Source organism: Dryas octopetala, chromosome 5 (assembly GCF_963921425.1).
Source record: "Dryas octopetala chromosome 5, drDryOcto1.1, whole genome shotgun sequence".
NCBI lineage: Eukaryota > Viridiplantae > Streptophyta > Magnoliopsida > Rosales > Rosaceae > Dryas > Dryas octopetala.
In genome coordinates, this window is record NC_141370.1 from 18045884 (window position 1) to 18169333 (window position 123450).

Sequence of the window (123450 nt, forward strand, 5' to 3'; positions counted from 1 at the left end):
TTCCATTATATACCTGCACTTTAATTTTTCTTAATTTAGTTAATAAAATAATTTTTTTCGTCCACTAAGAAAAAACCATAAACTTATAATGGAAGCATAAATCTAAGGGATAAACCTAATTTTCAATCAAATAATTTTACAGAGGAAGAAAATATATATTTATACAATGCATGTGCTGGTGTATAGTTTCATGATTGATATAATATGATTTGTTCCAATAATTAATCATAGGCTTATACTTTTAGGTTTAGCTTGCCTTCAAATCATATATAGCACAAGCTCACAGTCATGGTGAAAGCGCAACGGACAACTTCTACCAAGAAATGCACATTTAATTTAATTTAATTTCGAACTGTTTTTTTTTTTTTTTCACATCTTTTATATTGTAGTAGGGAGAATTCTCTTTATCAATTGATATGTATCATATTTTTTCCCAACTTAGGTAATCATAATTAACTCATTTTATACCATGTCCTAGTTGTACTAATCTTATTATTACACTAATTTTCTGTCTGCATTGTGTGTGATAATTTTTCTCATTATTATATGTTAAAGCCTTATAGGGTGATCAAACGCCTAGAAAACATGACACGTATTGCGTTCCTATTAACTGATATATTTATTTAGTTTTTTATAAGAGAGAAAGAGGAAAAGGGAGAGTTCCTTTTGGAGCGACCATTGGCATTAACATGTATATATGAGTTTGGTGGGGGATGAGCGTGGGACATGAAACCATGGAGCCATTTGGTTGTGGATTCTCCAACAAAAACATCCACGCTTGGAAAGCTACTACAACAACAACACCCTCGCCACCACCCCCACTAAAAGGCTCATATATATGCCCTGCTTTTCTTAAAAATAACATCACAAACCACAGATTAGAGAGAGAGAGAGAGAGAGAGAGAGGGAATCCATGCCCCTCACTCACACACTTTCTTATATATATTTTTATGAATGTACATACCACCCACTTTCTTAGACTTTTTTGCACTCCACTTTATATTAATGCACTTAATTTACCAAAAGAAAATGGCCCATTACAAAGTGTCAACCCTCCCCTTCTCTTTCTTTAAGGAGGTATTTGGAAGTTAATGTAGCAATAGTTCGAGATTGCACGATTAAGTAGGTGTGGTTAGGCTTCAATTTTGCATCATCAAACACGTGCAACCAAGCACGCTTCCATGACATATATATTTATGATGGGCAAGTTTCAAGTGTCTTCCCTCCAACCCCCACTTTTTTTTTTTATCCTTGTGAAATTATTGAGGTCTTGATGTAAGGTTTGGTGTTTAATTATCTACTACGGTTTTGTTTGTTAAACTTGAAAACGCTCTTGATGGAAGGTTAGGTGAAATTATTAGATGCATATCAAGGATTTAATTAAAAGTCCAAGTATTTCTTACATATTGGTCTTTAGCAAAAATCTTGAAAACACTCTTTTTAAGGTAAATTATAGATTCTTTTTATATAAAGCATTTTTGTTCAATAATATTTTTGTTTGAAGTACATATATTTTGTATAAAACTCAAAATGCTTCATGCAAATGTTTCATATGTATTTCTTACATATGTCAAACAATACTAAATACGTTGTTAACTATTTGAAAGCATTTTAGTCTTTTCAAGAATGTTGCCAACAAACCCTAGTTAATTTGTTTTATTCAAATAATAGCAAAAATGTTTTTGCTTATCCTAAAATGTTTCTTTACATGCACTATCATAATTACTTCCAAACAAACAAAATACTTACTTTGTGAGATACCATATAGGTATTGTTTAAACATCAAATATAGTTTGAAAGAATAATAATATTTTGCCAGATAATCTTATAAGTTATATTGTTGTTCTATAAATATGAATAAATTACTCAGATAGATTATTGTTTTGATATATGATGCTAAATTAACAATATCACAACGAAACGTATCAAATAGTTGATAAAGCAACATTCCCTAGTTTGAAATATCCTGTGTTACGTGCCTTTAGTGGCAAGAAATAGAAACTTTCGCATCACAATATTCTCATAGAAGTGAATGTGTATGTGATGTTGAAGTGAAGGTAACTTCTCATCCACCCACTATAGTTAAGTACTGAAATGGTGCGAAGAGTTAGCCCCTTCTAAAGCAGCATTAATTATATGGTTTTTTTTTTTTTTTGAGATAAAAATTATATGGTATTTAAAAACACTTATGCAAATTAATTAAGGAGCTATGGTTGTAAACTTCTAATCATGCCAGCCCTATACTATTGGACCCAAACACATCACAGTATCACACATCCATTGGGCACTAGTTATAACAAGTCAACAATAAAAACAGTAATTCTATTTGGCACTAGCCGCACTACTAGCCACACAAATTGACTACAAACCCATATTGATAATTAGTGGTCACTATTGTATACTACCTATAGCCAGAATACGATTTTTTTATCAAACATATTAATATTGATATATATGTTATAGTATTAAATTATCAAATAAATCATAAATTAAGAGGAGTGATATTGAAATATGCAATGGTGGTCAATAGTTTATTAGAAACAAAATATTATAACTGTGTATTATAATTTTGGCTTATTCATACCATTGCCCCCTGTAAGATACACTTTTTTTCACTTTGTCCCCTGAAACTTAAATCCTCTCAGTTTGCCACCTGAACTTCGCAAAGTTGTTGCAAAAGACCCTATGCCGTTAACTCTGTCAATTTTTCCGTTAAAAAAGCTGACATGGCACCTATATGGCATGAGTGAGACCCTTTTTTAGTTATGTAAGATCCATGTAGACAAGCAAAATTATAAAAAATTGACATGGATCTTATTATTTTTAGTTTAAAAATTATTTTTTTTGTCCACATGGATTTTACATAACTAAAAAAGGGTCTCACTCATGCCATATAGGTGTCACGTCAGCTATTTTAACGGAAAAATTGACAGAGTTAACGGCATAGGGTCTTTTGTAATAACTTTGTGAAGTTCAGGTGGCAAACTGAGAGGATTTAAGTTTCAGGGGGCAAAGTGAAAAAAAATGTATCTTACAGGGGGCAATGGTGTAAATAAGCCTATAATTTTCTTTGACAATTGTTTTATTATCAATTTATCACCACTCTATTGTTGATTACAATTTATAAAATAAGATGGAATATTAATCATAACCTCAATAAATGTTTATCAATGTGGCAATGTATCTTAAATCAGTGACATGGGACGTTCAAATATTACATTTGGATTCTCTGATGTTCTTAATTTAAATTTTAACCATATAATTATATCTAAATACTGTAAATATATATATAACCTCATTTGCAGCCAAAAAGTTTTGCGAAATCATTTCATATTTTGTTCTATATTAAAGAATCTAGCTTCACACAATAGGCAAATAAAAATTGCTTATTATGTGAGACATTTCATCATATATAAGGCTTAGTCAGACATTTTTCTACCACCTCACACGTGTGCATGGCACGATTACTTCATGAAGTGTGGATGTATAATTGTATTGTGGCTTTCATAAGCAATCTAGTGGGAACACTTTTTTCTTTTTTTACTTTTTGGGAACAAAAGGAACACTTTATATTAGTGCACTAATGGCCGCTAATTAAGTTAAAATGAATTGCACCGTGCGTGCATTTCCAAGTAATAATAAGGGCCATATACACTAATGAGAAATGTCACATATATAGGTAGGTCATGCTTTCACATTACTCTTCTTTTACTATGCTAAGGTTGAAAGTGGAGGTTGGGACATAATTACTGCTGCTTACCTGTTTTCACCCAACCAAGAGTGATGGTTTTCATCACACTAATTACAAAATGGGTTACTTTCTGTTAATTAGTTATCAGTGCCATTAAGTCCAAGTTATCCACCCATAACAGTCATGTAATTATTATATCGACTCAAAAAAGTAACACCCATTGGGCTAAATAATGCTAATCCCCATTCCCACCGAGTAAAAAAAAACAAGGAGTTTGTAACTTATTGTTATTCTTACATTACACACTATCAAGATATTAAATTTTGAAATTTTTGGTAAAATTTTGTCAAAAATTTCATTTTTTTAGGATTTCGAAATCGAAACACATGTTTAACAATTTTTCATGAATATTTTGTCGAAATTTTTGAAATTTACCGAAATTTATCAAAATGATCGAAATTTTCCTATTTTTTTTTTTTCTCCAACTTCAGAAATTCACCAAAAATAGCTCGAGACTCTAAATAATTCACTGAAAAATTCTACGGACTCGTATTGATGAGTACTAATTTTCTATGACCTCAAATAGTCAAATTGCTTTAAAAAAATTATGAAAAATCATAGTCTTATAATTTAATTAAAAAAAATAATCGCCAAATTCTTGAATTTTTATTTTCTAAAATTCATTTCCACACAACTAATCTCTAGAACTACAACTAAATGTCTAAGTTAGTTAAAATAAACTTGAAGGAATTTCTAATTTCTTTAAACAAACCTTAAAACAAGTTTGAAAAATTTAAGTAACAAAATTACTATAAGCCAAAATTTGGGTTGTTACACTCAGTGAAGACAAAGCTTGGCTGGGTAAGAGGCAAGAGAAAAAAGGAAGGAAAAAAAAAAAAAAAAAAAAACAAAAACTGAAGAGAGAGCCACGATGAAAAAAAGTAAAGAAAGAAAAAAAAAAGGGGGGGGGGGTTTGGGACCTTTGGACAATTGGAAAGAAAAAAAAAAAGTTTGAGATTTCGTTTAGTTATTTTAAATCTTAAACTCTAATACATTTCTATATAAAAAAATAATTAAAAACAAAAACTGAAGAGAGAGGCACGATGAAAAAAAGTAAAGAAAGAAAAAAAAAAAAAAAAAGGGGGGGGGGTTGGGACCTTTGGACAATTAAAAAGAAAAAAAAAAGGTTTGAGATTTCGTTTAGTTATTTTAAACCTTAAACTCTAATACATTTTTATATAAAAAAATAATTAAAACTATCCTAAATGGCCTAAAACCTAATATCCTAAAGAATATAGAGTATATAGAGTTTAATGTATAAATTATAGAATATAAAGAGTATTAGGGTATATAGAGTATATAGAGTATTATGGTTTAAATTTTAGTGTATAATTAAATTATATTGTATAAATAATATATTAATATTTAACAGTATTTGCTTCAGCGCACATTTTATTTATCTTATATCACATGAAACCTACTATATAATTTAGTTTATTCAATATTTTTTATCAATTTAGTAGATAATATGTTAAATAAACATACGGTAAAGTTTTATTTAAAAAAATTTGTATTTTGATCGTAATTTTTGTCAAAATTTAAAAATCTTTTGAAATTCGAAATTTAATTTCTTGACACTACTTACGTTAACAATAATGCTAGTTGTCCCACATTTTTTTTCCCACATTTGTATCCCACCTGATGTGTCATTATTTTACTGGATATGTATTTCTTTTTTCTTTTTTAGGTTTTATTTTTTAATTTGTAGTGTCCAATGTATGAATGCCATGTAAGATGGTATGAAATTGTGGTATAAAAATGTGGTAAGTGTAGCATTACTGTTACGTTAATTATGTTAGGCTGAGCTTGTGCATTCATGCATATGGCTAAAACTGTAATTTAGTACGAAGTAACTAAATTAATCACTGACCTTGCAAGCAAATGCAATAAAATAAATCCAGGTTTTGAGGGAGATTAAAATAAGATTCAGGTAAAAAAAAAAAAAAAATGAAACAAAATCTTTGAATTCCAGACCACCAAATCTCATGTACAGTGAGAGGCCGCAGACTTTAGGCGAAAAAGTTGGTCACGCGACTCTCAAACTTTAAATTAACAAGACGTCTTACCCTCTCCCACAAATCGCTCATTGCTGCCACCATTTTCAGCCGAAGGTTCTCTACCATACGGGCACGTGGCAGAATCTGAGAGGCCGGGCCTGGAGAAAACCGTGACAGGCGAGTAAGGGTTAAAAACGGAAAGCAGAAAATGATGAGCGTGGAAAGCAGAGGAGGGGGGCCAGGGGGCTACGTGATACGCACCGCATCAGCGTTGGGATCTAGTAGGGGCAGGCGCATGGCCGCATGCGTTGGGCTCGTGGTTCCAGAAGAACAGGAGGAGTTTTTTACGGTCAAACCGTAGTTATATGGGCTTTACTCAGGCCCATGCACGCGAGCGAGGGCTCTGCTACCGTCTGATCGCGGCAGGGGCCGTACGGGGAGTTATGGGGGACACGTGGACTTGAGATGTGGGGTCCACCCGGCATCGGCGGAATTATTGCAGACGCGTTAGCCGCCAGTTAAGCGTGCGTTCTGGCGTGTTTTTTTAACTTTTAACTGGAGTTTTTCTACGCTTTTTGCATGTTTTGCGGTGATTCTGCGTTTTGGGTGCTTTGGGTTTTGGGAATTTTGCGTTTGACCCTCCTCTAGTTTTTTAGGGATTTTATTTTTCCCCCTGTATTACTTCCATAATTCTTTTCAAAATAATTCACTGTATAAACTCAATTTTAAGTTTTAATCTTGAAATCTTAACGAGTTTATTTTTTATTATAAAAATACAAGGCTTTTCTCAGTTAAATCTATTTGTATTTTATACATAATTCTATCTAGACAAACTGTATTCATTTCAAGATATTTCATTTGTCTCAAATTGTAAATCTCCATAATACATTCAAAAAAATTAAAGAATCCATCTAAACAATGTTTAATATTGACCAAAAAAAAAAATAATGCTCACTTTGAGCAATTTTGCATAGATGCCTAAGCATTTATGTTATTTGAGCAATCCCATGAATCTCAATCTCTTTTAATCAATTAACACTAAAATATTTAGGTCTGTTGATTTTAGGTACCAAATTATAATGTTTTTTTATTTTAACTACTAAAACATTTATGTCATTTTATTTTAGGTACTAAATTTCAGTTTAGGTATTAATTTTAAAAAATATGGTTATATCGAGTTGTGATTGTCTAACAGTTATAACTTTTTTATTGATTTATTATTTTTTTAATATTTGCAAGGCTTAAACTTTAATGTTTAGTCTTTGAGTTATATGACTTTATTCCCCAAGCCTAAATCAAAAGTATTAAACTCTTAAAAATTTTAAATTTTTATAAATTTGAAACAGTCACAGTTCAATCACAACTGTGACTGTCCGACAGTCACAACTATATAACAAACTGATTTGTGATCTAATCCAAAATGTCTTACTCTAGGTTATTACCTAAACTAAAAAAAATTAGTGTCATGCTGCTTTATTGAAAAACTATTGATATTTGGTATTTAATCCTAATTTTCTAAAAATATTTTAGTCATTTACGTATATTTAGATAGTGTTAGATAGGTAAACAATTATATTATATTGATAATTTAACTATATATAACATATCAAATTGTTTGACAAATTAATATTTTTCACTAACAAATTTTTCGTTGCATTTTCTCCTAAATGGTTTATCTTCAGCAAAAGCCTAAACTCCCTTATGTACTTTCTAGGTCAAAAGTTTTAACTATATTAATAATTTGCAATGACTCTAGTTGTTACAAGTGTTGCCAAACTTTGTAGAATATATTATATGTAGGCTTTATAGGTAGTAGTATTCACGTGCATATATGGGGCACGCATGTATCAAGAAATAAATCTCATAGCTCACACTAATTAATTAGGTGCTTGTTGAATCATCTTCACTTTTTTATGCCATATTGTTTCTTGTTTCCACTAAACTTGATGATTATTTTGCATGTATCATATCTAGGCAATGCTAGCTCTAATTATAACACGAAATCAACCTTAGAAAGATAAATTTCAATATATAAATATATCTACCAGTCATTGCCTTGACAATTGCAATTCAACATGTACAAACACTACATTAACACACATATGGATTAGTGTCATTTCCAAGAAAACAGTCTCTCATGCTTATACTTCGGACTGTCTTCTCCACTTTGACACTGTGCGAGAAGAGTCTAGATGAATGTATTCTGACTTGAACAATTCAAATCAATCAATATATGAAAATATGATTGGAAGTTTATAACTCCAAATAATAAAGGGCATTTTTTTTTTGTCAAAAGTAAAGAGCATTTTACCACATGCTCAGAGTCGGAATTTGAATATTCAAATCTTTTTTTATCTATTTGTGAATAAAAAAAATTCCGTGATAATCAAAATGAGAAATTTCATGAAATGACTCATTTTTATGCATTGTTCACTTGTTAATTTATGTATAGAAAAGTTTATAATTTTGACTTTTTGAGTAATTTTTATGTTGAATTAGTCTTTATTAATAGTGGTTTATTGTTGATGGTGATTGAGACAACAGTCGAGATGGTATTGAAAACATCTCGACCATTAGCTGGACCATGATGCAGTCATTTCACAAATCAAATCTTTGCAGAAAGGTGAAAAGAGACCAAAGAGTCATGAAAAATGGTCATTTGATGAAAATCACAAAATGAATTGGATAACGGAGAAGAAATACCTACTAGATACTGGTAGTTTTAAGAATAATGGTGAAGTGCAAGGGCATGTGTAAAATAAAAATATAATGTTAAAACTTTAATGCTATATTTTATGTTTGGAGTAAAACTTTAGCGCTATTGCGCATGGGGGTCAACCCATCCAATTCAGGAGGTACCTAAAAGTACCACTATATAGTAGATCAGTGTGTACTTTGATAGCGATGCGCCCCTTTAGATTTCGACTGGGTCGTCAACCGTGTAGTACTAAATTTCAACGCACTTAATTAAACGTGGTATAAAAAATCGAAATAGGTCTGCTTTTCTACCCACTATAACGACGTCGCTTTTAGGTGATGAAAAATGTTTTGAAGAAGCTGGCTAAGAAGGCCAATAAACTGAAAATCATGGCTTTGTGGTCCATACTCCAGACCATTGGTGTCATACACTGCGCTGGTCCTGTTTACTTCTCCATTGTGAAATTATTAGGATGGAAGGTGATTATCTCCTTATAAGAGCACATGCAGTCGTCAGGTTTATTTTAATTTTATTCCAACAAATGATACTAAAGGTAAAAGAATGACTTACAGTGATAGAGTTCATTTTAAATTGGAGATTAATAATTCATTTTATAAATAAAAAATATAAACTTTGAAGTAAAATTTATTTCAATAAGCTGGTTCACTATGTGAAAAAATATATATCTACAATCTCTCTTCTGTCTATACATGGATTGCATTATATTTCTTTATCTCTCATCTTAAATTTTTAAACTGAACTATCAAATAATTACTGCAATTAAAACTGAAGTCCAGTTCAATAGATGTTAAAACAATTCACAAAATTGAAATATTGAACTAAACTATTGAACAACCATTGGGGATGTTCTAAGGGCCATCAACAATTCTTTGGGTCAACTTGATCTATTAAAATACTATTGCGGGTTGGTTTAAACCTGGTTTTATAACCCGTTGATGATCAACGAGTTGTATCAAACCGACCCACGACCTAAATAAATAAGGCAGTGCTTGAGTACTCAGAAATAAATATAAGTTTATCCTCACAACCAATCATATGAGTTTATAATGGGGTCTACCATTATGGGTACAAGCATTTTTCAATAAATAATTCATGAGTCAGAACTGTCGTGTAGTCCCTTGGGGTTTGGAAACTCCGATGCTTACCAAAGAAAAAAAATCACAAAGCAGCTCATAATTTCTTTATGATATTGTCTTCATTGGGCCTTCGGGCCCATTGTACCAAAAATGTTTTTTTATGGGTGATGGGCTTGAGCCCAAAACTAGGCCTCATAGAAGCGTCAAGCTGCGCTGAGACAAGGCTACAGAATTATGGGCCTGATAGATATGCCAAGCCCAGACGGAGTTAATGTATTGCATTAAATGGCATTAAAGGTCCTGCTTGAAGGCGCCAAAACGATGGACATAATTGTAATTGAAGCAATCAGATGGTTGCCACCGCCACTCTTGAAATCAGACCAGTACCGCCTTTTCTTTTGCTATTTAAACTCCACCGCCATTTCCAGCTCATATCCAGCTCTGAGCTTCTCTCTCTTAGAGAGAGAGAGAGTCACACACACACAAAAGTCGTAGGCAATCAATCAAATTGTGGCATGGAGCTTCTTCTTCTTCGTCTTCTACGAAGGTCGGTACCGTTCGATTTCAATTCACTTTTGTTTATAACGGACGGTGGCTTTGAAAGAACAGAATATTGAATTTTGCAGGCTTATTTTGCGAAATAATATTCGATAAACTAATTTAGAAGAAAAATTGATGAAAGTACCTTATTGCATATTCAAATTCAATCCGATTTACTACGTGAATTAAACTGATTTAATTAATAACAAATGAAATTGGCCTTTGTCCTTTGATCAATTATAACAGTGGAAGATCGATTTTGAGTATGTCAAATCTTACAAATAGTTTCAAGTTCCCGTGCATTTATATATTCAGCATCTAATTAGGTTAATTATTGTTTTTTTTTATTTATAATTTGTACACGTATATATATATATATATTTTGAATTGTATCTTATGAGTGATCTGTGTGATTGGATTAAACATTTTTATGATAGTATTGCTTTGTAAATTGTAATTCAGGATTTTTTTTCTTCGTTGCTAAATAAATGGTTGAGTCTTTTGCTCACCCAAACATGACAGTTTGTCATTAGGTCCTCTCCCAATTATTTTACAACTATGACCTATATGTCTATTGTGATCTATCACTTAATTTCTTTGTAAAGAAATGTGCTATCTGGGCTTTGGGCACCAAAAAAGAAATGTGCTATCTGATATATCTTTGTGCCATTACTTTCATCTTAATGATTTCATGAACTTTGGAACATGTGTTCTGAGATATAAGGAGAATACATTTTTATTTTTATTTTTTATGATTATGATTATGTATTGTATTTTTTATTTTTTTTTTAGATTAAGTATTGTATTAAGTCTTAACCCTTTCTTCCAAAAGAAATGACAAGTTGAACACTTGAACCTGTTTAGATGGACCCGAGTTGGGGCCCTTTTTTTTTGACTAAAAAGGGCCCAAGTTGATTGCCTTACTTGGGTTTACTCCAGGGCAGACCAAAGTTATCCATTGCTTTACAACCTGTTCAAATGGGGTACCCCAACAACTGCAATTAGTGACCACTTTTAAGTTTTTCCCATAAATTAGCCATTCCTCTTCTACAGCCAGCAGTAAGTGTCACAAGATTGACATTTCATTTTTATGGTTCTGTATCATATTGGACTGTCTTTCCATCTTAAATGAATGTCTGAGCCATCCCATCCCAGCAGAATACATAGTGCCAAACAAGTTACTATTAGCCAGTCTGTCAATTTGCTTCCAGTTTCTTGCTCTTTTTTTGTTTTTCTTGAAATTTCATAGGTCAATAATCAATGTGCTTTTTCTATACATTCAGCTTTGCATTTCCTCACCCACCTAACACTTACTCAGTATGTTTTCAGTGGGTTGCTTTAGTTTTAACTTATTCTTTCAAACTGATGTTCTGAAATTCTTGATTTGGAGTCATGGTTTCCAAGACTCCTGTACTTTGTTTCATATATTTATTTTTCTCCCTTACGCATTTTCAGGATTCTCTGCTATTTGTGCTGAAAAGGGTTCTCTGCTCTGTGGTGTAAAGGATTGTTTGAATAATGAAATGGACATTACTTAGTGGATAACCAATGTCTGTTCACGCACATAATTGATAATAGTTCAAACATGGAGAGAAAACAGGAATATTTGCACATTAGAGTTTTTTTTGGTCAGAAAGTTACATTTGCACATTAGAGTTGGAGGGCACTAGTGCTACATGCTACATAGAACACGCATTTATATAAATCATGTAGAATTCATCTATATAAGTAGATCACACTTTTATTAGAGATGTGGTTTAAATAATTTTATTGTTACTAATACAATGATCATGTCAAGCGAAATTATAACCTAATTGATTCAAGATCTTGATTAGCATTATTAATAAATGTTTCACTAAGCAAGCAAAATTACCAATTTTAAGGGGATCATGGGTTTAACTTAACTATCCCTGTGTGTGACTATTTTTGTTCTGCAAACCCTATAAGTTTTTATTTGTGCTAGTTTTAATTCTTATAATGCCACTTAGCCATGTTGATTGTCAGTCTCAATTAATTGATTACACGACCTTGCTTAATTTAATAACTATAGCTGACTGCAGACTGCCCATGACCCATGTACAGTTTCATTTTTTATGGAGAACATCTCACGTTACGATTTCCTGGGCAGTAGTTGATGTGAATACTCACGATTGTCAGTAAAATTAATTTTGTAAAAATCCATGTGCACATGACAATATTCCTACAGTTTGTTATTGCTTGGTGATTGACAATTTTACCATTTCTGAGGCTCAGACAAAAAAAAAAGACAAAGACAAAAACAAAGACAAAGACAAAAGTTACCAATTTAGAGCACTTGTTGACTAATTAGCCTACTGCTGTGTTCAGCTATTCTTTTGAGAGGTGTCATGCATGGAGAAACTAAGAAACTTTCCAATCCAATATCATTGTTGTTTGATGTCTAAAACAGAGATGTATATATGAATTCTAAGAATGAGAGGTTCATGGTTTTTTTTCCTTCATACATTAGTTGCCTTATGTCAAAGTCATAACATATCCTAGTTCTATTTTTGGTCTGATCATATCCTAGTTCTAACCTATTTTTTTTACTCTTCCTCACTGTTTGGGCTATTACTAGGGATTGCTATTAGTACTTTGGTTCTTATTTGAGTTACAAAATCATTTGAAAAAGTGGGTTAGGGTTACTCTGCATTTGCATATGAAGTGCTTTTTTGTATATTTAAACTAGAGAATGCTTGTTAGACCGAAAAGAAAAAAAAGCCAGAGAATGTTTGATATAACGACTAAGACAATTGTCAATTATTAATATATGTAAAATTTCTTGTATACTTTATATATATTTACGGGCAATAGTTACATTCATAAGCAATTGTGGTTGGCTCAGTCCTTAATGCTCGGTGAAATGACCTTAACCTACAACTTAGGAATGTCCAATTACTGCTTATATCTTGAGTTCTTGACATGAGAGAGTTCTACAAAACATGACTTGGTCTTTATGCCCACTCATATATAATAACTTCGGGCACACCTCAAAGGTATTATGGAGAGCTTGTTTTTGATACAAGGCTGAATGACATATGGTCAAAAAAATCTATACTTTAATGGTAAAAAAATGAATTTGTCAATATTTAAGGATTATAAAGTTTTTTTCTACAATAGAAGTATAGAACGTTATATAACATGTGGACACACTGGTAACCTTTGAATTCAAATGAATTCACCTTTTCCATATTAGGCCATCCACAGTGGTGAGAGTGAGCGTGAGAGTAAGACATAGCCTGAAAAGTGATTTTTTGGCCTGAAAAGTGATTTTTTGTCCTGAGAGTGAGAGTGATATGTGCTGAAGCTACAGTGGTGCTGAGAGTAAGAGCTGAGAGTAATGTAATTGTATATAATTAAATTAAGCCTAAGTTAGATTAAGTTATAGTTAAGTTATAATTTATAGTTTAAATATTTATAAAAATTATACCATTAGTTTTATTTTAAAGAGATCTTTAATATAAGGTCAATATTGACTATATTTGAAATTATAATTTTATTACCTAAAATATAAATTCTATATTTTGTCTCCACCAATACCTTTATTTCATTTCACCAACATAAAACAAGAAAATTTAAGACAAACATAAATAAACATAAACAAATAAAACAAAAAACAATCACAAACAAACACAAACAAACACAAAACGACAGCCACAAACACAAACACAAACACAAACACAAACACAAACACAAACAAACACACAATGGTATTGGAGACATCTTCAACATTTCGGCGTTCATCGCCGGCGTCGGCCTCGTGCTTGGCCACGACTTCCTTCTCGCGTCCAAAGGTGCTGAACCAAATCATTCTTCAGTTGCCGGTGGAGTGTTGTTGACCGTATCAACCTAACCCGAGAAAGCCGTTGCTCTAAAAGAATTGGCTGATAACTTTGGCCTCCATCATATGGTTCAGTTTCATACCGTGCCACAGCCCGGGAGATTCTTTCCTGAACGTGGTCAATGTCATCGTCCGATTCATCGTTCTCGTTCTCTGGACGCTCGTCCTCAATGATCATGTTGTGCAAAATTATGCATGTCTTCATAATATAGCCTAGATCATTGACATTCCATCCTCTGGCGGGCTTTTTTAGAATCTCCCATCTAGCCCTCAGAATCCCGAACGCCCTCTCGACATCTTTCCGGTAGGACTCTTGATATCTTGCAAATAGCTGACTTGCCTCTCCTACCGGATTCGTTATTGTTTGTATAAGCGTGGCCCATTTGGGATAGATCCGATCCACTAGATAATACCCCATTGTGTAGTCATTGCCATTAACCTTATACTTGATCTGATGGTTTCGCATCTGCTCCTCATCATCAAAAAGGTGTGAGCCATCCAATACGTTGATGTCATTGTTGCTCCCTGGAAAACCAAAATTGGCATGCCAAATCCACGTGTCGTACCCGGCAACGGCCTCTAATATCACAGTTGGGGTGTGATAATGGCCTTGATATGCCCCTTGTTGTCCTACTGGGCAATTTTTCCATTCCCAATGCATGCAATCCAGACTCCCTAGCATACCTGGGAATCCTCTTTTTTTAGCCTTACGCAATAGCCGTTGGAGATCAGCCACTGTTGGTGTGCGGAGGTATTCCGCTCCGTACACCTCCGGAATAACTCTTATGAACTTCTTGAATGACTCCAGCACTGTGGTTTGGGCAATTTGGAAGCCCTCGTTTGGGGCATCAGCCGAGTACCCAGCGGAGAGCATTCTCATGACCGAAGTCAGCTTTTGCTCTGGCGTACAGCCCCATCTTCCAGTAGCGTCTTGTCTTTGTTGGAAGTAGACATCTTTGTTGCACACATCTTGCATCATCTTTAAGAATAGTGATTTCTTCATCCGATAGCGTCGTCGGAACATCTCTTCAGTATATCTTGCTCCAGGGTCGAAATAGTTGCTCATAATAAGACCATGGCCTAGTTGTCGGTCTCGAGGGATATATCGTCGTGGTTGGGATGTGCCTCCATGTATTGGCCTTCTTTCACTTCGTTGTTTATGTCGTCGGTAAGCAGCCATGGCACACGTCGTGATATTTGCGAGCTGGTCATCGTACATGTCTAGTTGTGCCTGAAACATCTCTTCATCTGAATCATAATTGTGGGGGGTAGACATCCTGAAGCAAAGTGTAAACGAATTTTCTGCAATTACTAAGCAGGGTGAATTGGTGAAGGCACGACATGGTGAAATTTATAGACTAGGTGTGATAATGTAAACGAATCAAAATCTTATCATCTTGGAAAATTAAACGAATCAGAATCTTATCATCTTGGAAAGTTAAACGAATCAAAATCTTATCATCAGTCATAACAGGCTATCTTATCATCTTGGAAAGTTAAACGAATCAGAATCTTATCATCTTGGAAAGTTAAACGAATCAAAATCTTATCATCAGTCATAACAGGCTATCTTATCATCTTGGAAAAGTAAAGGAATCCGTGACATATTTAATAATAGGGTATTTTATTTTAATTCATAATAAAATGCATACATAAAGTACACGACAGAAATAGTTGGAAAAACAATGACACGTCAGTCATATTGTGAAAAGTCAGTGTTGGGGAAGTACCCTCCCGAGCTTGACGTGCCCTGATTGGCCTCGTTAGCAGCACTTGCCCTCCACCTCGCCAAAACCTCACGCTGTTGTGCCTCCCAAAACGCTCGTTGTTCTCCGTGCATGTTGGTGAGGTCCTTGCCCATGACCTCATAATCTTGCTGCTTTTGTTTGAAATCGGTGTGCTCTTTGATCAATCGGTCGCGTGAAGCAGCTATGTCCTTCTGCCCGTGGCAAAGAAACCTGATACTATCGGCAAGGTCATCATCATTAGTATCAACTTGTTTGGCCCTCTTGGAGTTGTTTCTACCAGGTGGCCTCGGGCGACTACCGCTAAGTGGTTGAAAGGCCGGGGCATCCTCATCCGCGCTCAATTGAACCGCTTCAGCTTCGGTATCGGCATCAGTGGGGGTGTCGGTTTGTGCATGTTGCCACTTCACAAAGTGTTGCATCTTAGCAAAACAATGGTGCCAAGCAAAAGGACGATTTTTCGGGTTTATTGCTTGGTATCGTGCGTTGGCAAAGGTCACCTAGTAATATGAAAACAAATTAATGAATTATAAATGGTACTCAAATATTTGAATTTAATTATCACAAAATATTTGAGTTTAACTAGCAAAAATAAAGTATACACAATCTCAAATATAGTACACACATATTGATCAAACATAAATATGTGAATTTAATTAACAAAAATATTTGACTTTAACTAGCAAAAATAAAGTATACACAATCTCAAATATAGTACACACATATTGATCAAACATAAATATGTGAATTTAATTAACAAAAATATTTGAGTTTAACTAGCACAAATAAAGTATACACAATTTAAAATAAAGTACACACATATTAATCAAACATAAATATGTGAATTTAATTAACAAAAATATTTGAGTTTAATTAGCAAAACTCACCGTATCAATTTGATTTTGCCCGCTAGTGCGTGATCGTTCGGCCGCCAAGATACATTTATGATATTTCGAGGTGGCTTGCCCTATTTTCTTGAAGTGAGCCATGACCGCCCCAATTTGTCGCCCATTCCTCATGGCGAGAGGAGATTTCCGAATAAATTGATCGTACACTTTATTCCAAAATTCCATGTTTCTTTGATTGGATCCGATTTCACAATCTTCCGAATTTTCCATCCAAGCTTCAACAAGCGCTACCTCTTCTTTAATGGACCAATTCTTTTTCCTTGCATTTTCCATGATTGGAAAAAAAGAATTTTCTAGAAAAAGTGAGGTGATTTGAATAGATTGATAAAATGAATGAATTGGATAGATAGATGTGTGAAAAAATGAAGTGTGAATGCTCAATTTATAGGAAAAATGATGAAATAGCCGTTATAAATTTTTCAGAATTTTTAAATATTTTTTCGAATTTTTTTGGTATTTTTTTGGTATTTTTAATTGCATTATAACGGTCAATTAATTCTAGCCGTTGATCTCCAACGGATACACTCATCTGAGCCTCCAGACGCTGCCACGTGTCGCTGCCTTCTTTTTTTTTTTTAATTGAAACCGGGCTTAAAAGGAGGACCGTTGATCTGCAACGGGCAAGTGATCTGGGCCAACGGTGTGAAGCAAGCGCGCGTGTGGGCGAGTGGGAGGCAGGACCTGCGGTGAACAGTGGCGTGTCGGCCACTTTAGTCGCTCCCTCCGAAGTACCAATATGCCCCTGCCAATAATTAAAATTCCGGACCGTGCCTCAGCTTTTTGAATTTGTCAAAAGCCCTTTTTCGTCTTTTCCATGCCCCTGCTTTATTGGCTGAACAGTGCTTGTCGGCCACTGTTTTCTCTCCCTCCGCAAGTACAAAAATGCCCCTGTCAATAACGAAAATTCCGGACTGTGCTGAAGGGTTTTAATTCTTCTCTCTGCCCTTTTTCGTCTTTTCGATTTCGGTGGGACCCACTGTGATAAAAAACTCACACACTCTCACTCTTAGCTGGATCTTCTCCTCACCCTCAACTCTAACCCTCACTCACCCTCACTCTCATTATTCCGGCCCATTGTAGTAAAATTAGAGTTTCAGGGCACTCTCACTCTCACTCTCAAGCTCACCACTGTGGAAGGCCTTAGGGTTTAAGTTCTACACCCTTAAAGTTAGTAATGCGTTACTGTTGCTTTGACTGCAATAAGAGATAAAATCATAAAAAATGTTGTAAATAAATAGTTGCTGTGTATGTCCTCTGACAAAGATTATTTAGCCACTGTCTTTTCTCTTAAAGTTTACATGGTTGTTGGGAGAGTAGGATATTGCATTCCCAAAGTTCCATACTTCCATGTCACACACAGCACTTTTATCACCAAAGCTGCAGAGGCCCACCCATTACCCCCAGACAAACAGTCAAACAGAAACAGGGCACAAACAGAGTCACTGAATAAAAGTAGCCCCAGTTCCCTGACACCAATTAAATTACTTACTCAGTTACTCACTTACTCTTATAATAAACTAAATAAAAGACTGGCAAAAACCATAAGAATATATATAAATTCCTGCAATCATATAATACTATTTCTCTGTTCCATTTTTCCACATTTCTAAACTAATAAATTCCAAAACCTAAAACAAACTGTATCTCACAAACAGAACCAGCTTTCTCATTTTCCTTTCTTTTTCTCTCTACACTGTTAAGAAGTCTAATATTTAACAGCTGGAGAGGTCCACTTCATGCCAAGAGCATGATACATATTGATTGATTCCATTCTCCATCCTCCATTCTCATGACCTAACTTATTCAATTCCTCTCCCTCTCCCATCATTTTCCTTAATTTTCCACCTTTTTTTTATTCTTTTCTTCCTCAAAAACTTCATCATCAACACACCAATCTACATATGTAACATCACATATATTTGGGTTTTGGGGTGAGTGAGAAGTGAAAACCCCACTTCTCACTTCTTTTATTGCTCCACTTCATAGGGTCTGTTTAGCTTCCTTCTTTTGGTATCTGAGCTACTGTGGAAAGAATTTGCACATGACCCAACTGTGGTGTGGTCATCGCTTTTATAGCTGAAGCATGCAGCATCTAACACCCCAATTGGACTCTGGGGCACAGACTGGACCGAACCACTACCACCCTTAATGGACCCGCTCATGAATCGAATCAAATTTACACACTTTACCACTCTCTCCTGCCAAAAAAAAAAAAAAAACCACATGAAAACAAAATCAATATTTTGTATTATATTAATTGTAATCAAAGCCAAATGATAAGAGCAAAAGCAAAAACAAAGAAAAAAAACTATCATTTGTGTCCCTTTTTAGACCGTTGTGGACCACCAACTATGTACCTTTACTACATCTACATGTTGAATGAGCACAGAGATTGCTTTCTCAATGTCTAATGCTTTTGTTCCTCCTGCAACAGAAATTGCCACTGCTGCTGCAACCTCTGAAGGCTTGTATTCCAAGAAGTCAATTCCTGCATTGAATTACCACCCACCACAACATCAGCCTCTAGCTTCATAATTGGTACCATTGCAGAATGAAATTACAACACATAGCAAAGAAAATAGAGTACCCTTGGTTGTGCTCAAAATGAGTTGGAATGATCTCAAGATTGAAGCTCTGGGTGGGATTTGATCCTCATTGATCTTACCAAGGAAATAATCTATGAAGGAGAAAGGGGTGACTGCTTGCATTCTCCATCTTAATGTGCTCAACACCAGCAGCTCCATCCTTTTAATAGTTCTAGCCTCAAACACAAATTTTGATTCAGCCACCTGTTTGTTGAAAAAACTCACATCTTTAGCACATTAAGATCTAAAACAGAGAATTTAAGAAAGACCAAATAAGAAAAAGACTGATCCTGACCTGTAAATCTAGAGCAAGTGGGACATCAACCTCCTCCATTTTGGCTGCAAGAGACAGACATGCCACAGCCAACAATTGCATAGTCCAAGCTTTGCCATTCTATGCAGAAAGAATAGAAATCATCAATGGACTTGGATGCAATAAAAGACACAATGTGTATAAGTCCTGTTTGATTTTACTCCTCTGACTTACAGGTAATTCATAGGCAGAAAGGAAGCGGTCCAAGTAGTTTATAGATAGGTATTGACAGAGAGGTCCAAAACTGAAATGGGCATTTGCCTGTTGAACCAAAAACGATGTTAGCAATCATCAATAACTTAATCAACTAAGGAAATAATAGCAAAAGGGAAAAAATTAATCAGAGTTTTCTGCCTGGTGACTTTGGTCCTTGGCATGTACAGCCTAGAACAGAGAAAAGTGTGAGAACACAAACCCAATATCCAATTGGCTTTGGCCCCAAAAGCAAAACAGAAAAAGATTCCCCACCAAACTAAATATAAGATTATTGGGATTATGAGATGTCCAAACAAAAGACAACCCAACCCCATTCTCATCAAACACCCCAAACATAAAAATAAAAAAATTGAAAATTTCCAGGTTCATTTGCAAAACACCATATTTCTGATTGGCGAATAATGCCTATCAAAAAAGACAACGAAAAAAAGAATGAGACTGATGAACATGAACCTACCTTTGCAATCCAATCAACAGCCTGTTTTCTAGCCCCAAGGTCCAAATCCCCAGTTTGGAGCCTCTTCAAGTAATCAGCAGCAGGCAAGTGGTGGCATTCATTTTCAACCATGGAAGCCAAATACTCATCACTCTGCAATGGCAACCCATCATCATCATCACCACCACCAAAGCCCCTGTTTTTATTATTATTATTACTATTATTATAGTTTCGATTATTCCTATGATGATGATGCCACGTAGCCACCTCAAACTCCTCCTCCTTATCCACCATCCCCACAGACCCAAAATCGTTATCATCGAAAATGTTGTCTTCTGCGCAGAGCAGGCTCGAAACCGCACAGTCAAAACTGGGTGCCATTGCAACCACAACAACAACAATAACAACAACAACCTCTTCAAAACGGACACAAACTATGATCTGTAACTCTCCCTCTCTCTCGGGGTGACAAATTTTATTCACTATGAAACGGAAAGACAAAAAGACTGAAACTTGGTTTTTTTATATGTATTTTTTTTTCTATGTGTGTGTTGGGTGTTTAGATATTGAGGATGAAGAAGATTCAGAGCTGTAACCAAAGAATGGAAGAACAATAAATATTGCTGAGAGAAAATCAAAAACCAGTAAAATGGATAGTGTGTGTATGGGAGTGAAGCAGAGCCTCTCTCACTGACTCCCCTCTCTGTCTGTCTCTCTCAAAGTTGGGCTGAAAAGACTGCCGCTTGAGAGGGGCTTATGAAGGAAATGAGTGCCTCTTTTTAGGGTAAAGTGAGAGAGAGAGAGAGAGAGAGAGAGAGAGAGAGAGAGAGAGAGATTTCAGGGTGTGCGTGGCCAGAAGGATTTAATGAAATTTTACTATTGGATATTTTCCATGGTAATATTAATAAATTCGCTTAACTACCATATGCTAATGCCACCTACTCTGGTCCATGTCCTGTAAAATAAATCAGATCATTTAATTTTTCTTCACTGTGATTGTGATTGTGAATTGGTTGTTTCATATACATGGAATCAATTCCAAACCCGAACCAAGGATTTTTTTTTATTTTTTTAAAGAGAGAATTATTTCTCAAAAAAATAAAAAGACAAAAGAATCAAAATTATTTAATGAAAGAATCAAATTGCAACATGAATGATATTTTTCATGGTGATTCTCATGTGACTAGAATTAGTTTTGGGTTTGTACCTTATATTGACCATTTTATAGTTAATAATGTGCTTATGTTTAAAACTAATCGTTATAACGCTTAATCCTTAAACCTAAGTGTAGAATTAGTTTTGGGTTTATACCTTATATTGACCATTTTATAATTAATAATGTGCTTATGTTTAAAATTATATTGTTATAGACTTAGTCTATAACGCTTAATCCTTAAACCCAATTCATTTTACATATCAAATAATAATAATAATTTTTTTTTTGGGTAACATGCTTACTTTTCTCATGGCACTATATCAAATATCGGTTTTGTTATTTTGGGACTTCTCATATTTGAGGAAATCTAGAGCAAATGTAGCTTTTCTAAACTTCTTAATTTCATTGAACTCATACTATCAATTATCAAAATATATTTATGATTTAATAGTGAAAATTCCTTTCCTCTTCAACAAAAGATTATCAAAATTTATTATTTTGGAAATGGCCAAACAAAAAGACATTTTGGGGATCGTACTATGGTTCAAACCACAAGGACATAAGTGTAATTGTGAACAATGAAGAGTGAGTGAGCAATCCGTCTCATGAGGCTGTCCTTTTGCACCCATGTTGACACGTGTACTCTGGTACGAACAGCTGATTGCTGGAAGCATCCGTCTCTTTGTGAAATTTATAGGGATTACGAGTGGTACGTGTAGTGGTGTGCTGTTTTCCTCTCTTTGGCCTTTCTCATATGTACTTTTATAGTTTTATGCAAAGCAAATATTAATATTTTCCATCATATAAAAGCTTTCATTAATTAAAAAAAAAAAATTGTATTTCAACTACTTACCTTGTTTTACATGTATTGACCTGGTATGTAGATTGGTGAGTTGTAATTAACTACTCCTAAGTATTTGATACATGAATCATCATATCAAGAAATTTTATTCAATAATTAGAAGGTCTATCACACACTATGCATGTGTAAAAAGTTAGTGTAATAAATAAGAAAACGAATGAAAATACCAAATAATAAGTTAATAACTAATCAGAGAATGACTAAAAATACCAAATAATGAAAAGTGACGTAATATAATTACCATGGTATCTTTTGAAATATATTATTGATATCAATTTAAATAATAAAGATATTAGTCTCTTTCTTTTAAGTTGTGGATAATTTTTTACACGCTATAATAACACAACATGAATCTAACACGAAGTTAATGAGTTTTGTGTTAATTATTTATTGACATGACACGCTAAATTCAAATAATAAATTGATTGAGATAATATTAAATATGTGTAACACAATTGATTGTTGATACAATAAAAACGTTTAACTAATATTATATCAAGAAAATGATTAACTTTACTCATTTTTTAATATGTGTTGTATTTTTTTTTTAGCATGATGAGTCATTGTATAATTATAGAGTTATTTTTTATGATTTGGTTAGTATCATGATTAAATAGATCTTTATTTTATAAGTAATCCATAAGTGATAGTTTGAGTTTAAAAATAAATTAAATTATGTCTAAGTTTGGGGATTAAAAAATATATTTGTCAATCCAAACACGACACGATTATAAATGAATTAGGTTAAAGTTGAGCTATTTAACACAATTAATTAAATAAATTGGATTAGAGTTGCTTAATATTAGACATAAACACGAAATAACACGAATTATTATTTTAAATTAAGGGACAAATTTTGAGTACCAATAAACCTATTGCACTCAATAGTTGAATCTAATGGGTACAACAAGTCAATATGTTACTAATTTTAGCAATTAAAAATTCAATCAACCAATAATTATATATTGTTCCTCATACAATGTTTCTATGGTTTGGTCTCGGGGCTTTCGTTAGTTTTTCTATGTATTTCATGACATCGAAGCTAATTTTTGCACCAAAAAAAAAGCTGCTTAATTTTTTATGTTATGGTCATTATTATCAAGTACAAAGTTCCTAACACAAACCTTGGCACCAGCACTCCAATAAGATCGAATGTCACATCACAATAAAATATATAGTCGTCCCACTGCCAAACAAACTAATTCTATTTAATTTTTTTTTCTAAAAAAATCCAAGGAAGTATTGCATGTAACCCAATTTAGGAGAAATTATTTTGTATAACTGATATATTGACACGTGGTATAATCAGTTTATGTGTTATATTATGAGTGAATGTTATTAATACTATATCCTATTAATATAAACACATCGTCCAATAATACCCTTATACGTTGAATTGGTTATACCCTATAACTTTTCCCAATTTAGAAGAAATAAGTAATATGCTAAATCTTGATAAGCTAGAGAATTTACAAATATATTCACAATGAATTAACCTAAAAGGCAGTTGTATATACCAGCAAAGAATACACATGCATGTATCCGATTACCTCGTTATGTGAAGTTGTGAACAGTGGAAAAAAAATTATGTGAAATTTTTACCTTACTTAATTACATATTATCATGTGAATTGGGGTTGATGTAGTTTGCCGAAGACAAAAGCTCCCTCTCTTCACACTCAGATTCGAACCCTTCCCTCTTCCCTGTACTAAAAAAAAAAAAAAATTACATATTATCACATTAGTTCCTATGCAGCAAAAGTTATTTTGGAGGGAACTAAAAGGGTTGTCTTTATAGTGGCCAAAAAATCCCAAAAAGAGATGCATGAACTTTTGCTTTTTATTTCACTTTTAGGAGCGTCTCCCTTTGGAAGATTTTTGGGGTGTGTCAAATGTGGTTCACATATAAGTACAAATTTTCCATAACATTCAGATTCAGCAATGAGTACTGCTACTCTGCTAGATTAGGGCACTTAATTACAGAGATTATTACCATCTACTCCAATGAAAGGATAATGACAAATAGATAACAGATTTAGATGCTATGTCTATGAGGTTTAAACTTATTAGAGTTGTTCATCGAATTTGTTCTCTAAATAATATTTATGCATACATATTAATATATTAAATTTAACAAATTAAAATAAATAAAAAACTGTCATATTATAAAATGAACAAATTTGATGAATATAGCACTACTCTATAATTACCGAATTCATTGACTAGCTCAGCTAAACCTCAGTCAATATACATTATATCTTTTTCCTTGAGAATGATGTTGTTGGTCTTTTATTTAGTGTAAGATTTGGGGGACATGAATCATGGAAATTACAACTTTAAAGTGTTAGAAGCTAGTCCATTTTCTAGGTCCTTCACTCAGATGCTTCTCGACTAGGTTCTGAAACTGATTTTAGTTTAGCTAATTACTAGTTACTGCAGCATAGTTGAAACTTAATTGAAACTTGAAATTGAAGCTTTCTCTTTCTATTTTCTTTCAAGTAGAATATGCACATTATTATTTATACAAGTCATTTAATGATGGGACTTAGTCCTCCAATGGACCAATGCAAGATTAGAGTGGTACAAATTAAGCTAGTTTAAGAAATTGTAACTCAGCTTTGCAGTCAAACTATCTATTTGTACTTGGATCATATTATTACTTCATGACATGCTAATACTTAAATGGGATCCCATTTGTTTGATCATTTTGACCATATAGAATCTATCATTTCCAAGACCATGACTAACAAACTTAGAGGTAAATTTCAAATTTTCAAATGGGTTTGGACCACTCATTAGAGTAACTATGTTTTTTAACCTTGGATGCTTGTGCCTTGGATTCAATATTAACAAGTGCTTAAATATATTATAGATCCAAAAGAGACTTTAGGGACACAAATTTCTAACCCTTTTTCCCTCTGCATTCTTGAAATGCTCCTTTTCTACTCTTTGGAATTCACCTTTTCCTCTTTCGATCACACTCAATTTATCTTTTTTCTTATTAAAACCAAATATTAAAACACTTTGTCCATGTCAGTTTTGTGCTAAGTTCAAGGACTATATCCCACTTTATTTCAAGCAGATCGATGAGGATGGATCAGAACAAGTGAGGCCCCTCCTTCTAAGACTTTTCCTTTTGGTATGAATCTTGAAGAGTCTTATATTGTTTGAGATCCGAGCTCTACAGAGTGTCATTCACACCCACTACACAATTTTTTAACTCATCCATTGGTTTATTGTTTTTGCTTTCACTGATAGAGTTCAGAGACCAATGTTGGGTCATATGTTTGGCACATGAATAAATTCACCAGCTCCTTATCTCATGTCAAGAACATGCCATTGCACCAATTGATCGATGCATCTTTAACTCTTTAAGCATGCATGGGCAACTTAAAAAGGGAAGGATAGAGTTATTATTATAATCAATATGCATCAATAATGTTTCATTTCTTTAAATTTAGACCGACTCTTCATTTTCTTTGTAAACGAATCTCATATTGCCTGAATACCTTTAAAATGTGTGATATATATAAACATATGAGCATTTTGTTATTATAAGTCAATTTTGCAGGGATGAGTTCTACTCATAGTCTAACAGAGTAGTACAGTGTGCATGTGTACCACATGGATGAATCAGGTTCGTATTGTTAAGTGTTAACCCTATATGGATGGACAGTGCCAAGTGACTTCAATCCTAGAAGGATAAGTTTTACTCATGCATTCAAAATTGACCATTAATTTAGTAATTCTTACATCAAAAAATTTATATATTTTCAGTTTTCCGCATAAACAAAGTGTTCATTTGAATCAAGTTTTGATGACTAAGCTGTTATTTAGATACACATTAATAGGGAAGTAGAGTCATCAGCTGCAGCTAATTAGCCAAAACTTGTATTAAAAATGCATTTAACTAGCTAGTTAGCAATGAAACTCAATCTAGTCCTTGAGATTCACTCCCTCATTAATTAAACTCACAAGTTACATCCATTGACTGAAATAAATCAATTAGAAAGAGTTCACTAATAAAACCCCAGTGCCAGAGTAAACTGATCAAAAAATTGTAAATTAAAACCTAACACTTAGAAAAATGAAAAATAAAATAACATAAAATCCAACTAAAAAAAAAAGAAGAGCATGCAATGGTGTAGCTCTGGAGGTGTGCATTGAGTTTGTAACCCTTTGGTTTAGGTCATAAGCCAAATTCAAAAGCATGTGCAGCTTCAACGCCGTGGTCCGCCATCCATAGAATCCAGAACATCTGCCGTGTCTTCCGTGTCTCCACGACAAACCCTGGCCATCGATCGAAATTAAAAAATTCCACGTGGAAGAAGATCGGGTCCACACGTCCTCCCTTTTCGTGCCTCTCGTGCAATGTCTTTCTACTTTGGTCTCCCATTACCAACAACGACATTCTAAAATAAACAAATGAGAATTATTTTCTACACCAGATTGAGCTGGCATGCCAACCCCACCTCCAGTACTCTAGCTTTTAAGCCTTTATCAACTTCTCAAAATGTTAGACCCAAGTTACATTCTTGGACCTCACCTTACATCTCTCATTATTCAAATTGTACATTTTCTTTAGAAAGATATCTATATATTATATAGTAATGTAATATATAATGTTGAATCATGTGTGATGGTAATGCATATACATTTTATATGGTAATGCATTACAATTAATAAATAATGTTGTGGGTCTTTCTACTATACTATAGTTAATTGGTTTGTGATGAATACTCTAACTTCCACATAGTATCAAAGCAAACAATTCACATATCATGTCTAACGGCCACACATATATACTTCTACGTTACTCAATATAAATTATTAATGAAATCAAATTCATGTCACACGTGGGAGGGCCTGTTGAGATTGAGTACATCTCACATTTGAAATGTAAAATCACGTGTTATAATATATAATGTTATGAGCTACTCTATTTGTCCACCAAATGGTATGTTAGTATAATAAATAAGGTTTACAGCGTACCCAAATAAATAAAATAGTTTGGTGAGTGTAAAGATGATAATGATCATTTCTTTTCTTCAAACAAACACATCCTAATTGAAGAATTATTAAATATTAGTAAACTCATATGGGTTATGCAACTTATGCTTTGGGGATTCTGTGTTTTAATTGTAGCTTTGGACCATATGCTTGGAAGAAGGGAGGTACAATTTTTGAGTCATGTCATTGTCCTCATTAGACTAGTTAAATTAATTATTAAATTGGGAATCTCAGTCCAAGACTAATTAATCATCTTATTAGTCAAATGCACTTCCACTGTGGAGATGCTAAACACCATTTAAGAAAATGTCATAGCAAGCAACAAACAAGCCTCGCAATTCGTATGGATTAGTAGTATTTCTTTCTTGTTCTTCTCCTAGGACCATTTATAATCACACTTGTTTATTCAGCCATGTCTTTGCTTCATTTGTCATCACATCTTTTCATTTGTAATCTTAAAAATGACTTCTGTCTTTTTTTTATTAATTAGAAGTTGTCTTTGTCTTTCCACTTCAAGTCATCACAGTAATAAAAAATGAGATTGGGAACTGAATGAAAGTATTGGAGTAGATCCTAAGAATTGTTAGAGGTTTCCCATCGAAGAGTAAGATGGGCCTGTAAAAAAGTGCAACGCCTAATGACCCTACCCAACCTGTAATGTGGGAGGATCAGGTCTGAGCTTATGCCTTGAGGCCTGGTATCTAATAAAGGCCCAATAATATCTATTTTGTTTGGAGTTAATTACACTTACACCCTCTGAGGTTTATCGTTTTTTCACATACACCTCTGGGGTTTCAATAATTATACATACACCTCCTGAGGTTTCAAAACTGTTGCATATAACCCTCTATAGTGAGACGAAAAATGATGAGAAATTATGTAAAAAGGCATGCTAAAGGGTGAAATGACCTAATAAGATTACTCAAGGTGTAATGTTCAACCTCAATACAAATATTTTCTTTTTTTTATTTATTTTTTCTCTTGTAGGAGGTTATATGCAATAGTTTTGAAACCTCAGGGGGTGTATGTGTAATTTTTAAAACCCCAGGGGTATATGTGAAAAGACGATAAACCTTAGGGGGTGTAAGTGTAATTAACTCCTTTCATTTTACAATACAGTTTTTAAAAAATTGTTATGTAAAACGTTACCAGACGGGCCCTTAGCTTATTCAATTCAATCCTAAAGATCAAACATGACCAAAGAAGAAGAAGAAAAAAAAAACTCAACAATAGCCAACCCACCTTACAAAAACCCCGCCCACCCCCCCCAAACCTTTGCCGCTCCGGCCGGAGCCTTGTCAAGTTGTCACCTTGCACCTTTTCTTTGCCATGATTTGAGAGAGAGAGAGAGAGAGAGAGAGAGAGAGATATGAGCTATGGTCGACGACACAGGTTATGTAGGGCAAGTGGGCTGGGGATCGAGTAGGGATGGTCAGGGTGAAGGGTTCTTGAGGACTGTTACGTTTTTATTTTATTTGTAATATTGTGAAGAGAAATATCATTAGACAAATAATTAGTCGATAATAATTTAACAATTTCCATTTGTGTACCCACACTCATTTTTTCTCACACCACACCTTGTAATATGAATCCAGCCAATGTTCGGCCCAATAGATGATCCAATATAAACCCGAATATGTCCAATCGAAGAAGGAGAATTGCTTGGCTTAGGTAACTACGTTGTCCTTGTCCAGGGTGAGACCGTGAGAGCATCAAGTATTGAATCCCAAACAGGCGTAATGCTGACGCGCAACAAAAATATTAGATACCCACCAACTGCTTCTCACAAATGGCTTCCACACTCTGCTTCAGAGCCAAAGCCATTCGTACCATCTCCTCCTCCTCCACGGTACGACGTCGTTTGCCCCTTGTGGGAGCATTTTGCGTTCTCAGCTTGGGCCTCCCCACCCTCTCCTTCTCGACCTTCAAAACGGGCTGTGCTCAGTCTTTCTCTCTCCCTTTTGCCCCTCTCTTAAGGTACACCACCACCAGCAACTTCTTCTTCACCTCTTCCTCTGAGTCCCAACTCCCAAGAGGGCTTTTCTGTAATTTCTTTATTTACTGTTCAATAATTAGTACGTGGAATTTTTTGGGTTTTAGATCAAGGTTTGATAGCCAAGTAGCGGCTAAGGGGTTTCTAACAATGGAAGGGAGTAGCACCACTGTACCAACTATTGTTGTTTATGTCACTGTACCCAACAAAGAAGTAGGTTCGTGTTCTTTTGATTCTGGGTTTTCATTATTTTGTTTTGTTGTCTCTTTGGAAAATATATATGATAGATCATCGTTTGCTGGATGTATTAATGTGATTATTTGATACTTTAACTCTTAGGAAAAAGATGGGTATGGTAGTCTGAGGCTTTGTTAACTAAGTTCTTTATTAATAAAGTTCTCAATATATTCTTCATTGCCTTACTTTGATTTGTTTTCTGTTTCAGTTTGTGCAAGTTGTTTGAGGGTAATTAGCTTTGAAGTATTTAATCTTTTAAGACAGAGCAATAACCTTTAGTTCTTTGCTTCATTGGTTCAATTTGTGCAAATTTTTTGTGGATAATAGGTTTTGAAGTCTTTAATGTTAGCAATAACCTTTAATTCTTTTCTTCATTGACAAGCGGTTGTTTAGAAGTTAGATACGCATAATTTCATTTGCAGTCGGGCTTCACGAGCTGAGCGACTGTTATCAGGGATGCTATAGTGTGGATGCATTTTTGGCCATAAACACAGTCTTAACCCTTCTCAAACCATTTAATTCTTTTGTTTTATATTAGTGAGTAACATGAGTGTTGTACTCGGTTTAAATTTCTTCTTAAAGAAATCTTTCGTCTCCTTCATTTCGTTGAGTATTTGTGCTTTTGACAATATCTCAGGTAAAATATTGTGTGAGCTGCATAATCAAAACATCATCTAGAACGCTTCATAACAATATTGTCCAAATTTATGTTGACTTGATAGTAGTGTGCATGATAACTTAGTCCATGAACATTCTTTGATAAATAGATAAACTATCTGGCATTTCTAGTGAATGGATATTTGCAATTTTTGGAAAAATGTGACTATATCTGCCACAGGAAAGTCACAAACATTTGGAGGCACAAGTGTCATTCAGTAATATAGTCCTTCACTAGCTGACAAAGTTAAGCATCCCATTTCAAATCTTCCTGCTGACTTTGTGATGTACAAATTTTGGTCATAAGAATTCTTCTTGGACATATTATAATGCTTACGAGCAACAAGTACTTACAGTTAGAGCCATTGAATGTTCTTCTGTTTGAACTTACAGTTAGAGCCATTGAATGTTCTTCTGTTTGAACTTCCTTTTTTGCTTTCTGGTAGAGTTCAGTAATTGTATTTATTAAGAAAATAATATAATTTCATTGTAGGAATGTTGTGATATATTTATTTGACACTCCAATAATGAACAATACATATTGGTCACTCTTTCATTCTTCCTAATTTTTCTTCTGTGTCATACAATGGCTTCTGTTTGCATTGGACTCCAACTTAGACGTTGCACTATTTGCTCATACCTTCTAAACTGCATACAACTGAGCTTTCTTCTACCGGTTGGAAGACTGAAGTTTAAACTGCTTTATTATTTTTTTTTTTTTATGGCATACTATTTTTGTGCAGGAAAGAAGTTAGCTGAAAGCTTGGTTAAAGAAAAACTTGCAGCATGTGTTAACATAGTACCAGGTATGTACTACATCTTCATCCTATCATTTATGCTGGTACACTGCATTTTCTACTGCTTTTATTGTTGACCAACTGAATTCATACGTGAACCAGTTTTTGGAATAGGTTTTGCCATCATTCTATATAACCCACAGAGCATGGGCTGCCAAGTTCACATTTTCTTGTTCTGATGACATTACTGAACTCTTTCGTCAAAAATCAAAATAAAAGCAGAAAGTACCGAACGCAATTTTGACAGGTCGATATTATATATATTTTTATTTCTGAATAAATCATAATTTCTGGGTCAACACCAACCATCTGACTAGGAACTTCCCTAAAGGTCCGGATCATTTTAGATGCCCAGAATATTGTTCATAATGTAAATTGTCGCAATCTTATCTTTCTTACCATCTGCTAAAACATGGTTCGGCCCTTAGTTCTTACTGAGGTTAGCTGTCAATACATTTTGTACTTTATTTATTGCCTTTTGTTTTTTTTCCCTAGTGTGGAGCTTGGGATATATTGCTGATAAATCATGCTTACAGTGCACGGACTACTTATTGCCTTGATTAACAACTTGACTACAGAATGAAGACTGATGTTTCTGTCTTAGCATGCACTGCATCTACTCTGAACTGATTTGCTTCTTTTAAAAATAAAAAATAAAAAATTTCTCCTATTAGTGTTATATTGCATTTTAATATTGAATTGACAATTGCATATATGAATTTCATGATACAACTGCCATCAAGTTTGTATTTTTTTTGTCTGATCATGATGAACTTTGTGAATGTAGGCATTGAGTCTGTCTATCAGTGGCAAGGAGAGGTATGGATCATATTCCCCAAGATAGTCTGGATTATTCACATGTTATTTTGTCATTGAAATTTGTATATTTGCACAAGTAAACATGAGGTATGGAAATTATATTGTGTACTTATTTCACTTTTTATTATTGGTTGATAGGTCCAGACAGATTCTGAGGAACTTCTTATAATCAAGACTAGGCAATCCCTCTTTGAAGCTCTGAAAGAGCATGTCAGGGAAAACCATCCATACGAGTAAGCCCAAAGCTTCTGCACTAAATTTCACATAATTGATGTACTTTGCTTTATAAAACTTAGTTGCAATCTGAAAATGCCAAATGAATAGAAAATGTGGTAGCCACAGCACTCTACTTAATTCATAGACAATATCATATGCCCAATCCTCAATGCTTCTGCATTCCCTGACGGCTGAAAGTAGAACTCCCCCTAGAAATGAAATAATTACGTCTCTTTTCTCGTTCTCTCTTTGATCAGGGTTCCAGAAGTTATTGCCTTGCCTATCAACGCGGGCAGTCTCAAGTACCTAGAATGGATCAAAAACAGCACAAGGGACTGACTTAAAGCTTATTATTAGGAGGTTCAAGTTGCATAGAACCATTCAAGTGTTTCTGGAAGTGGCTAGCAGATGGTCTCTGTGTCTCTGTGTATGTGCAACTGTGCAAGCATCCAAAATAAAGCAAGCTGCATGTCAGTTTCTTAATGTTGCAATAGTTATGGGTTTCCAGTTGGTTACTTTCTATGATAACATGTGGACTTATTTTAGTAAAAGTATACTTCGTTAAATATGCCCCCTCTATATGGCATTATGTTTCTGTCTGCATGCAGTGTTCACGGTGTTTTGATGTGAATCATGTGAGAGTAAATCTATACAATTAAGTCTATTATAAAGCCAGAAGCACTCTTTAATGCAAGAGACTTCACCAAATTTTTAACTGTCCAAAATAATTTTTGTTAAACAAAAAAGTTAAATAAGTCCAGTTTAATAAAATGAAGGTGTAATTGTAAAATGACATAATTAAAACAAAATTAAGAAAAATAGGTCCATCACCTCATGAATGAATGGATTCATTCAAGTTTCACAAATGGAGAAATAATTTCAATAATATTAATATATGTATAATTAGAAGTTCATTGGCACGTCTGTTAGCGTGCGTCAAGACTCTAGTATAAATATATGTTAAGAGAGGCTTCCCTTCAACATATTTAATACTAAAATTGCATTCACTTTTATAAACAATAAGAAAAATAAAAGACATTCCAAAATCATCTTACAAATTTTTGTGAATTCTCACGAAGAGTCAACATTTCCACTGTCCAATATTTTGTATTTTTGTGGCAAAGCAAACCTGGGTGGATTTCTTCACCCAAAAAATCCTCTCAATATTGTCTTTAGCACCATTCAATCAAAAGCTAACAATCAGTCTAAACGTTTAATCAGATAAATAAAAAATCAAAAATCAAGCTTTTAGATAGATATTGATCAATATTTTTTTAGGTCAAATGGCAATTATCCTGCCTCAAACTCTTCAAAATAATTGATTCATGAATTGTTGGATACAGCCACTGATCAACCCCATCACATAAGTTAGGAAAGCAATTATTTGACTATATATTTATTATAGAAAAATACTACATATTCCAACTTTTTCTCTCAAACCTACAGATCAGATCATGATTGGATCACCACTTTTTATATTAGTTATTACATGTCCAAACCTTACATGAGAAATCTAAATAGTGCATCGATGTATACCATCTGGAGAATATGGATGACAGCCCATGAATGACAATGGTATTTTCTAACTTGTTTATCCATGATAATTTTATATGCTATGATGCCATAAATGATAAACCAAATCCAAATTAAAAATTGCTGAAAAGACAGCTAGTTGCTACTAACATCAAATTCTACACATTCCAAATCACTTAACAATTCAAGAACAAGATCAGACTGATCAGTTTCAATGTTGGAATATCATATCTTGAGAGGGCCAATGTACAAATTAACACACTTTCTTCCAATCAGCACATGTAAATGACATTCAACGCCCACCTCCTCCAAAGGAAGAATAGGTCCGTTCAGGCTTTCAGTTCCATCTATGGCTCATCTAACTGGTCCTGCATGAAACCCAACATAACATATAATTAGATCTTTGTCAATCAGGTTCTGTATGTAAAACATAGGCTCATTATCATTATATAGAGTAAAAAAATTTCTTTGCACATTGATGCATAAATGGATTTGTGTGTGCGTGCGCGTGTGAGAGAGAGAGAGAGAGAGAGAGAGAGAGAGAGAGAGAGAGAGAGAAGGCATGGGAGGCTAACCTGCACATCTGAAGTCCAGAGAGTGAGGTTGTCCCTTAAAAGTTGCATGATGAGAGTGCTGTCCTTGTATGATTCTTCTCCCAAAGTGTCCAGCTCAGCAATAGCTTCCTCAAATGCCTAATTATATTACAAGCAACTTAATAGATTGTTATCCAACATTTAAAATTTCAGAACCACGTAATCAAGGAGAGCACTGCCAGCAATTAAAAATTTGGGCAGCTGAACCACACATCTAAAGGGATTCAGTTAATAACAACCGGTTGCAATTTCAGCCATGAAATCGTCATAACAACCAATTGCAATTTCAGTCACCCAAGGGTACCAAGGAAGTCAACAAAATAACTCAACTGAAGCATATCAAATAACAGAAATTCAACAAGATTTTACCCCAGACACTGTCCACCACCAAACACATGTGCAGATGTTTATTATTACTAATAAACAATTAAACCCAATAATTCATAGAAATTTTAGTACAGCAGGCATGGAAACAACAATTATAACATGCACACAAAGTCAAAGAACAGTAAGTTCATTACCATCAAAATATTAATGGGAGACTTCGTAAAACTCGAATAATTCAAAACCTGTTGAACTCCGCTCCCCACAAAGTCATATGTTAAACAACCCAAATCCAGTTCCTATCATGTATAACTCAGATTTGATGCGTAAAGGCACACCATACAGAAACCAATTCAGACAAATTAAACTTCATGGTGTTCACGGTTAATAGAGCATAGCAAAAAGAGAGAGCGGCATTAGATAATTCAAATAAAGAGATAAATTGACCTCAATAAAATACACTTAAAAATAAACCACTACTCCAATATTACACAATACACATACTCAAGGTAACCCAAAAGAGAACAAGAAATAATAGAAAGAAGGAAAGTCGTATCACATTCTGACAAGCTTGATTCTTGATGGGTTATGAGATAGTACCTGCTTGGCCATGCTACAAGCTTTATCAGACTGGTTGAGAATCTCGTAGTAGAACACTGAGAAATTCAGTGCCAGACCCAATCTTATGGGATGGGTTGGTGCCAGATCCGTAAGCGCTATGTCCTTCACAAGAAAAATCAAGACTCAAGATTTGAGCTTTCAACTAGTAATCAATCCCAAAACTTCAAAAATTGAAACTGATTCTAGTTTTTCTCAAAATTCAAGTTTGGGCAATTGGGTTTTCACTCGAAAACCAAAAACATAACACAAAAAATTAAAAAAAAAAAGATGTCAACGCTGACTGACTGCCTCAAAACACAAAAATTGCAAAACCCAAAAAAAGGCAGAGATTGAAACTTGAAAGTTGACAACTTTGAGAAACCAAACGACGTGGTTGTACCTGAGCAGCCTTGTAAGAGAGCATGGTGTCCTCAGCAGCCGTTTTTCTCTCATCAGCAGACTTGAACTCAGCCATGTAGCGGTGGTAGTCCCCCTTCATCTTCAAATAGAAAACCTTGGACTCGCTGGAAGAGGCGGAGGGTATGAGATTGGAGTCCAAAAGCTTCAAAATGCTGTCGCAGACATCGGAGAGCTCGGACTCGACCTTGGATCTGTAGTCCCTGACGAGCGCCACGTGGTCGTCGTTCTTCCGGCCCTCCTCCTTCTGCTCGATGGAGGAGACGATGCGCCACGCGGCGCGGAGCGAGCCGATGACGTTCTTGTAGGCGACGGAGAGCAGGTTGCGCTCCTCCACGGTGAGCTCGGCGGCTGGGGTGGAGCCCACCACCAGCTTCTGCATGAACTGTACCATCTCCTCGTACCGCTCGGCTTGCTCCGCGAGTTTCGCTAGGTACACGTATTGCTCCCTGCTCAGGTTCTCGGGGATTGATGACGCCATTGAAGCCAACTCAGAGAGAGAGAGCGCTCTGCGTTTTGTTTTGAGGGTGTTTGTGAGAATGACTGAGAAAGAGAGAGGAGGGAGATATTATAAGAAGGGGAAAGGGGCCCACAGGAGTGGTTTTAATAGTGGCCGTCGGATGAGAGAGTTGGTGGTGTGAGATGGCTGAAGATTTTTTTTTTGGTCAAGTGACATGGGTGAAGATTTGATTAGTAGTAAATAGCGTGCATTAGCAGCATAATTAGTGCATTGTTTACTTCATTTTATTAAATTCACTTTTTTCTGTTTTCGATGGGAACAATGACTTTTACCCTTTTCCTAATGCCGTCAATGCCTGCCTTAAAAATGCTTGTAGTTTATGAACACCTTTTGGAATTTTATTGGAAATATGTTGGACAATGGTAAATATACTACATTATATAAAATGCCGTATGAATATTATTTGATATTTAAAATAAAAAAAGAACTACGGCTATAATATGTAGGGTCTGTTTTTTAAAAAAGTTTAAATTGAAAAATAGGTTGATAAATCAATCCATAAGCAAGCGGTGATGATTTGAATGCTCGACACAAAATTTTGAATGCTCACTTATAACGCAATTGTCATTCACAGTATGTCAATGATAACCTGAATTCACGTAAAAAATATAATCATTCACGTGATTTTTCTTTACATGTTGTTTGTGGAATGTTAATATGTAGCAACAACTACACACAAGTCCAAAAAAGAAAAAAAATCTTAAAATTAACAAATACAATTATTATTGTTGGTTATTATGGTTGTAACTAATAGACATTGGCAACGAGTAATTAGAATGGTCATTAAAAACTTGAATTGCATATTTATAAGGTAAACTTATTTATCATAAACGAAATTAGTGATTAACCTTTTTAATATAAGAAATATTAAAGTGAGCTAATTTAACAAGACAAACACAAAAGCGGACATATGAATCATTAATTTGATATATTTTGATACTTTTCAAGTTTAAGTTTTTTTATTTGCATTGTTTCAATATATATTGTACTAGTGATACGAAGGACTACCATATGCCAAATCCAATAAACGGACGCGGCGTTAAGTACATTTTGTAAATAAAAAATACTTGGATCAGTTTGATTCGGCGTTTGGGTGTTTCAAAACGGGTCTTAGACTAGTTGGACCGGTTCGATATTAGGAGTGATTTTGAAAAAATAAAAAAGGTTTATTGTCTCAAATATTTTTCTAATTTTTATTTGTTAACGTATATTTATTATTTTTGTGAGTAAATTATAACTTGCATCCTTGAGATTTGTAGTGTTTCACAATTTGCAATTTATAGTTTCAATTTTTTCAATTTAGTATCTAATATTTTGATTTACTTAAAATTGACTACTGTCTTATTTTTATTATATAATTAGACGTTAATTAATGACTTAGCAGTTGCAAGTCTCACATTTCTATCAACCTGTAAGCTTAATGATCTTTCCTCATGTATATTTTTAAGACATCAAGTTTGATATGAATTTTGGGGAGTCATTCAAAAACAAAAAATCTATATCAAAAAGTTGAAACACTTCTTATGGGGTAATTTGGGAGGCATTCGACTTTATAAGTCAACAAAAATGTAGGATCCGTAACTGTCGTGTTATTAATTAATGTCTAATTAGATAATCAGACAAACAAAAGTAGTCAATTATAAGTAAATAAAAACGTTAGATATTAAATTAAAAAATTAAAACGATAGGGTGTATGTAGTTTTGTGGCAGCAGTGCCACCTCTAATTGGGCCTGGCTTTTCTTGGGCCGCAAAACCCAGAATGTTGCGCTTTGATGCGCCTTCCACATTCAGAACGCTAGTAGGTTGAAGGTTGAATGATCTTAAGCTTAAGCTCAACTAAACAGCTAGATTTTGGTCATACACTGATGGTTTTCCTGTGCTACATAAAGGGTGCCCCTCACGTTAATCCTTGAGGTCAGCTTTCGAGGCATTGCAATGCGATTTTGGTCCAATTCTTACATTTTTTTTTCTCTCTAGCTTCATTTTCATTTTACCTTTCGTTTGGTATGCAAGGAAATTTGAAGGAAAATAAAGGAAACCCAATATGGGAATTAGATTGAGACCTTTATTCTCCATGAAAAATTTCATTTCTTTGCTAATGTTTATGGGGGCATGTGGTGGGTTGAATGTTCAGAGAGGATTAGCAAAAGAAACCCAGTTCAGTTGATGCACCAGCTTGACATATGGTAAAGTTCTACAAGCATTTCTCTAACTGATGGAGATGGAGCTTGATATATGGTAATCTGTTCAAGAACTTGTTGTTGTTGTTTCCAGTTTGTTATTTGGCATTCAATTATTACAGCCATGATTTATAATGAACTGTTTTGTGAATTTGGTGGATGATTCAAATGAAACAATTTGGTATCTAGGGTGTTATAAGAATAAGAATGAAAAGTTCATTTAGATTGGCTACCGGGGCAGAGAGATATCTGAACCAACTTTGTTTCCATTGCATTTTGATTGATGTCTGCTGTGTGAATAGGCTTCCTAGATTAGCCAGGATGAGTCCGAGGGTGTCCTCATTTATTCATTATATGTGTCTTGTATATGTTAATGTTATTGTTTGAATTGTAACCAAATTTTTTAACTAGATGCAGTTTTTCATGCATGCTTTATACAATGTAATTCTTATTTTCTTTCTCTTTGTTTTTTTTTTTTCTGAGAATTGAATTACCCAATTTACACACCCTTTGGATGAAATGTATGTTTATATATCTTCTGTCTATGGTTATTATCTTCTGTTTATTGTTAACTGGGCCACTTCCTGCACTGATTTTTGATCTTTCAGTACTGGGATTTCACTTTTGATTAAAACAGCTCACGCACATAAGTATTTAAGATCCTCCTCTTTAGATGACAGGGCATATTAAAACAGCAGAAGTTTTCATGAATCTTATGAAAGTTCATTTTAGTTGGTGCCGTTGTTTCTCATCCACTCCTTCAACACTCTCATCATCTCTTCCATGGATCTCTCCTCTTCAGTTTTCAAAAGTCAACACTCACAAACCAGATCCTCCATCCGAAACGCAGACAGAAGCTAGGAGGAAAACCAAATATATTTCTCATGATTCTGCCATCACCTTAATCAAGCGTGAGAGAGATCCACAACATGCCTTGGAAATATTTAATAGGGTGTCAGAGCAAAAGGGTTTTAACCACAATAATGCCACCTATGCAACCATCCTCCATAAGCTTGCTCAGTCCAAGAAGTTCAAGGCTATTGATGCAATTCTTCATCAAATGACCTATGAGACCTGCAAATTTCATGAGGGTATATTCCTTGATCTCATGAGGCATTTTTCAAAATCCTCTATGCATGAAAGAGTGCTTGAAATGTTCCATGCTATCCAGCCAATAGTTCGAGAGAAGCCCTCTCTCAAAGCCATCAGTACTTGTCTCAATTTACTGATTGAATCGAAGCAGGTTGATTTGGCCCAACAGTTTCTCATGCATTTGAAAAAGAGTCTTAACTTTAAGCCTAATACGTGCATTGTCAACATCTTGGTTAAGCACCATTGCAAGAATGGGGATCTTGAATCCGCCTTTGAGGTTGTGAAGGAAATGAAGAAGTCTAAACTTTCTTACCCTAATTTGTTTACGTACTCAACTCTGATGGATGGTCTCTGTCAAAGTGGAAGGCTCACAGAAGCAATGGAACTGTTTGAGGAAATGGTCTCAAAGGATCAAATATTGCCTGATGCCCTAACTTACAATGTTTTGATTAATGGGTTTTGCCGTGGTGGGAAAGTTGACAGAGCTAGGAAGATATTGGAGTTCATGAAGAGCAACGGATGCAAACCAAATGTATTCAATTACTCAGCTCTGATGAATGGTTTCTGTAAGGAAAAGAGATTGCAAGAGGCCAAGGAGGTTTTTCATGAAATGGAGAGCTTTGGTATAAAACCTGATACAGTTGGCTACACTACTTTAATCAATTGCTGCAGTAGGACTGGGAAAGTGAATGAAGCTATAGAGCTGCTCAAAGAGATGAAACAAAAAGATTGCAGAGCTGATACTGTGACTTTCAATGTGATAATTGGAGGATTGTGCAGAGAAGGTAGACTTGAGGATGCTCTTGAGATGCTAGAGAAACTTCCTTATGAGGGTATCTATCTGAATAAGGCAAGCTACAGGATTGTGTTAAATTTCTTGTGTCAAAAAGGTGAACTGAGCAAGGCTACAGAGTTGTTGGAGTTGATGATGGGTAGGGGGTTTCTACCACATTATGCAACTTCAAATGAGTTGCTAGTTTGCCTTTGTGAGGCTGGAATGGCAGATGATGCAGCTATGGCTTTGTCTGGATTGGTGGAGATGGGGTTCAAACCCCAACCTGATTCCTGGGCTCTTTTGGTTGAATCAATTTGCAGAGAAAGAAAGCTGCTCTCGGCATTTGAACTGCTTGATGAGTTAGTTATTATAGGACAGGATTAGTCCAGAGATGGAACTGCTCGATGAGTTAGTTATTATAGGGCAGAATTAGTCCAGAGATGGATTTCAGATGCAACAGTAATTGTAAATCCTTGGCATGAAAAACCGCATGCTGGTAATTCAAGAAAAAAGAGATCGGATTAAAAATGGCCTTCTGATCTGTTTTGCAACCTCATCTACTTCCATCTTTTTGGTATTAGGAAATAGTTCATATATTATGATATGAATCAAGAGGCACAGAAACTTTAAATCCTTGCCATGAAAATGGGGGGGGTCTTGCTGAAAAGCTCTTCGAGGTAAGTAAAGCATGACCACCTGCACTCCATCTATTGGCTTTGTACAAAGATGCCATTATAAAAACGCCTTTGATAATTTGTTCTGCAATCTTGACCTACATCATCAACATTTTATGGAGGGTTATGTATCATAAGGTTTGGGACCAGTTTTGGAAAGACAAAGGGAAGCTTGATGTTGTACTAGCAAACAAAAAAATAAGAGAAGTGGAAAACTTTGCAGTAAATTACACTGTACTGCTGCCCTTGTGCTACCAAACCTCATTTGCAAGGAAGTATCAGTGAATTATCTTTGTTTTATCATAAAATTGTGTCATTAACCATTTACAGTGTATTATTCTTTTATATATGTAGTATAAATCTTTTTGATGATTATATATGAAATAGAATTTCTAAGCCAAAGGCATTTTACGGTTAGGGACCTTCCCATCATCTTCCCGATTTTAAACACCACTTGAATCCCCTACTTTTTCAGGTCAAAGATAAAAGAACCCTATTCCAAATACAAAGAGGTCTATGCCACTAGGCCAAATAACCAGGGGCATTCTCTATCGTTGTGGGGTCATCTCGATCTTCAACCTGAGAGGTAGGAGTCATTTCTTTCCCACTTAACCCCAAGGCATTCATTGGTCTACAATGTTGGACTAAAAACTCATTAGACTAAGAGCCCACAGATTAGTCTATCAAAAAACCCACAACAGACCAAGAAGCAAAACCATCAGTAACAGCAACAATCTACCATAGGCGCTCAGGTGCCTCCGACATAATTTTGGTACCAAAAGAAAAAAATCATTGTGTCATGTATGTATGGCCCATTGAATATTTCATATTTAGTAGGTATTAGAACAAGATTATACAAACACAACTCTACAAAAGAAGGTAACATGGGCAGGAATGAGAATGATGGTGATATCCTTGTTCTATAATTTATACATAAACTGTTAAACACATGATAATAGTAACCCCAGAAAACACCCAAACCACCAGATCTTGTCCTCAACTATGCCACTTGCAGCGTCAGCAAATAAGTGCCATGCACCTTGTAAAGCCTGTCCCATCTGCGCCAAAAAGAATATCTGTGCATGTTGTTTTGTCTTACCAAATTGAGTGCCTTATCCCAAGGCCATTGCATGTCAATATAAGACCCTTGTAGCGGTTAAGATACTCCTGCAGACAACAAATTAAAAGTTAAAAAGGAAAGCAAGCCACAGAAGGAAAATGTAGACAAAGAAGAGAAACAATCCGACAGCAGAGGAAGTCGAGTAATTCTTACAGTTACATTATAATCATAGACATAAAGCATCCCTTGCTTGTCATATTCTCTTCTCTTAACTGGATCACTCAAAACTGTATGGTAAAAGCAAAACACCTTGTTAGATTCAAATCACTTGCTACACATTATTTACTGCTATCTTTACATCTCTCCCTGTTTCTTGTCCTATAACAATTACTAAGAAGGCTCCTGTCCAACAGGAGTAATTATACAATTAAAAATCAGTTGGAAGAGCTCAAATTGGTGATGCAGCATAAATTTTCAGCAAAGAAAAGGACCCATTTGTGGCACCACCAAACATTCTGATCAAAGATAATATATGGAAGCTAAGTAAGTTGTTACATCTGAGGATTGAATAAATACATACATATACATGAAAATTAAAAAGGCTGAGGGCCTCACTCAGCTCATAAAGTGTAATGTCAGCTAATTGAGTTACAGTAGTTTTCTACTGCCATTACATATTTTTTAGGGTAAGCACAACAAGTAATCAAAACACTCATACAATTCAGTCAACCAACCACATGTACTTTAAGACCTCTCCTTGAAAGTACGAAGTCAATTTGCACTATTCAGCTCCTCAGTAATATAATTATTGGTCTTAAGTGAGAATTAGTCAGATAGCTCAAATGGCCACAAGTAATCAAATCTCACAGTACTGTTACAGATTATTCAGTTTTATGCCAAAAACAAATGAGTTAATGAGTTACACATCTTAAACCAACCAAAATCACATTTCATGTGGTACACAGTACAGAGCGGATAGCATGACGAATAACTTTTAAGGGAAGAGAAAAAAAAAAAAGTTTGAAGCCATAGACATGTCATTAGCGTTTCTATAGAAAAGGAGTTCATACACTGGTGGTGCCAGCAGAAGTGCCCCGTATGGAGATTAAAATAACAGACATATGACAATAGTCTTTAGCATGATCCTGCCTAATAGAAAATCTACTAATTCAAAAAACTTTGCCAAGTGCTAGCCATATAGACACCTTATGGCTTTACTAAGCCCTCAAACTTCATGCATTAGTAGGAACCCTCACCACATTTAATGCAACAAAGGTAATGTGAACCACACCCAGCAAAGTTAATATTCTTGGGTTCCTATCAGAACTAGTCTACCAAACTGGATATAAGTTCAAAGTGTGCTTAGGGCATTAAACTGCGTGAGACATGCATCTATAGAATATATGGCATTATTGGATATAACACAGCAAAGGCTGCAATTGTGCAGGAGGAATATATCCAGGGAACTAATCAAATAACTACAGCCTGAATCATGCTTGTTTTGCTAATCCAGCTTATTTAATAAAAACTAGGCACAGACTCGGGGTACAGAAAGCCCAAACTATATGCTCCCATTTAATCTTTTAGGAAGCCAATAAAGATCTAAAGAAATAGCTAAACACCAAAATATCAACAAAAAAAGAGGGCATTAGGAAACACATGAAGCCTACAATCAAGTAATATCATCTAGACATAACAAATACTTTGAGAATAATGCCATCAGAAGGTATAATAAACCCATAGCTAACAGGAAACTCATATCTGGATAGTGCTGCCTAGACACCTGTTTTCCAAGTTGGAAAATTTAAATGAATTTTGAATCTTATTGGACCACAAGAGTTGATACCCATATGACTTATAAGGGTTCAGAAGAACAAAGTGGAAATTGATTTTTGCAAGACATCTACTTCCCCTACTATATTCTTTTGGAGCATATGTGCACATAGACATCTACTCTTCCTAGCCCAAGAAATTATTAAACTCCACAAAATTATATCTAATAATCAAGTCTTTGAATCTCTGATGACTCCCAAAATCAAGCTTTAGAGTGTGTTTGTGCACATATGCTCCTAAATTAGTACACAAATGACTCCCGTCAAATAGGACGCTCTTAGTTCAAATTCTAAGCAACCCACATAAGCTCAATTGCACAAGCAAAACCTAAAAGTGAACGAATGTGTGAATGTGGGTGACCTTGATAGGCCTCGTTTATTTCTTGAAACCTGGAGGTGGCACTGTCCTGGTCTTTTTGCTTATCCGGATGCCATTTCTGCAGACACAAATAAAAAATGAACACATTGAATGCTGCAACCAAAACAAGAAAATGTACAAAATCGGAGAAATTACAAACCAAGGCGAGGCGGATGTAATTGGAGCGAATGGCATCGTCGGTGGCATCATAATCCACTTCCAAAATCTTATAGTAATCCTAAATAAGCATTTATTTAGAATTTATTAGCTACCCAATTGAAAATTAAAGTTGAATAAAAAAAAAAGAAGGAGAAGAAGAAAAACCCTAATTTTTCGGGATTAAAAAAAAGAGAAGAACAAAAAAAAACCTTGGGCTTGGAAAGGGCGGAGAAGAAATCGAAATTCAAGTGGGAGTCCTGGTCGGGTTGGTGTTGTTGTTGATCGGTGTCGGGGAAATCGTTGTCGTCCCACTCATCCCACATCATGTTGGTGTTGGTGTTGGTGGTGTTGTTGTAAATGGGGATTATGAGAGAAATTTGCGTTGTTGGGGATAATGGGCGATATGTGAACGAGGTGAGGTGGTCCTCCTGACTCCTGTGTTGTCTGTCACTTGTGTTCTGTCTCTCTGTTTATGGCGATTCGCGGCGTAAATTAGCAAATATACCACTTTGCTCTAATTTTTATCTGTTTTTTTTTTTTTTTTTACTTTTTTGTTTTTTTCTGGATACTGGATAGAAGACTAGAAGTAGAATATTGTTGTTGTTTGTTGAATAACTTCTGTGAGTAAAGTTTTATGATAAGAAGAAAAACAATAGGATATTTGACTGGGAAAATAGGTGGCTAGATTGTGACTTGTGAGGTTGAATTTGTTATTTTTATTTTTAAATCTATTATCAAATTTGTTTAATGTTTGAGACCTTCCTTTTGTCTTTTTCATTTCTTATTTTTTTTCAAGTAACAAATTTAGAATGAGAAATATCATGCGTAAAATAATTTAAGTAAATTAGTAAAAAATCACAAAAAATTATAAATTTCATTCATAAACCTATATAAAAAATCTATTTATTTTTAAGCCATAATGATTGACTTAAAATTAAAGTTTTTTTTTTACACCATAAGTACACTTTATTTTATTATGATTACACTTTATAAATTTATAAATTTATACTTTATTAAATGATGTAATATTGTTTTAAGGTTCAAGCATTTAGAATTTAAGTTTGATAACTTCATATTTAGGATTTTAGAGTTTTAACCTTAAATTTTAAAGACTATACCATAAACCACTCACAAAATAATTCAAAAAAATTAAAGAAGCATTCTATTATAAAACTAGGGTGAATTATAAATTAAGGACTCAAATCATAAATTAGTTAAATAATGTTGTCTTATGTTTGGTATGAAATAAGAAATGATTAGGTGAGGTTTGACTTGACTTGAGAGCCTTGAGCCCCATATTCTGACCTCATCGGACACTAAATGTGATATTTGGACCCAAAACCCCAAACCTCAAATTTGGAGTACCAACATCAAAACACCTATCATAGATAACCAAGGGTCTAAATCCACAACATCAACCCTTAAACCCAAACACATATAATAAATCAAGTCTTAAGCTATATATGCGAATCTCAAACCTTGAATCTCAATTTCGGCTACAATTTATAGATTCAGACTCCGTGCTTCAAGCTCAACCCCTAAAACTTGAAACACAAATAAAATTTCTAAATAAAACTACTTATGCCAAATATAATAGATGCTAAAACTAAAACTAATTTTAGCCCGGTCCAAATTTCATTTTAATTGACCAAATGAGGGATTGGAATGAAATTGTCAAATGCCACTCATAATAAGCAAGACCTAGCTTATAAGGACATCTTGAGCCCAATTTTAAGAATTGAAGGATGGGTGAATTTAGACAAATAGGTTCTCTTTTATTTTTATGTTTGACAAAGACGAATGGCTAGGTTCTTAACTCTCATCAAAGATCAATATTTCGTTTAAGATCTTGTTAAATAAATGCCTTATTGACCTTATGATATATCATGTGATCATATTTCACCTTTTATGATATTGATTGGTTAAGAAGATGAGAATTTCTATTAAAAAGAAGATTAGGGAATCACCTTTTAGTTTTCTATTGCACACGACAATATTACCAAGTGGTTGACAATATGTTACATAAAAAGATGTCGAGCAATGCTTCTAAATAATGTGGAAGGTGAGATTTATTGTGAGAATAAGTTGAATAACACACATTAATGAGTGAAAAAATTATTAAGTGTATTCGATACACCGCAATGTAGTGTAACTAATTCAACGTATAAAGATATTATTATATGATATATTTATATTAATAAGATATATTATTAATAAAATCTTTCCATATTATGACACATTGAATTGATTACACCACATGATGGTATATAGGTTACATGTAATAATTTTTCAAACGAGTATGCTTTACATTTATTTTTAATATTTTTGTTGGTATGGTTCGCTTTTTAATTGTTATAGTGCAATATATATATATATACACATATTTTTTGGTCTGATGGTAATCAATTAATCATAGTACAATATATATAAATATATATACTTTTACAACTGGCCTTAATTTTAATTTTTTTTTTTTTTTGAGAGGTGGATAGCTGGCTTTAACTAAAGTATGTCACGAATTTTACGTGACCTAACGCTGAATTAAATATTTAGCGCCAAGCAGATTGATGTCGTTTGACCTTTCAGGACATCGGCGAGCCAAGGCCGGCGGCAAATGACTCGGAGCAACGGAGAAGAAAACGAGGAATATTCGAGGGCATTTCCGTAATAGCATGAGGAACGGAGGACAATCCCCGTCAACGACCAAACAACTACCAACCAATCATATGTGACGTAAGGACAAGTTGGACAACGCCGCCCGCACAAAAATATAGAGCCAAAAGGCAACACACTGTCAACTCCAATTCCAAAGCACACATCAAAACCAGAGTTAGCAGCAGAAGCTGTGGACTGAGTCAGTGAACGAGTGAACCAGTGACTGACTCACCAAAAACCCGCAACTCAAATGGCTTCAATCTCAGGCATTTTCTCGTCCTCTCCAACGCTCAAGCACCAGAAACCGCTCCCAAAACCCACGACTTTTTTGCGCAAAGACTCCTTTTCGTTTCCGACCCGGCCCAGGCTCGCCGATCGGAGTTTCGGGTTGTCCGTGGCTCGGGAGATCTCGGCCGAGTTGGCCAAGACCGATGGTGTTGGGGCTTTGAGCGAGGAGAAGGACCCGCAGGCGCTGTGGCGGAGGTACGTGGACTGGCTGTACCAGCACAAGGACCTCGGGCTGTACTTGGATGTGAGTCGGGTCGGGTTCACGGACGAGTTCGTCGAGGAAATGGAGCCCCGGTTCCAGGCGGCGTTCCGGGCCATGGAGGCTTTGGAGAAGGGCGCGATTGCCAATCCCGACGAGGGTCGCATGGTCGGCCATTACTGGCTCCGCAACTCCAAGCTCGCCCCCAACTCCTTCCTCAGGTTGCAGATTGAGAACACGCTTGAGGCCCTCCTCAAGTTCGCCGACGACGTCGTCAGCGGTAAGGTCAGATTTGCGTTTCAATTTCTCCATTTGGTGTTGAATTGATTTGTTGTTGTTCAATTTCCATTTGTGTATTTTGATAGAGGAAATGGGTTCGTTTGAAACTTGCAGATTAAGCCACCGTCTTCTCCAGCGGGTCGGTTTACTCAGGTGCTTTCAGTTGGGATTGGAGGTTCAGCACTTGGGCCACAGTTTGTTGCTGAGGCATTGGCTCCTGATAATCCTCCTCTTAAGGTACGTTAATAAGCTTGTAATACAACATGCATTGCTAGTTCCCATTAAACTAAAAGTGCTCTACAATCTTTATATGCTGAAAGTATGCCCAAGTTTCGGTTTTTGATTGAAATATGCTAGCTACTGGATGCGGTTAAATGCAAATCATTCTATACCCTCCTAAATTGATCCTTTACACTTAACATTTTTTTTTTTCTTGTTGGCAGATTAGATTCATTGACAATACCGATCCAGCAGGGATTGATCATCAGATTGCACAGCTTGGCCCCGAGTTAGCTTCTACACTTGTAATAGTGATTTCAAAGGTTTGAAAGAACATTTTCTTTGCCCTTTTTTGCTGATATGCATTAATGCTGCTATATGAAGTAATCTCTCATCGTGTGTAGACATGATGTCGAAGTATGAAACACATCTAATAAATAATTTAGATATTTAAAAGAAAATTTTTGTAACTTTGTGCCATAACAGACAACTTTGCTCCATCCCCACTTTCCTGACAAATTCCTAAGGCTTGCATTTTTTTTTTTTCATAACTTTCTAATACCGCAAATGCAAGACAAATAAGCCTTCAAGTGTACAAACCTAATATGAGACAAGGTTCATGCGTTTAGTGTGTATTTCCATCTAGTTTTGTATTCTAAAATTCTTGTTTCTGATTATATTGTAATTTGTTTTCAGAGTGGAGGTACTCCTGAAACTAGAAATGGTTTACTGGAAGTACAGAAGGCCTTTCGTGAGGCTGGCCTGAATTTTGCAAAACAGGTTTTGATCTCAGGTTTTTCTTTCTGCTTTATTAAAATGTCCCTGCTCAACTTATCAAATGTTAATTATGTTCCCTCTTCATAGTAGAAAAGTAGAAATCTCTTTTGGTGCTTTTGAGCTAGAGTTGTGGAGTAGGATATTATGTGGTTTATTGACTGGTGGTTGCTACCATGTGGACTCCTTAAGTACTATTTATTTATTTATTTATTTCATTTTTTCTTGTGTCTGATTGACCAACATGCTTAAATTTCATGTGCACAAGGAAATTGCATGTACTCTAACTGCAGGTCTTTCCCATCTTATATTAATTGTTTTAATTGTGAACTTTTCATTTATGCTCATGCTCTTTTGTGTGTGTGTGTGTGTAGGGTGTTGCTATAACTCAAGAAAATTCATTACTAGACAACACTGCTAGAATTGAGGGCTGGTTAGCTAGATTCCCCATGTTTGACTGGGTTGGTGGTAGAACATCTGAAATGTCTGCAGTTGGTCTTCTTCCTGCAGCACTTCAGGTTGGTGATCTTGAATTCAGGTTTTGATGTGATCATCACTCTTTTTTTATTTTAATGGTTATCTATATTTGATCCTTGCTTCAGGGAATTGACATTAAAGAAATGCTCACCGGTGCAACAATAATGGATGAGGCAAATAGGACCACTGTGGTAAGCATCTGTTCTTTACTTCTTTACTTCTTTACTTTTTTTATTTTTTTAATGCTTGGATATATTGCTGCCTGTTTGGTGAGGGTGAAGTTTCTGAATCATATGCCAGTGTGGATTTTACTTTGTGACTGTGACTATGAGTAGTGATTCCTGTCATGTCCTTATTTGTGGCAAAGAGCAAGGTTATCATGAAGGTTACTTTTGTAAATAATGGAAAATAATAATTGGCTTATTGTGAAGGTCAGTTCTGCTGGTCTGCGAATTTTTGCAGTATGTATCTGACATATTAAGATAGGAGTAATGTGATAATATATAGATGTAATTTAAAATATGAATTGAGTAATTGACTTTATGTTGATTCCTTTGCTATAAGAAATTATCCCTTTGTAAGGAAAACTATGAATGTAGTCAATGGCCCAGCTGCACCGTTCAAAGAATGTAGTATTCTGTTACGTATAGCGGTAAACCCATTTCTTCTTCTTTGCTGGTAAGATAATTATGGGTGAATAATTTTCCAGTCTGACCTACAAGTTGAATTTCCCATGAAAACAAAATTTGCATAATTAATTGGGTATTAATGACTAGTTCTGTTGTTTGTCTAGTACTTCCCCTAACGAAAATAGGGGTGGAAAACAAAGGATAAATGTATTCTGTATTTTTTTTTTTTTGTTCAGGTCAGGAATAACCCTGCTGCATTGCTTGCTTTATGCTGGTATTGGGCTTCTGATGGGTTAGGATCCAAGGTATTATTTGCTCACTCTATTTATACTCTCTAAATTGTGTTGTATTTCACTGTGATTTCTTTATGGTATGTTTTTCTGTTTTAAATTGTTGAACGTTCCCTCTTCGGCTTTCCTCAGGATATGGTTGTTCTTCCTTACAAGGATAGCCTACTATTATTTAGTAGGTATTTGCAGCAGCTGGTCATGGAATCTATTGGTAAAGAATTTGACCTTGATGGTAATCGGGTATGAGTAACAATCTATTGACCATTTTGTTGTTGTTTACTTGGTTTTGAGTAGGAAAAACTTGTCTGTGTGTGCGTGTTTTTTTTTTTTTTTGTTAGTATGAAAGGGGGGGGGGGGGGGGGTGGGGTTCAGCTTACGACATGGTTATTATTTTTGGACCCATTGAAATCCATTAAGACAGCTATCTAAAAGATAAATGCAATATTCATTTGTTTGTTTCTTGGTACTGTTAACAGTGCCAGTAAATTTGCATGAAAAGTATCCAAGGCGATGATGATTCACCACTTAGACCAGGGGGCATAATTGATGAATTTAGTATTAAATATGATAGTGTAAAAAAGAGCTAAACAAGCATTGCAGTTGTGGATGTAGCCTAGAAGATAGTGTCAAGCTTTTAACAAGTTTATGAGTCCTGATTTCTGAACCCCCTCATAATGCTTGCAACGGAGTTGATCACCTATCAAGTATGGGTTGCCTAGTTTCTGAACCTTCTTGGTGACAGTCTGTTCTTGCCCTAGATGCTCCAGCCCTAGGTTCTTCTTTGTATGTCAACATTCTGTATGTTATAGCTTGGCATGGTTATAGCTCACCTTTTGATTTTACAGGTGAATCAAGGACTTACTGTCTATGGAAATAAAGGAAGCACAGATCAGCATGCGTGAGTTTTCAGTTCTCTTTATTAAGTTGATCTATTTTTTAATGTAAACTATTTTGCAAGCCTGATACACTTGTTCATGCAGCTACATCCAACAACTGAGAGAAGGCGTGCACAATTTCTTCGTGACATTCATTGAAGTACTACGCGATAGGCCCCCTGGTCATGATTGGGAACTTGAACCAGGTGTCACATGCGGTGACTACCTGTTTGGAATGCTACAGGTTAGATTCACCACAGGAGCCAGTTAACGCGGTCTGATGACTTTTTAACTGGAAATGAGATTTCAGTTTTATTGCTTTACAACTGATACTGGTTTTCTATGTTTTTAGTTCCTGTCTGCCTGCTTAAATCTAAACTGAGTTTTTACAGGGAACAAGGTCGGCTCTTTATGCTAATGACCGGGAATCAATTACCGTTACTGTCCAAGAAGTGACACCTAGATCTGTTGGTGCTCTTATAGCACTTTATGAGAGAGCAGTTGGGATATATGCCTCACTTGTCAACATTAATGCTTACCATCAACCTGGTAAATAACATATTTAACCATCCTTGGGTCTAGTGACAAGTGAGAAAGTGACAAATGAGAGGTTTTTTGTTTTTAGTGCAGTATGCATTTGCCCCTGATATAGGTCACTAAATGTTCATTTATTTTTGTTATATAATATGTCTGACTGGTAACTTTCTTTTCTTATGTCTGTTAAGCCCTGCCATTTTATTGTTGCCTCAGGTGTTGAAGCTGGGAAAAAAGCTGCTGGAGAAGTATTAGCTCTTCAGAAGCGGGTTTTATCAGTACTCAATGAGGCCAGGTATGATGTCAAATTATTAGCATTCTAGCTCTTTTTGTGCATTGGTTTTGAAATTGAGGAGACTTTGCAATTCTATGCTTATGGTCCCGGCAAATAATTTGGTATTTTTACGAAATTAAAGGCTAAGGATATATGCTTAATTTAGAGTTTAAAGTATTACAAATATGGCACAAAGAAGATATGTGGAAGGTTTTACCTGCTATACTTCTGAGTTCTGAGAATCTGAAAACTTATCATTATTTGAAAAGATTCTTACAGAAAAAATCCGAATCAAATAATTTTGTATTCTTACTGAATTAAAGTTAAAAGGCAATTTGCTTTGGAACAACATTGTTGTCACATCCTTGTATTGAAATGACTAATTTTGGGGCAAAAGTCTTACAAATATGGCAAAAAGTATGTGGTGAAGGTTTTACTTGCTATACTACTGAGAATGTGACAACATATCATTACTTGGAAACAGACAAAATCCAGATGGGGGACCGCCTCTACCATGCCAAAAAAACTAAAGATGTGACTGGTTTGTCATTGTTTCTAATTATCACCATTCTCTTTCTGTTTTCAGCTGTAAAGAACCTGTTGAACCATTGACGCTTGAAGAAGTAGCCGAACGTTGCCATTCTCCTGAAGAAGTATTTCCAGTTTCCTGTTTTCATCTTTTTTCTTCCATTTCAAGGATTAGATAATTGCTTTGCTAACTTTCTTACCCTAATTGCTTCAGATCGAAATGATTTACAAGATCATCGCTCACATGGCCGCCAATGACAGAGCGCTTATTGCTGAAGGCAGTTGTGGTTCACCCCGGAGCATCAAAGTTTTCTTGGGGGAGTGTAATGTGGATGCGTTGTATGCTTAAGTTCATTTCCATCATGTATTTTATGCGTGTATTTCAATTTACAAATCCAAAGATTTGATTTCATGTCCATTGTATCTTGTCTTTAATTGGAATTGAGAATCTGGTCAAATTAACTTCGAAATAAAATTCCATTACGAGGCTTTGTCATTTTGACCTATTGGCCACGGACTAAATTTTGTAGATGTATTTTATGCATGTGTTGTCACAGACCTATTATCAGAAATATTATACAAATAATCTTCCATAATCTTCATTCTTTGTCAAGATTGCCCTCTGCTCGTTGCTTTCACATGGTTATATGGTTTTGGGAAGCCTGGCTTTGTATGAAAAGTTATTGGCTTAAACGGGTTGTTAAATCTCATAATCTTTCACACTTAGAAAAAAAAATACATTTGATTACCACTAACTGTTAGTGTAGTGGTATTTCTCATCTATGAGTGATCTCAAGTTCGAAATTCTTTTCAAAAAAAAAAAAAAAACACATTGTTCTTGCGGTGTTAGATTATCTAAAAGTATTTAGAACCATTGAAACAATTTTTTTTATGCGAAAATTAATATGGCGGGCTCACAACGCCGGTCAGGGACCAGAAACAGAAAGTTCAAACGGATTAAAGATGGTTTCAACGACCCTGTGTTACTTGGGCGCCAAACAAACCTCCCTTGCAAAAACCCTGAAATCTTTGGCACGTACTCTACTTTTCATAACCTCATCGACTTCTTTTGGCCACCCTTACTTCTTTGACACACTGTCACTCGACACCAATGGCTGACTCCGAGGGCCTTCAAGCCACCATGAGCCGCGCCACCGCGGATGGCTTCGTGAACAAGGAGGTGTTCCGTAAAGCTGTGGTTAATACGTTGGAACGGCGTTTTTTCTACACCAAGTCTAACAAAATTTACGGCGGTGTTGCTGGGTTTTATGACTATGGGCCACCCGGTTGCCTTGTGAAGTCCAATCTCCTTGCGTTTTGGCGTCAGGTTGGTTTAACTCAAAAACTGGTTAGGAAAGTGAAAGAGAAGCAAAGTAAGAGCTACAGTGAATTTGGGGTTTAATATGTTTGGTGACAAATATTGAGGGACAAAGTATAATCACCGTTAGATTGAAATTCGTAATTGCTAAAATTAATAACTCATTGACTCATTCTATGAAATCCAATCACAAGTGCAATAGTTGTTCACTAGTGCTCAAAATTTTTTCCTTACATGAACTACAGTCTCTTATTCTATTTGTTTAATTTGCAGCATTTTGTTCTTGAGGAGGAGATGTTGCAAATCGAATGCCCGTGTGTCACACCCGAGATTCAACTCAAGGCATCTGGTCATGTGAAAAAATTCAATGACCTTATGGTTAAGGATGAGAAAACTGGGGCATGCTATCGAGCCGACCACTTGCTCAAGGATTTCTGTGAAGAGAAGCTTAAAGAGGACTTCAGCATCACTACAGAGAAGGCAATGGAGCTGAAACATGAAGTTTCCACGTCAGGCAACCTCTCAGCTGAAGAGCTTGGTGCAAAGATCAAGGAATATGGGATTACAGCCCCTATCACAAAGAACCCTCTCTCTGATCCTTATCCATTCAACTTGATGTTTCAAACATCAATTGGTCCATCTGGTTTGAGTCCTGGGTGAGTATTTAAACACATTAAAACATCTTGTTGGCCTTTTGTTTCTGTGATGGTTCTCTTCAGAATCAGATTCTCCCTATTTTATGTATCACCTCATCTGCTGCAGGTTCATGCGTCCAGAAACTGCACAAGGTATATTTGTGAATTTCAAGGACTTGTACTATTACAATGGGAGCAAGCTCCCTTTTGCCGTAGCTCAAATTGGCCAGGCTTTTAGAAATGAGATATTTCTTGTTTTTATACTAATATAAGAATGCTCTGTAACTTGTACTCTGCCCTCTTACAGCCTAATGGTTTCGGCAACCATTACTCTTGTTGGAAGGTCCAGCTTGTGTTTTTGTGTTCCTGACATGTTGCTATATGTGCAGATATCTCCCCGCCAAGGCCTTTTGAGAGTCCGCAAGTTCACACTAGCAGAGATCGAGCACTTTGTTGATCCCCAAGACAAATCTCACCCAAAATTCACTGAGGTTGCGAAGTTGGAGATTCTGGTGCTTGAAAGGGATCAACAAAAGGATGGAAAATCTGCAGAGACAATGACACTGGGTGAAACAGTAGCTAGGGTTGTGTTCTGTACTTCTATGATTGTATCACATTTTATTTGACCTGCTTTTCCTTCCTTGTCCCATCTCTTTATTTGACATTGCTGCAATTTATGATTTAGGAACTTATCAAAAATGAAACTCTTGGCTACTTCATTGGAAGAGTGTATATTTTCCTCACCCGTTTGGGTATAGACAAGAACCGTTTAAGGTTCCGGCAGCACCTTGAAAATGAAATGGCTCACTATGCCGCTGACTGTTGGGATGCTGAGATTGAGACTTCCTATGGCTGGATTGAGAATGTTGGTATTGCGGATAGATCTGCATATGACTTGGATGCTCATTCGGTAAGGATTTGTTAGATATTTTTAATGGACCTTAACAACTAAAGTAAAATATTAAATGTTTCTGCAGTCCACTCTGTCAGTGATCATTATGCTGAGATGGTAGGATTTTAAGAACTAAATTCAATGGTTTTTTGGTTTCATTTAGTACCAGTTTGACTCATCGTTATTTTAAATGTGAATTTTATAACATGATTTCTTAGAATGAAACTGTTATACCATCAAGCTAGAAGAATTATAACATAAAGTGATGCTAAGAATATATCCTGCTTTAATGTAGAAAACTAAGTATTCATAGATTTTTTTGTTTTTAATGTCAGAAGGAAAGTGGCCTTAATCTTGTGGCACACGAAACATTTTCAGAACCTAGAGAAGTGGAGGTAATGCTTTATGCGAATCATGCGCACCATCACTGTTATTAGTAAACATATGATTTTTCTAAAGGCATGCAATTACTTAACAGTCCATTATTGACTTGTTACATAATGTCAGAAATTGGTAATATCTCCAGTAATGAAAGAGATCGGTTTTGCTTTCAAGGGGAACAAAGAGAATGTAGTTGAAGCTTTGAAGGTGAAGTATAGAATACTCTCTTCTGGTCCATCATTTCATGACTTCTATAAAATATAGCTTTTTTTTTACGAACCTTATGTATTTCAGGCCATGAATGGACAAGAAGCTTTTGAAATGAAGGCTGATTTAGCGTCGAAAGGGAAAGTGGAGTTTTATGTATGTACACTTGGGAAAAATGTATCTATTAAGAAAAATATGGTAACCATTTCCATTGAGAAAAAGAGATAACACCAGAGAGTATTCACTCCCTCAGTAATTGAGCCTTCTTTTGGTATCGGGAAGATTATTTATTGCCTCTATGAGCACTCATACTACATGAGGCCAAGCAAAGCTGGGAATGAACAATTGAGTGTCTTCCGTTTCCCCCCTCTTGTGGCACCCCTTAAGTGCACAGTTTTCCCACTGGTTCAGAACAAACACTATGAGGAGGTTGCTAAAGACATCTCCAAGACTCCAAGTCACTTGCTGCAGCTAATTGACACTACAGGTATGGAACTGAAACATTTTTTCTGTTTCTTTCTTGGTATGTAGTAGGGATTAATGGGTCACTGGCTAGATGCCTAGCTTGGTTTATTTCTTTTAATTCTATTATTTTTGGAATTTATATCATCCCTATATTATTTCTAGTGTCTTGAATTACCTGCAAGTATAGGATGCTACCAGTTACCCTATCTGCAAGTAACTGAAATATGGAATAGAAGTTCATATCACATGTTGATATATTCATTTTTCTTGATGTTCCTATACAAATTATATTAATTGGTTGGTAGGTTTATGGTAGTAGGGGATTAACAGTTGGTCACTTATTTTGCACAAACATGGTTTTATATGAATATTTTGAAAACTCATGTGCCCTGTGCCAGAGATTTTGAAAGAGTACGTAAGCATGTTTATTCTCAACTTGTGACAGAAAGGCAACTAAGCCCTCAAGAGGAGTATCCTAATTCCCATTGCAGTGGACAAGCATCCTTTTTTGCATTGTCCCAACTACATTACCAAGCAGCTTATGAGTTTCTAGTTGACTGTTTGATTGTGTGTTTTGATCAGGTACCTCAATTGGGAAACAATATGCACGAACTGATGAACTTGGTGTACCCTTTGCAATCACTGTTGATTCTACATCCTCAGTGACAATCCGGGAGAGAGACAGCAAGGGTCAAATCCGTGTTAACGTGAAAGAAGCAGTGTCTGTTGTGAAGAAGATAACTGAGGGACTGAGGACGTGGGCAGGTGTGTGGGCGACATTCCCCCATCGTTCTGCAGATGCAGATGCATGGAAAGAGCCAATGAAGGCCTACAAGGGTCAGCTGACCCTCCTGCTATTCCCTCTAGTATTATGTTTTGTTTTTGTTCTTTTACCCATTTTTCTTAGTTTAACCTGTTAATAAAGTTTGTTGCACAAGTATGTCTCCAATTTGTTGGCAGTAATAATGCTCGAGCAAGTAATTACTAGTCGTAATATTGTTTAGGAAGCTTATTATTATGGATACAGGCATATAATTAATCAGTGAAAAACCACTTGAAAAGGAACAAAAGCAAAACATTTTTACAAGGGAATATGGAGTATGAAGATGAGGTAGCTTTGAGCCTTTGATAGAAATTTCCTACGTCTCCGGACATTAGCAAGTGCATGTGGTTTATTAAAGATGAGTCTTCTCTTTTGAGAATCTTTTTGAGTTTTCTTTTCTTTTAAGTTCTATTCTTACACATTCCAATTTATTTGTAAAATTTTCAGACATTGTGGGAATGGGTGTGTAGAAAAGTTCTTTTAATTGTCTATCAATATAATATAATCCTTTAAAATTTATCTGTGAAAAATTAATGTAATCTTTTTTTAAGAGGAGATCTGACAATTTTCAATTTTTAGCAGATTTTAGCATATATAATTTTAGATCTTAGTCACAGAATTACTAATTTATAAACACTTATTTTTACTGCCTTAGTCACACAAATAAGGGGTAGAAATGCTGAACTGGTTTGAAAGTGCAGTCATTGTTAATCTGCAATCTGCAGATTCACATCATTCCCCTTTTTCACACCAATCAAGTTGTTACTTTATAAGAGTTGGTGAAAGGCCCAAGCCTTTCAAATTGCTATTGACTGCATTTTTTGTTGAGTTTTGGGAGGAAGAGAGATGACAACAATCAAAATGAAGCTTTGATTTGACTCTCTTTCCATAGGAGCTACTTCTGCTAGCCTTGATCACATCCACATATGCAGCATTCTATAGTATCAGTATGAATAGCAAGGAAAACATACACATACTCGAGACAATATAACAAGTGAATTGTGAGAGCAATAAGGACCAAATCCTATTTATAGGTGATGTTCTAATGAAGACTCGACCAATTAAGGAGTGTACTGCATCATCTATATATTGATAGGCATATAATCTTTAGTTCTTAAAAGTTAAGTGACTGAGGAATTTATAGCCCATAATTTATTATCACACTTAATTTTGTGAGCAGTTATTGATTAAAGACATCTTGAGCCTGTCCAAGAGTTGATTTGTCAATAGTTAGCAATTGTTTTGGGCCTTTTGGCCTCCCTCTACCAAAAAAAGAAAAACCTAAGGTCCCGTTTGGTTTCCTACTCAAATTTTTTTTCAAAAATTAAGATTTTTTTTTAATATGAGTTTTCAAAATCAATTTTTAAAATTTGAAAACTTGTTTGGTATGAAATTTGAAAACAATTTTTAAATTTTAAAAATGATGGCAGTTGAGGAAGAAAACATGAGAAAAACAGTGTTCTATCTTTTTTAAAATGGTCAAGAAAACATGTTTTTCTGTTTTTGAAAAAAAAAATGGTTTTTTAATAGGATACCAAACAGGCCTTAATTTTTTTTAATTAATATAAAAATTAGTAATAAATAGAAGTACATACTCTTACACATTCATACATTAATTTAGGGAGCTGCTATTTGCACATCCTATTTTTTCTTTTGCACACTCCAAAAATTTAATTTGTGAAATGACAAAAAACACCTAAAACAAAATTACCCAAAACCCCATCCCCTATCTCTACCCATCTCTTCCCGTCACAGCACCCTCCCACCCTAGACCCAAGCTTGACATGAACCACCCACTGACCACCCCAGCCCTGCACCACCGCATGGCAATTGGCTTTCTCTCTTTATCTCTTTCTGGCTTCTCTCCCCTTCTCCTAATAGCACCACCTCGCGCAGCACCTTCCAGCCACCGCGTGCAGCCCCGTCGAAGCCACCCCGCCTGCCCTTCTGCTGGCACCAACCCAGCTCTCTCTTTCTCTCTCTCTCCTTTCCTCTCTCATCTCGCCCAAGTAGACATTTTCTCCGAGCAGCTGGTTCGGTGGGTACTTGTCGAACGGGTCTTGGATGTTCAGTGGGTACCTGCCGAACAATACTCACATCGTTTGGCGGATGACTACCGAACAAGTGTGACATTTTCGGCGAACCATTGTCGAACTGGTGCTACGCGCGGTGGTGCAAGGTGACCCTCTCTACCTGTTATATGTTGCCAAGCTTTTGAAAGAGCTCGTGGAGGTTTAGAAGCCTGGTCTTCTCATTCTTGGCAAACAGGTCTTTCTTAAAAATTTTAGTGTTTATGAGTTTAAAGATTTGGGTATTGTGGTTTTGAATTGTTTGTATTGGTTTAAATAAGTCAAATTGTGTTTGTATTTATTTTATGCACATTTGAATATATGTGTAGGCTATTGATAATGATTGCAATCAAATGGGCCAAATGGTTGCAGGGCTGGTGCTGCAGGGTGGGTGGGTTGGTGTGGCTGGGTTGAAAAGCCAAAGAGAGAAAGGGAGGGAGGAGAGAGAAGGAAAGAGAGAGAGAGAGAGGTGGGGTTGAGGGTGGTGCACCCGGTGGTGCGGGGTGCTGCGCGCGGTGGTGTGGGGTGCTGCGCACGGTGGTGTTGGTTTTGGGTGGGAGGTGTGTATTGTTTAGGTGTAGTGGGTGTGTTTTAGAAGATGGATATTTTGGAAATAAAATGGGTGTGTAAAAAGAAATTCTAAATTTTAGAAAAAAATAGGGAGTGTGTTCAAGGTATAAAATTTCGATTTTTGGGGACATGGAAATTTTATCACCTATTCGTTGATATTTCGTCAATATTTCGCCGAAATTATCAAAATTTCGCTCACTTACAGCAGTTCTTCCTCTGCCTTCCCCTGTCTATTTCTCAGGTCCCCTTCATTTTTTCAAGCTCGGTAATTTTGTTTTGTGGTCTTGAAAGAGATCCAAAGTTTGTCTAAAAGTCATGAGAAAGAGAAGAGATCTGAGATGGAGAGGAGGAGAGATCGGGGAAGGAGTAGGAGGACTAAGGAGAGAGGAGGAAGAAAAGGAGGAAGAGGAGGAGAGATCGGGGAGGGAGTGGGAGGACTGAGGAGCGAGGAGATGCAAAATACTGGAAGGAGGAGAGAGAAATGAACTACAGCCAGAGGAAGAAGATAAGCCTTCGACCAAAAAAAAAAGAAGAAGATAAGTCAAGGAAGAAAAGGCGTTAGGGAAGAAAAGGAAAATGAGTCAGGAAGAAAAGGGAGGAAAGAGAAAAGAAGGAAAGAAAAAAAAAATTATGGTTAATTAGGGTTTGGAGCCTTTGGGCAATTGAAAAGAAAAAAAAGGATTTGAGATTTGATTCGACTTTTTTGGGATTTCATTTAGTTGTTTTTAAATTCTAAACTTTAATACATTTTTATATAAAAAATACCCTAAAGGGTCTAAATCCTAATATCTTATATCATATCCTAAAGAATATACTAATTTTATTTAATAGTATTTGATTTCAGCGCGCATTATATTCATCACATATCACATGAAACCTACCATATAATTTGGTTTCTTTAATGTTTTTTATCAATGTAGTAGATAATATGTTAAATAAACATATGGTAAAATTTCATTTAAAATTTTCGCATTTTGATAGCAATTTTCGTTGTTTCTGTCGAATTTTTGTCGAAATTTAAAAATTTTAAAAAATGGTGTGTTGGCAGAAAAATGATGAAAATAGTGTGTAAAAAGAATAAAAATAGTGTGCAAATAGTAGTACTCAAATAAAGTTGTGACCGATGGTGTTGTGGTCTTTCTGGGGGAGTGTAATGTGGATGAGTTGTATGCTTAAGTTCGTTTCCATGCATGTATTTTATTCATGTATTTGAATATACACATCCAAAAATTGGATTTCATTCCCATTGTATCTCGTCTTTATGTGGAATTGAGATTCTGGTCAAATTAACTTGGAAATCAAAGTCCATTACAGGGCTCTGTCATTTGGACCTTTTGTTATGATTCATGAACTGAATTTTCTAGACCATACTTAGGAATAAACTGGTTTGTCTTGTCAGAAACATTATACAAATAATTATGTCATAATCTTCATTCTTTGTCAACATTGTCTGCACTGTACCAACATTGTCCCTTGGTCGTTGCTTTCACATGGTCTAAATGATAGTTAGGCTTAAAAGAGTTGTTAAAGTTCATAATTTTTCATACATGGAGGTGGAGATTATTATTTCTTCAATTTTTTTTTTATGTAACTTAGTTCTAATCCGTTTTTCCCGCCTGCTTTTAGTCTCTAACATTGGGGCTAACTCAAAAAATTTACCCATATTAATTTCTTTCGCATAGGGACAAAAAAACAAACAAACAAACTGGCCAGGTCATTTGATTATTATTTTGTTATTATTCTGGTTTGATTATATTTCAATGTTTTGACAGTAAAATACAAAAACCCTATGAAAGTTATTTTGAAATGAACAACCCCATGAATGTTGTGATGGTATGTATATGACTGATTCAAATACATTTGTTTTGGGGGTATGTCCAAGATATTCAAACGCTTTTGAAAGTTGGAGGTACTATAAATATTGACAAATTAACATGTCTCAGTAATCAATAAATATGGTCCAAGACGACTGCTTGACTAGTGACTGTTGTTGTGGAGTATACTGATCGAGATGAGATGACCCAAATCCAATAATTCATGTCCCTCTCCATCTCCAACTCTGTGGCTTACTATACATATTTCCTTTGTCAAGTTGTCCACACCTACTAGTCATTGTCTTAAATGAGCTACCTAGCTACTTAATTTTACAGCTATGTATATGGGCTGAAAGCTTAGCTAGCTGATGATTTTTATTTAGGTACATTTCAATTATTAATTCAATGTGTGACGCTCCTAGATACATATATGGGTATTAAGAAGAAAGAAAAGCACACATAGGTCATGCTACATCTTGCACGTTTATGTGTCCAATGTTACCCACCAGAACAAGTAAAAAAAAAAGACCGAGAGGTTTGGTTGGCGGTGTGAGTAGTCGCATGTGGTCGGTGGGCCCCTCGCCCATGCAATAGCTTAATGAATTGAGTAATCTACAAAATCACAGTATAATAAATAATTATTATAATAGGTAGGTCCGTAGGTCCATTCCATTATTCGATTTCCGGTGGTACGGACAAGTTGAACGTTTTTCAAATTAAAGTTCCCTCTCGAGTCTTCCGACCTTTATTGGGTAAGTTCTATTCTCATAATCTCATTAGAGAAAAATTGTTTACATATGTTTTTGTTACATAACAATGTTAAAGTTCTAGACCAATTCAGTTAACATTTAGAAAGTTTCTAAATTTATTATCAATTATATTTTATGCAGGATTCGCTCCTATAGTGCATTCGTTATCTTATTTTTGATATTAAACGACTTGCGTCTTATGTTAAAATCTTTTATTTCATCATATGTTTCATAAAACAAATGGTGTCGTAGACTGGTTAGGTATAAGGTGTCACTTGCGTTATGACACACAAATTTGGGTCTCTATTTCCGATACCTCATGCTCAACTCTACTGAAAGAAGTAAAAAAATTAAGACAATTAACTGAGCTTGTGGTTATCAAGGAATAAAATTTCGGATTTCGAGAAAATTTCGATGAAAATTTCGATGAAAATTTCGACGGAAATTTCGAAGATTTTTAAATTTCGACAAAAATTAAACGGAAATGACGGAAATTACTATTAAAATACGAAAATTTTGAATGAAACTTTACCATATGTTTATTTAATATATTATCTACTAAATTGATAAAAAACATTGAAGAAACCAAATTATATAGTAGGTTTTATGTGATATAAGATGAATATAGTACATGCTGAAGACAAATACTGTTAAATAAAATCAGTATATTATTTATACTTTATAATCTGTATACTAAACCCTATGTATTTTATAATCTATATTCTATATTGTTTAGGATATGATATATGATATTAGGGTTTAGGCCTTTTAGGATATTTTCAATTATTTTTTATATATAAATATATTATAGTTTATAGTTTAAAAACAACTAAACGAAACTCCAAAACGGCCAAATAAAACTCCAAACCAATTTTTTTCTTTACAATTGTCCAAAGGCCCCAAGCCCCAATCAACCCTAAACCTTTTAATTTTTTTCTCTTTTTTATTTATTTTTTTTTTTTCTTTCCTTCCTTTTCTTTTTTTTTTTTTTTTTTTTTTTCCTTCCTTTCCTTTCCTTTCTTCTCCCCCCGAGTCTCCACTTCAGCAGCTATTGTTTTTTCTTCATCCTCTCTCTCTCTCTCTCTCCCTCCCCCTCTGCCGTCGTCCCCCCGCCGTCCAAAAACCCAGATCTCAGTCTCACCGCCTATCGCCCAGATATGGTGGGGGAGATCTCAGTCTCACCGCCTGTCGCCCAGCTTCCCCCCGCCAGTCTCCCTACTAAGGTTTCCATTTTTTTTCCAAAAACCCAGCCTTCCTTCCAACACCAGATCTGTCTCACCGCCAAAAATTTCGCCGAAATTATTTCGAAAATTTAACAAAAATGGGTTTCGATTTCGACACTCCAAAAAATCAAAATTTTCGGCGAAATTTCGACGAAAACTTCGAAATTTAATACCTTGGTGGTTACATACTTACATGCTTACATGCTCTAATTTCTTTTCATAAAAAAAAATATTTAAATTAACAAATGAGTGTAAGGAAGTAAAAAATTGTCAAATATAGACTTTTTTTTTTTTTTTTTGCCAATAAACAGACTTATTCAATTGGATAATTTCACTACTCAAAAACAGTCATTTATAAAAAAAATCTCACACAAATTTTTTTTTTTCCCAAATGAGTTATTTCACATTCTACTCATGAAACAAAAACACTGCCCAAGTAAGAAAGAAGAAAAGTATGGGCGCTAGTGGGACCCACTGCAGCACCATACCATGTGAGTGGATTCCAGTTTAGCGCGAAATTAGACCAAAAGCGTGTCCCCACTACAACGATCGAACTTGGAACATTTTTTGTTTTTGGCCATTTAGGGTTTTTTATATTTAACCTTATTTTTTGGCCAACTTAAATATTAGAAAAAGGCTAAAAACAAAAACCGGAGCTCCGCTTTGCCACGTCGACTACCCGTTACTTTGTTGACAGTGTTGACAGCTACGTGCGCTTTATTTTCGGAATTCTCATTTCATTAATAAATAATCTTACGTTAATTACTACTTTAGTACCACATAGATTTTTATTAATAATCCACTTTATTTCAGTTGTAATTTCACTTCCCTTTTACGTCGCCGTTTTTACCTCCAAAATATTCTCACCGACCCCACCTACAGAGACTTGTTGGGAAATTTTTGAAATCTAAAAAATGAAAAAGTAGAAAAACCCAATTAGAAAATGGAGCGAAGAAGAAAATACAGTTCACAGTGAGAGTAACAAAACCCATCCTCCACAGATTTGCAGAGTGAGAGATTAAAGAAACAGTTTTTGGGTCTTACTGTTCTCATTTTTCCACAGCTGCAGACACACAGAAAGCTTTTCGCAGAAGCCAACCTTTTTCTCTTCCAAATCTCGCGCATTTAAGTTGATCTTCTCTGAAATCTCTCTCTCTTTCCTCTCTGTTCTCTGACTCTATACCACTCTCTTTTGGCATTGTTATCATTGAGCGGGTTCAGTGGTGCAAACCCAGAAGTTCGATTCATATGTGAGTTTGTTTTTGGGAAGAGAGAGTATTTGTTGTTTTGGGTTAAAGAAAGAGAAAAAGTTAATTTTGGGATTTTGGTTTGTGAGTTTTTTAAATTTTTAATCTTTGTTGCAGGTGAAGAAAGAAGGAGCCCAGAAGACATGTTCACAGAAGGTCTAGATAGGAGTGCCCTTCGATGGGTAAGAGAGGTCTGCTTCACAAACTCATCAACCTCTTTCTTTTCATTTTGTACTATTGTTTGAGTGAATGTTGCTTGTTCTAGTGTTATTAGGATCTGGGTATGTGTTAATTTACTTGCATGCGTTTTTTGAAGTAGAAAAGTTTTGAAATTGGAACTTTTATGGGTTTTGTTCTTAATCAGAAGGAAGTTCCATTCTCGAATTCTAGTTTGAGACCTCGAATTGATCCGGTGACACACATCCGTGGTGGTAGCGGTGGCAGGGGATTTGGACTCCCCCCGCCGTCCAAGTTTAGAAGTGGTCATTTGCCCTCCAATGCCATTCCGGTTTCTCGGACAATCCCGGGTAGCGGAGTTGATAGTGCGTCTGCTTCTGATAATGACATGTCCACTGATTCAGAAGAGGGCGTTTATGGAGGTAGATACTCACTGGATTCGTCGCCACAAGATGATAGGATTCCCAGTGCCGCTGCTGCTCATATATATGGGAAGCCGTCGCATGGCCAACCCCATTACGGAAGTGATTATACATACTCAGATGTCAGTTCATCAATGGACACTGTAGTGGGGAGACATAAGCCTGTGACGGAGAGGTTGGTGAGGGGAACTGGCAAGTATCCAGTCAGGCGGAATGGTTATGTCGAGGATGAGTCATCGGATTCGGCTGCAAGCTCTGAATTTTCTACTTCACAAGCAGGAGGAAGCATCAACAGTACAGTGCCACGTAATAGAGCCCAATTTTCAGAGGGATATGCCTCAAGCGTGCCATCACGGAGGAACTTGGAAAGTGCTGCTGACGAGGTTTGTAGTGCTTAAATTCTACTTGGATTGTTGTTTGATGTCAAATATAGCATGTTATCAAAGACCTACTCGAGTTGAGGCATTTAGTGTTATGGTGACTAAATCATTGTTTCATATTAGTTAAATAAATATTGGATACTCTTTCCTCTTCGTTTGCCACACAAAGGTTGGCAAAGCTAAATTGTTGAAAGAATTGTTTTATTCATGTATGTGTATTAACTTTCTATCTAACAAGCCAACATTGTGGCATCAAGATTGATAAATAATGGTGTACTATGGTACTGATACTTTTGATAAATCTGTCAACTTTGCAGGATTTGCATTCCAGAAACCTGCAGAATAGAAAGTTATCTGATGATGATGTTCCCAGTGCACCACCTTTTTGTGGTGCAACTCAGGAAATTCATCAGGATGATGAGAAAAGTCCATCTAGAGTACATAGGACACCACATGCAACCTCTTCATCCGAGTTCAAAACCATCTGTGGTCAAAAGCAGGAGGGAATTACTGGAAATGGGAATCTTGACCAGTTTGTAAGGTCTGTATTTATTATTTCAATATTTCTCTTTAGCAAAATGGCATGCATTTATGCTATGCTGGAAAGACACGTCACACTTGTGGTTTCACAAATATGCACTTGAGGCGTGTTACTCTAGTTTTTATGTTCTTCACAAAGACATACACATTTGATATATATGTATCTATCTACGTATTAAATTTGAGAAAGTGGACCAACACATTTTATTATCTCTGTTCACAGAACTACCACTGGTTCCGAAGCTGCTGTGCCATCATGTCCAGCTCGCGTCCCCACATTTTATGCAAGGTATCTCCAAGAAACACCATAATTGTAGATGGTATTTTTGTTACAAAGCTTTGTTTTTGCCATCTAAAATTTTATTAACTGTGTTCGTGTCTTTTGAAAATCAAAATCAGTGCTCTAGGGTCATGGCATGCTGTCATTGCATATGATGCATGTGCGCGTCTTTGCCTTCATGCTTGGGCAATGGAATGCATGGAAGCTCCCATGTTCTTAGAAAATGAATGTGCTCTACTACGAGATGCATTTGGGTGAGTCCACTTCCTTCACCGCCTTATTCTTCTATCTTGCCCTCAATTTTGTGGGCTTTTTGATATATTCTTGCCCTCAAATCCCTGCATGAATTCCTGTTGTAAATAGATTTTTCCGCAACCACTGCACCAGGTCAATCAATCTGATGTTGCAAACTGTTATAATTGAGAATGTATTTGCAACTTTATGTTTTTGCTGAATGCGAGAAGTGAAAAGTTAGGTAGCGATGAATTTTTTTTGTTCGGTGAAAGGTAGCGATGGGTTTCCATTATACCTGAATATTATACCCTGCATGATGTAAAAGTACAGTGCATGATTTTCAAAATCATCTTGACTTTATCTTTTACACTGTTGACACTTCTAATCTTGTTAAAACCTTGTTGTCAAAAAATTAGTTTACGGCAAGTGCTTTTACAATCAGAGGAGGAATTGTTGGCAAAGCGCACTTCAGAGCTTGCCAATGAGAAAGCTGCTCCAAAGCCTAAGAAAATTGTTGGCAGGATGAAAGTGCAAGGTAGCATTTCATGCCAGTTTTTAAATTCTTATTTTTGAAGTTCTTGGTTAGGAGACTGTCTTGAATTCTTGTTCATGTGCAGTGCGTAGAATGAAAATGGCCCTGGACCCACCTACTGGCTGTAGCATTTCGACTCTAAGGCCACCAATAATCAATTTGGAATCCATTCGATATCGCTTCTCCAGCTTACAGTCTACACTCACTTCTGGATGGCAAGCCCTACGGAAGATTCGTGTTGTACCTCGTGTACCTGCAAATGGCTCCTTTTCACGTCAGAGCTTGGCATATGTGCATGCTGGTACCCAGTATATAAAACAGGTGTCTGGACTCTTGAAAACTGGTGTAACAACTCTACGCAACAGTTCATCCTCATATGAAGTTGTGCATGGTATGAAAATGGCAAACTTATGCTCTCTCTCTCTCTCTCTAATAGAAAACTTCATGCTCTTTACTGCTGGGACTTAACCAGTCTTCATCCCTGCCCCCATCCCGCATTCTGCAAAAACTTATCCAAACTAAATTAGCTGCTGATTTGGATTTCTCTTTTGAAAGGCGTGTGAGCCATTTCTACAGTATATAAGGATAATTATTCTAACATAAGTGTTGCTTTGGACAACTAAGCCCCTTATTGTATATTAGTGAGTAGTGAAAGAAATTTCGATTGATTCGACTTGCACCATCTAAGACACTATTCTCAATTTCCTATTTCATAGGGAACGATCTGGTGTCTCAAAGAGCATAAATGATAATACGTGTGGTCCTTTAGTTGCAAATTACATGAAGGAAACCCATTAATATAGATGTTGAAGATAAAAAATAGACTTCACCCGCCAATGCTTTCTAACAATTGTTGTACTCTATTTGAAAATCTGAATGTGCTTCCCCTGTCATTAAAGCCTTGAATTATTTAATAAATTATCTTTATTTTTTTAAAAAAATATGAGCATATTCTTGTGTTTAGGAATTTATGGGCTGCTTATGAGGCATCCTCATTCATTTTTTGTTTTGCGTGATACAATTTTTTATATATACTGCTATGTTAGTAGCATATAAAATTTCATTCTCTTAAAATTTTCTTCATGAATAACTTGTGGTTTTTAACATCACTCTTAAATGGCACCAGAAACATACTCTTGTTTGTTAAGACTGAAAAGTTCAACTGAAGAAGATGCCATCAAGATGCATCCTGGATCTGGCGAAACTCATGTCTTGTATGTTCGCTTGTCCCAATTGTTCTTTTAATATTATATCTGCTTGAGAAAGGTACTGACAACTCTTACAGCTTTCCAGATAGTTTGGGAGATGATCTGATAGTTGAAGTCCTTGATTCAAAGGGAAAGCATTTTGGCCGAGTCCTTGTTCAAGTGGCAACCGTTGCTGATGACCCTGTAATATTTTCTTAATCCTGACCGTAGCTATAGCTATTAAATATAAATTAAAATGATAATGGTCATGCTAAAAAATGTTAATGTTGAATGCAGGCTGACAAGCAACGCTGGTTTTCTGTCTATCGTGAACCAGAACATGAGCTTGTGGGCAAGATACAGCTTTCAATATATTATTCAACAGGTGCAGATGACAGTAGTTATCCCAAGGTGTGCTTTTTATATTTTAGCCATGTTTATGGAGAGTTTCTCTATCTGTGGTTTCATAACTGAATTAGGTTTTTGTTATCTAAATAAATGGTAAACTGTAAAAGATATTTTTAAATCATTGCACAATGTTACTGATATACATGGCCATATCTTGATTGTTCAAGATTGTCAGGAGCATTATTTATAGATGAAGATCTGATCTTGGCATTACTATTCATTATCATGCATTATAATATATATATAATATAATATAATATATATAGGCTTGATTGACAGGACAGTAGAAGCAGCATCCTATAATTTCCCTTTTTTTAACTGGTAAAATACCTGTTGTGTTTATCTCAAGATTTTTATCCAATATCCAAATAAAAAATATATACCTCATTAAAATTGCGCTGCTGGAATCTTCTAAAGCTGAAGGAACGATAAGAGTTTTGGATCTTTTCTTTGGGAGTTCTCGAATTATTCTTCATCAATGTATATAACCCACCCCTTCAGTCGTGCCACAACAAAAAAAACAAAAAAAAAAAAAAAAACAAGAAAAGGGAAGAAAGTATAGAGGTTTCTTTATTGTTTAAATTTTTCATATTGCATGAAGAATGATCATTAAATTATTGCCTGAATGTGGGAATATGGATACTTTATTTTATACAATGGATTACAAAATAGCTTTGTGATATTATTTGCTTTGGTGTTCAGTGTGCCTCTGTTGCAGAAACTGTTGCATATGACCTAGTTTTAGAAGTTGCTATGAAGGTTCAGCATTTTCAACAAAGGAATCTATTGTTGCATGGTCCATGGAAATGGCTTTTAACAGAGTTTGCATCATACTATGGTGTTTCTGATGTATACACCAAGCTAAGGTAATGGAATGTTGGGTTTTTGGCTTGTTCCTGTTGAAATGATACAGCCATGTATATCATTATTCTAAGCTGTCACTTTTTATTGTTTTGTACAATTCCGATAGATACCTTTCTTATGTTATGGATGTGGCTACACCAACTGCTGATTGCCTAAACTTGGTGTACGATTTGCTAATGCCTGTTTTAACGAAAGGCCACAATAAGAGCACACTGAGTTACCAGGAGGTACAAATTGCACATTATCTTGAAGTATCTTGAAGCATGTATCATTGTTTCTTTTGCTATTAACTTTAATGCTTTGCCTAGCTTGTGTTTTGGCATGTTTTTCGTTTATTACATTCTACTTTCTTTCCATGTCTCTTCTAACAGACTGTAATACTTTTGCTTGTTACAGAACCGAATCTTAGGAGAAACAAAGGAGCAAATTGAACAAATTCTTAAACTAGCTTTTGAGAACTACAAGTCCTTGGATGAATCATCGCTTTCAGGTATTATGGAGGTTTTTCGTCTGGCAACTGGGCATGCTGCACCTGCATTGGAGCCTGCTGTTAAACTTTATATGCTTCTTCACGATATCTTATCTCCCGAGGCTCAGACTGCTTTATGCCACTATTTCCAGGTTTGAGAAACCTTCAGTTTATTTAAGAATGATTGCTCTACTTGATATATCTATTTGTATCTCTAAGTGGTAGTGAGTTGCCAGGTTGCTGCAAAAAAGAGATCAAGAAGGCACCTGGCTGAGACAGATGAATATATTACCAACAACAGCGAAGGAACTTCTATGGATACTTTGAGTATGACGACTGCTTACCAGAAAATGAAATCCCTGTGCCTTAACATTAGGAATGAAATTCGCACTGATATTGAGATCCATAATCAGCATATACTCCCCAGGTATCATACCTCAAACGATCGGGTGAATGCTTAAAATGTGGTTTCAGTTCTGTTGTAAATCTTTATGCCATTAGAGCCACTGTCTTTTGATGCATTTTTATATTTTCAACCAGTAGGCTCACTTTCATGTTAGTAAAATGATGATAAAAAGCTGCCATGCATATTGTCAGAGTGATTTGTGGTTCACAGTATTGTAAGCATACATGAATTGATAATTTGACATAGGATATTGAATCTCGTGATAATATTTGATATTTTTTTACATATATATATATGATTCCGTGGAAATATCTTTATTAAAAAAAAAAAAAACTTAGATAATGTGATAGGGATTAGTGGTCGTCCACTTTGATGTTTATCACTTTTATGATTTTGATTTATTTTCTTTCCTGATTATCTAGGTTAGATATATAGGGTTTTTCTTCATGTATATCTCCGATTATTTCACAAATGTTTATCCGGTTGTGTTGGCCTCTATCAATAAGGCCTGTGTTCCAGCATTGGAGACTTGATTATTGAACAAACTTGAATTTCACCCTTAATTCCTTTCCATATATTCTCCTTCCATACAACTTCTCTTCCTTAGTTTTATTTCTTTGTTAATCTGCACTGGTAACAAATCATAATGTGTTTGTTCTAATCAAAATATGAACAAGCTCGTGTTTATTCTAATAAAATCTGTGTTTCTCATAAGAAAGATCTTTAGTAAAACTAATGTGTTTGCGTCGGATGAAATGGTTGTGCTATGTGCAACAATAACGACTCATTGGTTTAACTGAATAGCTAAACAAAATAGATAGACATTTCCCCTCGTCTCTGGTCAATTGATCTTGTTAATCTTATGCTATCTTTAGCTTCTTCTTCTTTTTTTTTTTTTTTTTTTTTTTTTTCTAATCAGAAAATACCTGTAGCAATTTCTTATTGTTCTTTATATATATACATATATATATATAGTTCCAGAAAATCTTACATCCTTGAATGTATCATGTATTGCAGAACAGCAGAAAGAAAAGTATAATTCTTTCTATGGCGTGTTCCATATTGTATGCAATTTGAGATGTATCTTATGGTACTGATATAGCAAGTAGATCCAATTGGTAGGAACAAAACTCTTATCTCAGAAGTTTGTTCTCTAAGTCGCATAATGCTGGAACAATAAGGAGAATAATATTCGTATTAGCTTCGCTAATGATATTACCAAAAGCGAAGTGATGAACAATGAGTTCTGTCTATTTATTGTTTTTCTATTCCTTCTAGTTGGCACATCTATCTCACACAATATTTTTTATCACATATGGCCTTAGGATTAGGGTTTGTGCAGTTGACTTCTGTTCGCTAACTTTTGTGATTGTAAGAAATGATACCTTTTGCTATTTGAACCACTGCTGTTGTGAAACATTCTTCTCATATGTACCATACTGAATTTTGGCTTGTCTACATAATTTCCTTGCCATAGTGGAAAGCATGCTTTCTGTTATTTTTTCCAAAATAAGGAGGTTGCAATCATTACTTTAGGTCATGTCTTCTGTTTCCATGTTGCTTATCTGCATTGTTTTGTCCTTTGTGGTTTGTCTTGCTGTCTGATGTTGGACAAATATGATTCTAATGCTTGAACTTTCATGCAACAGTTTCATAGACCTCCCAAATCTGTCTTCATCAATATACAGCACAGAGCTATGCAGTAGATTGCGTGCTTTCCTCATTGCCTGCCCCCCAGCTGGTCCTTCACCTCCTGTAGCAGAACTTGTTATAGCCACAGCAGATTTTCAGAGGGACCTTGCTAGCTGGAACATCAAGTAATGTTAATTTTGTTGCAACTACTGTTAAAACTTAATTACATTTTGGTTTGCATGGTTCTCACTCATTTTTTGTTATCTCAGTCATGTTAAAGGTGGAGTTGATGCAAAAGAATTGTTCCACCTGTATATTATGGTGTGGATTCAAGATAAGCGCCGTTGTTTGCTCGAGGCATGCAAATTAGACAAGGTACATATGCTAAAACAATAGTTTTTGTAGGACTGTTAAAGGATGCCTTTGAAAAATATTCTTAATTATATAAATTAAAATGCATTTTAACATTTCAGTTCAAATTGGTATCTGAAAGTTATTCACTTGTAGGTAAAATGGTCGGGAGTTAAGACACGACATTCTACGACTCCTTTTGTGGATGAAATGTATGATCGTCTGAAAGAAACCTTGAGTGACTATGAGATCATCATTTGCCGGTGGCCTGAATATACCTTTGTTCTGGAGAATGTAAGTCAGATACATTCCTAATGTCTCAAAATCTTTATACTCTACTTTGGTATTTGTCACTACCACATCGACTAGGAACACATTCCCAACAATTATTGATGGAATTGCACAAATCTCAGTCATCCATGTATGTGCGATTCATATGTGACGAATTTGGGGCTCACATGTGCTCCCATGCAATTGATGGTAGAGAATTTCATCTTGCGGAGGGTGCATGCCGCTTAATTGTTGGTGATATGCTCCCATCATCACTTTTTCATGATTTATCTTATTCTTCTTATATTTTTTATAATTCTCTACAAATAATGATTAAAGAATAAAAAACAGAGCTAATTCATTTTACTAATCAGGAAAAGGAAAATGCCAGCCAATCTTGTAATACAATAGTGCTGTTCACTCAATATTTCTATATTCAATTCATAATAAAAACTTTCCCTTCATTTCCTCAATGTTGTTGTGTATTTACTTTATTGGTTAACTTTAAGGAGTAAATAGAGGTTTACCCCTGGAGGTTTGCAAAATGAGTTTCTTGTTATCTTGTTAATTGACATTTTAATTTGTTTTGCAATATTACCTATCATATTTGCCTTTTTTTTTGGGTTCATTTTATTCCACATAGTAGAACTTGAAATTTGGGAGATTGAACATGTTCATTATCTTATTGGAAAATTGAAAAGAAATAGAAACACTTATATTGAACTTATTTGATAATTTTCAACTATGTTTCAATAAAAGGCTATTGCTGACATCGAGAAGGCCATAGTGGAATCTTTAGACAAGCAATATGCAGATGTATTGGCACCATTGAAGGAAAATTTGGCGCCAAAGAAATTTGGGTTCAAGTATGTTCAGAAACTTGCCAAAAGATCTGTGTGCTCCTATTCCGTCCCTGATGAGGTTAGTTGGATTTTCAAACTTTTTGTGGTTATCCTGAATATGCCTATACTTTGGTTTAAAAATTTGTTGTTTCATTTCAGCTGGGAATTCTGTTGAATTCCTTGAAAAGAATGTTGGATGTCCTTCGGCCCCAAATAGAAGTTCAGTTCAAATCATGGGGTTCCTGCATCCCTGAAGGTGGAAATACAGTTCCTGGAGAGCGTCTCAGTGAAGTCACTGTAATGCTGAGAGCTAAGTTTAGAAACTACTTGCAAGCTGTTGTGGAGAAACTTGCAGAGAATGTGAGTATCTTCATTATAGTGATGCATCTCTGTTTGAATTAGTTATACGAAAATGTCATAAAATTAAGTCAAAAGGTATACGTTTGGACAAAAAAGAATTGATCTTGAAATCATGAAAATGGATGCATTTCTGTTCCATATAATAGTTTGTATTTATGCATGTTTTCTGTGTGCTATCTTTGAGACTAGATGCTATTTCAACTTATCTTCCATTACCATGGTGGGCTCATTGTAAATTAGTGTAATAAAATCAAAATATTAGTTTATAAAGATCTGAATTTCTGGATTTCTAATGGCCAAGAAAAAGTATTGTTCTTCTGCACATGTTTGCAGTAAGCAAGCTGTTGCTTTGTCCATTCAGTATGCTTTGTGGATGATTAAGTAGTGATTTTTGTAATGTGCCACTGATTTTCATCTCTTACACTGTTTCAGACAAAGTTGCAGAATGCTACTAAGCTCAAAAAGATTCTCCAAGAGTCAAAGGAGACCGTGGTAGATTCAGATGTGAGAAGTAGAATGCAGCCTCTGAAAGAACAGCTGACAGATTCAATAAATCACCTTCATACAGTCCTTGAGACTAATGTCTTTATTGCAATCTGTCGAGGTTTCTGGGACCGGATGGGACAAGTAAGCTCTTCAATCTGGGTCTTCCAAAAGTCCAGGCTATGGGCTCATGCTTTTGCTTATCTAATGTGGCTCTCTTCTGTGACAGGATGTTCTAAGTTTCTTGGAGAACAGAAAAGAAAATAGGTCATGGTATAAGGGTTCACGAATTGCTGTCTCTGTAAGTAGTGGCCGATACCCCCCTTCCTTTCTTTTGTGGGTCTGATAGTTTCCCTTCTAATACTTTTTCCTAATTTGCAGATTCTAGATGACACCTTTGCATCACAGATGCAACAGTTGTTGGGGAATGCACTACTGGAGAAGGACTTGGAACCCCCTCGATGCATCATGGAAGTCCGGTCTATGCTTTGCAAGGATGCTGCCAATCACAAGGACAACACCTATTATTATTAGGTGTTTATTACAAGTGGAGAGGGTATGGGATTTGCCATCAAGAAGGTATGGAATTCCACAAGGCCAAATTGGGGAATAGAAGGTGTCGGCCGCATTGGTTGCTTTTCGATGTGTATAAGCCCAAGCCTGGCGCTGTTGATTTTTGTAGAGGGAGCAAGCAACTCGGCTGCTCCAGAATCACAATTCTGCTTTATGTTTCACATAAATTTTGAATAGGTACTGGAAAATTGATTTAACAATTTTTTGTAATACTACACATGTCATAGCCTTCCTTTCACAATTTTTCCTACTAACATTGAATGCTCCAATTTCACAAAGTTTCGATTACTTAAGCCTTGAATAAAACTATTTAGACCTCATATTTCCAATAGAGGTATCGTATACCCAGCATGGTCCCAACAGAGTACTCCTTAAGCCTTTGTAGCAATGCACAATCATTTTATGGACGAATAATGTGATAAATTTCAAGAATTAAAGAAATAATAGTCTGGTTATTGTCATCTTAAGGTCACTTTTGGTTTTTGTTTAACTAAAAAGCCAAGTTGCTTAACATTAGGACTGCACGTATGCTACACAAAACAGAGCAATTTGCTCCAAGCTGAAGGGCATGACCGATGAAATCAAAGAGCCGATTGAACAAGAAAGTTGCTCTAGGAAAAGCTTGACATCAAGGATGAACAAAGAGCCCTTCAACATAAAAAAATGGATGAACAACAGGTAGCTCTGAATGAATGTTTAGCTTTCACAAGCCAACTACCCATGTCTCAAACTTAATTTCAAATTATAAAGGCACGCTTTCATGATTTGTATAGAATTAGAATTAGACTTTTACCCTATTTTTTTACAGATTTCTCTTCAATCATAAAGCTGAAGATGTAGCAATGAAAGGAGCACCATCACATTGGTTCATATTTCTATTTTTTTTAGTACTTAAATTATAACTAGAGTATGACAATAACGACAGCCATCACAATAGATATATTGCGGAAACCTCTAATGCTGGTTTTGTCAATTTAGAATGGTCTTTTGCTTGTTTTGTTGGACACAGAATTGGATGCTAACACAATCTTGTGCAGCTTCAAATCAATTATTTGTGAAAAAAAGGCATAACGAATTTGATAAGACCAATATTATATTTTGGGTAACGCTCTAGTGTACCAAAATTTTTACTGTACTAGAGTCTGTAAAAAGAGTGAATTCATAACACTTTTTGTGTAATAGACACCCAATGTGGGTGGGTCAAAAGGCTGGTATCAATTGGCCTCTGCTGTGCAATTACAGTTTTAACCAATCACCAGAAAAGCCAATTCTTAATTGAAGATAAGTTTGAGAATCAGATTGGATAATTAACAGTTGAAAGCATAATATTTTGCAGCACAAATCAGAACAACGGTTTAAAACAAGGGATTTCACGAATAAAGGGAGCCCTACAACCTATAATGAATTCAAGCTTTCATAATAGCTTCACTATAAATTCCATTGAGCTTGTGAATGTCAAGATACATAAACAACAGCAAAATTGAAGCCGCACTTACTGGTATCTCACCTTGTCAAATGGCCTCGAGCATAATAAGACAGAGTCACACAATAGACATTTCAACTATAACTCACTCCTTCGCCACTTACAACCTCACCAATGCAGTAAGCTTTATAAGCTCCATTTCCATCCTCAAGTATTCTGTGGGATGCCTCCTGACTCACAACAAGAACCATTCCAATACCCATGTTGAAAGTTCGCCTCATCTCAGCATCTTCTACTCTTCCGGCCTGGTGTTTGAAATAAGTGAAATAATAAACCAAATATTATACTCACTTCAGATGCCTCTCAAGTCCCAAAAGACATATAGCTAATAAGAAAAGCTAGAAATCCAAAAGTAGGATGCTAGATCAGAAATCTTTTTACCTCTTGGATCCATTTGAAAACAGCTGGGACTTCCCAGGAATCCTTGTAGATGACAGCTCCTAGGCCTTTTGGAAACACTCGAGGTATATTGTCTGTGAAACCACCCCCTGTGATGTGGGCTATTCCCTTCACACCTCCCTTGCTGATTATGTCAAGCACCTGTTTCTCGTTCAGGGAAAATAAAGAGATAAGAGGAGCATTTTCAGCAGCTAGTCAAACAAACACAAGACAATGAGCATAAATGCATAATAATGCAAAGCAGGGTGGTGTTGACCTGCTTAACGTATATCACAGTTGGGGCCATCAAAGCTTCACCTAATGTAATAGCTTCACCAGGTAGTTGGTTCTTCAGAGAAAGCCCACTATGAGCCAGAACCCTGTAATAATATACCAGCAGAAATTTTTTCATGAGGTTAGGATCTAAAGAGTCAGGCTGCAAGAAACATTCTTCAAGTTAATTGCATTTATTACATTCAATATATGAAAACAAGTAAAAAAAAAAAAACAATGTTTCTTTAAGCACCAACCTTCTCACAAGAGAGAAACCATTAGAATGAACCCCGCTAGATGGTAGGCCAATGAGGACATCTCCAGCCACAATGCTTTTCCCATCAATCACTGAATCCTTTTTAACAACTCCAACCGCAAAACCACTGAGGTCATACTCACCATCTGCGTAAAAGTCCGGCATCTCTGCAGTCTGAAAATATATGCAATTCACTGAGCCCTATCAAAGATACGTATAACATGTGCATACAATGGCAATTTGCAAAACAATTATTTAGAATACCTCTCCACCTAAGAGAGTACAGTCAGATTGTTGGCAACCATCCACAATACCTTTTACAACCTGAAAATAGAAAAAAGTAAAATTTAAATAAGCTGCAGTTAGTCAAATGTATTTATGCAATCCAAGCAGCTTAGGCACACTGTCACCTCTACCTTTTCAGCAAGATCAACATCAAGGCGGCTTGTAGCAAAGTAATCAAGGAAAAACAACGGCTTAGCTCCAGAAGTAACAATATCATTGACACTCATAGCAACCTGAGAGTTGAAGTTGATCAGAACAACAATCACTAATGACACATTTGTACCACACAAACATTTAAAATATTAGTATTACCAAATCAATACCAATGGTTTCATGAATTCCAGTGTCAAATGCAAGCTTAAGCTTAGTTCCAACACCATCAGTACCAGCAACAAGGTATGAATCACCTGTTCACCACAAAACTTGATCATCCAACAAGTAACAAAATTCAAACAACCAGAGGAAAACACGACATGGGTAACACAAAAAGTCACATTATATTCATACCCAGAGGGTAAAGACCCCCAAAGCCTCCAATCCCAGGAGCCATCTTTTTAATTCGTTTAACAAGTTCCGAGCCAGCATCTATGTCAACACCAGCATCTTTATACGTCAAACCACCACCATTCCCACTAGCACTTTCACCAGACTCGTTCTTCGACAGTGAAAATACATTTCCAGTCGGCGAAATTTTACTTTCTGAAGCCACAGATAGGCCGGAGAAGCTGTTGGAGAGAGACCCAGATGGGAGTCTGCATAGCTGGGTTTGGGTGGGGTTGGGTTTGGAATAAGAGGGTATGAGCGAAGAGGCAACGCAACGAGAGAGCTCTGTGTTTGGTTTGAAGCTGGTGTACATGGCAGGCAGGAAGGAGTCAGTGATTCACTGACTTGTGTTGTGTTTTGCCGAGAGTGACGGAGCTCAGAAAGAGAGTGAGAGAGAGAAGGGGCGGGAATAAAAAATGAGCTAGGGTTTTTGTTATGTAAATATATGTATTATTCCATACAACTTTTTTTTGGTAAAGTTATTCCACTACAACTTTTGGTTGCTAATTTGTTAATTGTTATTTATTAGAAATGAAACAGTTTTTTATGAACATTTTCATTAAATACCAAGTGGGAGACTTTCTTCACAAAACAATCGGTAGTATTTTCTTTCGACCAAAAAAAAAAAAAAATCGGTAGTATTTTCTTTGTTTTGTTTAGATATTAGTAAGTGAAACAAATTTTGTTTGGGGTCACAAGTTTTGTATAATTCAGATCTTTTTTTACCATCGATTCATTTGTTATTCTACAAATCGATCGGTTAGTCTACGAAGTAAATTATAAATGTTATAGTTGGTAGTATAGTTTAGAGTTTATGAGAATTTAAGCTTCATATTTAGAATGGCCAAAAAAAAAAAAAAAGCTTTATATTTAGATTTGAGAACGGAATTCTAAAAGACTAGATGAAAATCATGAAATGACATAAACTTTTAGTATTTAAATGAAAAATTTTATCGTCTCAACTCTTTAGACCTCAGCTTTTGTGACTTCATAAGGCAGAAAAAAAGAAGATAATTTTATTAAATTTATCTTAACTACGAATTTTTAGGTATTTAAATTGATTGTTACTCATCGGCTCCAGCCCAATTCATTTTTAAGGATATATCATCGGATATGGGTATATCGTATCCAACAAAGGTTTCATATCCTACACCACAATGGCATGTAAGATTGTTGAACAAAGATTTGTGTCTCAATTGCTTGAACAAAAGCCTTTCAGTCTCAATCACAGAACCCCAAACCTTCATATTAGAATGTGCCTATAGGCTTTGGTACAGTGATCAAGTTCTCGATGTGGTCACCAATATAAGCTAATTAAACTGCAGAGATGGGGGAACAAAATAATTTCAATGCCACGCTACAAATAAATTTGAATTGCACTCTTCAACTAGAAGAAAATATTTACAAGATTTAATTTCATCAAGGAATCAAGCCATCTGTAGCACGAAAAGAATGCCAGCAATTTTACAGAACTTGGGGAACACAAAGCCGTGTTAGCAGTAAAAAGCACAAATACAACAAGTGAAATTTTGAACACTACAACCCAGCAACAAAGACAAATTAGAGAAGCTTTGATATAACTTGACAAGATGTCCAGAAGGCTTTTGTAGCAGCCCTTATGATTAAAGGGTTTTGGTATATCCTGTCAAGATCACAAACATAATTAGATCATGAATGAGACAGACAATGAATGCTTTATGGTGCCACTATAGTTAGCAATTCGGAAATGAGAAAACAACATATTAGATCATGCCAATGATTGAAGACACATTGCATGATGATGGTGAGCAATTTAAAACCATCAGATTAGGTAACATTAGATAACCTACCCGATGGCAGTTGCCCCCCACGATGCTACATTATAAATGACTTTGCTTCCATCCCATGCCTTTCGAAGCTTTCCCTTCTTCTTTTTCACTGAGAATGTTTTGCTAAGGGCTACACAAGAATTTTGGAGATGTTAGATTCCATTCCTAAAGTGTGGGCAGCAGACTTAATCAATAGAGCTTAAAATGCATATGAAATAACAGACAGATTTTGAGTTAATTAGAGATTTTTCTATTTCTATTATTCTAAAGTTGGGAAGTTAAAAAAAAATATTGAACTCACCTTCCTGAAGTTGATTAGGGGTCAATTCCTGCAAATCAGACAGCAACCAATTAAAAAGAATAGATACCACAAATAGACTATTATATAATCCAATTTGGTGTATAAAGCATGATCAAAAACCATCTCATTAAATATGATGCACTTTTGGGACAGGCAACAACTAGACAAGAAGTGTTAATCTTTTTTAAATATAAAAGCAGAAATATTTCAAGATATGATTTCCAGTAAACCATGCATAATTACACAATAAAATTATTCTCATCACTTCTGAGGGCACAGTAGTATGTTTAATAGCATGAATATCAATTCACTCTTGCACCTTCAGACACAGCAGAGGTAATCAAATGACAAGAAAGGCTGCAAATGCACAAAGTGTTAATCTGCTGATTAAATTAACAATCATGGATAGGAAGGGTTGGACATGTCAACTAGATAGATTAAAAATGCCAACACTAATGCTACTGCATAATGGTTCATTACTAATGAATTTGATGGTTCCATAACTTAATCTACTTGCATTGCTCCATACAGTTAATGATAGACATAAAAACTAGCATTGAGAAATGTTGGTACACATGCAGTGAGAGCCAAATATGATAAAAGTCTGTCATAATCATGTAGGTCATACATAAATCCAATACCTACCTACCATATAAAAGAATACTAAATAGACTAAAAACTAAAGTTCTACAGAACTGTCACTAAGCAAGCTATTCTTTATGGGGCTATGTTTGGTTTTAAAGCAAAAGCAAGAGCAATGCATCCGTTTAATAGAGATGAAAATGACAAGACGAATGATAGGAGTGACTACAACAAATCGAATTAAAAATTTGTGTATTAGACAAACACTGAGAGTGGCACCTATTGATGATAAGATACAAGAAAAGATACGAACTACCTTAGTCTGTTTAAGGGACAACAGGTATGCAGCCATAAAGCATGCAATACCCTCTACTATATCTTCTTGCCTAACAAGAACATAGTCTTCTTCACCCAAGTTATTATCCTCATCTTCCCATAGGTCATTCTCACTAACCAGATCCCAAGAATTGCCTTCTTCTCCTGCCATACAAGAATAGTTTAGCATGAACACCATAAAGAGAACATAGTCAAGAAGGTGTCTAAAAAGCCTAACTGTGACAACCATCTTCACATGCATACCAGCCATATTTTGTGGAACTGACGCTTGTGCGGACTCTAGCTTTTCAAGGAAGTCAGGGCATTCAACTCTAGACTTAAGAAGACTGCACAACTGCATCCAGATGCAAATGATATGTGAGTTAGAATATGAAAAACTTTGCTAGTGAAGGGCTTAGAATATTAAGTCATAAAATTTAATAGCAAAAGCAAAGTCAGTAATAGAAGGTTTTGTATGACGACATAGTTGGCAGCCACATAATGGCAGATTACATATTGGTTGGCAATTATATGGTTGCCAATTGAAGCAATTGTATTAATCATAAAAAGCTACACCCTTTGCCTTACAAGAAACCACTGTCCACACTCCACAGTTATCAAACCCAACAATCTGTCTGTAGTCATAATAATCAAATGCAAGGTTCACAATTAAGCATAAATAATATACGGAACTGGTCTAATTCTTAGTAATTGACCCAAACAGCTTGATTGCTTACTACTTCAATACTTATGCCAAGAAAGTCTCAAAACCCCCAATCTCAAATTCTCTAACCAAATTTTAAAATTTGAAGCTCTGTTATATGAAAATATAATGTATGCAAGTATACATGTATATTACACATGTAGATTGAAATGAAGCTAGATATAACCCTAAATTCAATTGATCCCCCTAAACATCGAATTTCAAACAAAATCAAGCCCTAAAGATGCTCAATTTCCAACACGCAACCCTAAAACTCATGAAATCATCGAGAATTGATACCTCCTCGGCTTCGCAGTCAGAACGCGAACTGGTGGAGCCCCGGGCTTCTTGTCGACTCTCGTCGTCAGCGACCCCACCACGAGAATCATTATCGTCATCATCGTCTTCATCAAGATCGCCGTCGTCGTCGTCGTCGTCGGCAGCGCCTGGGGTACCGAGCGATTCGAGAGCTCTCTGGCACTGGTCGAGCACGGCCTGCAGAGTCTTCCGCTTGACGCGGAGCTTCTCCGAATCCTCCCTCCTGATTTTCACGGCGGCCGAGGGTTTCGAACCCGAGACCTCGACCTCCATCCCCTCTAAAAAACAACTATTATATATAATTTTATATTCAAATTATCAGTACTATGCGATCGCTGACAGTTTTCCAAGCCCTAGAAGTGTTGTCGTTTGTCGTCGTCGTCGTTATTGTCGTCGGATCACGGAGAACCCTAGAAACGATGGAGGAGGAGGTTTGGGGGTTTTCGAGGAGCGAATTATTGGGGGCGGTTGCTGCTGCTGCTGCTGCAATTTGCAACAACAACATCAACATGTGCTGTTTTTGTTTTTGCTGTTGTTTTTGTTTTGTTTTGTTTTGTTGTGGTGTAATTTTTGTTTTTGTGCTGTGAATTCGATTGCTGCTGGGTTTGGGTTTTGTTTTTCGATTTTGGTTCCGTGGAAGGGAATTTCTCCCACTTACACGGAATGACGGAATGCTTCATTTGTTTCGCAATTATTATTATTATTAATATTATTATTTATTTTTGTAGGTTTTTATTTTTTAAATATTTTATGGTGTTGTTTGAATAATTATTTTGTATAACTATTATATAGTGTTATTAATTATTATAATATGAGTAGACGTTATTAATACTAGCCTCTCCGCACTCGCTCTCGCGAGTGCGAAGCGGCTCTTTCTATTGCGCATACGTTAATTTTTGGGCACATTCTATTTATTAATGTGCACCTTTGAAGTTTTTTTGTTTCTAGTGTAAGAATGTTTCATTTTTTTTTAGATTGGCATCAAATTTTTTAAGTATACACCGTTGATTTGTTACAATAGTTGTTGTTATGTGTCTAAGTATCGGGTTCATCTCAAGTAATACATGCGAGAGGTTGGATTTTCCCTTCTACCATATGCTAACATAAGGAGTGCAATACATTAACTACCATATGCTAACCTGGATGTGGTTTTTAAATTAAATTTTAATTTTAACTAATTTTAACTTATCCTAATAGTACTAACCCACTTATCCAAGACTTAATCAAACACTAATTTAAAGATTACAAATTATTTAACGTAAAAGATATAAAGCTAATTGGCCTTTTTACATGTCAGGCCTTTTTACATGCAAATTGAATGATTAAGATAAAATAAAAAGATATAAAGCTAATTAATAATTGTTAAAACATGATTTAATAATAGTTCATTTATGGTTCCTCTTTTTTAGGAACATGTTCTCTTTCTACTTTTTTTTTTGGTTTTTCAATTTTTTAATTAGTTGATTTGTTTTACCATTGTACCCTCTATTGATAATATTTGTTTAGATTGACATTTGAATATAAGCATGGGCATTTTTTGGTATTTTGAAAATTTCACCTAGCAGCCCTGTTTGCTTTATATATATAGATTATACTCTACAAGTATAAACATTTTATCCACTAATATTATAAAATGAAAAAATTTTTTTTTTGCTAAAATCTATTGATTAAAATGTTAGTTTAACTGTTTAAGTCATATCTTAAATAATATTTTATGTACAATGACGAATGTGAATACTATGACGTATAAATATCTCTTTAAATTTTAAATTATGATAAATTTATCTTTTTGATATAAATTTTAAATTATTAAATTTGTGTATCTTCTTATAAATTTTTAATAAGATTACGTCTTTAATCTTCAAAAAGTTATTGTGTAACGCTTCTAATTAACGATATAGCAATCCTTGCCTAACCATAATAGCCAGTATTGTATGATGTGTGCCGAAACCTTAACAAAATCATAATGATTACTTCATTCTAGGGGATAAGGTTTCAATAAGTAATGAGTCTTAATACTTTTTAGAATTACACGTGGAGTCTTATGATTGGGCTATTTTTGTCCAAATTCTAGCTCAAATTCAAAGTTGGAGATGGGGAGCTTGGAGACAATTAACATTTAACAGTGGAGTATGGAATTCTAACACAAGCACGTGATCGAGAATAACTTACCTGAAACAGGGATACTACACCTGTATCCTCCTCTCTATCTTTTTTTTTTTTTTTTTTTCCTCCTCCTCTCTTTCTTCTCTTTCTCCTCTCTTTCTCTCACTACCGTTATACAAGTCTGCCGCTATTACTAGAGCAGATAAGTTACTCTCCACATGATCTCTCTTTTTCTACTGCCCACAGGCCACAACACAATGCATACCTAAATTTTAGAAACTAAATTATTATAATGTTTTTTTATGAAATAATTTCACATATTATATTATCATATTAAAATTTAATTTCTTTGAAGTATTAATATGTCCGATAGAAATATGCACATAACACTTTTGATCCATAATCCACTATTATATTTTTTATCTTTATAGTTTGTCATGATTTTCACTTATCTCTATTACATTATGCATCTCCGTATTTTATAAAATAAAATTAGATCAAATTTCATATATTAAAAACATAATTTAGCCTTATACATATGTACTTCTGGTGCACTCGTCAACTACGAGTCACCTTTGGATCGAATGATGAGGCCTGGGCTTCTATGTGTTCATCGATTACAACCAGTCAACGAGGGAGGGTACTCATCATGGCTCAGGCTTGTGCTAGTAGAAAAAGCAGCATATGCTATTTGCATAAATGCAATGGTTTAGCCACTGATTAGGGTCTTTCAATTTAGTGGTGGCATGGGCATGGCTGCCAAAATCAGCTCAAACAATTATTTCTCTTTTAAAAGTTGTTTAACACCTCCCAATTTGTTCATACCTCTCATGAGATTGGTAGCCATCATGGCTCATTGGCTCATCTCAATAATGGCTCGTAATTACGTGATTAGGCACCTCTCAATTTTTTCATACCTCTTATGAGATCGGCAGTCGTCTAAGGCGCATCTCAATTAATAGCTCGTAATCGTGTGAACGTTCTGTTTAACATACTTCATAAATTTGATTGCTTTTTTTTACATGAAATCATGCATCATAACTCGTAAATTACAAATTTTATTGTGTCTTGAACAATGAATCAAAATTAGACAGTTTTTGGTACCTTACTTTGGGGCCGATTATATAGAGTTGTAGAGGTCCGATTTAGATGATATTTATATGGTTGTAAAGAGGAGATGCATAGCTTTAAACCCAGTATAAGTTTGCTGAATTTGGTGAAGGTTTGATGGGTCCATTGTCGGGCCAAAGTTGAGATAAAAACTGAAGAAAAAAAAAAACCAGAGTCCTTAATTGACACAAAATGAAAGTTTCAGTCCTTAGTTGACATAAAGTGAAATTAATGTCTTGAATAGAGACATGAGATATAGTTGGAGTCATTTAGCTAAAATTTTCCCAAAAAAGTATTACACTCACAACTGAAAATATAGGATATAATACCCTTTTCGATCTTTTTAACAAGCATACTCGTTTCCGATGTATGTTTTTTTTTTTTTTCTCAAAATCAAGAGAGTTTATACTAGTTTTACTAAAGATAGTGTAATATGATAATTAACTGATGATTTTAAAAGGAAACTAATTTAGGGGTTACCTTGTATGTCATAAAAATTAAGTAGTTAACTTGTATGTCATTAAAATTAAGAAGTTAACTTAAACAAAAATTAGAAATTAATTCAAATATAGACAATGTATGTACATCCAACGCATATCTCAATCATCCATATATGGAAATGAACACAAAAACCGTGCAAAGTAGGCTTTTTTTTGTGTGTAATGCATAGTTTTAAACTAAGCGAAATGATCATCTCTAATCTCCGAAGGAACTCAAACGATAATCTACAAATACATTTGAGCTCAAGTAAAATATGTGAAAAAATGGTAGGTCGTAGGTTCAAATCTTGTCGAACTTGAGAATTGAAGATTTCATTTTCAGTGACCCAAAGTCCCAAAGGCCAAAAGCACATTAGGATGGCAGTGCATTACCAAGTTGGCCTTACCATACTTTAAGGACGTGATTAATGGAAATGCAATGCCACTTGTCAACACAAATCCATTTTGTCCATGAATAGAAGCCGAGGAATGGAGACAGGGGAACAGAGACCCACCCAACCCAACCTTAAGAATGTAGAAAGTCAGAGAGTGGATCGTGTGAAATACCAAGGAAGCCCTCTGCACGTTTTCCCTCCAACACGTTGAGTTCGCGCAAGACTAAGAATAGGGGGTGACTGACGTGTAGGAGGGCCCGTTCTCCATGGGCTTTGCTTGACCACCCCAGGTTCGTTTCCGTTGGGGAGCAACAACAAACAACAACAATTTTCTCGCTCTCAGGAAAAAGAGAGAATAGAGAGACTCTCACAATTTCACAAAACATCTTTCTTCTTTCTCTTCCCAAACCAATAACTCCCATTTCAATTTGTTTCTTCCAACATTTCCATACAAGGTATGTTTCCCATTTCCACATATGTTAGCATTTTGGTTTTTGTTTTCCTTTTGAAAAATAAATTATGGGTTTGATTTTTTGATGAGTATTATTGCTATATTTCTGGGTTTGGGTGGTTGGTTTATCTTGGGTATGATCATTTGGGTTACATTGTGAGTTTGATCAATGTAGGTGTGGGGTGGTGTTGATCCAGCTTTGCTGGTTGTGTCATTGTGTAATTTGTGTGGGAAATGTTTCTGTAACTTTGGGATCAGAGGATGACTACCCGAAGCACAGAAACGTCTCAGGTATGTATTGGTTCAGTTATATTTCTCTTTTCTGACTATATTGAATCTATATTAACACAAATATTATGCATGCATATAGTCACACAAATATACAATACAGACAAAATTTGAGTATACATTATTTGTGGTGAAAAGGGAATTTATCTGGTTGTTGTGTGTTTTAGGGAGAAGGCGATGCACCTGCTCCTCATCCTCCACCTGGTCCACCTGACAATCAGCATAATCATGGTAGTGGTAGTGGTGGTAGTGGCACTGGTAACAATACGGTAATCATACTTTTGTTCAATCATGACATTATTGTGGCTGGATATAATTTTGCATACAACCCCCAGTTAGTACTAGCCTGTTATCAGTGTGCTCGTGAAAATTAGTTTTCATTACCAAGATCATTTGACAACCATCACCATTTTCTTTAGTACCACTGTAGCTGATCAGGTCATTTGGCAATCTAGTCCATGTTAGGCTTTAGAACTTGCATGTTCATATGGGTTTGATTTAATGTTTCGCTTTCAAATACACTTGGCAGATCATGTCAATAGATACCATGTCAAGGACAAAGTTTGTCAAGATGAATAAAAAATAAGACTTACTATTGAATTTATAGCTTTATATTGTCGCGGAATCTAAGCCTTACAATTGCCCATGTTAATGGAAACATCCCCTTTGGAAAAGACAAAATCTGAAGCGTTCGAGACTTTATCTGATCATGAGTAATTCAGATGCAAGAGAACAGACTAATGTTGTATACTATTGATGGTCATGCAATATCATGTTTTTTATCTCCAGGTGTCACCAAAGTGAAACTATGCATTCTGAAGCATATACTATTTTGCAGGTGTTCAAGAGTGGGCCACTATTTATATCATCCAAAGGAATTGGTTGGACATCCTGGAAGAAAAGATGGTTTATTTTAACTCGTACTTCACTGGTTTTCTTCAGAAGTGATCCAGTAAGTAGTTCTTTTCTGGTAGATAGTGAGCATGTTCTTGCATCCGTTTCTTCTCGCATGTTTCCATTTTATCTTTAAACCTTTTGACATCTTCTGAAGCAGTAATTTTATCACAATAAAATAGTTGCATTGGGTTTCCTTTCTTAAGTTTTAAATCCTAGGAGCAGCGATTCATTTACTGTGATTGTCATGTACCTGCGCCATATCCACTACAAAGAAGAAGTCCTGGCTTTTGCATTCAACTAATTTTCCCTTGATTTATTTGTAGTGGCTGGCATCTTTTTCTTTAGAGATCTTATTATGGAAGAAAATTGTTATGCTTGCTTCAAGCAAGTCCATGAGCCACTGATGAAAAGTTATGATTCATAGCTATAATGGGTTAGATATATGGGCTTTTTTCCAGTCATCCTTTTCAGTGATTTTCGATTTCCTTTCCGATGTGGGATAATGAACGGAATAAATATCACAAACAAGCTTGCAAAGCAATAATGATGAATACTTATGTCTGAAAAGTGGATGAACTCATCCATTGACAGTAGCAGGCTTCTTAAGAAACTGTTGGTGTTAGGACTTATAGGATTTCCCCTCTTGGTATTCCTGTTGCAGGAGTTTTACTATGTCAGATCACGTATCTGATTATAAGAGTTTTATTCTCTGTGCGCATATTATTTGAATATAAGAAGAGAAAACCCAGAAAGAATCATATTTTGGTTGTTGATATGGTTGTAAACTTATAGCTGCAATGGGCTAGGAATGTGTGCATTTCTCTATGTAGTTTATGACAGCGTTTTTTTTGGGTGACGTTGTACCTTGGAACATGCGTAACTTTATTATTATGTTTATGGTTCCCTCCCTCCCTCCCTCCCTCCCTCCATCTCTCTCTCTCTCTCTCTCTCTCTCTCTCATCATGCTTGTTTTATTAATAATGTTCAAACGTTTCATCTACCGTAATTCTACATTGCCAGAGTGCTGCTGTAAAGGGGAGTGAAGTGAATTTGACCCTTGGTGGTATTGACCTCAACAATTCAGGCAGGTTGGCTTGTAATTCCAAATTAGATTTATCTGCTATTGTATTACTGTCGTTTCATCATAGAGAACAGACCAATTACTAATCTCACAGCATTTGATTGTACATTTTTCTAGTGTGGTTGTCAAAGCAGACAAGAAACTCTTGACTGTGCTCTTTCCAGATGGTCGTGATGGACGAGCCTTCACGCTTAAGGTGCAGCATTCCTTTTTATCTCTTCTATAATTATTTCTTGGTTGAAAACTTAAAGGGCTTCTTTTGCCTTAAATGGAACATTTAGATTTCAGCTTCTCCATTTTTTTTGTAAATAGGAAAATTAATTAGAAGCTTGAAACAAGCCACTAACTGGATCTATCAACAAGATCCTCATAAAAACATATTCAACTGACTTGGAAAACAAATTCCTCATAAAATTCATATTCAACTGATCAGGAAAGTATGTAGTCTGTATGAGTACCCGAAGTATCATGCCATAAAGGCTAGAAGGCATAAAATCTGCTGTTTGCTTATGGATAAATGTGATTTTTTTGTTCTTCTGTAAAATTCTCTGTTTGTTGTCCTGTATACGTTGCACGATAAAATTTTGTTCCTGTATATGTATCACACTCTTTCAAAACCAGGTTAATTTGTGCTTCTAAGTTTTTTTTTTTGTTTTTTTTAATGTTCATATATAAAGAGTGATGCATAATTATTACAATGATAATCTGACTACATATTGCTCTCTATATTCCTGTCTAGAGAATGCAAAAAAATTATAGAGTAAAAGAATTTAGAACGTATTTGGTTCACCATGCCCCATCAAACACGACCCTTTATCATTTCAAACTTTTCGGGGAAACTGCTTTGGATGTGTGGCCAAATTAGAACTTCAAGGGAAGAAGAATGAGACACTACTTGTGCATAATGCTTTGTTCGAGTAGGGAAAACATTGGGAAGTTGAAAAAAAAAGTTGACTAGTTTGAAAACCTTTGTACCAAAAGTTAGATATGGAGGTTACTTTGGTCTTGCTATCTGTTGCTGACGTATAGGTAATCTCTCTTGCTTCTTCAGGCTGAAACTTTGGAGGATCTACATGAGTGGAAGACTGCACTTGAGAAAGCTTTGGCACAAGCCCCAACAAGTGGGGCTCATGCTGTGGGGCAAAATGGTATATTGGGGAATGATCAGACTGATTCAGCTGATGGTTCTTTGGACCAGTGTATGCTCTTCTTATGGTGATGCTTTAGACATAATGTTTAACATTGCACATATTTTGCTATGTGTGTAAATTTGCCTGTCAGCTGCCAGCATAGTCTCATGAAACCAGATTTGGTAAACCATTTACATGCTACATTATCTGAGCCTTAGCATATTTATTTGGTCTTTATGTGGTATGCTAGAAGCTTTTCTTTGTATTTTTCCTTACCAAAGTCTATCTGAAAATTTCTAAAGAGACAACTTGCTTCAGAAGCATCTTTATGGCAAGAGTATTGATAGAAGTTCTGGTCATTATCCATATTCAATTACACAGTTGATGGGTTCTGCGGTATTTATTACAAATACAAAGAGATGAGTTGTGTTATTTTATGTAGTATGTTTCCGCTCATGATATTTAGTTTTCTGGAATTCGGTGTTAATCATGGCTGATCTATTGAGCATGAAATTCCGTTAGATTGTTTCATGGCTAGCATCTGTAACACAGGTTTTCTTATGATGGGATCTTGCATATATTATTTTTAACTTTGAATTATTTTCTTGCTATGCTTGCTCCACCTCATTGAAATATTGGTGTTTTTTGTATTTCTCTTATAGCAAAGGATAAACAGCCAGCGAAACCGGCGAAATCTGCAATCATTGGGGTGCCTGTTTTGCTGGCCTTGGAAGATGTTGATGGAGCTCCATCTTTCTTGGAAAAGGCCCTTAGGTTCATAGAAGAACATGGTGGGTTCTCCTTATTTCACTATCATATGTCATCTCACTTTAGTAGTATATATATACATGTTAATGATCAAATATCATTTAGTTCATTGAGATCCTATAGCACCATAGGAGAAACTGGTAAGGGAAACGTATAGTGAATTCAAAAGGTCAACCAGATTTAAAAAAAGAAAAAAGGTAAGCCAGAGGTTGAGCAGTGGATTATGGCAGGGCAGATACACTTCATGTTGTTAGTTGTTTTGTAGAATCTATGGTTGTAAAAACTGGACTGGCTGGTTGGACCTAGATAACTGCAAACCAGACGCTGATCCAGTTCAAAAACCAATGTATAAAAGTTGGTGAAAAAGGTCAACTGGCCAGTTGAACCCCAAACTGGCTGAACTGGTAGCAGTTCATGAACACCGGCTGATTTGTTTTCCTGTTTGTTGCTTAAAACATAATTATTTTGCTCTGTTGTACCAACAAGAAGGGAAGAGGAGGAGTCAAACATCAAAGAGGAGGCGGTAAACAAAAAGGGAAATAGAGGAGAGAGAGAGAGAGAGAGAGAGAGAGAGAGAGAGAGAGAGAGAGAGAGAGAGAGAGAGAGAGAGAGAGAGAGATTATTATAAAATATAAGAATAACAAGAAGAAGAAAAGAAAAGGCGGCGAAAGACAAGAAGAGAAAGAGAGGGGACATAGATTATTGTAAATTATAAGAAGAAGAGAGAGAAATTACTATAAAATATAAATCTTTTGGTAAAAATTTAAAAGATTCTTAGGCATATTTTTTCCCTTAAAGGCATACTGTCACTTGAGGGTACTTTTTTATTATACTGTGAGCGAATTGCAAGTCTGTATGACTTCTTCCATTGTTGGTTTTGGTTCAAATTTGTTTTCCTTGTTTGTATGATTCTGACCGTTTGATAACAATTAATAGGAGTCAAAGTAGAAGGGATCTTGCGACAAGCTGCAGATGTTGATGATGTTGAATGTCGAATACGGGAATATGAGCAGGGTTAGTGTTTCTTTTCTTTGAATACAATATTTGGTGTTAATCATCATTGTTTTTTTAATTTTTATATTGTTAAATATAGCAGTTGTGGATCATTTTCTTCATCATTATGTTTTGCATATAAGATATGTTGCACACCTGACCATTTTTTTCTCTCTAATAATTATTTTTAAGGGGTTCATTGTTCTTATGCCATATGCTAGAGATGTGGGCCATGGAAGTTATATTTCCTTTGACCTGTGTAATGAAAATTGCCATTTGTTCTGTAGATTCAGGATTGGCTATGTTTTAAGTTAATTTCTAAAGCACTGTATCCCTATTGGCTTATGGAGTTCTATAAGCAAAGAAGCCAAAGCCATGCAATTACATGGTAGTTTCACATTTGATATGTTTTTCATTTGGAGTGAACTGTCAATATCTGAAATATTTTTGGTTTATGCTTTATGGATCAGGGAAAGTTGAGTTTTCTGCTGAGGAGGATGCACATGTTATTGCTGATTGTGTCAAGGTATCTGTTTGTCACAACAAAATGTTGATTTCTTCATGTAGTTTGTAGTCTGCTCTGGAAGCTGTTTTTATATTTGTTGTCTTGATGCAAATTTCCAGTATGTCCTCCGGGAGTTGCCATCTTCTCCGGTCCCTGCATCTTGCTGCAATGCGCTACTAGACGCCTTTCGTAAGTCTGGTAAGATGTATTTGATTTAAGATGTATCATCTGTCTCTTTGTTGCTTGCTGGGTTGTGCCATGAGGTTGGGCCTATGGAATTGCATTGAATGCATTTATTCTTTTAACATCCTCTTAACATAATTTATTTGCATCTTATAATATGCAAAGCCTTTTATTCTTTGACAGTCTTACTATTTGTATACACTGGTTCAGAAAATGATTTTCTTTCTACCATTTCTTGTTTATATGTATATTTTGTTGGTTGAAGTAAATAGAATATAAGATTTTCTGATCTTGAAAGGTGTGATTTATATAAATTTGTACTAGGAATTATAAATTTATATTCAGAAGTACTTCATTACCTATCCCATCATGCCATATGTTAAGGACCAACTCAACAAAGCCTTATTCAATATATGTGGCAAATAATGATGAACAATTACTTGAATCCTTGACATAGGAGACTATCTAGCCTTGTTTGGATAGCACTTGTTGCGTTAAAGATTTTTTTTGTTGCTAAATGTTACGATCTAATTGATGAACTCTTGACCTTACTTGCTCGAAGTAAAATGCTCATAGATTATCTATATGCCTAAGTGTCAATGGGCATTTTGTGAGAGGGAAAGTTTACATTTCGAGCAATTGAATTTGGATTTTTGGAATTTATCAATGGATTATATTGCGGCATTTGTTCTATAAGATAACACTGGGATATTTATTATTAAATTGATTTACTTTAGAAGTAATTTTCCAATGATTAATTAGGTAATGATCGTGGTGGTAGAATCAATGCTATGCGCACAACAATATGTGACACATTCCCAGAGCCGAATCGTCGTTTATTGCAAAGGTTCTTTTATGTTACTATCAATATTTCCGATCTTTAAGTTCTATTTTTTGTGTGTCTGCGTGCATTTGGGTGTGTAATTGAGCGTTAAAAAACAGGTTATCTGTTTTCCATATTTGATTTTAATAGATCATGGATTTATTAATTAATTTACATTATAGTTATTCTTCTTGTTTCTTTTAAGAATAATATTTATTTTCTTTTTGTGGCTTTTATGCTATCATGCTTAGGATTCTTTTAAAGAAATTTTAACATGCTTGTGGCAAGCTTTAGTGCTAGTGAAGATCTTATATGCATGTGCATCATTAGGAATATGATTTTTCTCTTTTGGGATTGTTTGAATGGACCAAATTGATTGATTTGCAGAATAAGATCCGCAAAAGGGCAATTCTGATAGTGTGTCATATGCTGGGCACATGATGGGCTTCTTGCCAATAACATTTAAGGAACGTGAAGAAAGGGATCAAATTGACAAAATTTGGAAGTATAGGGTTAACGTTGTTCTAATTCCATTGTTCTAATTCATAACATTGGGACCAAATTGAAAAATTCTAAAAGTTACAGGGTTGATAAGTGTAGTTTACCTAACTTCTTTGTGTATTCTTAAAATATTGTATACGTATGAACGTAGTCCATACTTATGCCAGAAAATTCTATATTGGTGTATACATATCCATATTCTACACCCATGCGGGCCATGCCAGATCCTTTCAAATAGTCATATATAAATAATGTTTAGGTGGAAATGTGTTAGTGTTGATGTCCAAAGCCTTTGAAAGTTAGGGTTATGTTTTTCATGAGTTAAGTTTAGGGTTGTTATGCTTATATGCATAAATTTAAGTTTTGTACTTGTATGGATATTGAAGCATTCTGTTCCCTTCCTGCAAGCAAATAGGAAGAGAAAAAAATTCAATTTTGAGAAGAAACTCATCATCATTCAGTCAAAGCTTCCAAAAAGATTTTCTCAGGGTATAAATCTATCTAGTGAGGGTAAGCGGCATGAGGGTTTGATTCACCATGTTTGATTGTTGAGATGAAATGATTTTGGCTATATGTTTTCTTTATTATGTGATTATGATCATGAGGGAAGGCAACCTTAAGACTCCAATAACAAATAGCAAAACAGTTCAGGTTTTCCCAATTTCAGATTACAATAATTACTTTAGAAGTGTTATCCCTGGTTACCTCTATAATTAAATGTGGTACTTATGTCATTGGCTTGCCTGAATAAACTTCAGTAAGCATTCTGTTTTAGGTTTTCCTATCTTGAAACCAGTTTTGGGTAATCTTTCATGTTTTTCTCGCTATTAGTTCACTTACTTAAACATCTTGCATTCTATACAGTTTCTAGTTATATTTTATTTTTCATTATTTAATTTGTATCTTTTTCTTGGTTCAGAATTCTTTTGATGATGCAAACAGTGGCTTCTCACAAAGCTGTGAATCGAATGAGCAACTCAGCTGTTGCAGCTTGCATGGCACCCTTACTTCTTCGTCCACTCCTAGCTGGGGATTGTGAAATTGAACATGACTTTGATGTGGGGGGTGATGGTTCGGTTCAACTTTTGCAAGCAGCTGCTGCAGCTAATCATGCTCAAGCAATTGTTATAACTTTGTTGGAGGAGTATGATCACATTTTTGGGGTACACTTCAACAGGCCTTTTCTTTTTTACAGTTCAGTTCAGTTCAGTTCAGTTCAGTTTTTTTTTTTTTTTTTTTTTTTTTTTTTTTTTTTTTTTACAATTGCTTCTGATAAAACTTCCTATTATTGTTTCACACTTGAAAATGCATGTGCATGCTCATGAATATTTCGACGTTCTTATGTCGCTTAGCATCTTTCACAGTTTATGTGTAGACATAGTCCACTATTTTCAGAAAAACTAGTTTGGAATTTGGAGTTTGGACTCGCATTACAAGAACTGTGATTGACATATGGTAGAAATGACAATTATTTGAACAGATTTTTCATTTCAATTGTATACTAGATCTGGAGTCCATCTTCGATAAAATGTTACTCCTTCTGTTTTAATACAGTGAAGTTTGAATTGTTATCCCGGTGCTGTCCCCTTGACACCAGCCATATGATCTTGATTTCTTTTGTCAGGAGTAAGATGCCATTTTAATTGGACTTGGAGTGATTGTTGATTTACCACTATCCCCAAAATCTTAAGCTGTTAGGATGTAGACAAAGAAGTATTCTTATATTCTAAGAGATTCTAACACTCCCCCTCATACGTGGGTCAGCTCCATGTCTAGATCCCAACAAGTGGAATTCAACTTATATTGGGAGGTTGCAATTGTAGGGATTCTAACTCAGGATCTCCTACTCTGATACCATGATAAAGCTTGTTGGTTGACCACTATTCCCTAAAGCCTAAGTTTGTTAGGATGTGGACCAACATTACTCTTATATTCTAAGAGAATGTAACACAGTCCAATAAAATGACCAGTGAAAATGACTGTGACTAAAGCTATATTAGAAGTTCTGTATAGTAATGATGTTGTTGAAATATCAATAATTTTGAAGTTGAACCAGATGTCTTATTTCTCCGCACTTCTGTCACTGATTACTTCATCTTGAGCTTGTACTTTTGAGATCCATAAATACTAGTGGTTTTGCAGGAAGGTGCCCTGTCCCCTGAACTATACAGTGACTCAGAAGAAAGTGGAAGTGAGACTGAGGGGGCAACTGACGATGACGATTACTATGAAGATGATGAAACTGATGGTGAGGGGTCTTATGCAGAAACAGATGATGATGTTGAAATTGTCAGTGGAACAGGCAGCGAGAGTGGTGGCTCTGGAGACAATGATCTCGATGATGATAAGGCTCGTTTCTATACTTTCCAACTTTATCTGCATTAAGAACAAAACTTCCATGGGATGGTCCTATATGCTTTATGCGTTGTCATGTGATGATAGAGTTGTACACATTTGGCGTATAGAACCGTCCCATGGAAGTTTTTCTCCTACATTAAACTATACATACATTGTGATGATTGGAAAATCATAGCATAGTTGATCCTTCCATATATTAGTGCCAGACCTTGAAATGAATATCTGGTGCCTTCAAGTTAGTTAAATTAATATTGGTGCTTCTGTATGGTGTCACATTACCTACGTATTCTGCTTCCTGTTCATCTCTTACTATTTTCTAGTCCCTTGCGAGGCAAATTTGGTAGGATACCTATATATATATATAATATTCACTGTTTGCATCTCTTTATGTCCTCAAGCTCTTTTGTCGTAGGATTTAATCCTGATACCCAAACTAAAAAAATCCTACTCAGCCGATTCTTTAGGCTTTTCACCCTCTCCTACAAATTTTGTTGTGCTGTGAACCATGACTCTAGTTTCTGCTTGGATGTTTTTTACCCTCCTCTGTTTTCATGAATAAGTGGAGCACTGCCTTCTCTCCATATGCCTATGTACTCTTGTATTGTTCATCTGGTTCTCACAGAATTCCACTCTTCATTTTTTATTTATTTTTTTTGCTCTGAAACTATAAAACATGGAAAACATGAGTACACCATATATACTAACTGCTTTAAGGGTGCAGGATGGTGATGGTATTGGCTCAGGTTCTAAGTCTCCTGATGGAGGCAACGATAGTAAAGCTCATAAAAAGTTGTCATCAAGCTCACTTAAAATTGTGCAGCCTCAAGATGGTCTAAAAAGCAGTGAGAATGAGCAGAATTTAAGTAAAAATGATTTGGCAGAGCTGGCTAATGAGTCTCCTCTAGTCGGAGATGATGTTTCTAGAGAAACAAGTTCAGAGAACCAGTCAACTGGTCCTGGTCTTCCATCCATCCAAAAATCTTCAGTTATATCCAATGGACCTGCGCATAGTGCAAAGAGTCGTCCCCAAACTGTTTGGAGACGCACCGGTGTAAGTATATGTTCTCTGGATTGGTGATATGGTGTTATGATTGTTTGGCCTTTAGTCAATTATTCAAATTTTTCTAGATTATGTTATGATTCGTAGTAAGTCTGTCTTGCGAGAAGGGCCTTTGAATTTTCTCATACACCATCTCTATTTTTCAACTTTTGCATGTGTATGATCTTAATCTTGTGACTGTAATCAGAGGTTTTTTGTTTATTGTTTTGTTTTGTGTTTTTTTTTTCCCTGGGCGGGTGGATTATATATCCAGGCAAGGAAGAACCTTTCCATGGAATCCATTGATTGCAGCGGCCTTGAGGATGAGTAAGTGATGCATATATCATCTCTGTAAAGCTACTTTTCTTGTATAAACTCACCTATAATATGTTTCTGTGGTTCTTGTTCTTGTTTAGTGTCATTAATACCCTGTATCGCATGCTTGATGTTGTCTCTTCGATTGAGGATGTCTATATATGCACACAAGCGCACAATGTTTAGTAGAAAATAGATGTGTTTTGATCATGGTGACACATAACTTCAACATCAATAGTACTTTTTTTCCCCTAGGGCATTAGTGATGTAGTCTTGAATTCTTGATGGTACCATTAGCAGATGCAGTGGATTTTACATTTATAAAATATTATCACCAACTGTTTGACTAACCAGAAAAATATATATTTTCTCCCAAACCTGTAATTTTAAAATCTTGAACACTTTCAATTCACTTAATTTTTTTCTAACATCTAATTTTTCTTCCTGTATGAAGTGCTGCAATTGAGAGGCTTGAGACGACTAAATCTGAGTTAGAAAAAAGAATTGCAGAAGAGGTAGAGAGAACCTCTCTTTCCAGTTACCTTGTATCAAGTTTTTTGGAATTTTCTATTACTAAGTGGTTAGTTTCCTCTACAGGTTCAAGGGAATGCAGCTCTGCAAGCAAATCTAGAAAAACAGAAGCAGGCCTTGCATGAGCGTCGTCTAGCTCTCGAGCAAGATGTAAATTCCATACGGGAGAATATATTTTCTAATTTTTCTATGAAGCCCATTTCTGTCCTTTATTTTCCATGTCTTTCACATGTTGAATTTTTAATTCTCTGTAGAGGCAAGAAAGTCTTAAATGCTTATGTATCCATACAATCAATTGCTTATTCAATTTCTAGTGAATGGCTATCAAGTAATGAGTTTTCGGTTTAACGGTAGACATCTTCAGTGGTCACTAGCCATGATGATGAAGTTAACACTGATATTGGCATTAAACGTACTTGCAGGTGGCAAGACTACAGGAACAGTTATGGAAGGAGAGGGATTTGGCAGCAGCTCTTGAAGCAGGGCTAAAAAGGTCCGAGGGGCGTGCACCCAATTTGGCCACTGTTGATGAAAAAGTTAGTATTCTCTCCTTTAACTGGAATGGCATAAGAACTTGGACCATGCACCAATTATTTAACTTGCATATATGCTATAGACAAGGGCAGAGCTTGTGGAAATAGCTCAGGCAGAGGCTGATGTTGCCAACTTGACAAAGAAGGTTGATGATCTAGGTGTGCAGCTTAATCAACAACGTGAACAAAATAGTCGGGATCATCATGCAAAACCGTAAGATCTTTAGTTACTTGGTGGCCCTTTCTTGTTTGGACACGCTTTTATGTTTGTCAATGATAATTCTTGATTTTTAGTTATAACACTTAATGCTTAAAAGTTTTTCAATATAAGATACATGAAAATGTAGATAGGGTAGTCATCCTTTGGTAACTTATTTGCACTTTCTTTTTGCCCTTTTCTCTGTCTTATTTTAGGCACATGAAGGATAAACAGAAGGACAATGAAGCCTTAGCCCCTTCAAGAAGTAAGGTAAATTCATTTTGACATTTGAGATATCAACATGAACAAAAGTCATGGTTTGACTTGAGTTCTATAATTTTTTTTTTTTTCTGTCTTAATTGTAGAAGTAGATATCAAAATAGTTGACTAAGATAGATCAGACCAATAAATTCTCTTCACAAAATTGTTTGTTGGATTTTCCATTGAATTTGGGAACTTTTATTGTCTTACAAAAAAAAATTAGAGACAGAGTATGGTAACCTCAGAATTATCAAAATGTGTTTTTTCTGGAATACTAAACCCACTAAGGGGGCTCAGTGGATGGTCGAGCATGACCTTTTATGATTGCGACCCAGCTACTTGCCTTGCAAGGAACCATTGAGGAGATTTTCTATTTTTTTTGTACTGTATGATCTTGCTGATTTGGTTAGTCCTTTTTCTCCAGTTGAAGGCTGGCCCTTCATGCTTGGGATAAATTTTAATGCAATGCGTGGCAAGGCTTTGAAATTAACTAAAAATATAAGACTAGAGCTTACATATTTTGTAAATGGGATTAATCACTATGGAAAACAAGGAGAAAAATGGAAACAATTCCGAGTCCCTTTTCCCAATGAAGACTATCTTACTTACACTTGAGTAAAAATTGCCTGCCTGACACAAGACAATTTATAGAACTTTGTGGAGATTCATCAGTTCAAAAGGTTGATTAAGTAAGAGAATAACAAAGGAGAATCTGATTGCCTAATATCTTTTAACCTGAAAGAGAAGAACAGCAGAGCAGACTGATTCAATGCAAGCACAATACTATGAGCCAGCAAGACTTGCTCAGTGAATGTGTTTTGGCTCAGAAGAGCAGTAGTTACAACATTGAAATGTTTACTTTAGCCGCTAAATAAATTCTAACTTAACTGGGCTTGGCATTGCTCAAGCTTACAATTAATATCATTATGTTTTTGCTAAATTAAGCCCTGAGGAAATTTGTAGGAAATGGAGCTTAATCTGTTAGCAAGCAGTTTGTGCTGAAGTGGATTATTTAAACTAGTAATTTCGTTTGAACTAATGTCTGGGCATGGTTCAACAGGATACTCATCTAGACGGAACAGAAAATGCGACTGAGAGGAAGGCTGATGCATCAGTAAAAAGCAACTCCCGATCTGTTGGGTTGCCAGCGAATTCTTGTGTAATAGACCCAGTGGTAACCAAGCCTACTGCTTCAACCAACTCCAAGAAATCTGGTTCAGGGGGTGAGGTAGGATTCATCATATTTGACTGTGGCTCCAGTTTGTTTTATTTTGCTTCAATAGGATTTTAACCAACAGCAGTATTAATTATCATCAGAATGAAGATTTGCTTTCCATGAGTATATTGTGTCTTTCCACATTGCACATGTGTCTATCGTTTTTCTTGTATAGGATCATATATCTAGTTTCCTTTTTTTTGGTGATCTCATATATCTAGTTTTCAGTAACCCATAATGATGATTATGTTGGTTATTGTTGTGGTTTCTTTGGTTTTTAGGGTAGGATGAGAATATCAATTAAATAAACTACAATATAATTCAGTTTCTTGCTCCGACAAGATAGAAGGGTAGAATTAGTTTGATACCTCTTTTGCCTGTGCATAACAGGGAAGTAATTCCACAACTTCAGCAATAACAAAGTTGACATCACGACTGAATTTTTTGAAGGAGCGGCGGAGCCAAATAGCAAATGAAATTCAAGGTCGAGGATCAGGTCAACCTAGCCAAAATTTGGAAAAAGGTCAATCACTCCAAGACAAGGCTTCGGACCAAAACCCAGAAAAGGCTAAAGGGGCGGGTACTGAACGTCAATCATCTCAAAAGCAAGAGAAACTTAGAAAATCAGAGAGTCATTCACTCAATTATGCAGATAGAGGAAAAAAATCAGAAGGCCAAAATCCACCTAGCCTGGACAGAGGAAAATCGGAAAGCCATGTGTCTATTAATGTGGAGAAAGATCGAGTCGTAGAGAGTAAATCTACTACATCTCCGAAGGATGCCAGATGATACCGGATGCTATATTTTCTCTGAAGGCTAGGGATTGTTTTTGCACATGGGATCTCCTTATTTGATAGAAAGAAGTATGCTGCTGGAAGCCAGGACATGGACCAGTGTGTAGAAGGTGAGGAAGTTCATTCAATAAGGAATGCTACAAGGTTGATTTTGCTTTCATGCCCTTACCAAAATAGCGGCTCAAGTCCATGCACCCCCAAATCCTAATGCTCAGGATTTGCAGATGCTCCTTCATTGATATGTAATCCTGACTGACTGCTCATTTTTTTGTTGACACAGAGACACAACAGAGTTGCTTAGTGTTATTTGCATGCATTGTATGGATGAATGCAACATCTAATTTCTGTTGCAGTTGCTTAGCATAAGCTGATAAAATCTTAAGGGACACAAATCACACAATCCATGTTTGAGTGAATGTGCCATTGCATACATAACTGTATCAAATAAACGTTTGTCTATATATCAATTGTTTTTTTTTTTCTTTTTTGGTATAGTTATCAAATATTTGTACTAGAAACAAAATTATTAGTTTTTATTTATTGGATGTGTTTAAATTGAAGAATGTTCAGAGAGTTTATAGTATTGCTAGTTTGCTACACTCCCATATGGCCATATGTAATGTGGGAGAGTAAAGGAGAGTGATGATCTGATTTGTATTCAAATTTTGGAATGTAACTCCCAAAACTCTATAAATTTGTTATAAGATAAATCAATAGCCAAAACAAAAAAAAAGCATTAATCATAATACTAATTATTTTCGTCATCATCTGTGAATGGTCTCAAAACTCCTTAAAGACCTTCCTGAGCTGTTCAAGGGTGACAAACAGCACCACAGTGAAGGGTCCCTGCCTCGAAATTGTAGGAATAAAGCCCTTATAGAGGGCCATGGGGCCCTCAGCCCTCACAGTCTTCAAAGCACAATCCAGGGCCCCACTGTAGGGTGGGTCCCTCCCAGCCTCGACCTTCATGCTCATAACCCTCGTCTTGATCACATCTATCGGGTTCGAAGCCACCGCCGCCACGAACCCCGCCGCAAAACTCGCCGTCACGTGCGTCCCAAGCCCGTCGCCCATCACGTGACTCTCAATAATCGTCTCCTTGATCTGGTCGTACGACGCCAGCTGCGACGCCGTCACGATCATCGCGCGGTTCACCGTAAGCGCCGACCCGCGCCACAGGCTGCCAATACCCTCCTGCCGAGCCATACGCGCGATGGCGTCCACTACGTTCTTGTAGTCGCGGCGCTGCGCCGGCGGCAGCCGCCCGTCGGCCTGCATGCGGACCATGGCCACGTCGGCGGGGTTGCCGACGGCTGCCCCGACGCCGCCGGCGACGAGGCCGGCGAGGATCTTCCGGGTCAGGGGGAGGTTGCCGGATCCCGGGTCGGTCCATTTGGTTTTGAGGACGTCGTAGAGGCCCATGCGGGTGGTGGAGTAGAGGGTCTGGCGGAGGACGGTGGCAGAGACGCCGGAGAACAAGGCGGCGAGGCCTTCGGTTTGGACGATCTTGACGCCGACGGAGATGGGTCCGACACGTGGCGGAGGCGCGGGCACGTGAGGCGGCGGAGCGAGCATGGTGGCAGAATGGGAAGAATGAAAGGCGAAAGCGGGTCGGAGAGCGTGAATGGGTTGTACTTGTGGGATGTGGGCGGGTCGACCCTTTTCGCCCTGGAGCTGCATTCGGACTTTAATGAGATCGAGAGGGTGGGTGGAACAGCCGGCGACAATGGAAGCTATGCCTCCCTCGACGAAACCTTTGAGACCCATTTGGTAAAGTTGGTTAAAGGCTGAAAGGCAGTGTCTTTTGGGTTAAAAAAGAATGAAAGAATGGAGCAAAATTTGAGAGGAAAATGGGGTTAAGACCAGTAGGAGCTGGAGTTCATTTCACTGGAGATGAGGAGATGGGAATGGAGGGCAAAGGCTATGGAGGAGGAGTGAGGGACGCTGGGCCTCTGAGACATAGGCATCAAGAAATTGAGTTGGGGTTGAGATTTGTGAGTTGGAGGCTGAGAGAGAAGAGAGTCTATTTATAGTAGGTAAGTGGGGAAGCAAGGAAGAAGGAGATGCCAGCCTCTAGACGCGGTTGGGTTGATGGGAGTGGGACCCACAAGGACCAACAGTCGCCCTAGTAGAGACACTGGGCTTCAGACTGAACTTGTACGCGAGCGATGCTTCAATTTGAGCCCTAGTAGTCTCAGCCGTCGGCCCCCCCCCAAGTTTCTAGGAGCCGCTCCTAATTAAACAAGTTGAAAATTGATTCCACACGTCATTTGTTTATTTACCTTTTTTTTTTTCAAAGATTTCTTGTCTTCTAGAGGAGTTTTTACTATTTAAGCATCTCCTCCTGCTTGACTTCTCCTCCATCTACGCAGACTACGCGCACAACGTTGTTTTATAATTTCATTCGTGAAAAGCATTACAAATAGAGGGCTGCTATTTGCACACCTTTTTTTTTTCTTTTTGTACACCCTTTTTTTCTTTTTTTCTCCTACACACCCCACACACTTACCTCAAATTCAAAACCTCTCAACACATACCCAACCCATTACCAAAATACCCTCATTTCATTACACACCCTCCCCTCTTTCCTTCTTTTTTTTCTCTCGTTCACACCCCCTTCCCCTGTTTTTTTTTTTTTTTTTCCTTCTTCTTCTCCAACCCTCCCCCAGCCAGTCCCTCCACCCAACCCACCCAACCCACCCAGCCCCTCAACCCCTTCCCTCTCCGACCAACCTCCCTGCATGCAGCACCGGCCACCCTCCTCAATCCCTCTCTCTCCTCCCCGCATGCAGCAGCACCACCTCACTCCCTCCCCCCGTTTCACCTGACCCACCCAGCCCATCTCTCCCGCACCCTCCCTGCACCACCTTCCTCCCTCTCTCTTCCCCGGCAGCACCACATCCCCGTCACATTCTCTCTCCTAGCTCCCTTTCTCTCTCTCGCGACTCCACCTCCCCGCAACACCACCTCTCCTGCAAGCTCCGCGAAGCCCAACTGCTGGCTCCAACTCCTTCCAGCCACCTTGTGCAGCACTGAGCTCAAACACCCGCCCGCCCAACTGCCTGGTCGCATCGTCGATGGAGCAGCTGGGCACTTCTCCGGGGTGGAAGCTCAACGGTGCGACGCGGGAGTGGCGCTGGCAGCAGCTTGGCTCTGTTAGAGACAAGACAGAGAAATGGAGAGAGGAGAGAAAATGAGGAGGTGACCGGTGGTGGTCTCACCTCTCGCCCAAGCAGAAAAAAAAAAAAAAAAAAGGTGGCAGTGGTTCGGCAGACCAGTGCCGAACCCGTCTGTTTCGTTCGACAGGTAACCGCCGAACGAACCTACTTTGTTCGGCGGTTACCTGTCGAACGAAACCGACGAGTTCGGCACTGGTCTGCCGAACCACCTGCCACCCTTTTTTTTTTTTCTATTTGCTTGGGCGAGAGAGAGAGAGAGAGAGAGAGAGAGAGAGAGAGAGAGAGAGAGAGAGAGAAGAATGTGGTAGTGGTGGTGGCTGTTTTGGTGGTGCAGGGGCTGAGGGGGTTGGTGCAGGGGCTGGAGGCCTAGGTGGGTTGGGTGGAGGGGGGAGGCCGGAGGGGGAGGGGGAGGGGGAGGGGGAGGGAGGGAGGGGTGGGTCGGGTGAGGGGTTGAGGGGCTAGGTGGGTTGGGTGGAGGGGCTGGCTGGGGGAAGGTTGGAGAAGAAGAAGAAGAAAAAAAAAACAGGGAAGGGGGTGTGAACAAGAGAAAAAAGAGAGGGAAAGAAGGGAGGGGGTTTATTGTCTTTTTTTTTTTTTGAGTTTTTTTTTTTCTAATAGGGGTGTGCAAAAAGAAAAAAAAGGGTGTGTAAATAGTAGCTCTCTACAAATATTATGGGTAAAAATCACATATCGAACAAATTTAATGGGCTTTGGATTTTATTCTTATTTTCATTCTTTTGACCCCAACTTCAATGTGGTGAAGCATCTTCCACACTAGCCTCAGGTTGAAAAGCATGGTCCGGAAGCATTCATAGAGTCATGGTCGTGTGGCATACACATGCACAGCACATATATAATAAACGAGGGGAAATTGCATCACCCAACAGTTTGCACCACAAATTCTCATTCCATATTCACAACTTTGCTACCAGCTGGTTCTCAACAATTGTTTTCTTCTGGCTACTTTCAGCTATATTTTTTTTCTTTGGCCACTTGAGAGAATATTACACATATATTTAATATGAGCCTTCCTTTTTCTGGTTTTACCTTTTTTTTTTTTTTTTAACTTGAACAACTCAACTCCCATGTTCAAGTTTTGGTTCATGCCCTGTTTGAATAAAAAGTACCACTAAGAAATGGGCCAAAGACATCCACCAAAAAAATTTGAAGGGTCTTAATTGTGTGGTTTACCACTTAATATCAGAGGAATATCACATCAGAATTTGGGTGGGACCTAAGCCAAGCTCAAATGGGAAAGAAAGTTGGCAGGGGAGGTAGCAACTGAGGAAGGAATTCATCTAACCACTAATTGCGGATCTAATTGGGTCTATAAATTAGATCCAATTAATTGTTAAAATATTTGTTTTTTTTTTTTCCTGGAATAATAAATTATTTGTATTACTCTGAAATAAAAATAGTTGTGATTAGAAAAAACTGCTGGGTTGGGGAACCTTCATTCTCGGGCGCAGGAGAAAATAACACAAAAAAGGAATGAAAAAAGTTATAAACGTCGCCTGAGAGATTCGAACTCTCGCGGGGAAACCCCATGTACTTAGCAGGCACACGCCTTAACCACTCGGCCAAAGCGACGTTGTTGCTACCAAGAAACTATAATATATATTTCTTTAAATAGAGCGTGATATAGTCCTTTCTCCTTACACACCTTCATGAGGATGTCGACAAATCACATTCACATTCACCTTTTTTTTTTTTTTTTGGCTCTGAAGTCTGAACACATTCCTGCCCAACATTACCAATTATTTTATCCACTGCCCAAAGCCCAACTTAAAGCATCTCCAATAGTCACTTCAATTTTCACTTTTAAAATTATGCTTTGTTGACCTACGTGATAATTTAAATAGTCAAATTTACTTTTAATCTTTTTACTCCAACAGACTAAATAAACTTCATTAGTTTATTATTATTCTTTATAATTTACATTAATTTTTATTTGATGTAAGTATATATGATGTGGCTCACCAAATCAAGCAGCCACAAACTTTTAAAGAGCATGTTAGAGATGCTCTGATTCATTAGGCCAGAATAATCCTAGTCTGATTTTGACCCACACCTCATGTTTTAGGGTTAGAGTGATTTGGGAGTTTGTTTTGGGGTTTTGTTTACTGTTTCTTTTGGACCTTTTCTATTTATTTATTTATTTATTTTGTGGTCAATTTTGGATCCTTTTTATGGTTAGGCCTTTCTGAATGTAGTTGTTGGGCCCTTTTTGTGTTTTGTTGATGTAAGCTTCGTTAGGCCTCTGTGTTTATGTAATCTTAGCCCTTTTGGGCTGTGTTAATGCATGCCCATTTCAACAAAAAAAAAAAAAAAAACACGGTAGTCGGTACCATGTTTACAGGAAAGAAAATCATTTACCCAATTCCCTCAGAATTTAAAAAGAGAGCTGCTATTTGCACACCCTTAAATTTCTTTTTGCACACCCTCAAAAATTTAATTTGTGAAATAACCAAAAACACCCAAAATAAAATTACCCAAAACCCCATCCTTTTATCATTCCCTCTTCCCTGTCACAGCACCCCACCCCCCCCCCCCGGTGAGAACCACTGCCGACCACCCCAGCCCCGTTCCGGCCTTCCCCTCTCTCTCTCTCTCTCTCTCTCTCTCTCTCTCTCTCTTTCTCCTTCCCTCTTACCCGCCGACCACCCCACCCCCATCCTCCCTCTCCTCTTTCTCTCTCCCCGAAACCAACCCAGCCCTTCACTCTCTCTCTCTACAACTCTGATCCCCTCCCCTTGCCGCACCACCTCCCTCTGCACCCCTCCCCTTTTGCCATCCCCCTCCCCTCCCCCTGCCGCACCACCTCCCCCCTGCAACACTTCCCCTGCCGCACCACCTCCCCCCTGCACCCCTCCCCCTGCCGCACCACCTTCCCCCTGCACCCCTCCCCCTGCCGCACCACCTCACCCCTGCAACACTCCCCCTGCCGCACCACCTCCCCCCTGCACCCCTCCCCCTGCCGCACCACCTCACCCCTGCAACACTCCCCCTGCCGCACCACCTCACCCCTGCAACACTCCCCCTGCCGCACCACCTCCCCCCTGCAACCCTCCCCCTGCCGCACCACCTCACCCCTGCACCGCACCACCTCCCTCTGCACCCCTGAAAATTAAAAAAAATATATATATATATGCAGGTGGTTCGGCGAACCGGTGCCGAACTCGGCTGTTTCGTTCGGCAGGCATCCACCGAATAGAAGAGGATTGTTCGGCGGGTACCTGCTGAATGAAATAGCCAGGTTCGGCACTGGTCTGTCGAACCTGCAATTTTTTTTTTTTTTTTAAGTTGGTGTTGCGGGGAGGAGAGAGAGAGGGAGGTGGTCGGGTGAGGGAAGGAGAGTGGGAGAGAGGTGGTCGGTGAGGGAGAGGAAGGGAGGGGGGAGGGAGGAGGGAGGAGGGAGGAGGGAGGGGGAGGGGGAGGGGCTGGGATATATGGCAGAGGCTTGCGGATGGGTGGCTGGTTTCAACATTTTTTTTTTTTGTTCTTTGTTTTTTTTTTTTAATTTAAAAATTCACATTTGGGGTAGGGTGTGTAGTGTTTGAATTAGGTGGGTGTGTAATGAGAAATTTTGGTGAGATTAATGAGGTTGGGGTATTTTGGTAATGGGAGGGGTGTGTAAAAGAGAAATTTTAAATTTTAGAAAATGATAAGAGGTGTGTAAGAGAAAAGTGTGTGCAAAAAGAAAAAAAAGGGTGTGCAAATAGCAGCTCTCTTTAAAAAAGGTCATTAGGTGTACTGTCGTGCATGACTCATGAGATCAGATGGATTTTCAACCCATAACAATAAGTATTTCCATCCCTTTAACCCAATCCATCTGAGTATTTAATTTCCAATTGCTTGCTGACTTGACTTGATAATTAAGTTCATATCCATAAGATTAATATCAATTTAGCAAATATTGTTCCACGATCCCAATCACCTGTTGCCGACCCGACCAACTTGGTCTGAATATATATCCAGTATTTGGTGCATTGATTTGTCAGCCAGCTTCAATGCATATATATTCATTTCTAAATAGTTTAAGTTTTAAGTTTATATATTCAAAATGGTTGTGCAATATACTATCAGAGGTTTTGGTATCAGAAAGTTTTGCATTTAAAACCTGGGTTCATCAATGTAGATCAAGTACTGGGATTGTACTTATATTTTCTACATTTGTCAGCCTCTTTTATTGTAGTATTTATGATAGAAAGTAATATAATATTTTATTATAAAGTTTTAATATATATAATCTTTTTGTTACAATATTGGGATAATCAATCTCTTAACTCATTTAAATCCTAACCTATTATTCCACCATCTATCACCACTCAAATTAACTCTAAAAACTTATAAATTTTTAATATGACACGTCTCGATCAACAAATGGAAAAGTTTCTCATAGAATAATTAAATAGTCTTAAATAATATCCTTCGAATTATAAAGCAATTGAAAATGCAATGTGGGTAGGTCGTAATTAACTAAATGGTTAAAATAATATATATTTTAAACCGAATGTTATTTGAACGTTCTAAGCTTTCAAACTCCATTTTAAAAAATAAAATAAAAATAATTCAATGATTAGTAGTTTTTTTTTTTGGATAAATTTTCAAACATGACACCTACTTTGGGGTCAATCTTAGTTTAGGACACCAGTTTGGGTTTGTTTTAGTGTATGACATATATTTAGGGTTTGTGTTAGTTTGGGACAATCCGTCAACTCCGTTAACTTTTCCGTCCAAAAAGAGATCGATAATTTGATTATTTTATATTTTTAAAACAAATAAAAATTAAAGAAAAAAGAAAAAAAAACTAAAAAACAAAGGTTACTACCTAAAAAAATCAAAACATTTTTTTTTGAGGAAAAAAAATCATTAAAAAGTTTAAAACTAAAAATTAATTTAAAATATATTAAAAGTTTAAAACTAATAACAAAAAAAGCAAAAAAAAAAAAAAGAGATGCAGCAGATCTGAGATTGCACTAACCTAACCCACACCGCCCAACCTACGCCCTATTGTTGACGGCAGCTTACCCGTCGGCGGAGGCCTCACCTGCCGACTCGATCCCAAGCTCCCCCTTCTCTCTCTCTCTCTCTCTCTCTCTCTCTCTCTCTCTCTCTCTCCCTCTCCCCTTTTCGCCCCCAGCCTGCCCGACCACCTGTTGCACCCTATTCAACCCAGCCCCAACCTGGTTCGCCCCCTCCCCCCAGCCCCCACCCCGTCATAGCATTTGAACATTCTGCTTAATTTAAAGTTTGAATGTTGTTATCCCGTTTGAATGTTGGGGGAGCTACGTACCCCCAACAACTGCAATATTCATATATTCATAGCTTATGTGATTATTTATAATTTCATAGTGGATGATTGCCAACATACTAATTAACAAACTAAGGCAAACTCTCAAAGATATATAAACGTACGTTGACATTCTTATATATTGGACATTCTTAAACTCAATATATAGTATTCCTTAATAACTTGATAGTTGATTGCCAACCTGCTTAACAACCAGCACCTGCAAAAATTGAAATTAAAACCCTTGAAACTAATTAAGGCAAAGTTTGTTAGAGAAATAGTCATGACTTTTATTAATTTCTGTGATTTTTTTTCGTAAACAGAGAATTAATGATGTGTGAATGACACATGTCAAATTAACATATCTCCGGGACAGATCGAGTTCAAACTCTTAAAATTTTGCTCGAGAAAAATGGACATGCATATACAATATGACAGTCTGACTATCTAGATATTTATCGGGGCAAAGATAGCAAATTCATCTGATCGAAAAAAAGAAGAAAAGAAATTAAACTTCAATACCTTGCGACCTCGAATATTTTTATTTTATAATGAAAGTTCACATTAATTTATTCAAATTTGAAAAGTAAGATTATAAGATACGCGCTTTCCACCGTTTACAAGATCAAAGAAGCAAGGAAAATTCCAAATGCTTCTTCAAATTATGACCTAAAAATAAAATAATACAGCACATTTTTAACAATTAATTGCTCAAATTAAGCCACCGGTGTAAGGTACTCCAGTCTGAGGCAGCCAATTATCCCCTAGCAAGAAGTTGGACACTGTAAAATTAGCAGCATCAGTTGCATTGATGACATGGTAACCCGGCCACGTGACCCGGTTCGTGGTGTTGGATCCAGGACCCGTATTATTATACTCAGCATAATACAGTGTGCTGAGTGCAAAGTCTCCACTCCACACACTCCACCCAACAGGCTCAATAAAACTGCCCATGAAAGTCTGCATGTAAACCGTCCTCGAGTACTCCTTCCACGGCCTCCCCAGATACGTCTTTACGCTATAATTACTCGAAGCCAAATCGGGCGAGGGTGTAATGGTGCAATTGTGGATCGAAGTCCCGGTATTCTGGTTCGGGTCGGTTCGGCCCTGAGCCGTGATGGGATTGAATTGGCCTGGATTGGGTTGACGAGGATATATGTTACAGTTTTGTAAAACAACTGCGGCGTTACCGAATATGAAATCAACAGTGCCGTAGATGTCACATTCTCTGTAGAATTGTCTTTGAGAATGTGTGTATAAGGTGTCTTGGTAGCCTTCGAAGCTGCAGCTGTAGAACACTGACAAATCGGCCCCACTTCGGAGTGCTACTGCTTGTCCTTTGCTTGGTCCAGCCGTGTTGCGAATCGTAATGTTTACTGCCAAAAACCCTTGTCCCACCACAGCTGCAATTTTCAATAAGTTAGAGTACTCTTACTACCTACCTACATATTTGTAATATTTGCATGCACGAATATTTATTTGAAATGTACTCACCTAAAGTAGCAGAGTTGAAAGTGGAGAACCCATCACCAACGCTGTGATTCCCAGTAATAATCGTCTGATTGATACCATCTCCGATCATCAACAAGTACTTCTTCTTGGATATAATGGACACATACTCTTCATAAACACCCGCAGTGACATATATCAAGAAGTAGCCATCAGCAGCAACCGAGTTATTGGGTGCGGCATTCACAGCGTCGTTAATGGTGGTGAAGTTCCCACTCCCATCCTGACTCACAACCACAATGTCATTCACCACAACCTGTTCATCTCCCGCCTCAACAAGCCTCCTTCCCCGCCGATTCACGACCCAGTCGTAAATGGCTTGAGCTCTTTTCGACATCTTCAACCGCAACCGTCCTTTTCCGAACCTGAGATGCCTCTTGGGCTGCTTTGGGGTTCCGTCTTTGTTCTTGGGCACCCAACCCTTTGTGAAGAGAGCCAGAGAGACGCTGTACAGTTTTGTGTTGTTAGAGAGTGGGGCCCATAGGTCGTCTTTTGCGGAATCCGTACTGGATTGGAGCCCGTCGGAACAAGTCTGGTGGTTGGTTAAGGTGGCGCTGAGAAGGGTGTGGACGTCTTCGGCGTCCAAGCTGGGGAGGACGTCGCTGGTTTTGTTGACGGTTTGGAGGGAGGTGGATAAGAAATCGATGTTTAAAGTTGCAAGGTCCTTGCAATCCTGGAGGGCTTGGATTGCAGGACCTTGTTGGAGATGTTTGTCGATTAAAGTCAAGAGGCTTCGGGATTGTGAGAGTGCGTATTGGACTGAGTAGCGGCCAAAGTCGTAGACATTGGCGTTGCGGCGGGGGAGGACTGATTTGCAATAGGCAGGGTGTGGGGTGAACTCGCATATGGTTTCGGGTGGGACGGAACTGTTGAGAGGGACATCAGCTGCGGCTAAACATGGAGAGAAAAGGAAAGGGAAAACAATGATGACAATTGAAAGACTTGCAAGAGGAAATAGCTTAGACTCCATTGCTAAAGAGAGAGTGCGTGATCGAGAGAGCTTTGAGGAATGTAATAGGTCACGGGGTATACATCTTTTTATATACAACTTGGGGTTGCTGTGTTTGGACTTAGTCTTCGAATATTCAAATATCACTCGGACATATGCATTTGTTATGATATAAATCATATAATATCATAATATATTGTCTAATTTATGAGGAATGTATATGGAATAATCGTCTAATATATATAATATCAGAAATTTTGAAAGAGTTTCATTATAAGCTTCAGTATTAGAAATTTGGGTTGATTTATGCAGAGTAAAATTGCACCTATACCGTCTGCTTTGTCATTTTGTTTGATTACTTTGTATATATAGGATTAGAGTAGTTTTTTATTACTTGATATATATTTTAACCTATTTTTAAGTAGAATATATCCAACATTTTTTTTTTGGCGAGAATATATAATAGATATGAGATTCTTTTCTCATCTCTGCATGTCACTTCACATTTCTTGGAATAAGTTTATAACAATTTTGATGGCCAGATTACCCCTGATCTTAGTATCATAAATTGAAATTATTGTTAACGTACAACCTTAAAATTCTGATTACCAATCCAGCATGCATCTTCAATCAAAAAACCAATTAAATGCTACATAAGCTTTTAAGTTCCAATAATTATCTATGAATATAATCCAAATAATTTTATTGGCAGAATTTAACATCATATTGCATTAAAAGGAAAGGACGATATTGTATATATTTGTGAAGTAAACGTGCATGCATGGGTTTACCTCTCAAGCTTGGAATATTGGTCGGGTAGGAGCAAAGATGTTATACTTGCACGTTTGGTTCATGTATGAAATGTACAATTACAACGTGTGTAGCCTATAAATCCATCCAAATTCGATCAAAAGCTTTGACTATATATAAATTGGCTGGCTAGCTTCTGACTATAGGGCATCTGTCCTTAATAGTCAACGTTTTAGGGTAGGCGCCTACTGCATTAATTAGTCATGATCATAATTAATTAAACTTATAAAGTCAAAACCATATATGAACGTACTGCTGCAATGGATAATTTTATCACCAACTAAATACCCTAGGAATTTATATTTTGGATTGAACAATCACGGAACTGAAATGATAACAAAGTGATAGGTTAGATGTCTCTGTTTGGGCACCGGAGAACATATTGTCTAAAGAAATTAGATGGAGGAAAGTTTGTCTAAGACGTGGCTGCCACAAATATTGTAACTTTGACTTGATCAAAATTAAATCCTCCCATGAGTTTAATTAGCTTGAGCAAGGAGGAGACTCACTCGATCCAAACTCATCAAAAGACTTTCAGTTTCGTACGTTGGGCACTCTCTTTTTAGTTGCACTAATTTAAGCTTCATTATTACGTCCTTTTTAAAAAAAATTAAGAAAATAGAATTCAAATAGACCTCTCCAATATTGTGAGAAGAATACGTACCATTCCACGAATAACAAATTAGTAATGCATATATTGGTACACCAGTTTTTGACTAAATGGTAATTAAGGACAAATATATCTTAATGAAAGCATTATCTTGACATAATCCCTTTAAAACATTCATAATAAATAATTAATAAAACTTTTGTAAGGACAAAATGATGTATCAATATGCATGTTATAGTTGCACGAACTTCTTACAAGGAAATAGTCTGATGCGTGAAAGCTAGTTGTCCCAAGACACCCTCGATTACAAAATAAAAAAAAGTTGCACGTACTTATTAGAAATAAATATGGTCAAGAGTAGACTTTTTTTTTGACAAAAGAATACACATATTTTAATATATGAAATTAAACTACATTTTTTTGGCCAAGAAATACGTACTATAACTTCTCTCATACACCACCTAGCAACAAATTTGAATTAACACGTCAAAAACTTTTATTTAAGGGGGGGGGGGATAAGTTCAAATGAGAACGATTATGTACAACATATTGAAACACCCCAAAACTAAAATAACTGTTATTGATGGTCCATTACAATGGTATCTGTTATTGTCAGCCGGTTAATTACCAAATTTCCTAATTACAATAATTTGGAAATCATTAATATGAATTTCTATTACATGTTACATTTCCTTAAGTATGTGGTTTTGTTTCCTAACCTTAATGCATGTGACTTTTTCATCGTCACTATAATCAAGCAATGCATCTTCTTAATTAATAATTATATATGCGTGTTTGTTTCCTAACTTTCATATGTGGGTTGAAGATCGTTCTTGGCTACTTATTGCACCAACTTTTTAAGGCTTAGACTCTATGAAATAAGGTCTCTTTCCGGAGACAAAAAAAAAATTACTGACACATAAAAATGTAATACACAAAGTCCAAAAAAAAAAAAAAGTAATTACATGCACTGATGCACGTACTCTCAAAAAAGAAAAACATTTAATAGAACTGAGTGGTGTAAAATTTAGCTTCTTGTGGAAGCTCGAGAGGGACTCTAGTACCACCCCCTGTCACCTTAGTCTCTGTCTGCCAGACTTTTTTTTTTTTTTTTTTTTGGGTCAAGTGTGCCAGAATTTGTTTACTGGATGATTGGACTTGTGAGCTAACTTGTGAGCTATCTCATGTTTTTAGAGAGATGAATCGGGCTGCTGATGGTTTGGCTTGTCTGGGTCACTCTCTAGGCTTGGGTTTCATTATTTTTGATATACCTCTTCGGGGCTTGTCAGCCGTTATTAATTGATGATATCATGGACAGCTTAGGTAGTTAGTCTTTTGTTCTGGGCCTTTTAGCCTCCACTCTAAAAATATAAAGAATATTTAGCTCTGTCTGGCCCCAAAAAAATAGAAATTCAGACACCTGAATTTTTCGAAAGGAAAAACTCTTGTGAGGGAGTGTTTTTTTTAAACATTTTTGTTTATTTAATTGGTTTTGTTCACATCTATGTAATCTCTTTTACATTTATGACCAAGTGAAGGCTCCATTTCAAAGGTCCAGAATATATAAGATCCATCAGCATATTATTGTATACATTGCCCCATCACACGTTGACTCCAAAACTTTGTTGACTTTCATCTTTTAGATTACTTATTAGTGACGACCGCGTCAGCCGCCGTAAAATAGCTGTCGCAATAAGCGTTTCTTTTTTTGCAGTGACGTTTATCTCAATCATCAATCATCATATGCTTTTTTTTTTTTTTTTTGTCAAAGAAATTTCATTAAGCCCAACGGGCAAAGAAAGAACAGAGAAGGCCCAAACTAAGGACCCCAACAGAAACAAGACAGGTTCCATACAGACAATACAGGAAAGTAAAAGCAAAAGCATAATTATCCGGGCACATCCTCCGTCGAGTAAGAGCAGCAATGCGATCAGCTGCAGTGTTAGTACGTGTCTTGGGAATCCACGACCAAACTAAGGATCTGAAAAAGGAAGAAGCATGGGAGTGTTAAACTTGTTGAGAGTAATGTGAAGCAATGTCCCACATCGGAAAATTAAAGCTTAGTATATGTGTTTATAAGTCTTGGGCCTCTCCACCTATTGTCAATTGGTTTTTAGTTGGATGCTCTAATTATATCACGGTATCAGAGCTTGGTTATCCGCGTGTAAGGCTCAACGGCCACACGTGCTCTCACGTCACCCAATACAATTTGTTCACGTATAAGGCTCAAAATATCGCCACACGTGCAGGGGCGTGTTGAGAGTAATGTGGAGCAATGTCTCACATCGGAAAATTAGAGCTTAACATCCATTGCCAATTGGTTTTGAGTTGGATGCTCTAATTTTATCATGGTATTAGTTGAGAGTAATGTAGAACAATGTCCCACATCGGAAAACTAGAGCTTAACATATGTGCTTAATTATAAGTCTTGGGCCTCTCCACCTATTGCCAATTGGTTTTGGGTTGGATGCTCTAATTCTATCATGGTATCAGAGCTTGGTTATCCGCGTGTAAGGCCTAACGGCCACACGTGCTCCTACGTCACCCAATACAATTTGTTCACGTGTAAGACTCAAAATATTGCCACACGTGCGGGGGCGTGTTAAGAGTAATGTGGAGTAATGTCCCACATCGGAAAACTAGAGCTTAGCACATGTGCTTATAAGTCTTGGGCGCGCCTCTCCACCCATTGCCAATTGATTTTGGGTTGGATGCTCTAATTCTATCAAAACTGTTAGTGTTAGTGTTATAGTTTACCGTTCAGTGTTAGTGTTAAACTATTATAGTTTATAGTTTATACTTTTCAAGCCTGTTAGTGTTAGTGTCTCATGCAGATTGGCAAACCGCTCATGAGTCATATATAGTTTGTCGATCGGCTTTTTAATTTACTTAAATTTAACTTCAAAATATCCGTTAATCTAGGTTTGAGCAGTTGATATTTATTAAGGTTATGTACAAGTTTAGCTACAATTAGTGACGGGTCCACATTAATTAACCCCATGAACCTACTTTTTAACTTCAAGTTTAGGTTCTTATTCTTAACTTCTATCAAGACTACCTCTATAAATTAAGACAAAATCTTGAATTGGCCACAGAACTTCTTCCTTTTCGTAGCACATATATGCTTTTCGTAGTTAATTTAAAACAAGTGGAAATATTAAGAGCTTACAGTACTTCTTCCCTTTCGTAGCACATGCTTCTTAAATAATTAAAACTTAATTAATTAACTCTTAAAAATTGAAGAACTACTTGTACTTGTTTTTTACTTTCGCATGCAACCCCAACTTGGTAAAATAGATTTAATCTGAATATATCGCATGCTTATGCATGCCTTATGGCTTTGAGTCTCAGTCAAATTAGAGTGGCCTTGTATCTATATCTTTATTAATAAATTAAATAGCAAGCTAGTGACTAATATATTGTCTATACGACTTTACAACGAATTTATGACATCATGATCCAATGTGATCATATCATATGATATTCTAATATTCTCATTTGGTAGGTGATATATATCATTGACAAATACGTACCAAATTCTCATTTGGGTAACTCACACAAACGAAATTAACAAATTATTCTGCATGTTAAAGGTTTATTTGGGTAATTGGGTTTGGGCCGGTCTATGTATTCTGGCGCGCAAACATCATCTAGGTCATGCGTTGACTATTATATGTGTGCCTAACGCGTTGTTCTCTAGACTTTATGCAGAGAATATATTGAATCTGGCCATATATATGTATCCTCACCTAATAAATTCCCACTATATATTAAAATTTGGGCCTTTACCCACTGGTAAAATGGGTCAGTTATGGATCCATATATATATATATATATATCGATCTTTTTTCTTTTTCAAATTAGGCCACTCTTAAACATTTTTCGGGAGTGCTTCTATATATAAAAAAAATATTTTGTTAAGTACCATTTTTATTGGTATCGCTTTTGTGTTAGAAATACATAATAATTTTTACTAAAAATTAAAGTATTTTTTATAAATGTATTTGAAAGCTTTTCCTCAAGAAGGACCTATAAAATGCTTTTCCAAAAGTACTAAAAAGTGTTTTGTATAACGAAAAATACATATTTAATTATTTATATGATAAATAACAAACACACTTTTGATTTTTTGAAATCATTTTCAGGTCTTCTGAAAATACTGTCAAACAAAGTCTTAACCTCTGGATTAGACAAAACATTGGGGAGAAACTTCGTTCTATATGACCGACAAAAAAATGATTAATTGAATAATGCATGTGTTCATAGGTTTAGGACATGAGATCATCCCTAATATTTCACCTAGGAATGGCAATGGGGCGGGTCGGGGAAGGGGATGACACTACCATCCTCTTCCCCGTTTAAAGTTATCAGGGAATCCTCGCTCCGATACCCATTAAACATTATTAGGGATTAGGGCGGGGAATCCCCGTCGGGGACTTGATCCCTATCCCTGCCTCGAATCCCCGAATCAAAAAATTCTAAAAATTATTTTTAAAACAACTATATAATGTCAACTATTACAATTAATAAATATATTTTGGGTTTAAAAATTTTTTTTTCAACTAAAATTAAAATATTACCAACTAAGAATACAAGGAATAATGAGAAATAAAAAGTAAAATGTTATAAATTTAACATTGAGTTCATATATATTTTGATATATTTATTTATTTGAAAAAAAATAATAAATATAACTTATCATGTTGGGGACGGGGATGGAGATGAGCTTTACCATTCCGGCCCGTCCCCAATAAATAAATTTTTGAAACCCAATCTTCAATCCCCATTTTGTCCCCAAAATCGTCTCCTATAGATGGGGATTATTAATTGCCATCCCTAATTTCACCATTAGGCGCGCATGCAGTAGCAATCCCAGCGTTGACAAATGACATATTGATACGACAGCGGGAAGACAAAAACGAATTGCCAAGGAATATATATGTTTGGTTAATAAACCCCGTTCAACAGGATCATGCATCTATAAATTAATTATCATTTACGTGACAGCTGCTAGCCTGGATCTTCCTCCTCTCTTCATAGTCAAGAAATCAAGGGCATCCATCAGTCAGCATTGCACTTTGGATAAAGTCATGCACATCTACTTCGCAAATTCGTTGCTTTCTGTACGAGTAATTAATGTTCTAAATATTTGATTGTCCATTTGTAATTATTTATAATTCTCCATCCAATCATACGATCAAACGTTAAAAAGCACTAAAAAAAAGAGTATTGGACTTTGGACACGGCTGCCATAGGCCCATAGGGAAAGATTTTTTATTGAACCAGATTTAATTATTTCTCAATATTCTCTTAATGGACTATTTTGTAAATGATTTTGCTTTTAGAATTGAGGCTTAAGTAACTGAATTTTGGTAAGTTTACCTCTATTAAAAAGATGATATACATGAATTGAAATGATCAAAAAAAAAAAAAAAATTTACTCAAAAAAACATATCTGATCTATGTTTACGACACATGTAAGCATGTGAAACTCGATCCCTTACAAAAGAATATTTCCTGTCCATATATTCGCTAATATAATAATTAACGAATCAAATTGCTTCATCTAACCACCTTCTCTCCCGTATATATATATATGGACATATAGCCCATGACCTATATCCACTTGTACACAATATTCCTCAAACCTCTCTCTCTAGCAAGCTAGCTTGCCCTTCTCCGATACTGTCCATCATAGCAATGGCTTCTAAGCTCTTTTCTTATTTAACTCTCTCTGTACTTATCATTGTTCTCCCATTCCTTTTCTGTCCATCATTAGCGGCAGCTGATGTCCCTCTCAACAGTTCCGTCCCACCCGAAACCATATGCGAGTCCACTCCACACCCTGTGTATTGCAAATCAGTCCTCCCCCGCCGCAACGCCAATGTCTACGACTTTGGCCGCTTCTCAGTCCAATACGCACTCTCACAATCCCGAAGCCTCTTGACTTTAATCGACAAACATCTCCAACAAGGTCCTGCAATCCAAGCCCTCCAGGATTGCAAGAACCTTGCAACTTTAAACATCGATTTCTTATCCACCTCCCTCCAAACCGTCAACAAAACCAGCGACGTCCTCCCCAGCTTGGACGCCGAAGACGTCCAGACCCTTCTCAGCGCCGTCTTAACCAACCAGCAGACTTGTTCCGACGGGCTCCAATCCAGTACGGATTCCGCAAAAGACGACCTATGGGCCCCACTCTCTAACAACACAAAACTGTACAGCGTCTCTCTGGCTCTCTTCACAAAGGGTTGGGTGCCCAAGAACAAAGACGGAACCCCAAAGCAGCCCAAGAGGCATCTCAGGTTCGGAAACGGACAGTTGAGGCTCAAAATGTCAAAAAGGGCTCAAGCCATTTACGACTGGGTCGTGAATCGGCCGAGGAGGAGGCTTCTTCAGGCTGATGATGAAGAGGTTGTGGTGAGGGACATTGTGGTTGTGAGTCAGGATGGGACTGGAAACTTCACCACCATCAATGACGCTGTGAATGCCGCACCCAATAACTCGGTTGCTGCTGATGGCTACTTCTTGATATATGTCACTGCGGGTGTTTATGAAGAGTATGTGTCCATTATATCCAAGAAGAAGTACTTGTTGATGATCGGAGACGGTATCAATCAGACCATCATTACTGGAAGTCACAGCGTTGGTGATGGGTTCACAACTTTCAACTCTGCTACTTTAGGTGACTTTCAGCTACTTAATTTTGGTGATGGGTTTACATGTACATCATTCTATAATTCCAGCTACTTTTTAAACGATTTCTTATGACAATCTAGATTAATTATATATGTTATCAGACTGTATATCTGAAATGACTAATAAGTTTAACTCTTTAAACTTTCAGCTGTGGTGGGACAAGGGTTTTTGGCAGTAAACATTACGATTCGCAACACGGCTGGACCAAGCAAAGGGCAAGCAGTAGCACTCCGAAGTGGGGCCGATTTGTCAGTGTTCTACAGCTGCAGCTTCGAAGGCTACCAAGACACCTTATACACACATTCTCAAAGACAATTCTACAGAGAATGTGACATCTACGGCACTGTTGATTTCATATTCGGTAACGCCGCAGTTGTTTTACAAAACTGTAACATATATCCTCGTCAACCCAATCCAGGCCAATTCAATCCCATCACGGCTCAGGGCCGAACCGACCCGAACCAGAACACCGGGACTTCGATCCACAATTGCACCATTACACCCTCGCCCGATTTGGCTTCGAGTAATTTCAGCGTCAAGACGTATCTGGGGAGGCCGTGGAAGGAGTACTCGAGGACCGTTTACATGCAGACTTTCATGGACAGTTTGATAGACCCAGCTGGGTGGCGTGTGTGGAGTGGAGACTTTGCACTCAGCACATTGTACTATGCTGAGTATAATAATACGGGTCCTGGATCCGACACCACCAACCGGGTCACGTGGCTGGGTTACCATGTCATCAATGCAACTGATGCTGCTAATTTTACAGTGTCCAACTTCTTGCTAGGGGATAATTGGCTGCCTCAGACTGGAGTGCCATACACTGGTGGCTTAATTTGAACAATTAATTGTTAATTAAAATTGTTGTACGTATTATTTCCTTTTCTGTATTTTGTATTGTTACAATATATTCAGAGAATTAAACTCTTACTCTATCGATTCTAACTCGATCATTACCTTAAACTCGATCTCTCACCGGCTCCGTACTTGAATGAATCTCAAAAACTTATTCGGTTTTACTTCTTTGATTTTTGAGCTTGAGCTTGTAGAATAATGCGGTAAGCATTCATCTTTTTCAGTTTGGAAAATGCTTAAAGTTGAATGGTAAAGTTTTTTTTTTTTCAATTATTGTTTATTGGAAAATTTGTCACTTGCTATTTTATATAAAGATATAGTTACAAAGTCCACTATAATTTGACTGAAACTCAAAAGCAATAAGCTAGCTTGTGATTTTCTAAATTGAATCTATTTTAACAAGTTGGCCGGGTTTGCATGCATGAAAGTCAGAGGACAAGTACAGTTCAAGAAAATGTCCGTGGTGTAAAATAAAAAATAATAATTAATCACATGCACTCTCAGAAAAGAAAAACATTTAGTAGTATTGATCGAGTGGTGTAAAATTTAGTTCCTTGTGGAAGCTGCTGATTGAGAGGGATTCTAGTACTATCACCCCTTTGCCACCTAGTCTCACAAAAATAATCTTCAGAGGGAGGTTTTTTTTTTTTTTTCGAACATATTTAGTTATGTAATCTCTTTTACATATATGACCAAGTGAAGGCTCCAATTCAAAGTTCCAGAATATATAAAATCGATCGCCATCTTATTGTATAGATTGGCCTAACGTAATTCTCATCACACCTTGACTCCAAAGCTTTTACTTTTTAGTCGCTAGGAGGCTAGGAGCTAGTTTTTTGGTTTGACTTTCTTCTTTTATATTACTTATTTTCGACGACTGCGTCAGTCACCGTAAAATAACTGTCGCAATAAGCCTTTCTTTTTTTGGCAATGTCGACGTTTATTTGATCAATTACCATATGCAGATTGGTTCAACGCTCATGAGTCATATATAGTTTATCCACTTCTTAATTTACTTAAATTTGACTTGGAAATGGTCATCAAAGGATCCATTGATCTAGTTTTGAGCACTTGATATTTATTATGGTTATGTACAACGTACTCTAGCTACAATTAGTGACGGATCCACATTAGTTAACTCCCATTAACCTGCCTGGCAAAAAAAAAAAAAAAAAAAAACCTCATAAACCTATTTTTTAACTTCAAGTTTAGATTCTTATTCATAACTTTCGTAGGCGATTGGTGCAAAAGTTGTTTGATAAAAAAAATTTAAACAAGCAATTCTTAAGGTAAGATTCCCATTAAGTAATTTATTAATTAATCACGATCGCTTTACAAAAACAAAACTTTTTTGGTACAGACAAAAACAAAATCTTGAATTCGCCACGGGGACTTCTTCCGTTTTGTAGCACATGCTTTTTCGTGTTTAATATAACACAAGTGGAAATATTAAGAGCTTAGTGGACATCCTTCTTTTCGTAGCACATGCTTCTTAATTAGTTAAACTAATTAATTCACTCTAAAGATTGAAGAACTACTTGTACTGGTTTTTGACATTCACATGCAACCCCAACTTGGTAAAATAAATTTAATTAATCTGAAAACATCGAATGCTTATGCATGCCTTATGAGTTATGGCTTTGAGTCTAAGTCAAAGTAGAGTGGTCTTGTATCTATATCTTTAAAAATAAATTAAATAGCAAGCTAGTGACTCATATATTGTCTGTAAGGCTTTACCATAGATCAGGTCTTTAATTATGGGAAAGGTTGGTCCTTCACTCCTTTGGTTGAGCCTGAACCACGAATTTCATGACATCATGATCTAATGTGATCATATCATATAATATTATAATATTCTCATTTGGTAGGTGACATATCATTGACAAATATGTACATTAATTGCCAAAAAAACTCATTTGGGTAACTCACACAAACGAAACCGACAAGTTGTCGTGCATGTTATAGGCTTATTTGGGTCATTGGGTCTTTGTATTCTGTGCCCAGATACCATATAGGTCGTGGGATGACTATTATATGCATACCTAACGCGTTGTTCTCTAAACTTCATGCAAAGAATATATTGAATCCGGCCATATGTATCCTCATCTAATAAATTCCATATATATATATCCTGATCTAATAAATTCCATATATATCTGTTTTTTTTGTTTTCCAATTATTAGGCCACTCTTAGGCATGTTTGAGAGTGTTTCTACAAAAATATATTATCTCAGTAAAACTTTCACTTGAAACACATAAATTTATTTACTGAAAATCAAAGTATTTCCTGCAAATGTATATAAATACCATTTTTCATTACCTATATCACATATATACTAACAAAAACGTTTTTGATTATCTGACAAATTTTTAGGCAATCTTAAATTAATGATTGTCAAACAAGCCTTAACTTATGGATTGGACAAAACTGGAGAGAAACTTCGTGCTATCTCAACGACAAAATAATGAATGAATAATGCATGTGTTCGCAGGTTTAGGACATAAGACCATC

General features: G+C 36.3%; 12 protein-coding genes, 1 non-coding gene and 2 pseudogenes across 21 annotated transcripts; 7 read left to right on the forward strand and 8 right to left on the reverse strand.

Annotated features, from left to right (window-relative positions):
* Positions 1–18311: 18311 nt before the first annotated feature.
* On the reverse strand, positions 18312–20892 carry LOC147285205 (cyclin-D4-2-like; annotated as a pseudogene). Its single transcript, XR_015122329.1, has 6 exons — positions 20167–20892; positions 19668–19754; positions 19476–19574; positions 19183–19384; positions 18959–19083; positions 18312–18793 (listed from the first exon to the last, which is right to left on the reverse strand). The product of XR_015122329.1 is annotated as a cyclin-D4-2-like (transcript).
* Positions 20893–28932: 8040 nt separating this feature from the next.
* On the forward strand, positions 28933–32545 carry CUTA (Nitrogen regulatory PII-like, alpha/beta). Its single transcript, XM_086244426.1, has 6 exons — positions 28933–29149; positions 29273–29382; positions 30803–30865; positions 31644–31675; positions 31814–31908; positions 32149–32545. Exons 1-6 carry the CDS (start codon positions 28962–28964, stop codon positions 32228–32230), a joined length of 570 nt encoding a protein of 189 aa, XP_086100552.1. The 5' UTR covers positions 28933–28961; the 3' UTR covers positions 32231–32545.
* Positions 32546–33519: 974 nt separating this feature from the next.
* LOC147285207 (14-3-3-like protein B) lies at positions 33520–35883 on the reverse strand. Its single transcript, XM_086245370.1, has 4 exons — positions 35342–35883; positions 34942–35064; positions 34000–34116; positions 33520–33792 (listed from the first exon to the last, which is right to left on the reverse strand). The coding sequence occupies exons 1-4, from the start codon at positions 35837–35839 to the stop codon at positions 33772–33774; spliced, it is 759 nt and encodes a 252-aa protein (XP_086101496.1). The 5' UTR covers positions 35840–35883; the 3' UTR covers positions 33520–33771.
* A 1793-nt stretch (positions 35884–37676) lies between these two features.
* Positions 37677–40898, forward strand: LOC147285208 (Pentatricopeptide repeat (PPR) superfamily protein). Of its 5 annotated transcripts, none has more exons than XM_086244580.1 (3): positions 37677–37793; positions 38014–38117; positions 38733–40898. In XM_086244580.1, exons 2-3 carry the CDS (start codon positions 38115–38117, stop codon positions 40308–40310), a joined length of 1581 nt encoding a protein of 526 aa, XP_086100706.1. In that variant the 5' UTR covers positions 37677–37793; positions 38014–38114; the 3' UTR covers positions 40311–40898. The 5 variants fall into 5 exon arrangements, with proteins under 5 accessions (XP_086100706.1, XP_086100710.1, XP_086100707.1 ...); XM_086244584.1 differs by having other exon boundaries at positions 38740–40898; XM_086244581.1 differs by having other exon boundaries at positions 37683–37793; positions 37893–38117.
* Positions 40899–41381: 483 nt separating this feature from the next.
* On the reverse strand, positions 41382–44471 carry LOC147285209 (Chaperone DnaJ-domain superfamily protein). The gene is made up of 5 exons (XM_086243900.1): positions 44219–44471; positions 44011–44088; positions 43854–43929; positions 41874–41947; positions 41382–41767 (listed from the first exon to the last, which is right to left on the reverse strand). The coding sequence occupies exons 1-5, from the start codon at positions 44333–44335 to the stop codon at positions 41696–41698; spliced, it is 417 nt and encodes a 138-aa protein (XP_086100026.1). The 5' UTR covers positions 44336–44471; the 3' UTR covers positions 41382–41695.
* A 2318-nt stretch (positions 44472–46789) lies between these two features.
* Positions 46790–52526, forward strand: PGI1 (phosphoglucose isomerase 1). The gene is made up of 14 exons (XM_086244832.1): positions 46790–47436; positions 47545–47667; positions 47874–47972; positions 48346–48429; positions 48798–48941; positions 49026–49091; positions 49766–49834; positions 49952–50059; positions 50665–50717; positions 50800–50938; positions 51087–51243; positions 51445–51523; positions 52089–52155; positions 52245–52526. The coding sequence occupies exons 1-14, from the start codon at positions 46915–46917 to the stop codon at positions 52377–52379; spliced, it is 1845 nt and encodes a 614-aa protein (XP_086100958.1). The 5' UTR covers positions 46790–46914; the 3' UTR covers positions 52380–52526.
* A 615-nt stretch (positions 52527–53141) lies between these two features.
* On the forward strand, positions 53142–57221 carry LOC147285211 (glycine--tRNA ligase, mitochondrial 1-like; annotated as a pseudogene).
* A 6923-nt stretch (positions 57222–64144) lies between these two features.
* LOC147285212 (pesticidal crystal cry8Ba protein) lies at positions 64145–75156 on the forward strand. The gene is made up of 23 exons (XM_086244309.1): positions 64145–64426; positions 64541–64614; positions 64788–65405; positions 65720–65943; positions 66166–66231; positions 66342–66476; positions 66873–66991; positions 67074–67379; positions 68115–68202; positions 68274–68379; positions 68473–68586; positions 69286–69449; positions 69554–69674; positions 69844–70068; positions 70153–70343; positions 71972–72139; positions 72224–72329; positions 72462–72599; positions 73335–73496; positions 73577–73777; positions 74210–74404; positions 74490–74561; positions 74642–75156. The coding sequence occupies exons 2-23, from the start codon at positions 64567–64569 to the stop codon at positions 74792–74794; spliced, it is 3720 nt and encodes a 1239-aa protein (XP_086100435.1). The 5' UTR covers positions 64145–64426; positions 64541–64566; the 3' UTR covers positions 74795–75156.
* Positions 75157–76119: 963 nt separating this feature from the next.
* PUR5 (phosphoribosylformylglycinamidine cyclo-ligase, chloroplast / phosphoribosyl-aminoimidazole synthetase / AIR synthase (PUR5)) lies at positions 76120–78477 on the reverse strand. The gene is made up of 8 exons (XM_086244222.1): positions 78016–78477; positions 77821–77915; positions 77640–77741; positions 77488–77547; positions 77225–77397; positions 76972–77074; positions 76698–76856; positions 76120–76561 (listed from the first exon to the last, which is right to left on the reverse strand). The coding sequence occupies exons 1-8, from the start codon at positions 78362–78364 to the stop codon at positions 76391–76393; spliced, it is 1212 nt and encodes a 403-aa protein (XP_086100348.1). The 5' UTR covers positions 78365–78477; the 3' UTR covers positions 76120–76390.
* A 908-nt stretch (positions 78478–79385) lies between these two features.
* On the reverse strand, positions 79386–82693 carry LOC147285214 (RING finger protein). Of its 2 annotated transcripts, none has more exons than XM_086243824.1 (6): positions 82061–82693; positions 81322–81412; positions 81056–81222; positions 80161–80188; positions 79881–79989; positions 79386–79693 (listed from the first exon to the last, which is right to left on the reverse strand). In XM_086243824.1, the coding sequence occupies exons 1-6, from the start codon at positions 82349–82351 to the stop codon at positions 79612–79614; spliced, it is 768 nt and encodes a 255-aa protein (XP_086099950.1). In that variant the 5' UTR covers positions 82352–82693; the 3' UTR covers positions 79386–79611. The 2 variants fall into 2 exon arrangements, with proteins under 2 accessions (XP_086099950.1, XP_086099951.1); XM_086243825.1 differs by having other exon boundaries at positions 81059–81222; positions 82061–82686.
* A 3870-nt stretch (positions 82694–86563) lies between these two features.
* On the forward strand, positions 86564–101553 carry REN1 (Rho GTPase activation protein (RhoGAP) with PH domain-containing protein). The gene is made up of 23 exons (XM_086243358.1): positions 86564–86623; positions 86795–86910; positions 87075–87176; positions 87746–87859; positions 88825–88892; positions 89003–89081; positions 89937–90084; positions 90678–90806; positions 91720–91797; positions 92247–92302; positions 92401–92479; positions 93227–93311; positions 94708–94951; positions 95931–96137; positions 96868–97197; positions 97460–97512; positions 97955–98015; positions 98098–98181; positions 98454–98567; positions 98648–98778; positions 98979–99033; positions 100085–100252; positions 100631–101553. The coding sequence occupies exons 2-23, from the start codon at positions 86881–86883 to the stop codon at positions 101027–101029; spliced, it is 2814 nt and encodes a 937-aa protein (XP_086099484.1). The 5' UTR covers positions 86564–86623; positions 86795–86880; the 3' UTR covers positions 101030–101553.
* Positions 101554–101666: 113 nt separating this feature from the next.
* On the reverse strand, positions 101667–103038 carry DIC2 (dicarboxylate carrier 2). Its single transcript, XM_086243357.1, has one exon. The coding sequence runs from the start codon at positions 102799–102801 to the stop codon at positions 101815–101817; it is 987 nt and encodes a 328-aa protein (XP_086099483.1). The 5' UTR covers positions 102802–103038; the 3' UTR covers positions 101667–101814.
* A 2683-nt stretch (positions 103039–105721) lies between these two features.
* On the reverse strand, positions 105722–105803 carry TRNAS-GCU (transfer RNA serine (anticodon GCU)). Its single transcript has one exon. It is a non-coding gene; the product is annotated as a tRNA-Ser (tRNA).
* Positions 105804–110217: 4414 nt separating this feature from the next.
* On the reverse strand, positions 110218–111985 carry LOC147285218 (putative pectinesterase/pectinesterase inhibitor 20). The gene is made up of 2 exons (XM_086243061.1): positions 111001–111985; positions 110218–110909 (listed from the first exon to the last, which is right to left on the reverse strand). Exons 1-2 carry the CDS (start codon positions 111983–111985, stop codon positions 110218–110220), a joined length of 1677 nt encoding a protein of 558 aa, XP_086099187.1.
* Positions 111986–119084: 7099 nt separating this feature from the next.
* On the forward strand, positions 119085–120923 carry LOC147285219 (putative pectinesterase/pectinesterase inhibitor 20). Of its 3 annotated transcripts, none has more exons than XM_086243350.1 (3): positions 119085–119668; positions 119771–120069; positions 120232–120923. In XM_086243350.1, exons 1-3 carry the CDS (start codon positions 119085–119087, stop codon positions 120921–120923), a joined length of 1575 nt encoding a protein of 524 aa, XP_086099476.1. The 3 variants fall into 3 exon arrangements, with proteins under 3 accessions (XP_086099476.1, XP_086099477.1, XP_086099475.1); XM_086243351.1 differs by having other exon boundaries at positions 119774–120069; XM_086243349.1 differs by having other exon boundaries at positions 119085–120069.
* The last annotated feature ends 2527 nt before the right edge of the window (positions 120924–123450 follow it).

Coding starts and splice junctions, on each gene's coding strand:
- CUTA (XM_086244426.1), top strand. CDS start 28,962: ATGGCTTCCACACTCTGCTTCAGAGCCAAAGCCATTCGTACCATCTCC. Junction 29,383..30,802: donor TGTACCCAACAAAGAAGTAG/GTTCGTGTTCTT, acceptor ATTTTTGTGCAG/GAAAGAAGTTAGCTGAAAGC. Junction 31,676..31,813: donor TCTATCAGTGGCAAGGAGAG/GTATGGATCATA, acceptor ATTGGTTGATAG/GTCCAGACAGATTCTGAGGA.
- LOC147285207 (XM_086245370.1), bottom strand. CDS start 35,839: ATGGCGTCATCAATCCCCGAGAACCTGAGCAGGGAGCAATACGTGTAC. Junction 35,065..35,341: donor TCTCTTACAAGGCTGCTCAG/GTACAACCACGT, acceptor TTTCTTGTGAAG/GACATAGCGCTTACGGATCT. Junction 34,117..34,941: donor CTTGTAGCATGGCCAAGCAG/GTACTATCTCAT, acceptor TAATATAATTAG/GCATTTGAGGAAGCTATTGC.
- LOC147285209 (XM_086243900.1), bottom strand. CDS start 44,335: ATGATGTGGGATGAGTGGGACGACAACGATTTCCCCGACACCGATCAA. Junction 44,089..44,218: donor CCGCCCTTTCCAAGCCCAAG/GTTTTTTTTTGT, acceptor ATGCTTATTTAG/GATTACTATAAGATTTTGGA. Junction 41,948..43,853: donor AATAAACGAGGCCTATCAAG/GTCACCCACATT, acceptor TTTACCATACAG/TTTTGAGTGATCCAGTTAAG.
- PGI1 (XM_086244832.1), top strand. CDS start 46,915: ATGGCTTCAATCTCAGGCATTTTCTCGTCCTCTCCAACGCTCAAGCAC. Junction 47,437..47,544: donor ACGACGTCGTCAGCGGTAAG/GTCAGATTTGCG, acceptor TGAAACTTGCAG/ATTAAGCCACCGTCTTCTCC. Junction 50,939..51,086: donor ACCTGTTTGGAATGCTACAG/GTTAGATTCACC, acceptor GAGTTTTTACAG/GGAACAAGGTCGGCTCTTTA.
- LOC147285212 (XM_086244309.1), top strand. CDS start 64,567: ATGTTCACAGAAGGTCTAGATAGGAGTGCCCTTCGATGGGTAAGAGAG. Junction 72,330..72,461: donor AGGCATGCAAATTAGACAAG/GTACATATGCTA, acceptor ATTCACTTGTAG/GTAAAATGGTCGGGAGTTAA. Junction 74,405..74,489: donor TCTGGGACCGGATGGGACAA/GTAAGCTCTTCA, acceptor CTTCTGTGACAG/GATGTTCTAAGTTTCTTGGA.
- PUR5 (XM_086244222.1), bottom strand. CDS start 78,364: ATGTACACCAGCTTCAAACCAAACACAGAGCTCTCTCGTTGCGTTGCC. Junction 77,742..77,820: donor AAACCATTGGTATTGATTTG/GTAATACTAATA, acceptor TTCAACTCTCAG/GTTGCTATGAGTGTCAATGA. Junction 76,857..76,971: donor CTGTGATATACGTTAAGCAG/GTCAACACCACC, acceptor AACGAGAAACAG/GTGCTTGACATAATCAGCAA.
- LOC147285214 (XM_086243824.1), bottom strand. CDS start 82,351: ATGGAGGTCGAGGTCTCGGGTTCGAAACCCTCGGCCGCCGTGAAAATC. Junction 81,413..82,060: donor CTGACTGCGAAGCCGAGGAG/GTATCAATTCTC, acceptor ATCTGGATGCAG/TTGTGCAGTCTTCTTAAGTC. Junction 81,223..81,321: donor AGTTCCACAAAATATGGCTG/GTATGCATGTGA, acceptor CTTGTATGGCAG/GAGAAGAAGGCAATTCTTGG.
- REN1 (XM_086243358.1), top strand. CDS start 86,881: ATGACTACCCGAAGCACAGAAACGTCTCAG. Junction 92,480..93,226: donor AGACGCCTTTCGTAAGTCTG/GTAAGATGTATT, acceptor ATGATTAATTAG/GTAATGATCGTGGTGGTAGA. Junction 99,034..100,084: donor TAGCCCCTTCAAGAAGTAAG/GTAAATTCATTT, acceptor ATGGTTCAACAG/GATACTCATCTAGACGGAAC.
- DIC2 (XM_086243357.1), bottom strand. CDS start 102,801: ATGGGTCTCAAAGGTTTCGTCGAGGGAGGCATAGCTTCCATTGTCGCC.
- LOC147285218 (XM_086243061.1), bottom strand. CDS start 111,985: ATGGAGTCTAAGCTATTTCCTCTTGCAAGTCTTTCAATTGTCATCATT. Junction 110,910..111,000: donor TTTCAACTCTGCTACTTTAG/GTGAGTACATTT, acceptor TGAAAATTGCAG/CTGTGGTGGGACAAGGGTTT.
- LOC147285219 (XM_086243349.1), top strand. CDS start 119,085: ATGGCTTCTAAGCTCTTTTCTTATTTAACTCTCTCTGTACTTATCATT. Junction 120,070..120,231: donor TTTCAACTCTGCTACTTTAG/GTGACTTTCAGC, acceptor TTAAACTTTCAG/CTGTGGTGGGACAAGGGTTT.